At 31.9% G+C, this 123,148-nt stretch overlaps 7 protein-coding genes and 3 non-coding genes across 10 annotated transcripts; 3 read left to right on the top strand and 7 right to left on the bottom strand.

Moving 5' to 3' along the window:
• Positions 1 to 10,293: 10,293 nt before the first annotated feature.
• On the bottom strand, positions 10,294 to 11,934 carry Smp_148640 (hypothetical protein; the record flags this gene model as incomplete). Its single annotated transcript, XM_018794717.1, has 2 exons — positions 10,294 to 10,434; positions 11,887 to 11,934. The coding sequence occupies 2 exons, from the start codon at positions 11,932 to 11,934 to the stop codon at positions 10,294 to 10,296; spliced, it is 189 nt and encodes a 62-aa protein (XP_018649101.1).
• Positions 11,935 to 24,410: 12,476 nt separating this feature from the next.
• Positions 24,411 to 24,482, top strand: Smp_tRNA_02019_Pseudo_TTG.1.1. Its single transcript has one exon. It is a non-coding gene (tRNA).
• A 12,347-nt stretch (positions 24,483 to 36,829) lies between these two features.
• Smp_tRNA_02166_Gln_TTG.1.1 lies at positions 36,830 to 36,896 on the top strand. The gene has a single exon. It is a non-coding gene (tRNA).
• A 10,143-nt stretch (positions 36,897 to 47,039) lies between these two features.
• Positions 47,040 to 47,654, bottom strand: Smp_148630 (hypothetical protein; the record flags this gene model as incomplete). The annotated part of the gene is made up of 1 exon (XM_018794716.1): positions 47,040 to 47,654. One exon carries the CDS (start codon positions 47,652 to 47,654, stop codon positions 47,040 to 47,042), a length of 615 nt encoding a protein of 204 aa, XP_018649100.1.
• A 2,806-nt stretch (positions 47,655 to 50,460) lies between these two features.
• On the bottom strand, positions 50,461 to 51,563 carry Smp_049450 (hypothetical protein). The gene has a single exon (XM_018794715.1). It carries the CDS (start codon positions 51,228 to 51,230, stop codon positions 50,832 to 50,834), a length of 399 nt encoding a protein of 132 aa, XP_018649099.1. The 5' UTR covers positions 51,231 to 51,563; the 3' UTR covers positions 50,461 to 50,831.
• Positions 51,564 to 51,943: 380 nt separating this feature from the next.
• Smp_148620 (hypothetical protein) lies at positions 51,944 to 114,049 on the bottom strand (the record flags this gene model as incomplete). Its single annotated transcript, XM_018794714.1, has 14 exons — positions 51,944 to 53,155; positions 55,021 to 55,136; positions 57,113 to 57,802; positions 58,728 to 58,815; positions 101,361 to 101,478; positions 101,519 to 101,578; positions 104,726 to 105,146; positions 106,875 to 107,184; positions 107,842 to 108,109; positions 108,585 to 108,960; positions 109,364 to 109,780; positions 110,267 to 110,650; positions 111,730 to 112,059; positions 113,905 to 114,049. The coding sequence occupies 14 exons, from the start codon at positions 114,047 to 114,049 to the stop codon at positions 51,944 to 51,946; spliced, it is 4,935 nt and encodes a 1,644-aa protein (XP_018649098.1).
• Positions 93,217 to 93,288, top strand: Smp_tRNA_02286_Pseudo_TTA.1.1. Its single transcript has one exon. It is a non-coding gene (tRNA).
• Positions 114,050 to 114,240: 191 nt separating the features above from the next.
• Smp_049400 (hypothetical protein) lies at positions 114,241 to 114,648 on the bottom strand (the record flags this gene model as incomplete). Its single annotated transcript, XM_018794713.1, has 1 exon — positions 114,241 to 114,648. One exon carries the CDS (start codon positions 114,646 to 114,648, stop codon positions 114,241 to 114,243), a length of 408 nt encoding a protein of 135 aa, XP_018649097.1.
• Positions 114,649 to 115,181: 533 nt separating this feature from the next.
• Positions 115,182 to 115,628, bottom strand: Smp_148610 (hypothetical protein; the record flags this gene model as incomplete). Its single annotated transcript, XM_018794712.1, has 1 exon — positions 115,182 to 115,628. The coding sequence occupies one exon, from the start codon at positions 115,626 to 115,628 to the stop codon at positions 115,182 to 115,184; it is 447 nt and encodes a 148-aa protein (XP_018649096.1).
• Positions 115,629 to 115,763: 135 nt separating this feature from the next.
• Positions 115,764 to 118,700, bottom strand: Smp_148600 (hypothetical protein; the record flags this gene model as incomplete). Its single annotated transcript, XM_018794711.1, has 4 exons — positions 115,764 to 116,188; positions 116,503 to 116,933; positions 117,011 to 117,493; positions 118,297 to 118,700. 4 exons carry the CDS (start codon positions 118,698 to 118,700, stop codon positions 115,764 to 115,766), a joined length of 1,743 nt encoding a protein of 580 aa, XP_018649095.1.
• Positions 118,701 to 123,148: the final 4,448 nt, after the last annotated feature.

Genomic DNA, 123,148 nt, shown 5'->3' with positions numbered 1-123,148 from the left:
AATGAGAAAGTTGATAGTCAGCTGACAAGTAATTTCTTCTAGGCCAGTGAACGTGTTTAATGTCCTCATAAATTCCCCACTTTGGAGGACATGAGAAATGAGGGTATAACAGATACAAACTTATCACTAAATAATTTGAAACTATGACCAAGTCGCCTCTGATTCTTCTATATGACAATGGGAATAGGTTTAGTCTAGCCAGTCGAGCACCATTTAAGGGTTACGTTATCTCGTGAATAATCCTGGCTAGAGTTCTCTGAACCTTTTCCAACAGCCCACTGTCTTTTTTAGGCAAGGACTAGCCGCTTGTATGCCATCCTGGATTTTAAAACGAACGAATGCTCTATGCAAAGTTAAAAAGTTTTTAACATCGACATGACTAAAGGACCTAGGTACTGACCGTAGGGTTCTAATACCTTTTGTGGCTATCACAAAGCAGTGAACAGTAGTTTTCAAGTCTTGGCTAACTATGATCCCTAAGTCATTGTGTGTCTGTATAACAGTTCTCTGTTGTTCATGTTGTATGTATCAGTACCTTGGTGACCAATATGTGTCGTAAAGCACCTGAAAGGGTTTATCGACAACTACCGAATTTCAGGCCATCGTATGAACTGAAAAAGAGGATATCTTTAGTGTGTAAACATTGCTGAAGTAGCTTGATAGATAACCTTGATAGATAATAAACGATTAATACAACTATTTCAACTCAGGGAGGAGAAATATAACTCTTTAGATTTAGACCAGCTGGTTGGATTCAGCATTCATTATGTTCTGATATGTGCGCGAGATATAGATTTGTAACACTTCCTAAAAAGTACATTCGAAGTCTCAAACAGGTGACCATGACAAAAGTAACACTCTAGTAACCTCTTACTTCCAGCATTCGTTTGTTTTGTGATCATGGCTTATGACTTTGAAATAATGTTTCTGTGATCTGCGCAATCCATAACTGACTTCTTGTTTGTTAAATTGTATTGTGAATCGGAAGAAAAATAAGAACGCGAGGTTGGTAAATGAGAATTTATTTTAACACCTTCAGTTATTCAAAATCATGTCTGAATACTGTGATTTTTACATGATTTATTTTGAATAATAGTCAGGTTGGTATAAAACTGAAGTGCTGCTATGAATACCTCTCAAAGTGTTGTCACAATTAGAAACAGAAACTAGTATCTTACGCCGTCCTAACTTGGTTCATTCATGGCTTTATTGGCAGTGGGATAGCGCTTTAACATAATCGTGTGGTCTGTTGGTTAAAATGTATGCCTAGTAAAAAAATTTACACATGGATGTTTCATGGAGGTTAATTAATAGTTAAGACTACTAAGCGTTCAGGTGGGACTATTAATAATGGGAACTGCTGGGCCATGCAATTATGATAGATGTACGTGACGTTTACTGGATACTTGTAGGCACTCAATGAAATATATGTACCAAATCACGTTTGGGTACGCCATCTTGTAAATCCCCTACTATCATTAGTCAGCTTAGATTCCACACGATAACATATATCGATTCTTGATTAAAAAATATATGCTCACTTCACAATCTTTGATTTTTAATCAAACTGGCTTTGAAATCATCACATAGTTGTATGTTTGAAAAAGTAGTATTGCCAAAACGCACGTATCTGTGGCCTCTTGATGTCCATGTGACGAAAATACCACATACATATTATGTGTCAGGTAGATTGCAATTATTTATCAGACTTTCTTACTGAGCAGCACCTCCGGTTCGCAAGGTGTGATTACAGACAATTACATGTCTTCGAACTAATATAACAAAGTGAAGACTGTTGTGAATTCAGGCCCGTCTAACTATAATGTGATATATTCGCTAACCGGAATACGACTTATTCAATCTTGAAAATGTGCTTAGCCAATGACGTTCCACCGGTGTGAGCAGCCCAGCGTCCTTATTGGTCCTTTGTTCTCCTAGCCTATCCCGTTGAATCCAGAACGCCAATAACAGCTCCCACTATGCGAATTATTTACCAACCAAACAGACCGCATCACATTACAAAGTAGGAAACAACATCTATACAAGGTTGTATATGAGCTTGGCAAGGAAACCCTGTAGAACACAACCTTGTTAGAAACACATGACAAGAATACACTCGAACTACTTGAATGTTGTCATTAGAGTTGATGGACCTCGATTCAGAAGAGTGATGGCGCTTTATGTGGAAATCGGAGGATTTTCGAATATCTCGGGTTCAGTCCACCTACTGAAAACTTGTGCAACAGTTAACATGTGGAGGAGAAGAGGTTAGCAGCCAACAACCCCCATACATATGTAGAGGTAGCGAGGGGCCAGACCGAATACACTGGCAAACAAGATAGTCAAGTAGAACATTAAACATAAGAAGAAGAAATGCTTGGAAAATCAAACATAGACAATGAAAAAAGCTTCAGAGTCGGGAAAAATGGAATAGCTATTTGCTACAACGAGGAAACAGGGAAATATTGCAAACCGGAGTGACCATTCAAGAAAAAATAAGGCAAGCTAATCACACGTACTGAAGAACAGTTGAACAGATGGGTAGAACACTTTGAAGAGCTCTTGAGTTGACATGCTCCAGTGAACTCGAGAAACGTCGAAGCTGCTATAATGACTAAAAGTATTGGAATTACTTTGTGAACTAAAAATCTCTGAAATGGCACAGTTCAAGTTAGGTCGGACTAGATGACAACTAAATGGGCGTTGAAAAGCAGCAGGACCTAACAGCCTACTGTACGATCCATTTTGAAGGTTTTATGTGTGAATATCCGTCCATACACACGTTTGCAGCTCCTTCTCGTTGGTTTCTTTTGCTGTATATTTGTCGGTCCTTTTAATGGGGTGTGAGATTGTAATATTTTATTTTATTATAGTTTTCTCATTTTTTATTTTGTCTTCATTGAGTTTCCATGCTTCTTCCTGAGTTGTGTTTATGTTGTTTTAGTTTATGCTTAATCTTGGCGACAGCCATATTGATTGGTCCTCCTTAGATTGTGTTGCTTGAGTTGACTGGGATTTTGCAATTTGATTATGAGTTGAAGCACTTTTCCGAAATCGGAAACACCTTGTGTTATTTGGCAACAAACTATTGTCCTTTGAACGGAATTTTATCTAATCTATCCATAAAGGATAGAATAACACTTGTCTTTTGGCGCGCTCGGTCGATTCTTGAGGGAAAAATTATTGGTTGACTAAGTGAGCGGTAATATTTGTTTAGAACCGTTAGTTTCCGAATCCTCTTGTTTTTATTTCAACTGGGCGATGAGTAGTGACTAAACTACCTAGACAGTTATTCTTCAGCCATACCTTAGTTTGGATCTTACACATACCATCTGAGGCGCTGAAGTCGGATATCGCAGTAACTGCAAAGATGCTCGGCATTCTTTTCGAAAAGATTTCGCAGGAGAAGTAAGCGCAAAGAGAACGAAAAGAACAACACCACACTAAGATATTGTATTTGCCGTAGAGTCGCTATTGACAATGATCACACTACAGGAAGATTACGTGCCAGATATCGTTTTGGTTCCCTCCGTAAGCCAAAAACCAGAAAGTTGCAATAAGATATATTTGTTAGCGATCTCGTGATATCGAAATAATACGGAGACGTGCCAAAGTTTACAAGCGGAAATGCCGAGCCTGCTCGAGTTCGTGCAAGGTCACAGGCAAAATATGCGTCTTTGGTACACTTAAGCAAACAATCACAGTAAAACAATCAGTGGTACAATTGCTTTTAATAATCATTTCCATTATACCAATCGCTTTCTCGTCATAAAAGTAGGTCACCACAATATAAAAGCAAAGAGATCTCAACAGAGACATCACACTACTATTGGTATAAGGAAAATTATTCAACAGTGTTGTTAAACTGAATGATAAATCGAGTAGATGCTTAAATTCGTGATCAGCAGACTGACTTTTCTATGGATCGATAGTATTCTGATGAAACTGCAACATCACGGATAATAAATTGAATGAATATACTAGTATAAATCAACCACACTCACAATGAGAAGGCTTTCAACAGCACAGATTGGAGGACCTTGTAGAACCTTCCTCGACACAATGGAGTCAGTAGCTAAAACGATTGTCTCCTTTATGTGGAATTTTTACGACTGTCTATACTGCAAAGGCATGCATGAAGTGAAGCTGATATATACATTAAAAGTGAAAACCAATGTAGTTGCTTACTCTTGCTGTTTATCTTCTGATGGTCGGTTGGAGCACGAAGACCTTCATGTCGCAGGGAAAGCATGCAATAAAACGGTCAGCTAGGATGCGACTAGACGATTTAGATTTCGCAGATGACCTGGCCCTTCTATTCCATACGCACCTATTCAGCATTATCGGTAGAAAAAAGATCCAATGTAGAAGGAAATACAAGGATTGGCAAAGCAAGGGAAGTGTTCTTACAGCTGAACTACATATGGGACTCAAAACAAATGTCAGCCAACATCAAGGTTAGAGCCTTCAATATCAACGTCAAGACAGTCCGGAGGTGAAACTTGGATAACTACCACAACCATTATTGAAAATGTACAAATATTTATGAACAATTATCTACAGAAGATACTCAATGTCTGTTGGCCAGATGTCATCAGCGACAACCCAATGTGTGAGAGAAAAATTTGGTTCCTGATGAAGAAAAAGACAGGGTGAATGGGACATTCATGAACAAAATCACTATGCGGCATCACAGGGTAGGTCTAAACTGGGAATTTTGGATGCAAGGGGAAAAGAGAAAGATCAAGGGACACATTCAGCCGGGAATTGGAGCCAGACATCAATAGAATGGATAGCAATTGGAAACGACAAAGCTTCTTTGTATAATATAACTTGACGAGTTCTGGTTGTCAGGATACCTAAAAACACAGTTTCGCTGTTGAGGCATTATGAATGACCAGAGTTGTCATGGAATTTTATTGTCGCAAAATAACGATAGACTAGTGAAATTTAGTAGTAGTGCTCTTAACGATATTAGTTGGATTACCTGTCACAAGGTACAGCCAAGTTCAATGACAGCAAAATTATGAATGATTGACCAACCGGACTTGAGTTAACTAAACAACGGATTTTTCATCAAGATCAAAATGCTTATTCCGGTGACAACAGCTGTATAGACTGCACTGAATTTGGATAAGGCAGTTTAAAGTGTGAACTCCGCCTGTAGCTCCTCTGGGGGTTGCTGCCGGTCCCAAGCCCGGGTAAAGGAGGAGGGTTGGGCATGGGGTTAGCGACCCCATCCCGTAGAAAATCAACTCGCTAAAAAAACGCTAACCAGAAAAAATCATTCAAACCATTCAAACTCTGCCCTGGGAGTAGAAGGAATAATTATGACGTCTCATGATGAAAGCCGAGTTCATTCGGAAGTCATGAGGCCGATGCACCTTCTTACAACCAGAGCAACAATTCTTATAGGTACATGGAATGTCCGGACAATGTGGGAGACCGGAAGAGTCTTCCAAATTGCTGCAGAAATGAGAAAATACAACATGGAGGTGCTTGGAATCAGTGAAACACATTGGACGCAGGTTGGACAACAACGACTGTCTTCAGGAGAACTTCTGTTATACTCCGGTCATGAAGAAGAAAATGCCCCACATACACAAGGAGTTGCGTTGATGCTGTCCATAAAAGCACAAAATGCACTTATTGGATGGGAAGCTCGTGGACCAAGGATCATCAAAGCCTCCTTCGAAACAAAGAGAGAGGGCATTACAATGAACGTCATCCAATGCTATGCGCCTACCAACGACTACGATGAAGACGCTAAAGACCAATTCTATGATAGGCTGCAGTCGATCTTCGAGAAGTGCCCAACCAAGGACCTGACCATTCTGATGGGAGATTTCAATGCCAAGGTTGGAATGGACAACACTGGATACGAAGACGTCATGGGACGACATGGACTTGGAGAAAGGAACGAAAATGGTGAGAGATTTGCAAACCTATGTGCCTTCAATAAACTGGTCATAGGTGGCACCACATTTCCACACAAAAACATACACAAAGCCACTTGGATTTCACCGGATCACACTACACAGAATCAAATCGACCATATCTGCATCAACAAAAAGTTCAGGAGGACGATGGAGGATGTGAGAACCAGAAGAGGAGCTGATATAGCATCCGATCATCATTTGCTGGTCGCCAAGATGAAACTAAAACTCAAGAAGCACTGGACAACGGCGCGGACAACATCACAAAAGTTTAATACGGCCTATCTTCGAGATGCTGACAAACTCAACAAATTCAACATAGCCCTCAGCAACAGGTTCCAGGCCTTTCATGATCTACTCAATGGAGAGGGAACTACCATGGAGAGCAACTGGAAAGGTATCAAGGAGGCAATCATTTCAACATGTCAGGAGGTTCTGGGCCAAAAGAAGCACCATCACAGGGAATGGATCACTGTTGGTACACTGGATAAAATTGAAGAAAGAAGGAACAAGAAGGCAGCAATCAATATCAGCCGAACAAGAGCGGAAAAAGCCAAGGCACAAGCCGAATACACAGAGGCAAACAAGCAAGTGAAGAGGAGCATCAGAACCGACAAACGTAAATATGTGGAAGATTTAGCGATGACAGCGGAAAAGGCTGCAAGAGAGGGAAACATGAGACAACTGTATGATACAACCAAGAAACTTGCTGAAAATTACCGTAAACCAGAAACACCAGTGAAAAGCAAGGAAGGCAAAGTAATCACCGACATTGAAGAACAACGAAACAGGTGGGTAGAACACTTCAAAGAACTCTTAAATCGACCAGCTCCACTGAACCCACCCAACATCGAAGCAGCACCCACAGACCTCCCAATCGATGTTGGCCCACCAACAATTGAAGAGATCAGCATGGCCATTAGACAAATCAAGATCGGCAAAGCAGCGGGACCAGACAACATCCCGGCAGAGGCACTGAAAGCAAATGTAGCAGCAACTGCCAAGATACTACACATCCTCTTCAGTAAGATTTGGAACGAAGAACAAGTACCAACAGACTGGAAAAAGGACTTCTGATCAAAGTACCAAAGAAAGGTGATCTTAGCAAGTGCGACAACTACAGGGGCATCACTCTCCTCTCAATACCAGGGAAAGTCTTCAACAGAGTATTGTTAAACAGGATGAAGAATTCCGTAGACGCCCAACTTCGAGATCAACAAACTGGATTTCGTAAGGATAGATCGTGCACAGATCAAATCGCAACTCTACGTATCATTGTGGAACAATCAATCGAATGGAATTCATCACTCTACATCAACTTCATCGACTACGAGAAGGCATTTGATAGCGTGGACAGGACAACACTATGGAGGCTTCTTCGACACTACGATGTGCCTGAGAAAATAGTCAATATCATACGGAACTCCTATGATGGACTAAACTGCCAAATCGTCCATGGAGGACAACTCACCGACTCGTTTGAAGTAAAGACTGGTGTAAGGCAAGGTTGCCTACTCTCACCGTTTCTCTTTCTCCTGGTAATAGACTGGATCATGAAGACGTCAACGACTGAAGGAAAGCACGGGATACAGTGGACAGGCAGGATGCAACTTGACGATTTAGACTTCGCGGATGATCTGGCTCTTCTATCACAAACGCAACAACAAATGCAGGAGAAAACGACCAGTGTAGCAGCAGCCTCAGCAGCAGTAGGTCTCAATATAAACAAAGGGAGAAGCAAGACTCTCCGATGCAACACAATATGCACCAATCAAATTACACTTGACGGAGAAGCTTTGGAAGATGTGGAAACCTTTACATATCTGGGCAGCATCATTGATGAACACGGTGGATCAGATGCAGATGTGAGGGCGAGGATCGGCAAAGCAAGAGCAGCATACTTACAACTGAAAAACATCTGGAGCTCAAAACAATTGTCAACCAACACCAAGGTTAGAATTTTCAATACAAATGTCAAGTCAGTTCTATTGTATGGGGCGGAGACGTGGAGAACTACGAAAGCCATTATCCAGAAGATACAAGTGTTTATTAACAGTTGTCTACGCAAGATACTTCGGATCCGATGGCCAGACACTATCAGCAACAAGTTACTGTGGGAGACAACAAACCAGATTCCAGCGGAGGAAGAAATCAGGAGGAGGCGCTGGAAGTGGATAGGGCACACTTTGAGGAAACCACCCGATTGCGTCACAAGACAAGCCCTCACATGGAATCCTGAAGGTCGAAGGAGAAGAGGAAGACCAAAGAACACATTACGCCGAGAAATAGAGACAGACATGAGAAGAATGAACAAAGACTGGATACAACTAGAAAAGAAGGCCCAGGACAGAGTGGGTTGGAGAATGCTGGTCGGCGGCCTATGCTCCATTGAGAGTAACAGGCGAAAGTAAGTAAGTAAGTAAATTTAAAGTGTGCGAAGGATTGGTTGAATAACATAAAACATATCCAGCTTATTTTAATTGGCTCAGTAATCTGATGGTACCTGGTTAGGAATCAGTGCAGTTTGTAGTCTTGTATTTAATATAGTGGGACTATAATTCATGTACGTCCTTGAGCTATCTTGAGATTGCCCACCTACTTACTATGGTGAAATGAGGCTTATAAATTGTGATCATGATTTACAGTTGACGGTTAGGATTAGAAGTTAGATTTAGGGTTTTCATAACGAACTTACATCAGCTAAAGTGCCAAAACACTATTTAACCAAGTGGATGAATGAATTTCGCGCCAAAATCTAAAACATGTTATCTAATATCTGATTGGTTCGTCCATAGATCATAGTCTCGCCTTTTTGGGAATGAGTTATGTGTTAGTATTGTATCAGACCATTTACCAAGCTGTTCAGATACAAAGGGTCATTATCAAATAAATCAACAAGGATGACTAAACATGATTAATGATTTAGTATAATTAGGTTGAAAAGCCAAATTTTACTCACTTGTGTGGTGGCTGCCCAGCTACTCGTGATCAGTAAAAAGCGTTTATCATCACTACGGGTGAGCTAATGCAATATAAACTACTGAAGCTTTTATTTCATGGAGACTTACTAAGTCTATCACAGCGATTCCAACCTACACAAGTATCCATATGTAAACATTTTCACCATGAAAGTAATTTCATCTGCATATTTATGGTCCAGAAGTACCTCTAGGTAACAGGCTTCATCGTAACTATTTTCTACTTTCAAGACAGATTCAGTTTAATCATGATCATTAAAAACAATAAGAAATGACGGTTTCTAAGACTGATAAAGCCTGGAAATTTCCTCATATCAAACATCTGCATATCCATACGGTCGGCAGTTGTAAGTTCCTTTGTATCTCACTACCATACGATCGACAGAGCTTAAATAATTCATTACGTCTCTAGGATGTATCAACTTTAAGTTTAAACAAGCACGGAAGTCTACTCATGTTGAAAGTAGAAAACCTGAAGACTAGAAGACTGGGTGAAAAATTGCCAATTGCAATCATAGATCCACAAATGAGATATAGTACTTGAGGGATATCTCTCGGTACATGATATATGATAAAATAACTAAGTAAAGATGTATACCTTTGATAAATAGGTTTTCTAAATATTCGTAAGCTAATAGTACATAATTCACCATTATATTCATATTGAGAATCTTAATCTTTTTTTTAAAAGTGATAGGATAATTTGTGCCTTACAACTGTACACTACTCAACAATAACACGGAAGTACGTGCTTCTTTTTTTGTAAATTGATATGTCGCTTAATAGTCATGCTGGTAAATAAGACTACTGAATTTCGTACTAGCAGCATGAGAATCTCTAGTTTTACTTTGAATATATCAGATATTGAACACTTTTGAAGTTCTATATCAAGACAGAGCTTTTCCTAAAAATAAGCAAGGCTTTTACTGGAACTGGTCAGTACAGATCTCTGTAATAATGTAATATATTGACAACTTTTTAGTAGAAATTATTACAATTACGTTACTATCTAAATTCGCGAAAGAAAAATGAAAAGAAAAACACATTCGTTTTTGATGATTTATAATTGTATTGATTGAACATAAATAAAGAAATGGGAGAAATGCTTTTAAGAACTTTTGGTAATGATGATTACTGAAATTAAAAAGATGTTCGCTAAAATGATAATCAAAGTGAACAAATGAAATAAAAAATATGATGTAGGATTTTACAAGAACATAATACTATTATTGTTACAAAGACGAACTTCGATAATAATGATAGTTATAATATATTGTTGGTTTATGTTTATTCATTCAACGTCATAAGTAATGGTCACTATTTCAGTTTTATGAACTTAGATAGTCATTGAAAATATTAATTTTATTAATCTGTAGTTATCATTCTGATCTTTTTCTAAATTGTTCTTGTGTGATAAAATCTTGACGAAGATGACGACGTCTTACTTTCTTTCCAGGTGCATACAAACTATCAGATAATAAATTAGGATCGTTTGATTTCTTTATATCCTTTATTTGGATCTGTAAGTTTATAAAATCAAAGTATAAGGTATGTGGTAAGTATATTAAAGGAAAGAGCTTGAAATATATAAATTTCAATCAGTCGGAATCTGGTTAAAATAATCAGGGAACCTAGATTCCCTGTCAATTAAAAGATTCCACTGGGAAACTCAAAATTTGAATCTTCTAGTTACAACTCGAATATCTTAGACAAATTTATGTATATCAGTGTATAAAAATAACCGAATGTTTCGTCTTTTCGACTAGATGTGATAGATAGAAATCCTCTGTATTGGATCTTTGGTGGTTGACCCTAAACACATACTGTTTAATAAACTATCTCTTTCAATTTATCCAAATAGGAAAGTGGATATGTTGATTGGTGAACATGAGGCAATGATGTAGCTTTTGAGGTCAATATTTCTTTGTATAAAATCAAAACCTTGACCACAGTAACATGATTCCATACTACAAATAATCAAATTGTTTTTAAACTTCTTCAGAAAGGGTTTTGTGGAGATTTCAATATTTTTCATAATTGAAATCATGAGTCAATTGAAGCTAGACCACCATGGAAAACCTGGAAGAACTGGACGGCCGTTTCGTCCTATTATGGGGCTCCTCAGTAGTGAGCATCCACGATCCCGCACTCGCGAGATTCGAACCCAGGACCTACCAGTCTCACACCAGAGCACTTAACCGATAAAGTTAAATAAAGTATTTATAGTCTGTACTCATTGACTTTAGAAATTAGTGGTCCATTACTTTCTTTTTTTGTAGTTATCCTTTACATTCCTCATATTTAATGTAGAGCATGATTATTTTGCGTTATTTTTCAAATATTATTTATTTTAAACCTTTTGTTCAATAATATGAATGTATAATAATAATGAAGTAAACTGAATAGGTATGTAGTCTTTGAATGCTGAAAATTAATTTTAAACTCATAGTAAGTTGAAATTATGCCTACCTCACTGACAAACAACTACTTATCGACTTGGTATATAGTGGGATTTTTCAAAGCACAGCTGTCATTTGTTTGAATGGTCAAAGGCAACTGTTAAGAAGTTGTAGAAGAAGTTTTCACGTTAACTGGTCATCATTAACAGGAGATACGTAAAATTTTGCAAGGATTGATACTTCCAGTTGATTTAGAATCGCATATCATCTAGCTCCACAGTCACAGATGACGTCATTAATCTATTCGATTAGCAAAAGAATTCCTAAATAACTAACTTAGTGATAATTGACTGATCAATTAGCCTATCAACTACTGATAACAAATGAACTTAGTGTTTATCAAATCTTACAAATCATTGACCCTAGGTTAAGTGCCCAATACGTATTTTCATATCGCTGGTTATTTACTGTTTGGATTGCTCATTAGGAATACTTCTGGTTAGTGAACTAAGTTTGAATTTCGGAGATGAAATTATTTCATTCAGGGTTTTCTATAATTCTACTAATGCTTACTATCCAACACGAAATCTGAGCATTTACGTTCGCACCAACGGCATCCATTTGATAAGTGAGCTGATTTTAGTTGTTGAAATGCTATAAGCTATTTACTCTCTTATGGAATTACTGCCTTACTATGCATTTATTTCATACTTCATCATATCAAAAGGTTAGTTCAGTGTATAACTACTCAGCTTAGTTACTAAATAGCCCATCTGTTCGATAGGATCAGATCAAGATTGGGAAATACGGATAATGATCTTAACTACCTATGTGTTTTAAATAGTTACTAATAATTCTGAAAAATGTTGACTTACTCCAACTTTCTCTGCCTGTTGTGTAAAGGCAGACATACACTCAATCAAACAACTGTAACATTCATTCTATGAGTAAAAAAATAAAATCAAACAAGTAATTAGTGTAAAAAAAGACAATATTACTTATTATAATTTATTAATTTAGGGAAATTCATGTTAATGTAGTTGTGTGTGTCAATTAAATGTCAAGGACTATTTTGAGTACATAATTGGGATTCATTAATACATATTTCAGTAAAGAAGATTTACAGAAAATAATAAGAAGTACATACCCTTAACACAGTCATGGTGACCCCCTACCCTCCACTGGTACGCCAGATGAAAATTGTGAATGTTAGCACGAAACCTAAGCGGTTTACATTGAAATCAAACTTTTATTTATGTTTATGGTCAAAACTTCATGTATTATGATCTAGCAATCTAATTCATATCTATAAGCAAATATTCAAGATTTTCATTCTTTCAACAAAGTCATTGTATTTCACTTAGAACATTGAGCTTGAAGTGAAAGTATTGAAAATAGCAAACACTTTTTAAGTGATTACTTGATATTATATTGTGTGTAAAATAGAGATGAAACAAGATCATTTTCTTCAGAATACATAAAACGTTTCCAGTAAAAATTGGGAATTTTTGATGATTGACATCATATAGGAAGAGAGACTACCTGACAAAATATATGGCCCTTTGTTTTTGTAAAATGTTTTGTAATTAAGAAGCAAGAGAGTATATTCCAGCTTTTTTCACTAAGGCGTTCAGGAAATGTAAAGAGTACAGATAAGCAGCTAAACCATTAAAATCTGTCGTTTTCTTAAAGTCAAAGAAAGTTTAGGACAACTATTTACCGCCATAAATAATGATGATGTAAGAAGAATTGAATGGAGCATGAAAAATGTGAATCAGCAGTAAGAAACGTATAATACGTTTAGTTTATTTTTACAACGAATGTAAGAATGAAGCAAATAACATACACATATGATGAATGTTTTAGTTCTCGCTTAGTTATTCACCTGGATACATGCATTCAACATACGTATGAATTATCCTCCAAGATTACTCCACCAAAGTCCGAAAGTAAGGCAATATTTAGCCCTATCGTAGATGGGAAAAGTTTGACCTCATCAAACATTGTCGTTAGTCATTCGCTCGACTCACACGACACTGTTACAAGGAAAGCTAACAGTAAGATACCAGCAGTTAACAGGCAGAATCTGACATCACGGTCCAAAGCCGTGAACATGACTTATAAAAAAGTTAAACACGTTCCTATTTTAATTATTTGGAATCTAGAAGAGTCGAAAGACAATGACCCTACTAAAAGACAAGCACGCGATCTACAGTTAGCGGAAATTGTCCTCAGGAATGTACTGCCTGATGAGGTTTCAGGGGTACTTATCACTAAAATAATAAGACTTGGTAAATGGGTTCGAGGCGAGACCCAACAAAGAAGGATATTGAAGTTAGTACTCGGGAATTTCGAAGAAAGAAAGTAGTATTGAATAACTCACACAAAACTCGTGATTCAAATATTCGTATTCGACGACATCAGCCGCTTGAGGATCGAATCAAGTGGAAGAATACTCTTACGGAGTTAAGAACTGGAAAGTTAAATAGCGAAACGAACCTCATGATTAAGGGTTTTCGGGTAGTCAGGTCTTGGAAGCCAATGCTTCCGCAACCTGTATGGATAAAACGTAATATTCTCAAAACACCTTAAACGTGAGCTACACGAATGCCCATAGTCTTCAAATAAAAGGTCCGAGCTAAGTTTGGTGGTGTATGAATTAAGTTTCGATATAACTGTTGTCAAAGAAACTTGGCTCACCGTAGATATAAACTGTTCTACCATCATTGCAGGCTACATCTGTATTAGAAGTGAAACAGTTATAAGTCTCAAGGGAGGAGGTATAGTGTTATATGTTAGGAATAACTTTCGCATACAATCGATCATATCGGAGGCGCATATTAGTGGTACATGTGAGGTAGAATGTTGTACAATTAGGTCTAGAAACGGGTTAGTGACTATAGGAGGAATATGTCGTAGTCCGTGTTGTCTTTCTGACGACTTTCTAAGACACATCTGTTCTTGGAGTAAGGCAGAATGTCGTCTCATCATTGGAGACTTCAACGCACCGTAGATCAACAGGATAGAGCTCACAGCTTCAGATGGGAGTTTCGACATTGACCTATTATCAACAATTATTTAATGTGCACTTGTACAATGTATCGTAAAACCGACACATATTGACTTGGAACATGACCCATCATTGCTAGACCTTGTCCTCACACACAACTGTGAAGATGTTGTCGACATTTAGCACCTTCCTCCACTAGTGAATAGTGATCATGTTGTACTTTCCTATAAGTACCAAACATATGGTATACGATTTGTAACTACTCCACCCCGTCCCAACATCAGGAGAGCTAATATTCTGGCAGTCAGAGGTTGTGCTATTTCGATTGACTAGTCGGTCGATGTTGATGGATCGAACGAAGACAAATGGTCAACACGTTGGACACAGATAGACAGGAGATTTTAAAGCACTAGTTTCAGTGTTAATAAACCTTACTAGCAAAAAACTTATTTCCTGACATTAAGAAACCAGTCAACAGATTTGGTGATCATTACTTAAAACAACGATCCACTTTATTTTTAAAAATCTGGAAATTCCAAATGTGAAAAAATATCAAGACAATAAACAGAATACAACAACAATATTTTATTTTTGTAAACCAAATCAACAGCTTATTCGCGGTATGATTTAAGAAATTTTTACTATCTTATTTTCCACACATAAATATAATTTTGTTGGTGAAAGTAAATAATACCAAAGTTTTTTAGAAATGTGATAGGATGAAATGGGTAGTAGTAGTAGTTGGTAACATGAGGAGAGATCCGAATACCCCACTTCTATCTGAAATCTATGTTGACGATGTTATTCAGAAAAGTTATGAAAACTTCACGATTAAATCATCTAGTTCAGAGAAAGATACTCTACGAACATCATCCACTTGAGCTACAAGTTTTCTCTACTATCTCTGTCTAATAAGTATTAGTCTGAACATTGAAGTTGTTTCTGTAAATACTCACTTTATATATGTGGACAAGTGGTGGAATCATGTCTGTCTTCTGCTGGTAAAACACTTTCAAACTATTCATTCAGTACAAAGTTTATGACCATAAATATTTCCAACTATGAAATAGTTATTTATACAGAATACTGGAATAAAATTAAGGGGATAGTGAATGTGATTCACTCTAAGACTAGTAGTACACACGATGTAAATTGTTTTATACGTTAGTAAATATAACAAAAAAACATTTACATTCTGCGTATAACTACAAATTTACATGTACGTTAAAAGAAGAAATGACTACATTTTATTAGTTACATTTTAATTCATTTTCGTGAGAAAACATCAAATATCTTTTTTAATTATGCTGAAGTAATAAAAGAAAGGGAATTTCATTTTGTTTTCGGTTTCTTTGTCCACAAGTTTTTTTATTATTTTCAAGTGATATGTTGTGTAATTTTTTCCCAATGTAATTGATTGAATGATAATGGTACATTTATAAGCAGAGGTATTCGGATTGGAAATACATACATCATCAGTGAATGGTTAACATTGAAGTTGTAGAAAAATTCTATAAAGAACATTAGTTATATTACCCAATATAATCAATATATTGATTTCAAATATTATAAATATTACTTACTTCATTAGCCAGATAAACAAATAGACTATGATTACATTTAGTTGAACAGTCACGACGACATTCAATGAAAACTTTCAATTTCACTAAAGAAAACAGTGAGAAAAGTTGATGATAAGGTTCAATATGTGTATTAGGAATATTCAGGCGTAAATTCAGGGAAACTAGTACTTATGGTTAAAAAGATGATATTTGAAAAAAACATTGTTTCATATAATAGTAGTTTTGTTGACAAAGATTTATGATTCTGAAGTTAAAAGTCATTACTGATCAGATTTAACATAAGGGTATTATGTTAATTTATTTTTACAACCGGTTCTCCTGATTGAAACAGATGAATGAGATGGTAATTAATCTAAACAATAGCATTTATCCAGTTGTTTCATAGTCAGCTATTTTGATGTTATTTAAGATTTTTGTTAATCTATATTTTATTGGTATATAACACTAAGACATTTAGATTCTTATTTGTTTCTATATCAAGAAAACTTTTCCATCGGTGATACTGGTTTGTTTCGATCATATATATATATATATATATATATATATATATAGGCAATGGACTTGACTTTATGAAGCGTTTTATCTACTTCTTATTGAGAAGCCACATTATTTCATTTGTACAATATATGTTGCATCATTCCGAAAATCTGTGAGCTCTAAGAGTAGGTAATTTTTCTAAAGTTCTTTCAATAGTGAACTTTAAAAGACCTGTCAAATATTTTAAAGTTCGTTTTGGTGGGTCCTACAGTTTTTTTTATATTCTTAGTAGGATTTTTTGTTTGGGAAGTTAAACAAAGGTCAATATAAGTTTTATGATGTTTCATAACGTCGAAATTATTTGCAATTCGATAATATCACACAATCTGCATCTTGGTTTTATTCAAAGTAGGGAAATCAGATTTCAGTCCTGACAAATTCAAATAATAACATTCAAAGTTAACATAAGTAATTTATCTTAAAACTTTAACCACATGTTTTCTTCTAAAGGTACAACAATTCTTGAATATGAATAAGCTTTCATGATTTTTCATTGTTTGGTGAAAAATTGTTAGAAATCGATCATTTGAAATAATAGTACCATATTTAAAATAAATAGGAAAGTTTTGTCCGATAATTTTAGTTGATTTTGTGCAACTAGATCCAGTTCCCTGTCCATTTTTACTCATAAGTGTCTACTATTTGGAATCCATCCTTTCCTTACAATTTAACAGTTGGAGCATTGTCTTAATCTATCTACGAGGATGTTTGCATTACGATATCTGAACGAACATGGCTGATAAAATATTTATCTTAGTCTCAGAATTAGTAAGTACATGTGATTACTGCCACACACATAACCCAAAATCTTGTATTGTTATAGAGGATAATGAGATGGTGAAGAAGATTTGTTGCTCAGATAGTTGATTTCGGTGGAGTTTTGTTCTTTGGGCTGGTTGGTTTGGTCGTGAAACTCGCGTCATTCATCTGAGCGAAATCACTAGCACAAAGCATGTGCTGATAATAGTTCACTACATTCTTATATACTGTTGTCGTATTACAAAACACTGGGGAAATATAGGATTCTACAAATTAAAAGTCTACAGAACTATGTTTTATTTCCATGCCTTCTTATTTGAATAATGAAGAAATACCCAGTGTTACATTAGAACACTGTCTGAGTTAGATTATTAGTTTTTACAGCAAACAATCAGATAAAACTATGTATTTTAGATAAAGTATATATATATAGTTTAAATATTTAACAGATAAAACTATGTATTTTAGATAAAGTATATATATACATATATATATATATAGCAATTCTATGTCGTTTATTTCTTTACAGTACAATCTGTTACTAGTCATCTCAGTTCAACAGTATGAATGACTATAACTGACGAACATCATTAGCCGAAATTTGTGCTAATTAATATATTTATCCACTAGTTTTTTCTAATGTAGCAAAATTTTGAAATCCACAACACATAAAACATTATGTAACTACTAAGAAGCAACATTCTACATTTGATTATTACAATAGTAAACACTGAACGATAGATAAATTACAGTACACTGGTACACATTGAAAGTTTTGTTTTATTCGTAATTGTTCCATTTTTTTAGCATTGGCTAAAATTCCTAAAGAAGTACCGATTGTTAAAAGTTACAATTTTATTTATTGTTTACTATGATTTTAATAGGAAAGGAAAAATTTATTATTATTATCATTGGAATTTCATCAAAGTTTTGTTAATTACAGAGAAAGTTAGATTTACATAAATCGAAAAAGGAAGAAAAAATTATAAAACATTACATAAAATGACTTTGCAACGTTCAAGTTCGAATATACATCTTAATAAGCAGTTATCTTATGAATAAATTAATATATTTGTAATATCCCAACGAGTAGAAAAATTAGATTTTCTGACGTTTCGTGACTCAGTGTAAGCCACTACTTCAGAGAATAAATAACCAAATTCACATTTATCCCACTGCTCTCAATAGAAAGGAAGGCCTTACCATACATCCTACTTGGACTATCTATCCCAGTCACGTAGCCTGATATCATTTACAATTTCACACCATTATATTACAAATTAAACTCTATCCTTTGTCATTATAAAGGTCACACATTTTTCGTCATTAACAATGCATACATACACACAAAATTACATACATATCCCTTATGAATCACTTTAACCGAAATGAAATGACTTGACATTGATTTATTCAGACCTGTTTTTGATTGATCACCTAATATTCTTGGATTGTTCCGTTGTACTATTTAAACTTGGATTAATGTTAATTTGGTTATTTATACTATGAAGAAGTGGCTTACACTAAGTCACGAAACGTCAGAAAATTTAATTTTTCTGCTCATTGGGATATTACAAATATATTAATTTATTTATAACAAACTACCCAATGCTCAATTTATTCAAAATTATCAAATCAAAACTTGGTAATGATACCTAAAAAGTTATCTTATGGTTTAACGTTTCATAATGTTTAATGCTCAGTACATTGTCACTAGAGCAAACTGGCTATTTTTCAGTATTTACTATTAGAAACTTATTTGGTGCCATTCAATAATACGACGAACACTACTGAACGCTTTTGTTTATGAGAGGCCGTAACATGTCTAACCAGGATCAGAAGATTGGAAAACGAAAGCTGATTAATACTCTTAGTTACCTAGCCTTCAACAGATCTGGGATTTGAATGATCATACTGCATAAAATATGTTTTGTTGTATTAGGTTTTAAGTTCTTATCGACGACTGTAACCGTAAAATGAAAATAGAATTAGAATATGGTTCAAGAGTTTCTGTCTTTTTTCTTCACCTTATATTAACATTCATGAGAAAAACATCCACTAAGTATATGACTACAAAACCTCGTATCTGAATTGATAAAAAATGTGAATTACTCAAGAAAATCAAATAGAAGACAACCAGAATAAGCGAACAAGTAAATAAAATTTATTAAGAGTGTTTATATGATAATAAAGGTCACTATAGAATCAATGGAATTACTAATGAGTTATTAAGAAGTCAGTATTATGGAAAGTTTAAAGTATAATCAAAATTTAAATTTCCTATGAAGAATTATATTTCTGGCAACCGACTGTTTTCAAATTGTTCTACATTTGAATTTTAAAGACACTGATTATTATACCAGAAACAAAACCATTGAAACCTTTTAAAGGTGAGGACTTCCTAGAAAACTAATGTAGGACTAAAGACGTTGAAAAGGTGCATGGTTAAACTATAATTTTAAGTGTTAACCTAATAACTAGTCTGTCTAAATCAAAATCATTCAAATTGTGCATCACACTTCTTTGTATAATATCCAGATGGATGTTGTTATAATGATTAGCCTACTCTCTAAAATATATATTGGAAAATGTATACAGCATTAGCGAAACACGTTTTTTTTAACTCATTTGGTTGAAACGTAATATATATAAATAAATGTGTACAAGATTCGACTATGGAAGTAGATTTAAACAACCACAAAGTAAAAAAATGCCGTCTAGGCTCGATTCTAAGAACATGTTTAGGTTCTTCCTACCTGGAAATAAAATATCAATCACATGTTTGTCTGATGTTATAACAGTAACTAAATCTATTTCACTCACTCAATAATGTATTGGTTAAAACTTGGCAATGGGAAATCATTCACTGTTCAGTAGTAGTATATAACCTGAGTTTCAAGTTTGAACTTAATAGGGAGTCCGTTTTCCTTGCAGCTTCATTTATCTTAATAGGTTAATCGTAATGGTCATTACACGAGGTTGATTCGAAGAGCCTTATTTAGAGGTTATTTGAATTTGATTTCTACAGCAAAATGATGTCATATATAGAACTATCAACTATTAGTGAAAACGCTTCAATAATCAACTACGAATTTCGAGGTCTCTGTCATCAATATTGAAAAATTACCTATTAACGAGATACCAAGGTATAAGTTGAACTAATTTCTAAGCTGTTATGCATTAGAAATGTCAACCAGTCGATTTTCAACGGTTAAATCTGAATTATTAATTAGCATCGAAAGATTATAGCAATCACAAGAACTTTCTTGGTTCATCTGACAGCTAATGACTGGCGTGAGCATTAAATGATTATAAATATACAAGGTTTCTAGTTATTCCCAACCTAATTTCGGTTTGTGTTGAAAACTTATTTCAAACTCAGTAATGTTCATCTTCATTGAATCAAATATTTGTAAAGTTGCAGCTGATTGATTGTTTAAATTTAATTTAAGTACTATTAGCTAGCCACTCTAAGCTATTACAAAACGTTTATTAATCTCTGTTTAACTTAGAATAAGTTAACTTTTCTCTTTGTCGTTGGTAGAAAAGGTGAACATCTAACATTATATCATCTAATTCAATGCAAATCAAACTAAACTATTCAGATTATGATATAAATATGAAAAGTCATTTATTGGTTTCGGTTACTTATTGTTTAGTTTTAGAATTACTGAACTAAAAGTAAGGCAAAAAACGGTATCAATTTCATATATACAATCTAACTGGACATAATTTTTCTTCTAAATAACTTTCATTTTAAATAAATTATTACCTCACTTCATAAATTAATTTGTAAACTTCTGACTGGAAAATAACTTTCCTTAGTGACTTTTGTGAAAAAAGCAACTCAATTTAATTAAGTAGTAATCGTATGACTATAAACAGTTATGTTTTTCATAGTTGAAAGCATTAGTCAATTGAAACTAGACCACCAAGGAAAACCTGGAAGCACTGCGCATCCACGACCCCGCCTCACGAGGTTCGAACCCAGGACCTACTGGTCTCGCGCCAGAGCACTTAACCGATAGATCATTGAGCCGGCTCGTGGATACGCACTGCTGAGGAGTCCCACAATAGGACGAAATGACCGTCTAGTGCTTCCAGGTTTTCCTAGGTGGTCTAGCTTCAATTGACTCATGCTTTCAACCATGAAAATAGTGAAATCTCCACAAAACCCCTTCTAGTTATGTTTTTATTGCAAATACTCTTTATAGACTTATGGTAACCAAACTGAAACTTAATTGTCAGGCTTTCTATCTATTACAATTTACCATTCAACGTAATAAGACGTGTATGAATATCCGTGTAATATATATATATATATATATCCAATTACACTAAAATTTGACAAATTTGCTTTGTGCAAAGACTGGTCATAGTAGAAATTAACTTTTGTTAATGTAAGTGCAATACAATTACTTGTTATCTATAGCTTTCCTCTTTACTAAATTCTTAACCGAATAACATCACTGTTTTAGTGACAGCATGACAATGAATAAATATAACACATAATCTACTAAACTGCTAATTGTTATTGTTACTGTTTTTTTAACTAACATATGAAAAATTTACACACCACTGAAACAAAAAACAGGAAAATTCTCACTAAATAAAGGAACTGAATTTTTAGGCTGCTAACCTTGAAATGAATAAGACGCTGTGAATAGTCTATAAATTGTCGACATGTAAAGATGTTTCAATGTAATATTACTATTACAATAACCTTATGTTAAAATACTTTAAAAATAGAGATTATGGTAAAGTGTTTCATCATTCATTTATGTTTAGTTATTTCACTTAGTTTAACCTTATCATTTACAAACTTTTTATTAATTGTGTTGATTGGGATCGATTGCTTGGATTGATATGAACAGAGTGATTAGTGAACTGACTTTATTGATATAAAAATACTCTCAGTGAATGAATATCGAAAGATGTGATGATGCAACTGTAAAATGGATAGTTTGATGTAATAAAATGATGACGTCGAGGTTGGTAGAGCTAAAATATATTGCAATTAGAATAAACATCACAAATAACATTAAACTGTCTTAGTTCATTATTACTATCTGCAATGAACTGGAGAACATGAAATGAAGCTTACTGTTAGGTTATAAATAAAATGAAATATATTGTTCCATAAAAAAGCGACAAAAAGTGAATAGCTCAAATCTTTTAACTAACTGATCCCGGTTAAATTATGCAATGTGGTACTAAACACCCAAGTTCTAAACTTTTTACTGAAGGAAGTTAAAAGCTTTCTCTGATAAATATTCTCTTATGAAACACTGCACATCCTTATTAAATTAAATCATTAAACAAGTGAAAACAACAGTCTATAAATTAAACAAAATATTTATTTCATTGCTTTCAATGATCGCATTCATACTCTTCTTTTTTCTTTCACCCTTTTAGATTGAATACAGATTTCTTTTCCTCCCTTTTTATCTTAAAATGAACGATAACATGTGTGGTATTTTATATAAACCGTATCTTTTTATCCGGTTCTTAATTTCCAAATGTTTTCAATTTCAACGGTTGTTTCTTTTAAAAGTATCAGTGCAGTTTGTTTTTTTGTGTTGTTTTATATATTTAAATACACATGTTATAGTGAACGAGAATACAGGTGGGGACAACCGAAAGTATTCGAACACGAATTACAGAGTATCATAGTAAAATCCGAGAACCATACAGTAAATTCTTCATTTGCAAAATGTCAGTCAATCATCTCAGGCTTCATGGTTCCTGTATTTCCATACAAATTTCTTTCTGTTCCCGTTCTTTCTTCCTCAATCTTCTAATGCAAGACGTTCTATTTCTGACTCGCGTTATATACTACTTATGTCGATATAAGTAGCACACACCACAATGTTTTTATGTTCATGTTCTGAATGAAATAATGACGTGAAAATATTGAGAAAATAGAATTCCTCAAGTAACTCGATGAAAGTGAAGAATGTCTTATATGAGTGCAAAGATTGATAAATATCTTCACTGAATAGTTCAGTGATGCTGTTTTAATTCATAGAGAAACATTACTAGAAAATGTATATCAGTAAATTTTTTGATATTTTTTTTCGAATACCATATAACTATTTTCATCTTCATCATTTTATTCTAGAATATTCATCAAAAAAAAATCAAAGTTTGTTCCCCTCAATTTTTAATTTCCCAGTTGTTCTTATCCTTTTTTAATTGTATAAAAAGAAGAATCTTAACTAACTATTAATATCTACTTGATTGTAAAAACTATCTTACACCTTTTTAGGTGAATATTTTTTTAAAAAAAATAAAAAAATTCAACTTGGGCGTTTATTTATAGATGTCTGTGGGATATTGAATTATTTATTGTTCGTTTCTTTTTTTGCTTTTCTCACTTATCAATGAAAATATGAGAAACATTTTTGTCTATGGGAAATTTTGTTTCTTTTAATTGCGATATAATTTCTCTTTAAAAAAATTTATGAATGACGAAATTTGACTGATCAGTGATTAGCTAATAAGTGAATTAGTTTATTTTGTTTAAACTAGATTATGTTATTTTAATTCATCGAAATGACCTTAAGAGTGACCTTCAAGTGAGTTGTAATATTGAATATAGATCAAATATCAAATAAATTCTTATAAATTACTTAGGAAAACTGGTTAATTCAAGAGGATTCAAATGTTTTAATGAGGTGGACTAGCATAGAAGCTACTAGTATTTAGAGAGCAAATAATAATGAATTATTATAAGCAAAGATGGATAGTGGCTAACAGTGAAACCCGTAGAACGCGTCTCTTCCTATTTGGGACTCTTCACCTGGATGTACTGATCAATCGCAATCCTAAAAAAACAATGTGAAGATACAAGCAAACAATACGATATGAATTCAAACTTCACCCCATTGTACAAGCACGTGGCTACCAGGACTCAGTAGCTAAGTGGATAACACGTTTGTGTTTAAGGCGAAAGGTACTGGGTTCAAGTCCCCGAGTGAAGGTCAACCTTGGGATGCAGATACATCCAGCTGAGGAGTGCGAAATAGGACGAAACGCGCGTTCTGGATTCCACTGCTAGCCACTATCCATCTTTGCTTACAATGTTTGTAAATTAAGGCCAATAAGAGACTGATCAATTGCAGTCCTAAATATAAAGGGGAGGATTCAAACAAAAAATACCAAGTGAATTCCAACTTCACCCCATCGTACAAGCAAGTGGCCTTCAGGACTCAGTAGCTGAGTGGATAACGCGATGGCGTTTGAAGCGAAAGGTACTGGGTTCGAATCCCAGAGTGGACATCAACTCTGAGATGATGGTACAACCAGCTGACGAGTCCTAAATAGAACGAAACGCGCATCCTGGATCCCACGGCTAGTCACTGTCCATCTTTGCTTATAGGTAGGATGGTATATCTAACGTAAGTAGTTTAAAAATAGATTCTTAGGATATGTCGTCGAATAGTTCTAAATTGTGTTTTAAAGAGATTCTTGATTTCCAACTGCATATAGATAATCACTAGTGATAACTGTTGGTAAAATGTATATTGCTTACTTTTCAAAGTATCCAGTAATGAAATTTGTGAATTATAGTATTATATTTTAATTATCATAGTTTTTATCTATCAGTGGTGAATAAACACTGATGTTAGTTAACATTTATTTGTTGATTGTCATAGGATAAATCTTTTAGGAATATATGTAAGCACTGTGGTGAGATGGTAATTCATGTGGTTCCTGCAACGTTTCGTTTCTTCTTTCTGTTCTTTAAAATACATAAGTTTTTTCTGTTTTAGGTTATCTATCTGTTTTTCAATAATCAATAAATGTGAAGTTTTATGCATTTTTGGGCATTTTGTAGTCTATTCAGTGAGTAAGCTTTGTACGTGAGATTACAATTTTCACGAGAGAGTTCAATTCAAGCCTCAATCGTTATTTTACTTGTGTTTTTCACCTGTCATATTATGGTGTGCTACATAGACTTGTTCATAGCACGCAAATACTGATAATTTTAGATGATGGAAGAGGAATCTTCAGTAAAAGTTGCACTTTTATACGCAGCACTCATTTACTTAATTAGCGGAAAAAACTAGATACGGCACACTTATTAAAGGTCAAAAAATGAGTGGACAGCTTCACAGTCTTCTTTTTCCTTCAGCTGATTGAAAATCCCATTAAACCACGAACTAAATGAATTAGCACTTCGATGTAGTTATGCTTGTTGGTACAACTTAAATCGTCTTAGGTTCGATTAGATATCAAGTACGTTCTGGTAGTGCATGTCTGATAGATCTTAAGAGGTAGATGAAACAGATAATTTCAGTCCATCTTTGATCTATAAAGTTCGTGGCAATCGTGGAAAATACGTTTAGATTATTCAAAATTTTCATAACACTATGTAAACAAGTTTACAAGTAACTTGATTATATAATTAACAATGCAATATTTTAGTTAAGTTTGCAGGAATATAAATAGCTTGCAAGTTTGACTCAAGAATTCACAGTTCATCTTTATTTGAGAAATAATCTCGATGTTGTCAAACCACTGAATGAAATTTCATCTGTCAGCGTTTTTCAACTTGAATAGCTTTTAGATATTTTATGTCACCTGATACCTCTACTGAATTCCTACTTGGTTTACCTCATAAGACACTTGTTCCTGGTGAGAATCTGTAACTATCATAGAAAATCGAGTTTTCAGTGTGCAATGAAGTACTACCTCCATTTATAGACCGCTATGATCGATACCATTAAGTCACGAATACTGTTCGTCTAGTATCTCTAATACATTTATTAGTTCAATTAATTACCCATTTTTTATATCAATATTTACTTGTTTATTATTTCTGTTTATGTCTTAATTATTTAATATTTCTGAAACACACTCTCAAGAAATGTTTTTAATATTTTCTCACTTTTCAAATATTCAATTTCTGCAATGCTAAATATCCTCAACTTTGCAGTGAATGAGAACACAAGTGGGGATAATCGAATGCATTGACTCAAAAATTACAGACTATCACAAAATAACAATCAAATGCCTCAACCTTGACTGTTGCTTCTGCAAATATAAGTCTGTCTTCTTTGGTTTCATTGTTCATGCGTTTTCATACAAATTGCTCTTCGTTCCTGTTCTTTCCTTATCCATCTTCTGCCAAAATATATTCTATGTCTGATTATCACCATATACTACTTATGTGGATATAAGTAACCCACACCACAACTTTATTGTACTCTTTCCATTGTCGAATGAATCAGCTTTTTATTCATTGTTAAAGCATTACTTTCACTAAATGAAACAACTTTAATTTACATTCTTTACAGCACAATCTCTGATGAGGTTATTAAACATGTTAAAAAGAACTATCAAAGAAGTACATAAATTCATAGTTGGAAGCGTGAGTCAATTGAAGCTAGACCAGCATGGAAAACCTGGTAGCACTGGACGGCCGTTTCGTCCTATTGTGGGACTTCTCAGCAGTGTGCATCCACGACGTCGCCTCACGGGATTTGAACCCAGGACCTACCAGTTAAGTGCTCTGGCGGTCTAGCTTCAATTGACTCGCGCTTTCAACTATGAAAATACTAAATCTCCACAAAAAACCCCTTTTGATATATATATAAATATATATATATGTTTACTAGGGACTTGAAATATAATTCTCTTTCTAAAATCTTGTCTAAATTCGCTTTGATAAGTCAATTGATGAAAGTGTCTTGGCTTATTCTCCACTTTCAACTTATTACAACTAATTAGTTTAATGAATAAGATTTTTAATTTAATGAAATAATAATTATATGTTCACTTCATATATACAAATATTATTATATACTAGTATGGGGTATATATATATATAGTTCTTTTATTATGTTTCCTGTGAAAACAATGATACATATGAAAACAACCGCGTTTTGTTTTTCCAGTTTTATAGGTTCATGTATTATTTTTAAAAACCTTTCCTTCAATAATTTGTTGTTTGTTTACCTTACAGCATCTATATATGAAAGAGATATACATTCGAACTACATGATTAACTAATTTTTAGATAAACCAGATTTGTTCAATGTTGATTGATAGATAGGTAGATAGATATGTGTTGTGTTTTTCTTTTCAACTTACATATCAAATAATATATCCTGGTGTGTTTTTACATAAATTTATCTATAGTATTATCAAATATTTTGAAGTGTCAAATTGATGACAATCATCATCATCCTCATCAAAGAAGATATTATTTGTTATTTTGAAAAGTGTAAGTTCTAATTTATTGTATCTGTCAGTGTTTATTGAGAACTATAGAACTAAATAAGAGGATGGAATTCCATAAAAGTATGTACTGAATGTCGTCATTAATTAATTTTTACTAAAATCATAAAACAGTTCATTTCTTAGGGTTTCACATAGATGAAAATAATTAATCACGTATATTCAATAACAAAAGATCGAACTCTTGTTCAGTTCAATAGAAAATGTTAATGTAAAGAAATCTAGGTAATACAATTTTCATAAAACTTAACATTATGTAACCAAAACATGTTATTCAAATGTATTTTGATTTTGCAATGTTATATATGAGTTTCATATGTTATAAAGTCCATCCTTACAAAAATGATGACTATGCATAGTTATTTTCTTTATAATACACGCCAGTGTAAAACAGGAACTCAATTGTAGTCAATCTGATTACCTGACTTCTAATAATTTCTTTGAAATCTTTACATATAATCGTTTTTTTTATTTTTGATGTTAAAATAAAGTCTCTTGATGATTGATTTCAAAGATTTCGCAACTTAAATACAGTGGGCTAAAGTATAAAGTCGCCAATTTACCTTTAGAATTATTATCAAATATATGAGTGATAAGTTATTCAAATTTATTTATACAAACGATTTTCTCAATCGAATATATGTTAAGACAAATAAATGAATGAAATTTATAGACTTGCTAACATATGTCATTTTCAAATTTTTCCAGTGAAAATACATCCTGACTAAATAACAAGTGTCATAAAATAAATCAAAGACGGAACTACTTTTGTTGAAGTGTGATAATAGTTAAATTCACTTGGCATTGTTTATGTGAATCTTCCCATTGATATTTAGGACTGCAATTGATCAGTCTCCTATGTGCATACTGTGCGTATTGCCTCGATATTGTCTTAATTCACAAGCATTATAAGTAAAGATGGATGGTGGCTAACAGTGGCTAACAGTCCTATTTCGGATTCATCAACTAGATGTACCTGCATCTCAGACTTGATCTTCACTCTGGATAACGCGATGGCGTTAGAAGTGAACGGTACTGGGTTGGAGTCCCAAACTGAACCATAACTCTGAGATGCAGATACATGCAGCTGATGAGCCCCAAATTGGACGAGGCGCGCGTCCTGAATTCCACTGCTAGACACTATCCATCTTTATTATAGTAGCTATTTTTCAACCAAATGTATATTAGTGTATAGTATAAAGAGGATTTCAAATATTTTACATTAGTGCAAAAATATCATATACTTATTTACTATATGGACATGGATTTTAGACAAGCTGATGTTTTTTGACATGACGCTCCACTTAATTGGTAAGTTATTACGTTAATGTAGTCGGCTGGACGAACAATTTAATTTAACAACAGATTCATTAATTCTAAAAAGTTAGATTACAGAAAATTACAGCCACTGATGAGAAAGGTTCTCATGCTCGGGAATTAAAGGTTCATTTTGAAAACAAAACAGTCAATCCAAGTAGTGTGATTGTCTATTACCAGTTTGTTAACGAATGAATAGTCAGTAATGAGAACAACAGTAATACCTTTATGTTTAAATAGTTTCACAGCTTGACCGAAACCTTTGTATTTCAGTCTACTTACAGAAATGAATTTTAACCACAGATGAGATCAGAGGTCCAACTTTTTTCTGCAAATTTTTTTCTTTGGTGATTTAATGGCGTCATATGTTAATATTACGGAAAACTAATCGTATGTTTCTGCATACACTGTAATTTCATGGCGAGGAAGTAGTGTTAAAATTGTCAATTCAAGAGGTTATTAGAAAACAGTTTCTCTTCATACTACGAACTTTCTGTAAAGCTTATATTTTGAAATTTTGTTTTGAGCAAATACACACTAACATAAACAAGGAAATACGTTGAAACACCTAGTATTTATCTTTTCTGAAAAACCCTAGGAGAAACTGACATCTTAGTTATACAAATATGTTGGGTATTTCATCAATGATCTTAAATCGTCCAAGAACATTGTCCATGCTGCAAATACCCGAAATTTTTTAGTTCTGTATGGTTTTAGATCGTGTGAGCAAACACTTCAAAAAACCAAAGTATATACAGAATGTTTACAACATTACTATTTCATTAGCTTATACATTCTTGTTTTTTCACCAAATAGAACTGCTAAACACAGTTTGTTCATTGATCAACATAATATCCTTATTGAAGATATAATACAGTATAATAAAAATAATAATTCATTTTAAACGTGAAGGACTTTACGTAAGTTTATTTCGTTTTTGTAAAATTCATAGTTTTTTTACCTTCAGAAAGTTAAAGTACTTCTTATTAGGATAATTATGAAGACTAAGAGTTTGGGACTAATTCAGACATGATTCCTTTTAACGATTGTTACTCAAACTTTGAAGTTGTTTTAAGCACAGTAAGATAATAAGAAATACGGAGATAAGCTGTTAAAATTCACCTAATCATATGCCTTCTTTCAAATGTCAAATAAAAAATGCAACATATTTTTGAATCTTTAAATTCCAATTACATTTTAAAAATAAAAACAATGAACTAAACTCAATCTTCATTCATTCACATTTGAGATATAGTCTCCGATTGAATAAATCACTTACATTCAGTAGATAAATTAGATAGAAAAAATTTCAACTTATTTAAGAAAATAATTATTGTTAAAGTTGATCTATAGAATGAATAATTATCATCATTTTTAATATGATACATCAGTAAACATAAACTTGATCTCCAACTGTTTATTGTTATTTATCAGAATGAGGATTTGTGAAGATTTTAGTATTTTAACAACTGAATTCAAGAGTCAATCCAAGCTGGACCACCAATGAAAACCTTGAAATGTTGAATGACCGTTTCATCCTAGTATGGGTCTTTCGCTTGCAAAATTATGAATACGCACCATTGAGGAGTTCCAGACCAAGATGAAACGGTCATCCAGTATTTCAAGGTTTTCAATAGTGTTCAAGCTTTGATTGACTAGTGAATGCAACTGTTGAAATACATTAAACACATAAAACAAACAGTTACACGAAATATATTCACAATTATTTACTATGAATCCATTGAATAATTGAAATTTTTTTTTTTAAAAAAGTTTATATATAAATAGTTAAAACCTACTTGAATGTTTCTTAGGCATTTTATAAACAGATGATAGATCATCATTTTGATAAACTGTATTATATCTCATACAATTTATATAACTTGAACATATCCAATAAATATATAAAATAATCTTTATCAAATCTACATGTCTATGATGATGTTGTATTATAACATTAAACATGTTTTAATAGATAATTTAATATTTGCCTTTTTATTAATTTATGATTTAAAATATACTTAAATAAAGTATATTACATCAATTAATCATATTTTTTTCCCTTTAAAATTAAAAATAAAGAAAAATAAAAAAATACAGATTACTGATTGGTTATTATTTAATTTATGAAGAACCAATGAAAAAATTAGCCTAATTTTTCTTAAAATTTTATTGGCTATTCTATTTATTTATTGTTTATTCCCATTATTATTATATTCAATGAACAAGTAAATAAGACAATATAATATATATATATATATAATATATATAATATATATATAATATATATCATTAATTAGTTTTAATTATGTTAATTAATAGTTTATCTTAAAAACTTTGTACTTTTTATCGTCTACGGGTAGATTTTTATGAACTATCGTCTTTACAATAAGAAATGAGGTTTTATCTAGACCAATTTAGTTGATAATATCAATTTTCCCATAGAAAATTATGGATATTAAAAATGAATGTTGTAAAGTAGATGCATAAAACGGATTAAGTGAGGTTAGCAATATAAAAATTATCTTTGAACACTGCGCCTTTAAAAATGTCTTCTGTGTGAAAGTCATAAGTTTTGGGAAAATTTACTGCATTACACCTATTCTGTAATATTATAAACTAATTTTAACAAGGATAATAATGAATATCGTTAGAAGAATGAGTGCTCACTAAAGTGAATCATATCTCTGTGACTGTATAATTGATCTTATTCGCACTTTTGTAACTAAGTGGTCAACTATATTGTCCAGCGAATCGTCTCTGTTATGTACCTGTCGAGTGTGTTGAGTCTAACTGTATTTATCTGACGACCGGGAACCACTACAATTGCTTGACCCCAATGTTTATATTGTGTAGTGGTAAACACTACAAATCCCACGAAGTGAAGTCAGAACACGGAAGACTGACACAAAGAACACTTTTTGAATCCTCAAAAATACGCCTATAAACAATTCTCAAAATCAACAATAAACCAAAGTGAAATCATTTACAAACTAATTTTCATGCACATTTAGTAAAGGAGAAGGAGGAATACATACAGTTATTGTAAAAACAAAATAAATATAGTTCACCTGAATTAATACAGGAATTTGTCACACTGAGTAAGAATTCACACTTATCATATAAAATAAATTTTATACTGAACTGATACAAGAAAATATTGAACTCAAAGTGCCATATTGAACTAAGTTTACACATGTCACTTTGACCTAAATTTCTAGGGAGTTGATGCAAAAAGATGCTGACCTATATAATATCATCTTATCCCATCATATCAAATATAACCAAAAGTATTTTTCAGAACTCGTAGTACTGGAAAAATAAGAAAAGGATTATTAAAGTTAAATTTTAATTGACATAATGTGGTGGTCCGGGGTAGTCGACAGGAAACCCTGGACCTAGGTCTCATGCTATTTGGCGCACATCAGCAAGGTATCCTGTTATCTTGAGGTGACTGATGACGTGGTGGCTTAGTAGTTAGGGATTTCGACCACCAGTGAGGAGGTAGTTTGTGACTGGTTGGTGAACTGAGCGTGCTCATGTCGGCACGGAATGAGCCTCAGTCAACACAGCGTCAACTTTTCTAGTGATGGCTCCTCAGAAGTGCGCATCTACGATCTCACACTGCTGAGGAGTCCCACAATAGAACAAAATGGCCGTCCAGTGCTTCCAGGTTTTCCATGGTGGTCTAGCTTCAATTGACTCATGATTTCGACTATATACGGCATATTTTTGTCAATTATAAATTTTTGACAGTCATCGATCAGGTATAATCTAGTAATCATGAAATACGGTACATTTGGTGAGAGGAGGAAGAAAAAAATCGAAACGTATTATCATTCGTTATGTCTAGTACTTTTACCATTCTATTAATTTGCTCAGTCTCATCAAATAGTTTTGCCAGTCAATCTGAAAAAGCAGTTAGAGCAAATACAGATTTAAAATATGAATTTTCAATTTGTTTATAGGATGGATATTCGTAGTTGTGACAATCTTTTGGAATAATATTGGATCTTTAAAGCTATGGATGAGTTTCATAGAAGAAAAAAATATCCAATCAACTATGACAGTATTTATCGGTCATCTAAACTGATTGAAATCGAAAATAGCTGAATATAGTAACGTATTTTACATACAGTATCTTGAAGAAAGTTCTTTGTTGATGGTAAAATAAAAGCAACCTACGTCCTAAATTTTCTTTTTTTTTATTTAAAAAAAATATATCTCGGAATAGAGATTTTCCAGCTCACTGCTTGTTGATAAATTTTCGAGATTTGTTATATCGTATGGGCTCGTAATATATATGAATGTGCAATTAGAGAGGTAGTGGATTTTACTGATCAGACGCAAATGATACTTGAAATCGTACGAGCAGTCTTGATTGCGTATCGGCCCTACTATATGCCTAGCCCAGCCTGTTAAGTTCAGAACACAAACAACAGCCTCGGCAATATGAATCATTATTTACAAACATACTGGGTTTTTATACAAACCAAAGTAATCAATAAACTGATTATAACTCAAGAATCGTATGATAATAAATCAAAGATCAAAATAAAGCTAATGATAAGAGAAACACGAATATGAATAGTTCAGTTACGTAACAACTGTACAATAGGGAATAGGCATAATACATTGGTCGATAAATAGTCCTTAGAGTTACCATTCATAATTCACCAGGGGATATAACAAGATTAAAGAGTGTTAAATTAACAAATACGAAAGATGTATTGACATGAAGCTGTATTATGAATGTCATAAATTACTATTTGGCTTTCGACAAGTATGGCAACAATAAAAGTTCTCTTGAAAGGTTGAATTCAATATGAACTGTTTCGAAGATATGTGTTGTGATTTCTTAGTTATGTAATCTATCTTAAAGCAAGTTAGTGATGTTCACTAACGAAAGTCAGATTATCAATACAATAGCTTTACATAAAAGAATGGAATAACCAGTCAACGAAAGAAGACAATTGTTTACTCAGCAAAATAACATAATTTTAAATAAAGTAAACCTGAATAAAATACAATCTAATTTCTATATGGAATTAAAACGGAGGATTAGTCAATTTTCAGTAATATTCATCACTTAAGATATTAGTTAATTTTTTTCTTCATTAATTAATTCACAATTAAGAAAATTCATTCCATCTATGTTATATCGAGTGAGTGAGTGTGTGCCCTGTTTATATATATGAGTGGTAAGACCGGTAATCAGAGAGGAGTGAATTATCGATCAGAGCAATGATACACGAAAACCGTATGAGCAGTCTTGAGTACTTATCAGTCCTGTTTTCTGTCTAGCCCAGCCACTTAAGTCCAAAACACCAATAACAGCCTCTGCAACATGAATCATTATTCTCAAACATACTGGGTTTATATACCAAACAAACTGATCACATCGTACCATAAAATAGAAAATAACATTTGTACAAGATTTGGCCAAATGTGTCTGTGAATAGGGGGAACAGTAATTAATGGACTAGGGACTCATTATTATTATTATTATTATGGACTCATTATTATTTTTAATTATGTAATCTATTCCACTGTTATCATTGACTCATAAACTGCCTTGATTGCTTTAATAATTCCGTATATGCATATAAATATTACTGTATATTAGAGTAAAGCCTAATGAGGATCTAATCGAAAACAATATTGTTCGCTTATATGTTATTCTAAAACATAAACAGTTCTCAAAATTTACCATTCATAATTCTCCTCGGGATATAACAATCTACAAGAAGATATATAATTGAGAAAAGATTTTATATTTACACTTTTTAATTACTTTGTCCTCTTTTCAATAATTCAAATATAATTTTAGGGAATCATTAAAATATTTTTGTCAATGGTTATCAGGTAAGTGTTCTTCTGTTTTACATGAAAAGAATGAACAAAAGTTGGATAAAATTAGAAAAGAAGGCCCAGGACAGAGTGGGTTGGAGAATGCTAGTCGGCAGCCTATGCTTCATTCAGGGTAACAGACGTAAGTAAGTTCTTCTGTTTTGATAGATCTAATATTGAATATCATATTCTGATTTCTTTGTTTATAGACTGATTTCTGTAGAAATATGCAGAAAAAATGTCTTTCAATTTAACATTCATTTGATATATGTTTGATGAAAAATTGAATTTTCTATTGTTACTTACGCATGCTACCCCTCGTCGAGGAGCATAAGCCGCGCACCAGCATTCTCCATCCAACCCTGTCCCGGGCAAGCCTTTCCAGTTGTTATTCATCATTTTCATATCTGGTTCTATTTCCCGGCGTAATGTGTTATTTGGCCTTCCTCCTTTCCGCATCCCTTCAAGATTTCGAGTTAAGACCTGCCTCGTGATGCACTTTGGTGATTTCCGTAATGTATGTCCTATCCACTTCCAACGTCTTTTCCTAATTTCCTCTTCAGCTGGAAGCTGGTTTGTCCTCTCCCATAAAAGGCTGTTGCTGATAGTATCCGGTCAGTGAATGTTGAGTATTTTGCATAGACAACCGTTTATAAATACTTGTACATTTTGACGATGGATGTAGTAGTTCTCCACGTTTCAGCTCCATACAGTAGAACTAACTGTCTTGACTTTCGTATTGAAGATTCTCACCTTGAATTTAGTTGACAGTTGTTTTGAGTTCCATATGTTCTTTAATTGTAGGAATGCGGTCCTTGCTTTGTTAATCCTCGCCTTTACATCTGCATCTGATCCTCCTTGTTCATCAATGATGCTTCCCAAGTACGTGAATGTTTCCACCTCTTCCAGAGTTTCTCCATCAAGTGTGATTGGGTTGGTGAATTTTCTATCGTACTCTATTAAAAACAAACTGACATTTTCATTATGATGTATATTCAGAATGTTGGATTGTTATTTTTATATTATCATCATTATGATTATCTTAGTTACACTTAATAAAAAATACATAACCATAGGTAAACAAAGGAGTTGAATGAAAGTTGTAAACGATGTTTGACATAATTTGTTACATCATAAATTCATCAATACATTCTTTTTGCTTTCTGTTTTCCGTTAAAACTATCAACCTTCTTCAGTAAATAGTCTAATTATCAGTAAAAAAGCAGTAAACAAACAATACTGAATGAAGTAAACAAACTGTTCAAAAAAAACCCAACCGAAACAAACACGTATATCTTATTTTAGTTTGTAGTGTTTTTCTATTGAAAGGAGGAGCTTCTTTCTTTTCTCCTAGTTTACAGTTCGTTTGAATATTTTGTAGGGAAAAAGAAATTTAATTACTTAAGTTTATGTTCTTAACTGATGGTGGTCATTGTTAACTCATTTCTGTAAAAAACCCAATCATAAAATATTAACATACAATTTGACTAATCATAATAATAGTGAAAATATAAACAATAATAACTTTAGTTCTGATAACAAAAGGAGTGCGAATAGACTATAGATTTTATGTCTTCGGTAAACATATGTATACATATATATATCAGTTAGTTGCTGTGACTAGATTCATGAATCAGTATACATATTGTTAGGATACGTTGATATGGCGACATAATGTGCATTCATCTATTGGATACATTCACTTTTAAACGTGTTAATTGTCTCTAACCAGTTTCTAATCAATGAATCTTATTACTAACTTGAAAAGCATTTTATTCACTTAAAAGTAAAAAGGGGGGAACTGAAATAAAAAAGGTAACAACAGAACCAATTTTCAGAAAATAATTGTTTGTGGTTATTTTATTACTGGTTTCCATCGGAAAAACTACAAACGTCGTACTACAAAATATAATCTATGTCTATTTTGTTATGAACATAGAGATAGTTTATTACAAACATCAACTAATCATCAATATCTATCTTCTTTACAATATTGCCGCCACTGTTTCAATGTTCAATGATATAAATGGGTTTAGTGTACAATTATTTTAAAGATAATGATTTTCGGAGAAAAATACAATGTTTTCATTACAGAAATTAGTTCTAACTTACCTAATTGAATGATAGTTAATGTAATGAAAAAAATATATAAATTTTTATTAATTTCACTTGGTGTTGTTTACTTGTATCTTCCCAAGCAGGTGGCTATCAGGACTCAGTAGCTAAGTGGATAACGCGATGGCGTTTGAAGCTAACGGTACTGGGTTCGAGTCCCAGAGTGAACATCAACTCTGAGATGCAGATAAATCCAGCTGATGAGTCGTACGTAGGACGAAATGCGCATCTTGGATTCCACTGCTAGCCACTATCCATCTTATTAATTATTTTCAAACATTTAATCATATTCTAGAGTAATCATCATCGTTTCATATGAATGACAGTTTGGGTTTTCTAACATGTTTATTTACTTGGTCGATTATTCTATGTTGGTGTATTCTGAAATGTTTTAATATTTATCTACCAAAGTTGTTAGATCTACTACCTATTATGAAATATTGATTCTACTTTCATTATTCTTATCACAACTGATGAACCTGTCATTACAGTATCGAATTGTATATCTTATTTATCATGTTTGGTTACGTAATTTATTTCGGTGATATTATTGGATCTAACATTTCGTAAATCGATTCATCAGTTCATATAGATGGATATGTACTACATATTTGAGTAAAACTTGATGGAGATCTGAGTGAAAACAATGTGATTCACTTATATGTATTTTTCTAATCTGCAATTAATCATTTCTGTTAACTTGATTATTTCAATAGGTTTCCAGAAATCAGTTGCTTTGTTACAGCAATGGTTCCAATAACTTTTCAGTTATTTTAATAAAATAATCCAATTACAGTTAACTTCAAGAGACATAGATGTATATGGTTTATCATTTATAACTTAATATGAATTTATTTATTTGCCGTATCGTTTTAATGATTTATTTACACACACAATCTTTTATTGTTATTATTCATATTACATAATCAAGTATTATAGTCTTTTTTTACATCATTATGTTTTGACGTCGTTCATATGTCTTCACGAAACTAATAACTTCTATAATGAACAATAAATTAACGCAAATCATCGGAGTAAAAACTATTTAAAAATGGGAAATACAATGAAGATTATTAACGGAAAGAAAGAAACTTGAGAGAAGCAATAACAATTGATGATTAAGTATGAAAGATTAAGAGGAGAGTGATGAACATAATGAAGTTAAAAAGCAGAAAAACTGAAATTAACTGACTTCAAAAAACTTGATTGATGAAAACCTATATATTCAAGAGAAGATGAGAATAACGATTGTTTTGATTTTTATTTAAATTTATTTCCAAATCCTTGGACAGATTGTGAATTGAATAGACTTTTAATAGTTTTCAATATAGTGAGAACTATTCGTGACAATTATCAGTTGGAATTGTAGTAACGAAATGCATCTTATAAGGTATTCGAGATTATTTGGCTTTTAAAATATGTTTGAAAAATAACATTATCTCATCTAGTGCTAAGTATACTTCATAATTTTATAACATTTACCTAACCTCATGCACAGAGATAAAGAGTTAGAATTCATTCGATCTCTAGATTAATTTAGACAGATGAAACGTGGATAATATAACTTTGCAGATAAATTTATTTATTTTTTTAAATGATAGAAATCTAGTTATAGGTACAGGGAAGTTTTATAACTCTAAGGTGTTACAGTTGATGGCATAAATCTCTGTCAAAAAGTAAATAAGCGAGTAGAATACTTTGGAAAGACAATAAACACCTTACTATATAGACATCTTAACTATTATTTATCTGACAGAACTCAATGTTTTCAAACAAATAAACTGTATCGAATTTTATATAGTTGTGATCATGAGTCAATTGGAGCTAGACCACCATGGAAAACCTGGAAGCACTGGACGGCAGTTTCGTCCTATTGTGGGACTCCTCAGCAGTGCGCATACACGATCCTGCCTCGCCAGATTCGAACCTAGGACCTACCGGTCTTGCGCCAGAGCACTTAATCGATAGACCACTGAGCCGGTATCCAACAGTGTTCATGTCTATCGAATTTACTCAAATTATTCGCCGAATACATTTTATTTATTACAAACTATAGAATATGGCAGAATACAATAATTTTAATACATTTCATTCCTAACAACAAATTATAAGGAGAAAACAAAATAAGTGAATTTTTAATTTACTTCAAAACAGTGAATATGATAATGATGCTTTTTAGTTGATAATCATTTATTCAACTGCTTACTGGGTTACTTTCTCACTATTCACTTGCGTATCTACGTGTATGCGAATATGAGAGCTACAAACGCAAAAAATTTAACATCAAAATTTTCACAACATGTTAAGACTGATTCACCCGACAGTACATAAAGTTGAGTATATATCTATTGCAAAGGCTAATTTATGTCAAAATTTTGACACCTATAGTGGATATTAAAACTTTCTTGCCTATTTCTCTCAACAGATTCAAGTTTCAATTTACACGTTTTTTTCTGTTGAATAATCATTGTTAAATCCATTTTATTATCTAATTATCACACACAGCATGATTAAATGTCATAACTTGAAGCTGTTTTGTAATAAATACCAACTAATTAATGGGTATGAATTGGTGAATTATTAATTAATCAAGTGAATAAATAAGTATGTATCTAGTGATTATATAGAGAGTTAAACACAGCTATATGTTTAGTGAGATATACAATTGACAAGTCACTATAAATATGCAATAGATTAGTTAAACATTCATGTATTCGATGGTGTAAAGTAATTGGTAACAATGGTTTCGCAGATAGTATTGTACATTTTCAAACTTCTTTGATATAACATAATATAATAGATTAGATAAGATTTTTGTATTTGACAGATTGCTATGAATTAATGAGTAAATAAAGGCTTGAAATTTTGGAAGCTGTTCTCCAACGAATCTCGATATATATCTTTTCAATGTATATATTTATTGGATAATTAATGTATGGTATTATAATATTGTCCTGAACTTTAGCTAAAAGAGAATTGAGCTATAACAATTTTTTAATGATACATTGCTACCTAGTTTTGTTGGCGAAAATTTGACTGGTTGTTTTCCATAAACATATTATCGCTATCTATATGTTTGCTTTTTGTTTTTTCTCGTAACCTGAATTCTGACCCTGGTGGTTACGGGCAGAAAACCCTAGATTTAATTTTGATGCCACTTGAAACTTATCAGAAAGTCAAATTTCTATGAAACTTGTTAATTGATGTACAAGATTCACAGACAGTATCTGTCTGCCCTCAGTTGTATTTATCCCTTACTAACGAATACCAGCAAGCAGGAAGCCTAGATTCAAAGTCTCTTACTGACTTCCTCCAATCACGTAACATCTTGGAATATCATAGTTTTTGCATAACTTAAAGGATTGATTTTTGTAAAATTTCAACAACTATTTCTTTCACATAAATAAATTAATGTATTTGTAATATCCCAATGAGTAGAAAAATTAGATTTTCGGATCAAATTATCCAAGTGTAAATGCAATCGGTACAATCACACAATATTTAATAAACGATGTTTACAAGACAACATTATTCCGAAATCTCTTTTTGTAAAACCTCCAGAACGGTCCTGGAGATCGATCCAGACTTCTCAACGCTCATCTCGAACATTTTACGAGAACGCATTCACAAATGTACATATTTACTTGAAAAATATCGTGAACGAATCAAAAACCCAGATGATGTACTGAAACTTTTAATTCCTACAGATTTACAAACCGCAGATTTACAAACCGCGATTTCTTACCTGTTTATAGAAAGAGAACACCATTATTTAGATTCATCAAAAAATTTGAAAAGATCAAAGAAAGAAAGATAAGAATACGTCAGCAATAAAATCTAATTCGAATAATCTAAGAATCGTTCATAATTTGTCTGACAGAAACTTAACGAATCATGAAATCACCCCACTGGAGAAAGGATTAAATTTCAATTTACATAGAAAACCGCTTAGTACTCTTGAAGTTGCTCCCATTATAGAGCCAATAATCGCACAACTACCAGAAAAAGAATCGCATTTATTACGTCAAAAAGACATCCCGTATCTTGACGAAACAAAAACACCTTACACCAAACATCTCAAAAGAAGAATACAAGGCTTTGCATTCCCTTCAAAAGGACAAAACGATTATAATCACAAAATCAGACAAAGGCAACACAACAGTGGTCATGAATAGAACAGATTATATCAATAAAGCTCTTGAACATCTTGCCACAGGACCATATGAAAAGATCAATTCATTAAATTCTCAAACGATTAAAAATAAATTCAAATCAGATACAAGTAAACTTTTGAAAGAGCTAAAATCAGTCATTGGAACCTCCCTTTGGTTTGCTCTGTATCCAAAATCTTGTAATATTTCACGGTTTTATGGTTTACCGAAAATTCATAAACCAGAAATCCCTCTAAGACCGATAGTAGATTTCACCAACACACCAACATATGCTTTATCTAAATATCTAAGCAGCATATTAAAACCACTACAGCTCAACTTACATAATATGATTAAAGATACATATGACTTGAAATAAAAAATATCGAAACTAATTATCGAGAAGAATGAAGTCATGGTAAGCTTTGATGTTGTCTCGTTATATACTAGTATTCCTATTGATAAATGCTTAGAATTCATTAGTGGCTTACTAGAGAATGACAATACTCTGTCTGACAGATGTCCTTTAAGCATCAGTTTAATCATGAGATTGTTTAAACTCTGCTTAAATTAGACTCTATTCACCTTCAACGGAATGTTATATAGACAAACAAATGGCGTAGCAATGGTCTCCCCCGTGTCCCCGATTGTGGCCAACCTTTTCATGACGCACATAGAATCCAATATCTTCACCAACGACATCAAACCACGAATTTGGCATAGATATGTAGATGATACCTTTGTGGTGATAAAAAAGACTCATCTAAGATCGTTTTCAAAACGGATAAACACACATTCATCTCACATCAAATTCACGAATGAGAATGAAAATGAACATGGTGAGCTACCGTTCTTAGATTGCTTAGTGAAAAGGAATGAAAATGGAGTTCTAAATCTATCCATCTACCGAAAGCCCACACACTCAAATCGGTATATTGACTTCCATTCAGCACATCCGTTCAGTGCAAAAATCTCGTTAGCCTTAGATCTTTATAGAAGAGGCAACAAGGTCATCACCTCAGAAGAAGACAAACAAAAAGAGCAAAAGAATGTAATTAGCATCTTACAATCTAATAATTTTCCTATGAAGATTATTAGAAGTTTATTAAAGCAGGACAGTTTAGTACGTAATAATAATAACAACTCGAATAAAATGCCGTGAATTGGTACTGCAGTTTTACCATATCGTCATGGCACAACTGAAGAGCTCCAAAGGATCTTAAGACAACACAGAATTAAAGTATATTACAAAACAACGAACACACTTCGAAATACCTTAGTTCGGTTAAAAGAAAAAATCCCTTTCATGTCGACACAGAACTGTGTCTACAGATTAGGTTGTGCCGATTGTAATGCCTTCTATATTGGAGAGTCATCTCGCGAAATCTTGACTCGTGCCAAAGAACATATTAGGTACATAAAGAAACCTCCTAATAATCCTGTAGAACTAGATAGACTTCAAATTAAATCGGCAATAGCAGTTCACGCAATTTTCAACAATCATCAAATTGATTTCAAAAATATCAAAATACTAAAGAAAGGTTTTTCCAACTACAAAGAAAGAAGAGTAGCTGAAGCTTTCCATATAATGCTTAATCCCACTGCTCTCAATAGAAAGGAAGGCCTTACCATACATCCTACTTGGACTATCTATCCCAGTCACGTAGCCTGATATCATTTACAATTTCACACCATTACATTACAAATTAAACTCTATCCTTTGTCATTATAAAGGTCACACATTTTTCATCATTAACAATGCATACATACACACAAAATTACATACATGTCGCTTATGAATCACTTTGACCGAAATGAAATGACATGACATTGATTTATTCAGACCTGTTTTATGATTGATCTCACCTAATATTCGTATTGTTCCGTTGTACTATTTAAACTTGGATAAATGTGAATTTGGTTATTTATTCTCTGAAGTAGTGGCTTACACTGAGTCACGAAACGTCAGAAAGTCTAATTTTTCTACTCATTGGGATATTACAAATATATTAATTTATTTATCTACCTAATGCTCAATTTATTCAAAATTATCAAATCAAAACTTGGTAATGATACCTACATATTACTTTCACATGTTAAATCTATTGTCGATATAATCCCAAACATAAGAGTAAAGTTACAAATAACGTATTAGCTATTCGCTCAATGAAAAACCTCTTAACAATAGGTTAGACCTTTTTTGTTATTCTCTACGTTTTACAATCTAAGTAAAATAGCTAATTTTGATATAATATTGATGGTTCTTCTACTACTTGAACAAGTTTGGAAAATACAGATTTATTTACGTTTCTCCAACTATCATCCGAATGATAATGCTCTTTTTTATGTAGACAAACATCAGTGATGAACGGCAAGATTTTTTTTTCTAATTTTCCATTGGCGTGTGAACATAGACATGTGTACATGCGTCGGTCTGTAGATATAAATGATTCTGTTAAAATAAAATAAGTGTGATGGGCATAAGAAACTGATGTAGTGATTAATTGAAATATGATTCCTTGAGAAAACGTTTTAATAAAAACAATAAGGAGTAATTGACTTTAGATTGGTAAATAGAGATATACACTTAGATGTACCGAAATCTATGAATAATGAAAACTATAGATATACATAAATGAATTTCAGTTTTTTTGGATTAATCAATTGATTAATTATGTTCAACAGTGGAAATATGTGTGAAACATTTAACGGAATAAATCAGAAATAATGTATGGTTACAATGTCGCCAAAAAGGTAATCAAGAAGAATCAGGAGCAAGAAAAACAAATAGACAATAACGAGTGGATAAATGACAAATTAATATGATTGAATTACAATATCATATCAAACGTAATTTAGTAAATTAATCACTTTGGATGTAGTATAGAATGCAATCTTTTCCTTCTTTGTTGAATTAATGTATTCATCTGGTATTACACTTCTCTCTTTAATGAGTGAATAGAAAAGGAAAGTGAAATTTCATATTCGATCTGTTTACTTAAGAAATTTCTGGATTTTTGACTGAATTTTAAAAACGATGTTAAAAGTTCAATTTGGAGTTGAGTGTTTAGAATCTGCTACATGTTAGACAATAAAAGGCCTAATTTATCTACATTGTCTTTTAGTAACCTGTACCAAAGGATGGTCTTGTATACGACGAAAAATCAGTCTTGATCAATCACCTATGTGTATAGCCGTGCAGAAGCATTTAACACAGAATTTGTAAGTTATGATAGCTTATGCTTCAAATGAAGGCATATAAATTAGATTGAATTTATAGACCAGTGAAATAAGAGAAATTGACATAATGCTGCAATCACAGTTGATAAAACAATAACATTATTAGCAATTACCAAAAATCAATGGTAATCCTAATAATTGTAATGATAATCAATGTTGATGTTATGAGAAAGAGAGCAAGAGTGCAAGCTAAACATTTTGAGATCGGCTTTCACTTCCCTACGTGATAGTTAAATTGATGGTAGGAAAGGTCAGGGCAATGTTAGCTCTTAATCGAAGGCTATTCCGTTCATTACGATAATCTATTTTGATTAAAGATTAGCAAGCAGATTATGTTTAGGGGTATGTGTTTCTTATGGAACTTCATTTCATAACTTGAATTCCTTATTGACAAACTTAATTTCAATGACTCATTCATATTATTAACATCGAATTTCTCACATCCACATGAATACACAGACGTCTCTTAATTAGGAACCACCTTAACTTCATATAAAATTAGTACAATCGAATCTGTTTAAATGTATTAAATATTTTATATGATTTATTCCGTGTACACAGTAAACGTGTTAGTTTGATTAAAGTTATTTGCTCTCTGAGGTAGAGAGACATCAGAATTTTGTTGTAGTAAATGAAGTAATGAAAATGCTATATTTTATTCAGAACAACAGAGATATAACAATGATTATACTCATCAGGAATCTCAAATGTTTAATTTGAAGTTCTTCTATGAAGATCAATTATCTCATCTTCCTTCGGGAGGTTGATCAACCAGACATTGACTTTAAGCAAAATGACGTGTAGTGAACGAAAAAAATCATGTAGGGGAAGACTGGTCAGTTGTTTAGCGAAAAATTAGTTCTTTCCTAAAAGGTGAAAACCATATATTAAATACTTCATTTGAGAATCCTCCATCAACTGTCCTGCACATCCTTCATGATTCTTCCGTCTCTCAATGCCTTTATGTTTTTTTCAGTTCAATCTTATCAACCTTCTGCTGCCAAACATTCCATTTACATACTACTTATCTCTGTTGACATAAATAGCATAAATCATACTTGTTCCCCTCTTTATGTAACTGTTCTGCTCGCCGTTCCTTTTTCTTCTTTGCCGCAGTCTGAGGCCACACTCCCCTCACACACTATAAACGTACAGTTTTTGACTAACGCTCTGGTTCATGCTAATGTTTGCAAGGATGAAGCATAAATTAGATCTATTGTTACTATAAAAGGATAAGAAATTGATTTTCGAAACTTTGCTCAAACTAGTTGTTGATATAAATGTGACTGAACACCTCAATAGGTTACAGAACCGCTAAATTTGCGATAATACAGCGAAAGATACTCTGGTAATATTTTCACACAAAAGTCCTCAACAGGATATAATTTTATCGGACACAGCAAATAGAAAAGCTTCTGAAAACCTCTAGAGGTAAGACCTGATGAACATCAATAGGGAGTTCATTTTGAACAAATTACATTGAACCTAGCTATATCTCTGATCATGATATTCAGATTAATTCTCAGCTTGTGTACTTTCAAACAAATGAAAAGAATATCAGTCATTTCTATTCATAAGACAGATTCCCAATACCACTTTTCAAATGACCAATAATTTAGTCTAATAATTTCGGATGAAAAATATTAGAGAATTAATTAAAAAGGATTATAAACCATGTACATATCAGGATCCTGGTACTAAGCGTTCAATGAGGTTTAACTTGTATAAGGAACATATATATTCGAGAAAATCGACTGAAATGATGACGCTTATGCAGGTAATTTAGATTGACTACAATACGATCTTCGGTAAGTTTCGTCACATGAAACGGTTACTTCGGCCAGACAGCTGATCAATAGCGGAAAATCCACTAACATAAATCGAAGTGGTTTTTTGTCAGGAAAGTGGTAAATGGTAAGGATCAACTGCAATATTTCTTCTTGAAATGCTGAATTCCATAGGATAACATAAGATATATTACTAGGTTCACCGTTATTTCTACATGTACACGATATAATGAAATGAAGAGAGTGAGAAAATGATTGTGGATTCACTTTCCAAGTCAATCACAGTATTATACTTATCAACAAATTCATTAGTATCAAAGTTACCTGTTTGGACGCTACTCAGAAAATATTTACAATAGTCTTAACAATAAATGTGAATATTATAGTCATGCAATCAGTACTTGAGAAAAGTATGATAGAACAAAAATATGACGAATTACATATTTCAGTTTAACAATATTCCCACCTAAATACGTAGACGTCTTTCTTGACATTTAATAATCATAATATGAGGAAATTTTGATCTATTCGTTTTGATTAATATTTATTTATTGTTCACACGATAATAATTCCACATTTTGATCTGCTTTTATTGTGTACAGGTACAAACACTATAAGCCAATAAATGACCAGTGTAAAATATAAAGAGATTAATTGTACTGACTTAGTATTATTAGATAGGATCTTCGAAAATTCACAGCTCAATAGACTGAGACATTAGTGGACACAAGCAGATGCCAAATCAGTTGTAGTATTGTGTTATTTAGAAAAAAATAAAATTATTATGCTCATTGAATGAAATCTACTTTGCTTGTATTTTTCAGTATGTTTGAGAATAATGATTAATATTGCAGAGGCTATTATTGGTGTTCTGGACTTAACTGGCTGGGCTAGGCAGAAAGCAAGACTGATAAGTGCTCAAGACTGCTCATACGGCTTTTGCATATCATTAATCCGATCGATAAACTCACTACTCTCTGATAGGCGGTCTTATCACTCATATATCAACTGGGAAAGAACGCAAGCAATCGATATAACATAAATGATTTGTGCGTACTCTATATTGTTATACCCCATTGAAAAGAATTAAATAAATCATATTTATCAAAATGGGAAAGAGTAATCGTAATATTTAAACATTTTTTGATTTATAAATAGGAATACATGGTAAATTGAATAATGAATCAGATACAGATATAACATCTACATAGAATTTTAATGAATCATTATTTAAATGAATTGACTCAAATAATTTATTGATTAATTCTAAACCGCCTAATTCATTTGTCATGAAACTTAATGCTGCTATTATTTTCTCTACATTAGTATACGGTACAGCGAGTAGAATAGACCAAGATATGCTTGGAGCATTTGTTGAATTAGTTAACTGATGACGACTAGCATGAGAATCATCATCATTATTATCATTATCATTCATTTCTCTACGACAAAATAATAAATCATAATTTAATATTGGTAAACCAGAAAATTCACCAAATAAATCTTTAATTGTTGTATCAATAGCACGTCGTATAGCAAAACATAATTCAGTTGATGTAAGAGACATAAGAATTTCTTGTTTATTCATGGAATTCAATATACCGCCAAAATCAATAATACATAGACGTGCATAGATATATTGTAAATTATCTAAGGAATATAAACGTTTTTCTTTTTGAATTCGTTTTTTATTAGAACAATTTTTATTGTTAGTCGTTAATGAATTTAAATCTATTTCGTAATACATATCTGTAAAATAAAAGGAAAAAAGAAAAAACAAAAGATGGGGGGAAATCGGATAATAAAAAATGGAATATGAGCGTTTAATTAATGAAACTGATTAAATCAGTTGTTTAATAACTATGGAGATACACTGACATACAGATATCAGGATGAATTCCATGAAAAAAGTATGATATAAGGAAGTAAATTTCAGTTTTTCAAGAACGTCAACTGGATACACGTTATTTCATGTTTTAGAACTTCTATGATCTTATGAGATGACTTATTATAGTGGATATCAGAAGCATATAAAAACAGCAAAATACTAGGTTACCTTCATTTTATTTTTAGCAACTTCTACTATATAAAAGGTAAATACCAAGAGATTCATGAAATATGGACTCTGCCTGAATGATTCATTTTAGAAGTTCATGATTTCCAGTTCGAATTCACTTAACGTTGCTAAATATAGAGCTGGTGAAGAATTGTAGCTTGACAAGGATGGTTTTAGCACAGTGTCATCCTCAGGGAAAGTTTGTGTTGATTATGCTGTTCAGAATAACAATGAAGGTTTCACTATAAGGCTACCCAACTTACAGGATGAAACCCCACTGAAATTTTAACTAAAAAAAATAGATGATTACTCAGTGCTCCGAGGTTTTGAATGCTAATCCCGCAGCTTAGATGAATTTTGAAATACCGCCTACGAAAAAAGGTGTTTATTTAAGAACCCTACTTCATTCATATCACTAAATGATTTCCAAATTTAAACGTAAAATCTGTTCAGGACCCGCATTTCAACCAACTTTATAATAATCTTGTAAATCTATACCGTTTGAAATAATATGCGCCTGTCAAAACACTTTGTATATATTTGCGTTTTTATGTGCTTATAACGTTATATTCTAAGAGATTGGAGATGTTTAAAGTTATCATAAATGGTTTTAACCTAGTTTCATTTCTGCATGAAATTCATCTATAAAGTTAGAAGTGAAAAGAGCAAAGGGAATTTGTTTGTATAGAGCGTTAGGGATCTTCTGGTTCGTTTAATAAAAAAATAACAGTTTACGAACTACGGCTAACTTATTTTAAGCAAATGAAACGTTTAAGAACATCAGCAGGAAATCAGTATATGAGTGGAGGTAGTTCATACAAAGATTGGAGTCTATTTTGTAGACTTATGTCCGTTTTTAACAATACATATCTGCAATCTCAATCAAAATTAATACTGTTTCGCAAATTTTAACTTGTGTCAAAGATTGGGCAATTTAGAGAAGTTACTTGTTCAATTATTAACTGGTCTTCCTTACAAAAGAATAACAACTAATATTTCATTACGGAGTAATTGGTGTCATTCTTTGTTATCAGAATAAAAAAGTAACAAACAGAATATGGTCACTGATGACACTAGTTCACTGTTTCTAGGGAGAATGTGCCACTCAAGTAGTTTATATAATTCAATGGAAACCATAAGCAAATATCAGTCATCTTCAATCATCTGAAACGACGTATCGAGTAACTTCAGTGGAATTCGAATCAATAGAATATAGTTAGCACGAAGAGCTCAACATAACGTAACTTATATCTGTACATGCAACTGCTTTAGACATGCAGGAAGAATGAAACAGGTTCAATGTACAAGGCTTTCTCATGTAGTCTTAAGAATGTCATTCAAAGCAGTAGGTGAAATAACGAGAAGTAACACATGAACTTATTTCCCAGACAAGATTTATAATAAAATTTAACAGGCAATTAAACAAGTATAGTCCTATGATATTGCAATTTCATTCGCTGTGTGCTCGCGTAAACTCTGTAAACGAGAATACTGGTCAGTTAGACAACTACTATAATATTTTAACAATAAAATAATGATTTCATTAAACGTGAAAGTTGTATAAGACATATGGATCCATTATCGGAAGAAATGTTGCATTATGACTGGCTAGCCTAGATCCGAGCGTTGATATGTTTATTTAAAACTCAAGACGACATGCTTTATTTGAAACTCCAAAGAGTAATAAAGTAAACAAGAAAAGCAGTCAGAGCCACCAAACTATTAGTAGAGTATGGCATTCATTGAAGTTCAGGACTGAATCGCTCAGTCTTTGTTCGTACTTAGGATTTAAAAATTTATAAATGAAAGCACCTACTTTCAGATATTTTAGTTTATGTTCTAAATAAACAAGGTTTGACTACCGTATTTCAGTCAAGCACTAACGAATACAAATGAATGCAAAAAACAACGAGTTCCCTCTGAAAATGTCTCACATATTTGGGCATTATATAAGTAAAAGATGACATTTAAGTGCCAAATAATTGACTGATAAGTAAATTTCCACAAAAACAAATGGAAACTAATAAAACTCAGTAATGTTTGTATGTCGATAGAGGAAATCTGTTTGGACAAATTTACTGTTATTGTGGTTCTATAACATATTCTCCGTCCAACACTTTTGAAATATCTCTGGAAACAAATAAGAATAGTCATTAATGACTAGGTTGAACATTGAGGAAAACTTTCAAGTGATTGTTTAACAATTTTCATACTAGAATATAGAAATTCCCGGGTTTAGTTTCCTGAAATCACTGTTTCGATATTGAAACATATCAATCACTTTTATTATCATAGTAAACTTAACATAAACTGGTTAATGTAGACGAGAACGGGCTAAAAAGTCATGGCATTTTTTTGACCATTAACTATGATGAGTTCAATGTTTTCCAAATAATGAGTCATACAGTTCCTTCGTAAATATATGGTAGAAAATTGACTACCTAAATAGATATAAAGTAGTTAAAATCACAATCACAAATATTTAAGAAGCAATGGTCATAATGAACATTTATTTATTGAAGCAAAGGAAGTAAGCATGAAAAAATGACAATACACTGATTATTCATTGAATAAGTGATCAAAATGACAGACAACATGACAACGTTATGATAATGCAAATAAGGGTTAAAATTCGAGATAAAACATAAGGGAAATGAACAAACAGATAATTGGATAGTCGTTAATAAAGATTAACAACTACGTTGCACGTTTAAATCAAACAAATCATAAGATATACATATTGCAATTGTTAGGTAATGTTGAAACGTAAAAAGAAGGAAGCTCAGCCAGAAGCACCTTCAAATAAACAAAGCACAACATTTTTCCTAACTACATGTTCACATCACATGTATAATTCCTCAGTACTGATCAAAAAAAAATTAACGCCCATCCTACGGTATCTCCGAAGGTGGGATGAATAGAGAGAAGTGAGAAATTCTGGCAGAGTTCGATGTAATCAATAAAATTCCTCCACAAAACAATAAGGAACAAATTAAAACAAAATAAAGATATAAAGTTTGGTAAAATTGCAAAGAAGAAAAAACAAACACAAATAACTAGAAATGAGTGAAGTAATACGAGAAGAACTCGCTCAAAATAACAGCAGTGAAAACGAACGAAGACAAGAAGGAATTTCAAATCAAGATGTGAATGACTGTTATAATTTAGGATTTTTTGATGTGGTGATTGTTGATGAGTTTGTGTTGGAATAATGTAGTTGTTAATTACTAGCAGCGTGATAGCATCGAAACACAGACGATCACACATACACACACATAGATATACACATATTTATGCAGCTGATGTTCTTCGGTACGATTGGCTAGAAGATTAAAATGCTTTAGTTTTATCACTAACTTTCTCACCAAAAAATATGAGAACATGAATTGCGTAAATTCAATTACTGTGTACGTGTGTGTGTGTGGATGACAGTGAGATAATAATGGTAAACACTTATACTATATTAGCTATCATTAGGCAGTAAATGGGTTAATTAGGGCATAAAAAACTTAAATTTAAGCATAACAATGTCAGTTACATAAGTTTTAATGACAGGAGAAATGTAATACTTGAAAAATGATTGCAAATGTATAACTAACAATATTATGATTAAAACAAGTGAAAACAGCAACAATGAAACGTAAAATAATTATATAAGCTAAGCAATGAGTAAGATAAATAAATAATTTGATGAAATGAAATGTTAAGAATAGACACAAGTAGACGTGAAAACATGCAGATACGAAAAGTACACATTAACAATAAATAATGATAACATCAACAAATAATAATAATAATGGGGACAACAACAAACATTAATTAAGATGAGTAAGCGAGAAAAAGAAAAACAACAACATTAAAGGGATGCGATGAAAAATTACGCTAAGCAAAAATCATACGACCGTTACGCATTCAATGATGTAATTATTTCCTAAAGAGTTCAACAATATCCATCGTTTAAAACCTTTGCTCTGTTCATCTTAAATTTCAGCTACCGGTAGACCATAACGTTCAGCTAACGATATACACGATGTCATTGATTGTGGATCCTCAATATCTTCTAAACCAACACCATTAATAATTCGACGTGGTGGTAATGCTGGTGGTGGTGTACAAGTTGTGTTCGGTATAGGAACAGCTGGTTTTACCATTGTATTCATCATCATTGCCATGTTAACATTATTCATGAAATTGTTTTGTATCAAACCAATAGCTTCATCATATCCTGGTGGTGGATTATCTTCATCAACTGGTACTTGAGCGTTATTATTATTATTATTATTAGTGGTATTAGTAGTATTAGTAGTAGTATTTAGGCATGAATCTAATCTGCTGATGTTATTATTGACTATTGGAATTGGAGATTGTAAACTACTCGGTGTTGTTTGATTTTCTCGAAATGTATCCATACCTTCTGTGGCAGCAGCTAACAAAGCCATAGCCGCTTGTTGATCAGCTTCAGTAAGTGAATCAGTTCCAATCGAAGTTGGTGACATAGATAAACAACGATTATTCGATGCTATTATTAATGCATTCCCACTATTCAAATTATTATTATTATTTCCAGGATTTGTAGTATTAGTGTTAGGCTGTTGTTGTAGAGGTTGACAATTTTGTTGTGATGTACCAAGTGGAGTGGGAGCAGTAAGTGCAGTAACAACAGCAATAGATGTTTGTACTTGTCCATTCACTACTTGTTGTCTTCGTTGATCAGTCGGTATTGGTTGTTGTACTTGTGATGGTTGTGACTGAAATGGATACTGATGATTAACTGATTGTTGATTAAAAGAAACAGGTTGATTTTGTTGTTGTGTTTGTGATGGTAAATTTGTAGCCTGTTGAAGATTCATCTGATGCAATTGACATGTTGGGGGTGGCGGTGGTAAAGAAAACTGCTGTTGTTGTGATTGTTGTACCGACTGTTGTTGTTGTGGATGAAATTGATTAGAAGCAGGTGTTTGGTTAGCCACTAACTGTTGTTGTTGTTGAGGTTGGTTCTGAAATTGAAAGTTAGACGGTTGTTGAAATGATTGAGCTATTTGTGGTTGTGGTTGAATTAAATTCGTTTGAGATTGTTGAGTCGGGGGAAAATATTGCGATTGTGCACGTGGTTGATGGTGCTGTTGTTGTACTGTTGGTTTGTTGTATGCTTGACCACTTGGATTTAATTGATTTATTTGTTGAGTATTAGTCTATGGTATGAAAAAATTCAAAGGCAAGTAATTAGATAATAAGTTTTTAGTTCTTAAAATTTTACAAAATATTTTACCTATGGTTTACTGATTGTAAACAATTATTAGAAAGTAATTCATTATGGTATTGCCTGTTTGAAACTTTCTATTGTTGTTTAGGACTGCAATTGATCAGTCCTTTATTGGCATATGTGCATCCTGTGAGGATTATCTCGATACTGCCTTAGGTCACAAGCAATATAAAGAAAGATGGATGGTGACTAGCAGTGGAGACAAGGGCGCAGGTTTTGTCCTATTTAAGACTCGTCAACTGGATGCACCTACATCAAAGAGATATTCACATCGAGACTCAAGGAAATATCGAGGCTATCTGCACAGGATGCACATATGCAAATAAGAAACTGATCAGTTGAAGTCCTAAACATCAATGGGAAGATCCGAACAAACAATACAAAAACGAATTAAAACTTCACCCCATTGCACAAGCTAGTGGTAATCTGGACTCAGTAGCTAAGTGGATAACGCGATGGTGTTTGATGCGAAAGGCAATGGGTCTAGGTCCCGGAGCGAAAATTAACTCTGGGATATAGGTACATCTAGTTGACGAGTCCAAAATATCAGAAGGGGTTTTTGTGGATATTTCAGTATATTCATAGTTGAAATCATGAGTCAATTGTAGCTAGATCACCGTGGAAAACCTGGAAGCACTGGACGGCCGTTTTTTCCTATTCTGGGACTCCTCAGCAGTGCCCATCCATGATCCCGCACCCGCGAGAGTCGAACACAGGACCTACCAGGTTTTCCATGGTGGTCTAACTTCAATTGAGTCCAAAATATGACAAAATCCACATCCTCGGCTCCATTGCTAGTTACCATCCATCTTTGCTTATAATTAGTAGAAACGTTTAACTACTACTTTAATTTATATTCAAAGTGGATTTTATACATTATGTTAATACTTTGACCAAGAAAACAAATAATATTTACACACTGGTCATGACTTAACAATTAATATACCTGTACTTATCTACTGGATTAATATTGATTTCATGTACAAGTAATTTATTTATCCTAATTTAGACAAGGCATATAGGAAGAAATGCATTGTATTTTCATTACTTAATAGGCAAACGAGAATTTTTATATCATGAATTTTTAAAATTAACAGGATCAGAGAAAATAATTCACAGGAATTAACAAAAGTATTCACTAATAATTTGAAGGTGATTTCGATTGCAAATTGACATTAGCTTGGAAGTCAACAAAAAAATGGAATCACTACACAACTATACCGTCGTAAAATCGTGCTCCGAAGTGCTTACTTACAATTTCGTATGGAATCGGGTCGAAAATCTTTTGAGCTCTAGAATGACGTCTTAAGACTATTTGAGCTGAAGTATACTTGTCTTCATATCCAGATTCGAGCGATTTTTGCAGTGCAGTCCCTACAAATTGTTATCAGCGAGTAAATACCTCAAATGTAACTCAGATGACTTCACAGATTAAGGTTAAAAACTCGCTCATCAAACTATTTCGTAGTATATATATATATATATATATATATATATATATAAAAGTATACCTCGAGAAGTTACATCTGAATACTGCAACCTCAGCACCATAACTATTTTAAAAACTAAAACTGAATAATTAGCTGCGTAGAGTTTCCATCATTTAAACTACTGAATACCTAACACTGATTTTGTCCATGGATCAAATTATTTTTTAATTTCTTCACTTTACGTTTTTTTATGATATAAATCATCTACCTTGGAGAAAAATACAATACCACTGAAATCTTTCATGTGGAATTTACATAACCCCCGTCATCTCTCTTCTCAGTTTAAAAAACACTTTTTACTTACATTAGAAAAATTTGACTGAGCAACATGATTCGCTTCAGAGCCGTAATTTGGTGCCATAGATTGTGTCATTAGCATTGGAGATTGACTGGCTGTCATCACTGCCATAGAGACAGATTCTGAATAATAATTATGAATAGAGAAAAACAGGATACAAGTGAAATAGTTATTATAACTATCAAAGAATAAACTTTACGGAAAACTACTAGGATAAATTTCACAACTGATCAATCACTGAGTAGCGATCATTGACATGAATATCGAGTCCTTCTTGGTGCTGGTCGCTTTTATCACTTTTGCCCCCCTGGCAAAATGGTCAATCAGAATGCAGACTTCTATGACCTCGTACCTGCGCTAGACTAATGACACATCAACCAACACTAGCAGCCTTGAGTCAACTCTGAATCCTTATTAGCCCTCTAAATATTAACTTCTCGCCTAAACCTTCTTGTTGGGTCCAGAACACAAATATCAACACCCACTGTATGAATCGTATATTTCAGACACACGTGGTTTATATACAAGCAAACCAGACCGCATTGCACCATAGAATAAAAAGTAATAATCACACAAGACCAAACCCAAAATGGCTGTGAGTATAGGAGACTGTTACTAATAGATTGGGAATAAATCAAGAATGGTAAACTGTATAACAGTAACCAACAGGTCAAATGAGAGCTTATGATAAAAAGGAATATGAATTTACATATAATTTAGTTACTTAATAGTTATCCGATGGGAATGTATATAATAATAGTCCATAAATCATTCTTAGCAGTTACCATTCACTTATTCCCCGTTCGGATGTGACAGTCGCATTCGCACTAAGGAGGACGACATAAATGACAATGGTGTTTATTTAACGACCATTCAGTTGTAAATATGACTCAGTTCTGAAAGAGATCTATCACAATCCGGATAGCTCAGTGATAGTGTGGTGTGTGCTACTGATGTCGATAGGTATAAGTAGTATATACCACCAATCGAAAGTGAAATGTCTGGAGGCAGAAGGTTAAGAAGATCGAAGAAAGAGAACGGGGACAAAAAGTGATTGGTTCGGAAACAAAAGAACAATAATAGTAGAGGATAAACATCCATCATCCTCTATTGCCAAACATATAATCGAAACAGGTCATAAGATTGATCTTAACTCGGCTTTCGTTGTGTTGTTGAAAAGTGTAAAAGGGCGTATACTGAGGTTTATTGAAGCCTTAGCCATACGAAAATTCAAACCCCCTTTATGTATTCAAAAACAGTTTGTTCTCTCCTTAAACCTACCCTGGTAATATATGCTTATTATCCAGAGTGACTAGGTGTCAAATTGTTTTCACATTATTTTATCATTATTATCCTTGTCTATTCTTACCCTCATTTCCAGTCTAGTTGACCTTTTATTTTTATAAATAAATGTTCTTAACAAGCATATATGTGATCAGATTGTTCGAAATGTATTGCGCTAATATATCACATAGTTCTATAATCTTCGTCTTCTTATTGCATTATCGAAATGAAGTCTGAGACGATTGGCCGGTATTTGCAAAGGAACAGTCAAGTTTGAGACAATTGGTTGACATTTTGCAAATTCGGTACTTACTGTATGGTTTTCAGACTTTAGTAAGATGTTCTGTAACTTTACGTTCAAATACATTCGATTGTCCCCACCTGTGTTCTCGTTCACTAAAATAGCTTCACGGACTATGGAGATGGGTGACAGGAAATCGGATCCTCTAGGGAGCAACACTTCCTTCACGATCACATGTGCACCCTGTTGATGAGTGCCAATCAACATGAAACCTAAACCCAGAGTTTACGGTAGACTGCAATTAACTACCATCTTATATTGGGATAAAGAAGTGGTCACATAATTCATATATCAAGTATGTGTATAGCGAATTAATCGTATTAAGATTGTGATCACTTAATCAGTGACCAATATGAACGGACCAGAAATATAGGGAAGACTAACCTGGAAGTAGAATTTTATATGAGCTTAAATGTTATACGATGTACTTCAAAAGAGTTTACAATGCTAATTGGTAATTAAGCAACAAACAATAAAAAAACCATTCCATTTTTCTTCGTAAGCACAACATACCCCCAAAAACCGGATTCGTTTGGTAATTGTAAGCTTCATTTTGTTGTTGACTTTGTGACTGTTGTTGAATAAGTTCATTTGACACTAACGGCATTGTATTTTGACCAGTGCGTGCAACAGTAGTAACATTTGTACCACAATTATTCAGTGAAACTGTCCCATTAACATTTGTTAGCATAACCTGATTATTTTGTGCATTTGACAGATAATTTGTGTTTGTATATCCAGCATTATTATGATTATGACGAAGTGTGTTGCCGCCTAAAGTATTTCCGGAATAATTAAAAGCCACTACACGTCCACCTGGTACAACTACATCAGGTAAATCCATTACATCAGCATTACTCAACATCAGATGATGCCCACCACCACCACCATTCAATAAAGTACCAGTTGCTGACGGTGAGTTAAATTGTTTTGAACGTAACATACTTGAACTACCACGAAAACCATTTGGATCATCACATATTTCTTTGCCACCAATGTAATACCATAGATTTGTTGAAAATAATTTACTATTTGTATAGTTTGAATGCATAGCATGATGACGGCGACGACAAGCCCAAATCAGAATAACCAAAAACAACACTGGTATTAATAAACCTAAGATCAAAGCACCAACAAATGTCAATCCAAAGTATTGTGCCCAACTCCATTGACTTGGCAATGGTGCAGATGCTTTCTCCAAAGCTACACGAGAAAAATAAGGATATAAAAATTTTTTTATGATATATTCATAATGCTAATGATATTGCTTCATCATATAAATGGGAGAAAGTTGATACACTAATGATCTGATTCATTTCCAAAATGGAATGATTTCAAGATAAAAGTTATTTAGTGTTCACCTTCATGGTTACTTACATCTTGTCATGATAATATAAGCAATCTTGAGCTAAATCAGTTGGTGAGGATCTTAAACATAAGAAGAAATTGTTTTCAAATTTAGCATTCGAACAAGCTTGAAGTTTATGAAGCAGCAGGATATTTTTAAAAGCTATGGTTATGTTGTACCTATGACCGTCATTAGGCACTAATGTTAAATCCACTGTTTTACGGTGATAATAAAACATCTGAATCACTTCGGAGATAATAGAACCTATGAAGAAGCCCACTACATGTAAAAGGAAAGAGGCAATATTTCCAGGTATATTAGAAAAGTTGTTTGTGAAGAGTGACTTTTTTAAAATAGATTCGACTACAGTTCGAAAAAAATGAGTAACATACAACACATTATACAGTTTAATAATGAAACGAAAAATCTTTTAGGGAAAATGGCTTACAACTTTCTAAATTTTAGATGTACTTCACTAATTATAAATAGGTTATATGTATTCAGCTTAGATAATGACATTTTTTGTACAGGTTGGTGATATTATTCAATAGAAGTAGGATGTGGAGTAAAGTTTAGGTCTACAACTTGGTGATTGAAAATCAAGTGTTTCACACACGAAAACAAAGAGGGAGGTTAAATGAACTACTACTATATGACTGCATTCTACCCAATGAAGAGTTTTTCTTACAGAAACAAACTACAGACGAAATAGTATAGTATATAATATCCTATAATGCAAAAACGTTATCACGCAAAATGATTTTACTTCATATAACCTACCACTACATGGTTCAGTATAAGAAGTAATATTATCAACACAGATTCTAGCATCCGGATAGCCAGCAGGAATCGTACCTTCTAATATCAGCTGAAAGGTAGAAAAAATGTAGGAAAAAATATTTTTTGTAGGCAATATATATATGATATAGATTGTTACTGTGATTTATAAACTATAGAAAACGTCTGGAGCATATTTGCCTATAGATAATGAGACTGAGAATAGTTTTGATTGTCAACTGATTTGATAAAAGCATGGGATGACTGGGGTTGTTGTTTTATATAACTGGAATAAACTGAGCCTTAAGGTAAATGTAATAATATGTTTATAAAATTTTAAATGACCTAACATTTTGCTTTCGCTTAAGAAGGGAATTATTTATATTGGGTATGGTATATTGGTTGGTATTTGTACTTAGATACTAAGTGTTATATATGCTGTCAAGTTCGTTCATATATTTGCTAAAATAATAGTTATACTAGAAAAAGAACTCGATATGAACAGGCGGAATCGAAAAGTCATTTTTTAAGCACTAAAATGTTTAATTATACAAGATCCATGTGAAAACTTATGAATCATACTAGTATTAGATGTTTATAAAGTGAAAATTTCATTAGTATTTATCTAAACATAAACCAAACCTATTGTAAATTATATCAGACCACTGATATGTTTGGAATCAGTGGTTAACGGTTTATAAGTCAGGTGATCGGAGGTGATCCAGAAGGTAATCTTCGACCTGGGTTTTGTGTAATTTGGCATTTGTCATCAAGACGGATCTGAGATATTGATAAAACTGATACTATCCGTTGGAGTCGGACTAGTGTCAATCGGCTGTGAAGCTTTACTTCAATGAAGAGTGGTAGATAGCAAGGTTTCCCTGATGAAAACTTTCAACCAACTAATATCTCAACATAGTGCAAGAGATATCGAGTTACTTGAACTTGTGATAAAATCGTAACTTGATAGACAATTCGATTAAGGACTAGACAAATGTGACGTTGGACACTATTTAGTGACAAATCAATAGTGAAATAAGTAAGATGATAGTCTATGCGACCGGACGTAAGTGACCCACTACGTTATACATGATATGTTGTAGTAAGAATTGACAAAAATCAACACTATGCAAAATGATGAAAATGAATAACAGGATAATGTCTTATTCTGATAAATAATATTTTCTAGAAATTGCATTTTTATTCAAGCATGATGAAATAATATTTAGAATATTACTGAAAAAAATAAATCAACTTTTTCAGTAACTGGTAATATTGTTTATGTATATGAAATTTAGTATTTGTGGTAAAGAAAAAGGGACCTCATGAAACCTTAGTCATTAACTCAAAAAGGGTAATAAATTCCCACAAGAACAATAATAATAATAATTAATAATGTTGACAATATTAGTACTACTAATAATAATAGTAACTATGAAAATAGTAATAGTCATAATAATAATAGTGATAATAATAACGATTTATTTCAATTACAACTTATACACTCGATTTGAGAGACCACACTTTATATGTGACAATAATCCATACTATTTAGCTAACGAAACCAAGCTTTATGTGGTAAGGTTCAAATGTCATATATTTGAGTGTTTCAATAATTAAGTCACAATTCCGAAATAGGAAAAAAGAAGCTATGACAATTATTTTAAACATTAAGTAAGAATTAGAAATAGGGGTAAACATGAAAATAATTGTACAAATATTATGTCAGCATAAAAAGAAATAAATTATAGTTTAAACTATGGTCAAATTAATGAACCGCACTTTTCATTGATAAAATGCCATTTAAAAAGAAAAATTGAATACCCAGGAAGGGAATTTTTAAACAACTTAATATGTAAACCTATTGGTATGGACTTGGTTTTTCTTAGCACACATAAATAGACACACAACCTTTCTCAATTTATGATAAAAATAATAACGATATTATATTACGAGAAATAGCCATTCGAATAAAGTAAAGAAAACTAAGAAGTCAGCGAAAAAATGAAGTCGAAGAACAAACAAAATAAATTAAGAAGAGAGGAATATAAATGGGAAAAGAATGAAGTTTAACTAACTATGAGTCATTAAACCACTCTACCTTGAAATCTTGATCAGTTGAATTTAAATTCACTACGACTGTAAGCCATTTTGTTGTTGTGTGCATAAATTGTTTGTCATTAGATGAACTCCATAATTGCGCGTTGCCACTAGACACATATATGATACATATTTATATATAAATATACAAGAAACATACCAAAATACACCGAATTGTCTAGTCTCTGGATCAAGAGATGGTTTACAAGATCTATATATACATAATAAGATATATTAGAAAAAGTGTGGAGAAATTGTGCAAATATTTACTATTCAATTCATATGCAATAGATAGATAATAACCTATTACTTGTAGAAACCGTCAGCGGTGAAAGGGGAAAGCGAAAAAATAAACACATCAATCATACACTCTACTTCAATATACTCTCATTCAACAATACAACAAACGTATCTAACACTTTAGTCTCTCTATACAAACACATAAAAACACTTCAGAAGAACAATTGTTTTATAAATTATAATTATACAATTTAGCTGAATCAGATCTAGACTATGAGGATTTAGGTTTAAAACTGATCATGAGATATTCTATTGCTATCAAAAAAAGGAATAACCTCTTACAATGTATTCCCCAGTTAATCGAGTAGGCGATAATAGAAAGATAAACGTATAAACAAATAACAGCATAACTAAAAGATAATTTACATTATGAAGTAAAGATAGTGTTCTAAAAATATCATTAGCAAACCTTCGAACACTAATGACCGAAAATATGAAAATGCAACCAAACTATTTTGAGACATGAAGAGCCAAGTGATATCATTAACTCTAACAAGAAAACTTGTGGAAAAAAACATTGTAATTGATAACTAAGCTCATAAGCAAATAATTAAGGAATAAAGGAACTATTCACTGTACCTTGGTCATTTGCGAAAATAATCGTTAATCCTGTTAACTCTACATAGAGCGTGTTATTTAATAAAGTTCAAAGTGTTGAGAGTATTAGTTTCTTACTTAATCATAATAGTCCTGTTTCAAAATCATTTTTAAAAAAAATTATGTGAATATACATTCAAATAGATCGCTAAAGTAATGGGAAATTTTCAATAAGCAATAGTTAATGGTTAAGGACTGTAAAATGTATGACTAATAGAAGCGTTGATGATTTAATACAACAATGAAAAAAACCAACAATCTCAGCTGCAAATAAATTAACAAATAACCTCCAATTAAGTGGATCTATAAAAGAAAACGGAATAATCAACGCTTAAGCAGTACAATTCCAGTACATTAAGCGAATTCAGTTAAATGTTATTTACCATCAGGATAGGTCATGATTGGGCAGTGAAAAAAGACAGATACAACCGAATGATCTAAAAGAACTTCTTGCCTACTCTGTATCTTTTTGATAATACAATCATGTTGTTGATTTTTGATTCGTAATAAAAAAGATTAAGCAAGTATATCTATGGTCATGTGATTTAGTTATAACCTTTAGTTATCACATCAATGTATTACTCTAGCTAACAGGATAATGATGATAAAATCACTATAATTAGAATATTTCATAACTTTCCATAATCATCATACCTTATAATCTGTATTTGTTGGTGGTAAGTCAACCATAATTTTTAACCATTCATCAGATGAAAGTTGATTCCCAGATTTGAATAAACCTTTATTATCACTAGAAAATATAATTTATATTCATAAAAAGATAATGAATGCAACTCTACCATGTTAGAGATGTATCACCGCTTAGTCCTTTCTGAACTGTAATACATGATCTGTAGGAATAAAACAAGTCAATAATATATTTAAAATTTATAGCTTCAACTATTGCTATCAATAAAGTTGCAAACAATCTGGAAGTTGAAAGATAAACTATTTGTAAAAGAGATAAAAGTAAGAATAGATATTCAATCAAGATGACAAACTATTAAAACTATTACAGTCTCCACAAGTCCCATTCTAATACTATATTACAACTATAACATACAAAACACAGCAAGCCCAACACAGCATCCAAAAGAAATCAATATGAAGGATGGTAAAATAATAATAAACAGATTTTTATAAATTGTATCATACATAAATTCATATTTTGAATTCTTACGTAACAAATGTTTAAATTGTAATATTAAAAGCTTCTATTACGTGGATATGAAAGTGAAGGGGATACTTTTTAAGGTACATTCTTATTAAACTATTTTAATATATAGTTATTTTTAAATGTATACATATATGACAAGAAATTAATGATAATAATAGTGTAGTATAGATAACCGAACCTAACAAAGACGAAGTAAAAATTGATAGTACGATGAAATATGCTCTAGTAGCAGTGATAGGAATAATCTAAACAGCATATTACCATATGTGGGGAGAGAAATTAATCTTCGTGAACAAATCAAGTGAAATAAAGGATTGAATTTTTTGATTACCTTATATTAATTACATTACAGAAATATCATTCTCATCTTGAACATCCATAATTATGAATTTATCATCACATCGATTAATTTATATGCACAAGACAGTTACATAACTTTAGAAAATTAACCTGTTGCGAAGAGAATTCTCCCCCCCCCCCCCACCCAACCTATTAGAGAAGTAATTATTTCTTATCGTAAGGGGGAATAATGGATTAAATTTAGAGTATGAAACAATGGTGACTAATTAGAATAGTATTCTCTCTTAACATGATAACAAAAATTGTGAATTTGTTAATTATATGCCGTGAACAACCTTTTTCAAATATACACCCGCTGAATGTCTCGGTTTCTAACAATGAAGAAAACATTAGTAATATAGAGAGTTTGTAGAGAGTGTTGAATATTAAGGTTTTTACCAAGGATTAACTCCAGCTAGACAACGATAAAAAAACCATGAAACAGTGAACATTTGTCAGTTGCACAATATCGCGAAATGATTGAGGTTCAACATGTAAAGAATTAGACGACAGCTCAACAGTCTGAAGGTTAAGAGCTCGTTGACAGAGCTTGAGGTCTTACGTTTGACTGCCGATTGGATCGTGAATACGTAAAATTGAGGGAAGAGTCTTATACCAAGAATAAACCGCTGATTAATGTTACCTAGTTTCTAACAGTTATCTAACAGAGTCTGCGATGTTAACTATAAAATAAAACGTCCTATGGTATTTCCGACCAGTATTTTTGTTACATGATAAATTTAAGTGATCACCAACATCTATTACAAGACTAGAGAATACATTTAGCACGAACTAAACGGTTCATAATGTTGCCATGACTTAGATAATATATACATATGAGACATATCTACAGATAAGTGTGACTAGTAGTATTGTTTAAAAAATTTCATAGTCAGATCCGTACAAAATAATGGTCATAAAAAGTACACTACTGTTATGATAAAATAAACACTGAACATTGGATGTAAGATCCATATATTTTTAGTGTGGTAAACTTAGTCGAAAGGAAATCAATACCTAAAAACTTTAAATCACAGTGAAATACTCGTTATATTACATTGAGAATTTTCGAAATAATAGTAGCTAGAATACAAGGAAATCGAAAAGAAAATGGAGAATATTAGAAAAACATGAATAAATCTATCAGAGATATTAGAAGTTAAAATTGAATTGTCACTTGCATTTGATTTCCAACTAATAATTCAGTTGAATTTAATATGATTAAGTAAGACCTCTACAACAAAGTGAATATTGTAGATTTACAATCTAATGCCTACAGTCTGATTTTTATGCTATTGTTCAAATTTATTCTACATAAAATTCAAGAGAGTCTCATACAAAGAAGAAACAACTGTCCAATGGCATGTTGGTTTCCACTGGGTACCTAAAGAGAATCAATACATTGTACTAACTATCAAAACCAGAAATCTCAAAAACCCTTCTGGTAATAACAGTCTTGTTTTCGTTAACAGCTGATTTCAGCAGCTAATGCCCAGAGTTATGGCAAGAAGCTATGACCAGAAGTGTCTATGTGTGTCAAGTGTGATGCAGTTAATTATCTATCAGTATGCACTTTAGAAAACGATCATGGGTAGAAATAAACAAAGATTTATGTCTATGCAATGAAAGTACACTCGAAATGATTATATATATATATATATATATATATATATATATATCATGCCTATAAAGTAATAGGTATGAAAAGCACTAATATACACACCTTGTAATTACTTTCCGTGTCTCTACTAAGATTGATGAATGCCGTGTTCCATATGAATTTCGATTCAGATTTCACCATTTGATTTGTATCAGAATTCCATAACTGTTTATTTTTGCTTTCATTATATATACATGAAACAAAAGTTTACACAAAGTGTACAAATAAAAATCTACCATGTAACAGCAAATTCATTATCCACTTGGTCTTTGAATGCTACACAAGATCTAATGTTTCATTAAAAAAAGAATCGTTATTAAGTAGGTAATAAAAACGAAATATGGTGAATGGAAAGATTCATGATGTCAGAGAAAGACGGTTAACAGAAACAGAACATTAGAATTGAAGAGGAAAACATTTAAGAATACATATTCTAATAACAGACAAATCAATAGACTGAGGCATATAAATAACGCACACACAAACTTAACAAACAAATATGTGTAACATTCAACGTAAAAATAAGTATTAACAATTATTATTGCTATGTACCGATCTTTAGTCGAAATACGAGTGTATAAGCCTGTGTCAACTTGGAGTAATGCAAGACCTTGGATTATGTAGAGTTACAGTGGTGTTATAATTAATTCAATTACAAATCAAATTGTGGATACTCTGTAAGAGAAATGATAGAAAAATTCGAAGTTACGAATTGATGGTTCGTTATAAGTTGAAATCAATGACTAACGAGTGAATATTCTTACCCTAATAATAAAGCCAACAAAATATATAAAAACAACATGTAATCTATAATTAAGAATTAATATTACTGTAGGGTGTTTGTTACAATCTCAATTGCTTCATAATTCCAACATTCGAATAAGTACTTCATTCAACGGAACTGACATAAAAAGGGGGAGACAACATTAAATAACATGAACATCTAATTGAATTATTTGTTTTATATTTTCCAGTACAGTATCATGGTTCAGTAAAAAATTTCACAATGAAATATTCTTAAACCCATTAAGACTGGAAAAAATAAGTTCAGATATCTAACAACTACTTAATTACTACAAATAAACACACCTTGTAATCGGATGATGTATCATCCAACTGTATAGCGATAGAATTCCATTCATTTCTATTCACTATTTGTGTATCAGATATCCACAAGCGTTTGTTGACACTATACAAGAAACATCATTCATGCATAAATCATAATAATAAGAATTTCCTACCAATTAACAGAAAATTCATTTTCCACTTCACGTGAAACAGCAGTACACGATCTACAATAATATCATATGATGAAAGATAATACAATCATACATAATATGGAAATAAAAGGGTATAATAATGTCAACTGGTAGAGAATGTAGAAAGTCTTGTAAAGATATAAAAAAACAGAGAAAGCTGAAAAAGCCAGTTAATCGATCAGTTGTAAACAACGTAGAACTTCGTAGATAAGTGCATCCATTCCATTTACCATGTCATATCAACAAGCCAAAATGAAATTATGACAGCAAACGTCAAGGTATCAGAAATATAGACAAAATAGAAAGTTTACGTATAAACAATATGGTTCATTGAACAATGAAAAAGTTAGTGGAACAACATAATTATAAATATAGTCCTTTGTTCGATTTTTTCGAGTTATCCGATTAAATATTAAAAAAATCTATACGACTAAGTAAAAAACTTTGAATTTAGTCACCTATATCCAAACTCATGTATATGTATCCATACCTATTGGGTGTAAAAATTGACATCTAATTCGACAACAGGTTCACGATAACAATTTAACAGAGTTAACGCTGAGATAAAATCTTGACGAGGTTAATCATTAGTAAAAATCTGTTACTTAAAAACTAAAGTATAAATTTATTTTTTCCTTGAACAATTTTTTTACTTTAGCAAAACTTATGAAAAAACTGGAATTAGGAGGAAAAATACATTGTACGTCACGCCACAATAGAGTACAAACTTGCTATAAATGAGTTACATATATGTGTATTTTTTAGTAGCTACAATTCCTTGATAATAAAATTGTAATTTGATAGTTAAAAGCGTGAGTCAATTGAAGCTAGACCACCATGGAAAACATGGAAGCACTGGACGGCAGTTTCGTCCTATTATGGGACTCCTCAGCAGTGCGCATCCACGATCCCGCACTCGCGAGATTAGAACCCAGGACCTACCAGTCTTGCGCCAGAGCACTTAACCAGTAGACCACTGAGGCGACATACAACGGTGTTATTGTCTAACTTCAACTGATCCCTAAAAATGTCTTTGTGATATAAAAAACCAACCGATAAAATAGAAAAATAAAGAAAAGTCATGTATTCACGCGAAATCTATTTTAGTGATCTTAATTACCAAATTAATAATAATCTTCAAAGTAGAATGACTGTTTTAACTCCAAGGTTAAAACGACAAAAGGTTTTCCATTGGTAACGATGAAATAAAACTACATATGACTATTTGATTTACGGGTATTCCCGACCTATAACCTTTGACATATTTTTCTAATGAAAATTTCATTGTAGATAAAGAATAGCCACAAATAAATTAAACATATTAAACAATTCACACCTTGTAATCTGAATTTGCTGAATTGTTCAACTGGACAAATACATTTTTCCATTTATTAAACGGTTGACCGACCTTATTATCAGTACCATTAGCATTTGTATGTTGTGATTTCCATAAACGCTTATTTTCACTGAAATTTCATTGTTCATATTTTATTTTCATAAAAAAAAACATACCAAGTCACAGCCAATGTATCATCAAATCCACGTTGAACAGAAAGACAAGATCTATATTATGGTTATTGCAACAATAAATAGGCAGATAGAAAGCAAGGGTGAGGTAAAGGAAAAGATGAAAATTGCGTGTTTGAAAACAATAACGTACTAAGCAACAAAAGTAAGAAATAAAATTAGAGAGAGAAGAGAAGAAAGGGCAAAGGATGGTTAGTAGGCTTTATGTTCATGGGTCCCTGAGAGCAATCAAACATACGGTTCAAGCATTCTTTTATTTACCAATGACACAAAAGTTGAAAACCTGTCAAAATAGTCCACATTTTATAACAAACCAGTGCTATAAGTAAAAAACTAGGTGGAGTTACAGTTTTGTGACCCATTGATCTGACTACCATTTGATCGAATGATAATATTGACGAAATATATTTCCCAATAACCGTCGTATGTAATTATGGACTTCATTCTCATTAAACAATAAAGGAATCAGTCAAATACTAGAATGAATTTTGGATATGTATATTTCATACGCTCGCTGATCCAGACAGACAATCAGAGAAACGAACCGAAGAGGTAGACCAAGGGGAGTAAGTGTACCAACTCGATTCGAACAAATTCGAGTCAATATTTAGCCAGACAAAAATAAGCTGAAGATATGTGATGATAGAGTATACTATGGACACATACGTTCATGTAAAAACGGTCAAGGTCATAAAGGAAAAAAATATAAACAAATATTTGAAAGGTAAAGATGTGACTCAAGAAGAATAAATAAATCAGTATGTTCGGGTGCTAAAGTAACCCATGTCGGCTTGGTAATAGCACACTACAAATTATGAAATTTTGGTAGATAAGACCATTGAACATAATATTAATTAAAGATAGAAAATTCATGAATATACTAAAACGCTGGAATAAGCTAAATGAAGCAACTTAGTAACTACGTATGGTGTATTATACATTATGTTTTGAATCAAATGTTTTGATGCAACGAATAGTGATGTTACGTGGGTGTCGAAACTTATATATACAGATTCAAGTAGAAATATGTAGTCTGATGGGGAAAAGTTAATTGATTTAGCTACTCATTTATAAACTTGGCAACTTTTGAGTTTATAATTTCGTGACCAAAACATTTAATAAACGTTTTTTTTAAAGATAAATCAGACTATATTAGTTTCCGACTCTTTAATAGCCCTAAGGTTTATCTAATTGGTAGTACGTTGTTTATTTTTCAGAGATATTCAATTGGCAGACGTCGAACTGAATGTCAAATTACAATCCTTATAAGTTGATTGCTTTTAGATGACAATGAATAACAATTAAGATTAAATGATAGGACAATCGAGAAGAACTGATTAACATTATAGTAATTCTGACAACTTCATTAGTTTTCAACTTTACTATGACATTATCTGTGAATATATTTAAAAATATAGATAAAATTATTTAAAAATCTACTATCAGAATGGGTATTATTACCAAAATTGGAAAAAATGTCACGATTAGAACGTAGTTGCAAGTAAAAGATTGTACGACAATGATCTGAGAAAAAACGAAACGATGATTTAGAATACCTAATGAGAAACAGAATGATATCTCATTGTTTAATCTAAAGATGAACGTCTAAAATATGAGACTATATTAAAATGAATAAATTACAATTTATAGTTGAAATTAGGCACACCTCTATAATTACCGCATCGGGTTTTAAACAACGATACAAACTGATGGAAATTGAGCAAAAACCAATTGTATAGATATGATATCCATTACACAAGTAAGTACTTTCAACAATTCAGCTGAATAATTATATTAAATAGTTATTTGAACATTGATTAACATTAAACTCACCAACTATAGTAACAATGTCATCTTAAAGATGCACTGAACTCGGATAATATAGGCAACATGTCATTTTTGAAGGAAAAAAAGCATAAAGAGATGCACATTTGTAAATTCCCTAATTACTGTTAACATAATATTAGAAAGGAGAAAATCCCTCGTGAAACAGAACAAAACGCTCATGGTTATTAGTTCAAAAACAAGAAGTATATAGTTGAAAAGAACGCTAGTTAAGTAGCAATACAAATAATGATCCAGTATTGGAAACATACTTCTCTAATAAAAATTAGTAAGAGATTATAAGTAGTAATGTTAATAATTATTATTTATGTTTTTAATGGTATGAAGTTCTGAAATACACAATGAATATAGTCAGATTTTTAAATATTTTTATCAATACAACTATGCATGCCCCAATACATTTCAGATTCATCAGAAAATGACAGATGTCGTAGTGTTCGATCAGTTTCTTATGAGTTTACTTTAAATCATCAATATTTGGAAATAAACTCTGTAATTCAGTACAAATTTTTAAACTTGCCACACTCACTATTTGAAGGGTAGTGATACTACTTATTAGACTAAAATCGAGGACATCATGTAAAACGGTCACTTATTAATTAATACGCTCAACTTTTAATTATTAAGTCACGGGTTCTAGACCCAGTTCATCTATTTCGGTCTCACAAACCGGACATTACTATTCGCTAAACCTAGTGCAGCCTAAAACCCTGTTCACAAATATGCATTTAAGATATGAATTAAACATCACCGTATCACAAAAGTAGCTATAAGATTACCTTACTTTATATAACAATAGTCTTTTTCTTATACACATGAGAAAATAAAGATAATTGAGAACCATGAGAGGTAAATAGGAAGAAACATTAAAAAATAGGAAAAAACTGTCCCATTATATACAACGATTTCATCCGACCAAATTTTTTAATGTACCAAGAGTTGTTTCAAGGCATACGCTGTAAAGACACTTGTAAGTAATATTGAAATCATAATTTCCCTAGTAAATAGAACCTATATACAACGCTTAAGTACACAAATGAAACTTTTTAATTTAACAAATAAGAAAGTAAACAATCACATTTGTGAACAAAAGTTTTCTAGGTAATACTGAACAAAGTATCTCTAAAATGAATATTTTTCAATTTCTTTCAGTCAATATTATTAACTAATAACTGTTTTGAGATTATTAAGGAAGTTAAATGTGTTGCCTAGAAAACTGAAATATAAATTTAGATATATTTCCATTCATGAAGATTGTAGATACACCGAAGCGCATTTATTTTTGGAAAAATTAATTGATTAAGTTATCAGTTGAAATTTGACTTAATATCAGTAGGCAAATGTGTGAGTATGAATGTATTAGATTTAAAGCCCCACGTATATTTCGTTTAACATAGGTCGGTAAACAGATTAAAACTAATTTTAATGATATTTTTTCTCTCTCTACAGGTACCTTATAATCGAATTTTTCTAATTGATTATCCAATGTCACATGTACCATTTTCCATTTACTCTGATGATTAGTTTTATCACTAACAGAAGTCCAAAGACCTTGATTCTCACTGAATAAAAAGATTAATTATCGTTGTAGTTGAAATTCAACAGCCTACCATGTAACGGCTGATCCACCTGATGGTCCACGCTTAATTTCAGTGCAGGATCTGAATAAAATTTCAAAATGATCATATAATAGAGAATATTTTTGCATGACAAATGCTTACTTATATAAGTTAAAGTAGACACAAAAAGTGAAGGTATCAGGTAATTAAAAAGTAGTAAGAAAGAAGAGATTCTCATCAATGTATTCAACAAACATACTTAACATTTTTGTTTCGACAGCCAATGCAGAACAAATACATGAACGACGTTTACATTAACAAAAAAAAACATAATAGAATCAGTGGTGCAAAAGTGGATAGTAGTACTATCATAACTTTAAAGATATCAGGTACCTTATAATCTGTGTGATGACTTGAAAGGGTTAAATCGACCTTAACAGTTTCCCAATCATCAGCTATCGCACGGCGAGGAGTTGACCATAGTTGTTCATTAGCACTAAATTATCGCAATCCAATGTCTATATAAAGATACCTACCAGATTACGGAAGGAAGTCCAGTCTTAGGATCCAAATCACTTCGACAAGAGCTAAATAATAAATAGTAGCAATTTCAAATGACAAAAACCAGAATATGATTGACACAAATACTTTATCAGATAGAAGAGTAGATTGTAACAGAGAAGTGGATGTAAAGCACAAACAATAATATTTAGAAGTCAAGAACAAACATTCGAAGAGGTGCAAATAAAAGTTACAAACAAACTTTAATGACTAATTAAGACATTTCAATCCGTGATCTTATTCATGTAGATTGATTTTTGGTGATATTTAGCATTATTGTACGTAGCCAACCACATAAACATATGGATTAACAAGTTCGAATAGAAACCAACAAAATGCAATATTACTGATTATAATTAAAGTAGTTTAAATAAACCACGAAAAGACAAATAATATACTCTGAAAGAATGAACATGACCAAAGGCATAAATCTCAATCTTATACAACGAAACTAAAATCTTTATTGACGAAACAATAATAATATGGAGCAATCAAAACACTAAATCTCTTAGGTTTCTAAAGATATTAGCAAATTATCTATAGTACTGCCTAAAAAACAATGCATAATGAAAGAAAAAAACAATTGCTTGTTTCATCTATACAAAATAAACTTGAAAAAAGTTTCATATAAATTTTATTATAAAGTGAAAAACATAAGGCAACTAGACCGTATACCATTCAAATGAGTACAGTGGAAAAAAACTAAATTGCTTGAGTTCACATGATAATATATTTGTAATAATTTTTCATATCTTACCACCCTAAGTACAAAATTCATCGTCTATCAGAAAGAGGTATACATATTTCACCGCTTAAAAATATAATTCCTTAGATCATTTGTACTAAAAATAAATTTATTCGTTATTGTTTACTAATGTGTGATAGTACATTAAATATAACAAGAAAAGAGAAAAATAGAGTGACATAATTTACTATAATATAGTAAATAGTATTCCTATACTGAATATCGAACCACACTTATATATATTATATAGGACATTGAGAAACTGTTCAACTTTTCAATCACATTAAGTACAATATATTTTGTTAATTTAATTTAATGACTTGATCATTATACGCAAATCAAGGAGCCATAAACTGTTTGTTTTACCGAATACACGATATATATATATATATATATATATATATATATATATATATTAGTTGAATTCGCGAGTTTATCTAAGCTAGACCACCACTGAAAACATGCAAGACCGAAGGTCCTGGTTCCGAGTCCCGCGTGCAGGATAATGGATGAGCATTGCTGACGAGTCTCATACTACAACGAAACTCATGTCCAGTGCTCCCAGGTTTTCAATGATGGTCCAGCTTAGATCGACTCGTGGATTCAACAGTCAAAATATTACAATCTTTATAAATCCTCATACTACTACGAATATATATATATATATATAATCTTTATAAAGTATCATTGAGTAATAAAATCATTCGATATTCAAATGTAGTTTGTATGCACCAAACACTTCAATACATTAATCGAGATATATTGGCTGATTCACGAAATCGAACTAATGAAAATATGTAAACGACAAATGAATTTAAAAGAAAACGTCAATTATAACTCTATTTGTAGTAGATATCTTCATATTAGTATTGCATAGGGTTAATCATGTAACAGAAAGAATGAACTGGCATTCAAGATCCATTAAAACATTAATTACTTATCTGAATGTTGTGTGTCTGAAAAGCACCTCGCTTACTTAAACTATATAGTGTGTTTAGCAGTGGAGTCTAACACACCAATATTGTCACATTCTAAGCTCCTAAATTGGAAATAACTATACTCCACTGTTCGTAATGGGCGTCAAAACAGATATCAAGCAGATCAAATCTTTGAGCCCTATTTTTGTAGATATTAATTTTCTGATAATAGGCTCCTACAAAGTTCGGTACGATCAATCAAAGTTGGTTTAAAGTCGGATAGACGATTCGAACAAAAATCAAAGAAAATACCCAGAGAAAACAATTTGCCTATTAGTTAAGTATGCGATTCAGTTGTTAAAAAATATTATGAGTAAAATAATTCTGTCATTTTTTACTTGTCTAATAGCCGAGAACTTTTTAAAATCAGGGATTAAGTTGTCACTTTTAAAATGATAAAAATATAATTAATTACCTTATAATCAGACGAGTTCATTGAATCACTTAAATTAACTCGTACTGTGTGCCATTTAGTTTCATGAACAGAAATATCATTTACTGAAATCCAAAGATCTTCATTTTCACTTCATAAGAAAAAAAATCATCTCATGTAAAAAAGACTTATCGGCCTACCACATAACTGTTGATCCACGTGAATTTTCACGTCTGACTTGAGTACATGATCTAGAATACGTTGGAAAATTCATATATATTAAGACATTGGAAAAGAAAAATAGCATTACTAAAGCAAGCTGATGCACAACTACATTAAAAATGAAATGAAAAGAACAAAGTTGAGGGCACCAAATCAGCATAGACCTTTTAACAAACACAAACACGCACAAACAGATGAAAGGTTGATCAAGCTATAAGGATTCACAAACTAACATGTTAAAATAGATGTATAAACTAAAGTATTTAATTTTCGGGAATTTGTGAAGTGGTAAGAAATTTTGACTTTATGGCAATTGTGTTATTAACTAGGTAATTATTTGTATACTTGACTTCGAGCTAAACTCTTAGTTGAAGGGCTGAAGATCTTATACAGTTGTCTAAAGTGAAGTATATGGAAGAGGATTTCAACTGAGGACTTAGTGGTTGAATGTGAAAAGCCTTAGTCCCTGAGATACGGCTCCGCTATTTAATAGTTGAACAAACTTAAGTGAAGGTTTTCGATAAGCTCTCTAAATGATATTAATAATAATAATAATAATAATAATAATGTGTAAGTAAATCTTTTGGAAATTCCGATACTATCAAGAGTCAAAAAGTTCTAGACAATTATCTAAATGCAATGATATTTTAATACATAATCTAGTTCTTAAATTATCGGTTTAGTAAAAATAATCACGATCGGAAATACAACCTTCAGACTTACAGGTATTATGATGAATCACTAAACTATAGTTTATAAACTGCTAATTATAAAATATATGTAGAGCTTGTTAGCTTTTTAAGAATTCTTTCAACATATTGACTAAACAAATAGTATATAAGTACTATGATATACAGTAACTAACAACTTTAACTGAAATAAATGGCATTAGGTTCGAACTTGTAACTCTGTGTTTGAAAGTTAAATACAATAACCACTAAGTTATAGTTAGTTATTTCGAGAGTATACATTTTACCTATTGTGTAAATTTGTGAAAAATGGATGGATTGAAAAGAAATAATCAGAAATAGATAGAATAGTTGCAAAATAACGGGAAAATAAAAATGGATTACAACTACAAGAACAGATTACCATAAGATTTTGTGTTGTGTCAAAGTAAACACGAAATACATGGGACATAAAAATGATGATAATCTTATAAGAAATATAAGTCTTATAAACTCATAAACAATCTGAGCAATTTGAAAGTAGAAAATGCATAAAAGTGACATAAAACAATACTATTTTTATCATTATTTTCATTACGATAAATAAAACAAACTAGATATGTATTATTGAATAAGTAGGATCTAGGAAGGAGAACGAACGACATCAAGAGAGATAAGTGGACCTGTAAGAGGCATCTCGAATACATTCTTATTCACTGTACAAAAAAAGCAATTGTTTTGTTAAACACAATGGGCTAATTCAAACTATTATATATACCACAGACGAGCGCGCAATATCGTAGATTGGTTGAAGTTAGATATGAACACCGTTGGATGCCGGCTTAGTACTCTGGAGGTTAAGCATTCGCACGCGATATTGAAAGTCTTGTGTTCGAGTCCCGTGTAGAGGGTTGTGGATGCGCACTGCTGAGGATTACCGTACTAGGACAATACGGTCATCCAGTGTTTCCAAGTTTTTCATGATGGCCTAGCTTCAATCGACTTATGAATCTAACTATTACAAAAAATTACTACAATATCCACAAACCCTCGGTTTAAAAAACTTAATACTTAAATTATATTTCATATACGATGGAAAACATGTTAATTGTAAGCAATGATCCAACACAAATATCAAATTCATTACAATTGAGATGAAATTATAAATTCTGTAAGTAAAAAATTCCCATATACGAACAGCAAAAACTTTAAAAAAACTTGGTTTTTCAAAACCATTTCTATACAACTCGATAATTAAGTACTGTTTACACATTTCAATAATGATAAACCACTAAAATAAATGGGATGAATATAATAATTGGGGCACGTACAGAGTAAGAATGTATTTATGATACATAATCTAATCGAGAAATATTTTCAGGCAAATTCAAAATCAAATCGGGATAACAATTCATCGCTCATAACTAAGCAACTAACAGTTATGAAGACAATGTTTAATGTCAGACAGTTATCTATACAATCTAATAAATTAGAAGAAGTTTATTTACTAGATTATTTGACAATATCTGTGATACGGAAGACAGAAACCACAGTTAAACACTTAATTCAAGGCATGAAAAACATTCACTTAAACTACTGGGAAGTATTTACACTTGGTAAACACATATAAATAAACAATATATTTACATCTTTTATAGGGTCTAATTCGATAAGCTAAACTAACCTTGAAATCTGCTAAACTTGTTGATATCTGATTATTTACTGTTGGAGAAGTATCCAATTTTACATAAACTTGATTCCATTTATCTTTACTTACATGTACTTTGCTTAAATTGCTGCGCCATAAAACATCTGATGAGCTGCAATTAAAGTAAATCAGGTCATTTTATTCTATTATTATTATTTGACCTTACCATACACTAAGGGCTTGGACGTCCTGTGTCTGACTACGACATGCTCTGTGAGGGATAAAACATATGCGAGATATGAGTGGTTTAACAACGACTACAAAGACAGCAATGTTAATAGTGACCTTATCGATGAATGGAAGAGTAAAGTGTATAAGGAAGGAATAAATTCGAAAACAATCAAACATCCAATAACAACACCTTTTCTATCCATCTCAACTAATAAACAAACAAAAGTACTCTACAAACAGTACATTGAAACTTAAAAGTAACCCTATATGCTGTAGAAATTAACGAGTTACAGGCTCAGTTATCACTTATCTCGCTACAGCTTTAAATTACAACATATCGAATTCAATAAAGACGTTTGAATATTACGCCTAACCATTATATAATTAGTGTTACTGAAAGCATGAGATTCAAGTGAATAAAGAATGTTCAGTTAAAATAAAGTCTGTAAGATATATATATACAATGTTACTGCTCTACCAGCTCCCTAATCTTTACTTATATAGATGGCTATCACAACAGCTCGTAAAATGAATTAGTAAGACAACGATGTAATAGATTGTAGAACATCCGTGGATATTTCTATGTCGTAAATTAAACTTCGGAATTTTTAAATAGCTTTTTATTCAGTCGATAGATTATAAAACTCATTTCATAATAGTAGTTTCCATTTTAAATATCTTTATAGGTTTTTCAGAAGATCGAATAAAATTTTCACAGTAAAACTCGAATTTAAGTCACATAATCACCATGAATAACCTTTATGTCATAAAGTTGAACAGGTTATTTTTATCACCACTAATTCGAATAACTCAGAATCTACGAGCAAGTAGATATTTCCATGAAACATACCGACCATAGTATATAAATATATATAAACATATACTAGATTAAAACTGAGTATTACACTACAACTTAAAACATGTTTAAATTCCCAAACCATTAATAGTAACAGAATGTAGCAGAAACATTTCACTAGAAATATCTAGTAACAAATCAAACTACACAAATAGCATATAATAAAAACAATAAAACTTAATTAAACATCTACAAACGATTCAATGTCTTTAATATGAATACAAAGTAAGTACCATCTAAACTAATTGCATCTTGGACAGTTGGTGATTTTAGGTTAAGATAAAAACAAAATTAACTTTTGAAAAAATGATCATGCAGATATGTTCACAATCTGTTGAATTGTTAGGAAATTTAGACAACATCGCTTTGATAATCGCATAGAGTGTAAACGAGATATACTACTGAAGGAAGCCGATTATGCATAAAGGATTTAGCAACTTAGGTCAACGTACAGAATTGTCAACTCTTGAGCTGTATATAATCGACTGAGTGACTTGACATACCGCAAATGAATAACACTGCGGAACATAGAAACTACTACTTTTATTCCCGATTAGTATAGAAAGATTATAATTTATGAACGAACTAATCAGACTCAAGATAGCACATTTTGGATTTTGACTCGAAATTCATTTTATCCATTCGGCTAAATAGTAGTGAAAACCGTCACTTTAATTCCTAACCCTGACATACAACTGCTAATCACAATCCTGATTATTCATGGTAATTTATAACCTTTATTTAACCCCAGTAAGTGGATATTCTTCAACTTACTTTAGTATAGCTCAACGATCGTCCATAAATTGTAGTCTCACCAGTTTTGTTCTATCAAGATTTCCAATACTATGGCACTTGATTGCTCACTTTGTCATAAAAGAATAACCAAAAATCTCAATTATTTAAGGTGCAAGTATACTTATTTGAAAATCATTAACTAAAGAAAGCAGGTTAACTTGTAATTAGTGCCCATTTTCTCAGCTGTCACTTCAAAAGTGTTGATTACTGCTTTGTATGGCTTCCAGGTCGTCCATAAATTATAGCCTAACCATTAGTGTTGCTACTGTATGAACTATTTCACCCCCCCCACAAAGAAAGCATGACAGTAACCTTTTCAAAGAAAATTTAAAATCATAAAATATAGCTTACTTCAAGTTTAGTATCAACATGAAATAATTAAGAGATGGAGAAACCAGCACGTTTAATAGAGAACCAAGATAGAAAGGAAACAGAAAAAAAGTAAGTGGATCAAGAAGATAAATAAATATAGATAACATATAAATACCATTTCAAGATAGGATGTATGTAAATATTGAATTGATTTAGACAGAAATAAACAATAATTTAAGATGATCAACAGCTTCAATAAGAAATATGAATACTGATTATAGTATGATAATTAAATGTAAAAATAATCTATCAGAAAGATGAACGCATCTAGAAACAAACAAACCACTAAATTAGAAAGGTATTCATATTATACATTAAAAGATGTATTTATTTCAAACCTGGTCAATTATTTACCACATCCATTTAACTGTATAACTGTAGAATAGTCAACAAAATAAAAGTATATACCTTGTTTATCTGTTTTAAAATGTAATGATAATTCTTAAACAGCACTTTTTTTCTGATTGATTATTGTTCAACTACTTAATTTGACACAAAGTAAAACAAATAAACACATCATGATTCCCAAACGAAATTAAAAATGGACCGTGTTTTTGTTTTAGTGAGGTATTTTAATATTAGACAACAATGTATAATAATATGATTGAAAGCCTTAATGAAACAATATGAAAGATTAGTCAATAAAAGGAGAAAATGGTAAATAGTCAGTTGATCTAACTTTCATATAGATGAATACTTTATATTATAAAAGGAAACATTTAAGATACCTTGTCAAAATAGATATAAGCGGGTAGGCTCAATAACAGTTTGAATGTACAAACGATATTAGTCATCTTATGTAAAAAAATAAATAATCAGTAACAATATAGTTACTGAATCGAATAGTAAGTTGTATAATTTGAAATCGGTTTACTAGATATAAGTATTATATTAATTGGTATCGAGATTATAATATCAGTTTCATTGGCTTTATTTCAAGTAGATCATGTCACTATAATGTACTCAAAGAAGTCATGAGGAAGTAAAGCGTTTTGAAGCTACTCGTAGTGAACATAAGAATATCTGTATCAATGTATGGTAATTTCGTATCAAGTTTTAACACCATTCATTCAATAATGAAATTCATGAAAAAAGATGAAAGGAAATAATTCAATCTTTATAATGATACAATTTTACCGATTACAAAAATATGGAGATAAATGAATTCCTACAACAAACGTGAATTCTCACTACTATTCTCCGTTTGTGAGATAAAAAAAACACACTTTTCCGTCAATTACTCAAAAAATTGTAAAACCTTACAACACCATTCTCAAAACATAAAAGCACTTTCAAATGAACTAGCAGTTGAGTAACTTATCCAACAGTTTAAAAAATACCGAAAAACATTACAGCCATTATTATTAATAGTTTGTAAATACTTTCGAAATAATTCAGTAAATAAATCAATAAGAGTATGTGTAATATTAAACAAACATCAACATACAAACAGACATAGAGAGAGAAAACAAACCTTAAAATCACTTGATTGAAGATTGGTATTAATAGGAATATGAATATTGTGCCATTCTAATTTATTCGTTGATGTTGACCCATCACTTTTCCACAATGGTTCATTTGAGCTAAATAATAATTAATAAATGACTCTTGATTATCTAATTTTCTCGATGATATGTACACGAGAATTATCAGTAAATTGGAAACCTACCAAATCACAGAAGGTAGACCATTTTCATTATCTATCACTTGTCGACATGATCTATTTATTGTACCGATGAAACGAGAGCAAATTGAAAAGGTAAATCAAGAAACAAGAAATATGGAGTTAAAATCAGTATTAAGACGGGTTTATACGAAATTCAGTGAAAACGGTAAAAAAGAGAAGAAGAAGAAGAATGTGGGCAACTATGAAGTATCAAAGTTTTAAAACAATAAATCAAGGGAAGAAAAGAATAAGCGGAACTGGTCAGACGTGATACTCCAGACATACACAAAATTTTTAATTCTAGGAAATCAGTGTATTATTTGGAAGTCAGATTCTTGACTTTTGATTTATTTAAATGAAGAAATACATTGTTCTCAAATATTGGTTACAAACAAATTAGTTCTTTTAGCACTTAACTACAAATAAAGCGTGAGTTACAACAATGAAACGAAGTTTTAAAACGATCTTCTCACCAAGTGTGTAAGAATAAAGTGATACATATGGTGAATGATTCGTCTATCCCCTTTTAACGTTTACTGTTTCTAACAGTAAATGTTTTCTTTTAATATATACAAAAGGAATAGATAGCAAATAATGGTTGTCTTTTACAACCCCAAACATTCCAATAAACAAAAGTTAGGGTGACGGCCAGAACTATCAAAGATAAATTCTCTACTAACAAATAATAATTTAATTCATAGTCAAAATAGACAACTTCACTAAACACATTGAGGAAAGAATGTGAGAAATAGTGAACATGAACAATGCATTATTAAACATGGGCTATATTTAGCAATAGATGACAAACGTGAACAAGTAAATAATGACAGCACTAATCAGAATCTGAGAGAAGTTGAGAAACCATCTACTATGAGTTTGTGAAGAAATGAAACGTACAAGTCAAAACATATAGTCAAAAAATTGTATTATTAAAAAAAATTATATGGACAAACAAAAGTTAGACCAAAGGAAGTGAGACAATGTATTATATAGACACACTTATTCATTTACATACCTCTACACATTAAAATGTTCAACTCCCAAAAGTTAGAGGAATGTAAGGAAAGAAGCCCACATTTAACGGTAGGAAAAATGAGTCATTTTCATGAATGATAAAAGTCAATAATGAATGCAGATGGGTAGAATGTATCGAGATAAAAAAAAAGAGACAAAAAACGTTTTTCTTCTATTCAGACGATACATTCTACAGGCAAACTGGAAAGGTAACATAAAATTGAACGATAACGCAACATAACAAATTACTTGAACATTAACCACTTTATTGAAAAAAGACGGTTATTTTATTTGAGTTTTAATTATCACTGTAAATATGTACAGACTTCTGTATTTAGCTTTTTCTTTGAGGACTAAGAATACTACTGACCTACTAAACAAGAAACACATCCAAAGAGATTCGATAGATAACCGAATGCTTCAACCTATAAGCCACTACATCACTTACATTTACAGAACTATAAACGAAGAAACTCAACGAGCCATGTATAATAATAAATCAAGACGTATTTATCAGGTGAAACGACTGGAAATTTTATTCCTAGTGACACACTTAGAAAAATGACCAAAAACATGATTAAATGAATGGATAAATCCGTAGATTACGTAAACTATTAAATTATTTAATAAAAATGAAGTTCACATGTTAGTGACGAATACTGTAGTCAAAATACAGCAAAAATGCTCTGCTCAATACTACTCTATTATTAAGCAAATACAGTAAACATGAATACGTTATCTTAAAAAACAGAAGTATTACTAATTTCTTTGAGAGTTTAATGTCAAATTTCATAAATAAAACAGTTTCATTTCTTTCTTCAAGTGACAACTGACTAATTTTAGGGTAGTACCGACTCACCCTGTTTAATAGCCCCAAGCACTTAATACTACATAGATAATCCTACAGAATGTAGTCAAATATATCAGGAACATATGCAAAATTAACATTTAGAACAAAAATCATTGCATTAATTCACTAAACTAGGACATGATAAATTCAAACAGATATAAACACATATACACAGTATACAACATTCTAAAAGAATTCAATACCAGGAAAAAAGGAATATTGAAATCCTCATAAAAATGTGGGATAGTTCCGGCATTCATTATATTAATTATCAGTATAGGGTTGTGGAGATTGTTGAATATCCATTGAGATTATGTACCGGTCGATGTTAAACCACTATTGAAAACCTGGAAGCATTGAATGGTCGTTTCGTCCTAGTGTGGTACTCCTCAGCAGTGAGTACCCACGATCCCGTATTCAAGATTCGAACACAGGACCTCCTATCTCTCAAATAAGACCCAGCAATCTCTACAACCCTATACTGACAGTTATCATGTGCTCACTAGTAACTAGCTTAGAGAGGTAATCCTCGGAGTTTTATTAAGAATCTGTGACCATTGAAGTTCTACCGTGCCCAGTGTGAGACAGTTACCCACCAAAGACAATGGAAGATGGTTGCGCAATGTTGTGGGTTGGCTGAAGTTAGACATCAATACCGTTGGATACCGACTCAGTGGTCTACAGATTATTCGATGGAGCGCAAGACCAAGGGTCTTGGGTTGGAATCCCACGTGCGGGACCGTGGGTGTGAACTGCTGAGGAGCCCCATACTAGGATGAAACAGCCATCCAATGCTTCGAGGTTTTTAATGGTGGTTTAATATCGATCGTTTTATGACCTCAATTATGATAGTTGTTTTTTTGTAATTCAGAAAATTATTTAATTGCTTACTATTATTAAATAGTTTTACTATCATAAACATATCTATAATTATCACAAATAAAACACTGAATGATTAGTCCGCAATCAACAAATATATTGAGTTCTGTTATTAGTGAAATGCTAATAAGAGTTGCAATAAAACATTCAATAAATATTATTGACAATTTTAATAGATTAGTCAAACCAAAAAGAGTCATAAGTCGATTGCGTCATCTAAGCAACTTTGAACGAATGCCTGAATGTAAACGGCAAAACTCACGGAACCACAGACAATTTCACTTAATAAACAAACTAAGTAATTATATTTAGAAACAGAGAAGCAACCTGATTGTTCATATTTCAATAATTGAGGTCAGTTGGTAAACGGTAAAATACCCAACTGGTTAGTGTTCGTTTAGCAGGGTTATTTCCTACGAAAAGAGATTGTTGACCCCATGCCCAACCCACCTCTTTTACCCAGGTTCGGAACCGGCAGCAACTTTAGAAGAGCTACAGGCGGAGTAAGTAAGTAAGATATCCAACTAATTGAAATATATAGATTATAAATTTCGAAGAACAATGTATTTTAGAACGTTAGACGTATAGTTTTACGTTGTTTCAAAGGAAAATATAACCTAGATTTCTCCACCCATTACAAAAATAAATCAATACCGAGATCGAGAAAACAACAGATGATTTTTTTCATTTTTCCCAAAGATAATGTTCAAATATCATTACAACTATTCGTTCAATCAAGTAAACAGTCAAATCAACAGAGGCAATAACATATCATTAATAAATATCTGAATTAAGATAAAGATAATGAAAGATAGTGCAGAGAGAGTAATCAATTAATAATTAAAGGTAATTGATTAAATGAACATTAAATGGTCCAAACTTAGATAAACAAATACAAATAATTTAAACACATAAAAAAGAGAGGATACCACTTTTTTATATTTTGAATCATTAGTTAATCAAACAGTAACATATTTCTTCAATAAGTGAAAATGACTTGAAATCAAATAAAGTAACCTACGTTTCGAGATTACTGAGTTTAAAGAAACTAGGAAAGTCAATAATACATACCATCCTAAGAAACTACTTATTCGAAAAATGAAGTTAGCTACAACATCTAACATTAATCTGTAAGTTGTACAAAAATAACTAAGTGAGAAATCAGAATAACTTAAGATAAGCCCTTGTAAATAAATACGTGTATTATTTCCAGTCTTAGAACTGGAAATATATATATAGTCAGTCGACAAAATGATTAAATAATTTTCAAATCTGTAAAATGGAACAGTCTTACGAGAAAATAACCAAAATATTTATTAATGATGGGAACTAACCAACATATTCACTAATGATAGCGTTAAATTAAAACTTTACTTAGCATTATGGATCTATTTGACGAATAAAATATTATCGGGTTCCATAAACACTAACAGATCGTGTGGATGTAGTTAGAACTATTATATAATCTTAAACAAATCAGGTGATTTATTGTGAAATGTCCAATATTCTAAAAGAAAAAGATGTACCTTGTAATCTTTCTGTTCTGTATCATTTGAATTCAAAGAAACGTAAGCTAATTGCCAGTCTAAAAATGGTGTATTTTTGGGACGATCAGATGGCAATATTGATGAATACCAGAGAGGATCATTTGCGCTGTGAATAACAATAATAGATAATATTCACCAAAATGTTGAACAATCCCAAGTACAATTTTCACATTTTTACTTATAAACACCCTAAAATATTGTCACACCTACCAGACAGTTGCAAGACCACCAGTACGATGATGCTTAGCTAGTTCACAAGAGCTAGAAAAGAAATAAATATACAGAAACAAATAAGTGAAAGAGAGCATTCGTTAACACTTTAATTCATTTCTTCAGGCTTTATTCAAGAAATAATATGGAGAACAGATACAGATTACGGTAGATTGGCAAAAAATAACAAACACGCAAATCCATGCAAAGGATCATCCCACTAACAACACATACACTAATCTGTGTAAAGTATGGAGCAAAAAGAAGAAAGTGAACAATACTGACAAACATGAAAACCATGATACTGCCTAATGAATTAGATGAAAATTAATTTTATATAAGTAACCAAAAGGTTAAAAATTCAAATGTTTGAACGATCAACTTATAACTATAAAGATTACCATTGATGACACACAGCCATTTCAAACAACTTGCATAGTTAATTTTTTGTTATCTTGCCAACACGTAGACAGATATAATATTCCTAATCAGCTGATCACTCCACTTTAATGGGATTACTAGCTACGCTTTTAATTGTGATATAATATCATCATTAATGAAAGACTACAACCTATTCTCTCGGTTATCTTTAACTTATTATAAATGAAGTCAACAACAATAAAGGAGATATATCATTATAAGACATGTACATTAAATAATATACAACTACTGAAGTTATTTCAAAGTGGCTTAAAATATTAAATAACAGAATACACAATAAATGCTGGCTCCCGTATTTTAAATCAATCGATTATGATGTTTACAAAAAATTTAACCTTTCAAAAATTATCAATACAGATACACCACATATCAAATTTACAGAGACATTGATTGAGGTTTAAAAATGTTCCGTTACAACGGTGGTTTTCTCATAAATTCAATTATTATTATTCTTGGAAATGAAAATCAATCAGCATACCAAGAGTATTTCATATAGTCCAATAAACACATCAGTTTACTAATTATAAATAAAATTACATCTTTGATATAATTGGTGTAAAAGCTGTCTTGTTAACTACTTGATTTTCTCGTTGTTATTATCCTTATATATATCCTAATGAATTGGTTGAATGAGCTATGGAGAAATATAGTCTGTTGTTCAATACTCCAACAAGGAATGATTTATTCTGTCAGAACACTATGAACTCCTTGGTGAGTAAAATATCTACTCAATCATGTTAGTCAAGTAGAAAATTTGTTGTTAACCTAAAGATTTACAGGAATGAAATATAGATAGCAGAATTAAACTAATTAATAAAAAAATAATTACCCCATGAGTTAAAAAAAGTTTATAAAAGTCTTAATAATTATCCACAAACGAAAAGTACTAAACTGTTATTATCAACCTTGAAAAAGTTAAGGTACCAAGATCGCGGCCACCATCACTATTTCTTTGCGTAAACTGAGTAAATTGAAAAAACACTTGGAACCTGAGGTCAGTAATTAGGACAAAAACTTTACAATACAAAATATTTTGTAATGAAAAGAAATGGTGCTATTTGAGAATAACCAAGAATTTCGTTTAAATTTACGGAAAAATTGCATACCTTGTAATCTACATTTGATTGTCTATTGAAATCCAAAGAAATAAAGGCATTGCGCCAGTGTTGATTCGCAGAATAAGTAGAAGAATTATACTCCCAAATTGGAGTACTAGAACTAAATATATGATTGAGAATTCTTTAGAACTAAAGAAAACAACTTACCAGTAAGTTCCTACACCGCCTGTCAACTGTTCCCTAGTTCGGTGACAATCCCTACGTTAGAAGATAATAGTAGCAGAATAGTAAAACTAACAATAAAGATACATAGTCTGTGAAATTTAGGTGACAGATACAGAAAAAAACCAATTGAAAGTTTAAGTTTGAAAAAGAAAATACGACAAAGCACATTACCATACAAAAAACAACCTACAAACAGACATCATATGAAACAAATAAACAATCTCCACAAATCCCCATACTGATAATAATCAAAGTGGATAGAGTATCGGAGAAAGAAGAGGAGGCTAAAGCACAATTATATTTGAACCAATTACATGTTAGCTAATACATTTACTAACAGAACTTGTACGAATAAACCTTATTCACTGAAACATTGCAGTACTACTACTACTACTACACAACTTATTGATCTCATCAAAAACAGTATTCTCATTCTAGTTCATATAATTTTGAACCACTAATCATTGAACACCATAAATGCATGATTAATTGAAAAGCTGAAAGGTCATACGAAATTACACAAAGACATGTTATATTTCATCAAATACAGACATATTAGATTCATCAGATGTACTATTTTACTCGAGTAAATAAAGTTCATCCTAAGTTCATGCTTATTCGTTTGTATATGTTTTTTGGTAGAAAAAAAACTTTGATACCAATTAACTAGTAACCTTATTAAATAAATAAGCAGAATCGTTTATTGATTTCACCATAAGGTATGCAAGAGAAATTCTACTGTAAGTGTTTACAAAAAATATAGAATATGAAATATGTCAATATGATGAAGAGTAAAAGGAACACAGAATTATCATATTTATTCTTATTGATATCTGAATAAAATTTGAAAACTTCATTGACAAATTACAGTTTACGCTAACTAGTAGTGAATAGGACAGAAGAGTGTATTAGATTAATCTCTTCTAATTTACTATTTTCTATAAGAAAATAGTATTGTTGACGATAATGAAATATCTACGATTGAGAATCGTATATTCCTCTCTCAATACTCATGACAATAATCCCGAGAGGTTACAATAAATCGATATATTTTGGTATGTTTCGTACTGTCTGTATTAATGAATATCCATTATTTAAAAAGCATAATCAAATGAATAAACAGAATAAAATGAATTTCAAAAATCGACATAATGCGTTGTAAATCGGTTCTCATATTAAAAATTATATAATTCGATAATAGAATAAATTAAGTAAACAGAGCCATACAATTTATTATCAGTAAATTATGTGAAAACATAGTGAAATATCGAATAAATGTTAGTGACAAACAAAAATTATTGACAGTAAACACCGTTCATGTTATTACTGAAAAAAATTTTAAAGCGAGAGTAATCCCTAGTGTGTACATCATGAAGTGAGTGGCTGAATTAGTGGTTAATTTGTCCAACTTTTGACCACTAGGTTGTAGGTTCAAGTCCCGTTTTATACATATCATTTTGGTAAGCCGACTAGCATAGCAAGCTCCCATACATAGATTTTGGATTAAAGCTAAATACAAAAAGTTGTATTTGATGAGTTGAATTATCACCAACGAGTATGAGATAACTCTTAAGAACTACAGACAGTTTGAATTCATTAGATAAAATTTAGTGAGAAAATGAGTAAGGTAATAATTCAGAACTAGACAAACAAAGCACAAGTAGGGAAAAAATAACTGTTTTCTGGGTTGCAATTCTTAGTTCTAACTCTAAATTTATGTGACCCATAACAATACACATCACTACAATATACAGTATAAAAAGTGATAAGAATGAAGCCAGATTATGTATTTAGTCAACGCAATAGTGTAGGTTGAACAGATATATTGGTGCGAAGCTGAATTAAATACATCAACCAATTTCACACAGAATAAATTAATATTGAGAGGTTGTCAGTTTAAAAAATTGAAATAACAATAAGATAAACATTTTATGTACACTAATTATGCGAACAAAAGTAAACTGAGGTACGTATATTTGTCAATCAAGTTAAATTGCATAAATCCATAATGAGAAACAAGATTTATCCAAATTTACGTTCCAATTTACTCAATCAGAACTCGTTTTTAATAAAACCGTAACTTAGGAGAAATTTGATGTCTTCGATAAGAATTCTTTCATGTGAAACAGCAGTTCCGGTGAACTAAGGAAATATCAATTTGTACGATTCATACATCAGATATCATCACAACAAGGATAACTGTCAATCTAATGAGGAATAAAGTTCGAAGTAATTACATACTAATATTCAAATGAAGAGCTCTAAGATCGATTTATTTTGTGAGAATTTATAACCCTACATAGTACAGATATAATAAATGTTGTGAACTCTAACAGAATATATCATCAACTTTATAAAGACTCTATCTTAGTACGTCACTGCATAGAAACGGTGTAAAAATATTATTCAAAAAAACTGAATCAACACTATGAAGCAAAAAATCACCTTAAAGTCGGTAGGCTTAGATGATTTCGAAACGAGATCTATCTTAACATTCATCCAATCAGAATCGAGTTCATGATGAGAAGGTGACTGCCAAAGTTGATCATTTGAACTATAGAATAAAAATTCGACTTTATAAAGACTTTCCACAAATAAATTACCAAAATACTCCCAAAGCTCCAGTTTGCTCACGACGAATTTCTTCACAAGAACTATGACGTTTTGAACAGTAACACAAAGCCATTAGGATAAAAAAAAATGATGACTACAAATAGTAATTATAACAGTATTTAGTGATATAATAATCCGTTATGGATTATAAGATGTAGGGTATTAAAGAAAGCACAGGAAAGTAACAAGAGAAGAAAGGAATTTCATACAGTGAACAAGCAAACATACACTGAACAGTTTTATTCCAATGATAATTATAAACACACAATGACTCAATTCATCAGTCAGAATAATATTTTATATATTAAACTCTTAATTTGTTTAAATAGAGAAAGATAATTAATTATTGTAATTTGACAATCAATCTGTGCTAATTAAAGTAGAAATAGCACTGTTGGGACTAGTTAACCAATAATTTAAAGACAAATGTTTAAACAGCTAAGTTATATCTAGTTATTTATAACATGATAAAAAGCAATGAAGTTTGAAGAGTAAATTTCAGTAGGAATTAATGACATAATAAAAAAGTAATATAATGACGTTGAAGTCTAGCTTTGAAACTCTTGACAAATATTCACCATTGAGTTCAACTAAACTATGAAAACTTTATAGAATCCTAGTTATCATTGAATAGGTGATAAAATTCCAATCAAATCCAATTTATTATAAGCTAAAACTGTTTCGTTTAACAAATAGGAATATAACCATTAAACTATAAACCAGTTCTAAAAGAATTCCAGAAGTGAGAAATTTTTTTAAAAAATGAAGAGAAGAGGTAAGGGAGTGTTGTGTGTGACGTATCAAACATACGGCAATGCATCATCATCGACATCATGCTGATAAATCACATTTCAATGAAAACTAATTAATAAACTGAATAGTAGCATTTTATTCACAAAGTTGAATAATTTCATAAACACTAAATACATATTTTCGTTAGCATTAAAATTTCGTCAACATATTATATTTCTATTCAAATAAACAATAAATATTCTTACTTAGAATTCAAACAAACGTTTAAATCATGAATTGACTGAGTGAAAAATTTTAATAATAGAGTTAGTGGTGCCAATAAATCGATCAGAAGTAGAACTAAATGAATCGGAGTCCGAACCTGTGATTTAGCAGTTTTTAAAACACGATTTAGTCGATATAATTACAGATAAACTATTTTGTTATATTTCCTGAAATTATTTTTATGAAATATCTACACTAGGGACAAAGTAATACAGATAGCCTAAAATAAGGAATATATTATAGTAGGCCCTGTCCACAACAACGTTCGTTCTAACTAAAATTAAGTTTTCGATTAACAAAGACATTAGCAGTTATTAATAATTCGTTGTATGACTTCTCTTAGCTAACCTTATAGTCAGACAGTGTTGACTCAGACTGATTGGTTATTTGTTGATCAAGTTGAATGAAAACAATTTGCCAAATAGATTGATTGAAATCCGGTAAACTATTAGAGTTCACAGATGACCAAATAGGTTTATTGGCACTGGAAAATTTAGATAAAATACAATAATCAACATATTGATATAATATACAAAAGTAACAGAAGAAGAGAATTTACCTTGACCAAACTGGTGAACAAACAGTTTTATTTTCACGATAATGATCTCAAAGCATGTTTATGAAAAAGAAAAATCGGAAGATTGAGTCTCAATCTAATCAACAAATCCACAGAATGAAATCTAAATTTCCATATATGAATAACTCCGTTAAAGATTGATAAGAATTTAATGTTAAGAACATCAAATTCAGCGAAGGAATCTCCTTTCAATAAATTTATTATCAAGCTGTGCAATTGTATAATAGATTAGTTGAAAAAAGAGATCACTTCGCTGAACTTTGTGTTTTTAATGTCTCAATGGAAATTATATGTCTTTCAAAGAATGAATTGCTTGAAAATTTGAAGAGTTTAGTGCTAACTTATACTAACAACTGCATACTTTAATCCTTTAAACTGGACTACAATAATCTGCAATACAGAACCTATGCTAAAATTATTCAATATGTTATAAACAGTCACTAACATGAACTTTAAAAGATAAGTATCCTTTTGAAAATCTCGTGACTGATAGCTAATTTTTAATCTATGAATTAACGCACTGTGAAACACATGCAAAATCAAATATAGGTAACACCTACCATACTACAGCTGGATCTCCACGGTATGTTACACGATCACATGCTCTATAAATTAGGTAAAATTTTATATTATAAATGTAATACTGATGTTCACAAATTCGTTATTACTACAGGTTATGCACTAAATTAGTGAAAGTGAATAGTGGGAATATAATTTAAATAAAAGGAGTAAAGAAAAGATGACTTTAAGAGGTATCGAAGAAAAAAGAATAACACATGCACTCTCCAACCATCTTAAGTTTTTTTCGAAAAAAACCCAAACAGAACGAATGCGATATGTAATAAATAGCTTGTATTTCGTAAAACGTTTTATGACTGTCTACTATCATTCATTAAAACATCTTAGAAGTCAATAACTATACAAAATGATGATTTAGAAATGTATATATTGTATGGTAAACTTGACACCTTTTAAATTAGATTGTTATTATTAAAATGTGATTACCAACCAATATTAACACAGATTCCATTGACTAGACTTTGAATAGTATAAAGAATCTATTAAACACAATAATATATGATAGTAAAAATAATAAGTAAATTGAAGCTAGACCACCATGGAAAACCTGAAATCACTTGACGGCTGTTTCATCCTGCTGTGGGACTCCTCAGCAGTGCGCGTTCACGACTCCACCTCATCAAATTCGAACCCAGAACCTATCAGACTCGTGCGCGAGTGCTTACCCTCTAGACCACTGAGCCGGCATCCAACTGTGTTAATGTCTAACTTCAACCAATCCACGAAATCGAGCAACCGTCCACCATTGTCTTCAGTGAGTTCCTATCTCACAACAGACTTGGTTAAACTCCACTAGTCACTGCTTCTCACTAGAACTCCAGGTTTTCCATGGTGGTCTAGCTTAAATGGACTCATGATTTCAACCATAAAATTATTAAAATCTCCACAGAAAACCCCTTGTGATAATAAAATATGAAATAATATTTCATAAAAATAATCAATTTTAAACCAATGTAAAAAATTGTTTTATGATTTTATTGTATTTATAAATGTGAAAGTAGATTTATTTTAAAAAAAGGCACACAAAACATTAATATGACCACAAAAAAATTACCTTAGTGATACAGCACAATAACTATAATTGAATTTTCATTCAAATCTATTTAACAATAAATTATGATCACTGTTCACAGAAAGGCACAATTATCATGGTTTCACCTCAAAGTTAATCAATAAAAAGAAGTATAATATGAATATATATCTTAATACATATTTATGTGGTGAACTATGATAGTTTAAGTATTTATTTTTATCTGAACTATATGAGACATAGTGAAAACTATGAGCAAAGTTTTGTAAACTCAATGAACTACATAGTAATAAAAAATGTTTATTCATATATATATATATATATATATATATATATATATAACCCAAGTGTAATTAATTTTACAAATATATCAAACAGGTTAACAACTCAAAATACTACTAATAATAAATGCATTGAAACCTAGAAACTAGATGTACGAGGATGTATAATCTGTATCGCACTACTTTATAAGAGAGTGCTATTCACACTACTTGAATAATTTCAAGTTTATATTTTAATCACAATTCCGATACATCTTAGAACTATTTGGAATATTGACTATGAAACGTTCGTTTATGATATTTGACTATACACAATTGGTGAGAATTTTATTTATTAAGTGTACTTCTTTTAAGTAAAAAAAGAATTCATGCAAACAAACATTAGTGGAGTTGGACAAAACAAAATGTTTATGAAGTATCTCTATAAATAAAATTCATTTCAAGTGTCACAAACGAAATAAATTCCCAACACTAAAAGAATACGAAATAAAAACAAAGTTTACCGATAGTCCCACATTGTGCATGAACTAGAGAAATTATCAACAAATATATGTTTGACGAAAACTCGATTCTCGTTAATTCCAACACTTCTATTATCCACTTAGTATTGTTTGTTTCAATCTTCCCATTCATCAAACAAACAATACTAAGTGAATTTAATCTTCAACCCATTGCACAAGCAAGTGGCTATCAGGATTCAGTGGCCGAGTGGATAACGCGATAGCGTTTAAAGCGAAAAGTACTGGGTTCGAGTCCCAGAGTGAACATTAACTCCGAGATGCAGGTACATGCAGCTGACGAGTCCCGAATGGGACGAAACGCGTGTCCTGGATTCCACTGCTAGCCACTATCCATCTTTGCTTACTTCTATTATTATTATTATCGTTATAATCAATTATAACGAAATATGTATTTAAACAAAATAACACATATGTTGATTAGTACGCACTTTATAACTTATGTCAGATGATATGGAAGAAGTGGATAAATCAATTTTCGCAACAGACCATAATACATCATTCGATATAACATTGTTCGACGCATATTTTGATGACCATAGATCAACATTTTCGCATGTGACTGATGATTTACCGAATTCTTGAGTACTATGCTTTATGCATGATCTTGTAAAGTAAATAAAAATTTATTTTTGTTTAAAAACAAAAAGCTATCAAAATTATACATATACTGCTTATAAGTCGAAGAAAATTAAGGATAAATTAAGTAATTGATAGAATCAAATGAAGAAATACAAATACATACATTCAAATGACTTTCACAAACAATCTCATTTTGTCCACACATCATAATTAAAACTAAGCGATAACATAAAATATGGGTATGTACCTGGCAAACAGTGAGAAATCACACTTGTATGAGTAACGTATAAAATTTTAGACTTCACAGATTTGTGGTTTTATTTTATGGAATTTAAAATATCATGTTACCGTAACTTTTTTTCCGAGAAAAACCAAATCCTTCATTTAAAAACACTGATTCTAAATAAATGACGAACACTAAACTTTCATCAGTTTATGTATAGTTAGTGTGCTTACAAATATGAATAAATGTTGCAAGTATAAATATTAACGAGAGATTGCGTAAGTAACGAGGCAGACAAATTACATCACACTTTCTAAAATACTTCTCCGTAAGTAAAAAAATAAATTGAGACAAAAAATGAACAGACCCAAGAGATAAGAATAAAAAATATTAATTTTTATTCAAATGATATATACTGTGAGATAATACTGAGGATATTTTATTACGTGAATTATCAATACGTTGAATGTCTTTGGTAGTTAAGACAAAAAATATATTTAAATGACGTGAAACTTAAAAGACAAGTAGGCTCCGTTATTGAGCTAATTCTCCCTTCTATTATAATAGAATGGAGCTATAGAAATGAAACGATCAGTATGTGTTATAAGATACCTTACGCACACACACACACACAAATACACCTTCACACCTTATAACTTGAATCTGTTGAAATGATAGAATCACGTTGTTGATTTTCATGTAAATCAATCTTAGCAACAGACCATACATTTGAACGATATATACGCGCATTATCATCTTCATTTGATGACCATAAATCATGATTTTTGCATAAAACAGCAGATTCCCCACGTTCATAAGTATTTTGTTTAACACAGGAACTTTAGAAAAGAGAAAAATATAAATACAGGTTACTTTTTAACAGATTAATTCAAGAGTCTAGAAGAAAAATCGTAATTTAAAAGAAGTAAAAGCATGGTAAAAGAGAAAGTTGTGAATAGAGAAACAAGCAAATATAAATCACAGGAAAGATGTCAAACATAACTTTTAACAGAACACAAGCAATCAGAACAGTTATTAAGTAATCAGTGGATGAATAAATGTAACTTTTCCCAGATAGTCATTCGATCGCTATTATATTTTCTTGTATTAACTAGTGAATTCGGTTGCCTGAAATTGGAATATAACTACTGAACTAGTACTCACCAGTACGGAGTAATTTTTCCTTACTTCAACGAAGATAATGTTAAAAATAAAGACATGGGCTTTACTATTGACCAAAGCTAATTAAAAATGCTCACATACATACACACCTTGTAACTTGAATCAGGCGTAGATGAAACCTCTTGTAAATCAATTCTAGCTGTTGACCACTGTTCGAAAATTTTACTCAAAGATTCTGAAGACCATAATTCTGTATTCTGACATGTTACCGAAGTTTGACGATTTTGTGTATTACCATGCTTGATGCATGCACTTAAAAAATTAATTCAGTAAAATATATATTTATTTATTATATTAACCATAAGGAATAAAAGGTATTCAAGTAAAAAGTAGTCATAAATAAAGTTTAGAAAAGAAAAGGTATGATCTCAATCATGTACACATACAACCAATCAATAAAGCAATCCCAATATTTACTGAATATCCAAAAACTCAAGAAAATCCATGAAGCACACCAAAGTTAATGAAATAAAATCAGTCAGATTCACAGTCAACATATGTTCGATTGCCGGTTACAAAATGAGAATGGATGAATTTCCCTTTTTTTAAACCTGTAAATAATTCTTTGAGTCACTAAGCTTACAAAAGAACACAGAAGTATAACCTTACTAGTCTATTATTCAAAGTTATATAAACCGTTTAAATTACCGGATTCATAATTTGACAAGATATGTTTTATAATAACTGACAAGAACCATTTATATGATAAGTTACTGAACAATTCACAAACACACACACCTTGTAACTTGAATCGGAAGATACTGTAGGATCTTGTATTTCAATCCGGGTTGTAGACCATTCACTAGTTAAAGCATTGAGAGAACCTGACGACCATAACTCCGTATTCTGACAGATAACCGAAGTTTGGCGATTTTGTGAAGTACTATGCTTTGTACAAGCACTTAAATCAAAAAACATAATTAAGAAGAATGATATACTGGAAGAACGATTATACGCCTAAAAAGAAGTGGATTTTTGAAGATGGAAAACACTAAAGAAAATTAACAAAATAGAAGTAGTATTCATAGTCACGCAAACTCGACTCAATTCAATTACAATACATTGAAGTATAACCCAGCATTCTCAAGAAATGAACCAAACTAGAATAATGGTTAAATAATTGTAAATATGTTCTAGAAAAAATGAAGGTTTAATGTATTTTCAATTGAATTTATTATAATATTGGTCGATGATCACTAAAAGTTTGGTAAAATTTTTGAAAAGAGAATCCTACTACCATACTCCAAAGTTCTGTGAAAAGTTAGCTAGTTAGTTAGTTAGTAAGCCATTGTATTTGTGAAGAAATTCATTTGGTTTGCCATTATTATTAAGATCACTATTACCATTACTACGATTATTATTAACATAAGTAGTAATACTATTGTTCGACTATTGTAATCACGTAAAAAATTATAATGATACCTTACATGTCAAATGAGTAATCCATATAAACAATATGAAATTTGCAATAAAGCACGATTAATCAATTGTAAAAGCTTATGAAAAACAGTCACAAAAAAGAAATAACTCAACTGAGATTCACTTTAAAACACAGAAATTTAACATTCAACTACTACCAAGATTAATTATACGAACTCAGTTTATTAACTTAGTATGGGAAATTTAAGGGTAAAATGAAAATAAACTTCTCAAACAATTAACCTCTAAGAACGACATCTAAACAACAACAACAAAAAGCTAAACCACATAAACCAACAGCATTTAACACAAAATATTTTTGGACTAAAATACAATTTGAAGGTAATAACACTAGTTTTGTTAGTACAGTACAAAGAGTAAAACAAATTACGATATAGTATAAAACACTAGTAAATTATAATGAGAAATACAAAGATCACTTACTATAATGAGAACTTAAAAAACTATGATATTACTATCCCAGTATTTAGAGAATATAAAAGATTCGTAAAAAAGTCCATTCAAAATTAAATTATCCTATAAGAATGAGATTATTTAATTCATTTAAAGTTTCAGCTTGAAAGAGAAATGCATCAATACGAGAAAAAGAGAATTCAGCGAAGAAAATTTTCTTTTCGACGAAATCATTTACTTAAACTGTACATTCGTATATATAGTTATATGGAAAATATATGTCTATAGGATGTACAGCTTATGTAAATGATTTCATAGAAAAGAAAATTTTCTTCACTGAATTCTCTTTTTCTTATTCAATGACATTATGAGTTACATCAATAGAAGTATACTTATTAACATGATAGTTTATTTCACAAAGTTAAGTTGAACTAAAGTAAACAAAAATTTTGACCTAAAAAACTGAAAAAAAACAATAAAAACTTGGGTGTACTAAGCGGAGATTAAATACTATCCTTAAATTTATTAATTACATTTACATTACCGTTATATCATGAACTAGGCATGAATTTCATACAAAAGAAGAAAAAAACACGGAGAATAATTAACCAATCAAAAAATGATTAAATAAAATCATACAGTTTAAATTTTTTTTAAAATATTAAATAAATTAAATATTGACCTTATAATCAGTTATAATTTGTTCATTTGAATCAATCAATGATAGAGTAATTGTTTTCCATAAAGATTTTGAGGATAACAATTCATTTTGAGTATGAAATGAATAATCTGACGTCCATAATTTTTCATTTTCACTAGAAAAATCAGTATAAATAATAATGATCGAAATAATTAAAATTATAGAAAGAGTTAACTATGAAAAAATTATTATCAGAAGGGGTTTTTGTGGAAATTTAGTATTCTCATAGTTGACAGCGTGAGTCAATTGAACCTAGACCACCAGGGAAAACCTCGAAGCACTGAACGGTCGTTTCGTCATATTGTGCGACTCAACTATGAAAATACTAAATCTCCACAAAACCCTTTCTGATAATAATAATAATAATATGCTCACTAGTGACTGACTTCGAGAGGTGATTCCAGGAGTTCTAGTGAGAAGCAGTGACCAGTGAAGTTCAAACCACGTATGTTGTGAGATATCAACTCACTGAAGACAATCGGTGAACGGTTGCTCAACTTCGTGGATTGGTTGGAGTTGGACATAAACACCATCGGATGCCGGCTCAGCGGTCTAGTGGTTAAGCGCTCTGGCGCGACACTGGTACGTCCTGGGTTCGAATCTCATGAGGTAAGGTTGTGGATGCGCACTGTTGAGGAGTCCCACAATATGACGAAACGGCCGTCCAGTGCTTGCAGGTTTTCCATGGTGGTCTAGCTTCAATTGACTCATGCTTTTAACTACAGAAGAATTATCATTTTATTAAGTAGATGAATACTATTTTTGACTGCATCAAATATGAATCCTTTAACGGTAAGTATCAAATGAAGACGATTATGAACATTTTGCTTTTTTTGAGACAGATAATTGAATAACTTCATAAATAAGAGCTTTATTATATATTCTCCTTGATGTTTTGTTGATTCAACTAACATTTTGAAAAAATAACATTCAATCCCAATTTACTTTCATTCTAATCTTCAAACATCTATTTTCCAATTATTTGTAGGGATTCACTGAATGAACAGAATTCGCGAAACTAGGCAATTAATTCATTTGTTTAAATAGTAATAATCGCTTGAACGTGTGCGAAAAAATCATCCATAACACACAGTCGTCTATTTTTAGGTAGAACACGTTGGTTTTAGCGATTCTAATTTGAAGATGATTCAAATGTTATCGGTGTAAAAAAAGCGGAACCAGGTTTTGCAAGTAAACAAAACAAAATTAAAAGTAATAGACGATGACATTTGGCGGACACAGTGAACGTTTCAAATCGTTTGGAAATAATGAAGCTTTATCTCAATTTTTCACATAGAACCTAAACATCCTTTTAAGATATTCACTGCAATTTAAATTTTCGGATGTACAACAACACAGCAGATGATTTTTTTGCAAGATACGTTTAACAGCTATGAACATTACTAACTAAGTGATTAGTTGAAATGGTAGCTTATTCATACAAACAAAATAACAGAAGAAATTTGAGCGAAAAATAAGTGCACAGCATATGATGAAATACTTTATACTTGGAAAGAAATAAATCCACTACGCAGCAGCCAAAGTTAGGTTAAAAAAATGCAATCATTAGCTACCTATTGTGCATCGACACCAAAAATAGTATCTAGCTAGAGGAAATGCCGAATTCTAAGCAGAAATTTTTTTGAAAAAAAAACAAATCATATTTGTATAAATGATCAAAGAAATAAGTAAATATGTATTTCTTTAAGACCTAAACACACATAGTGAGTCAACAGTGTAGTTATTATGATGTACGCATGAAAAGCATCAGTCACACCTGAATATTTCAATAAAGGTGTGAGTAAAAAACGTGATATAATTATCTTTAGGTAAAATGATGCAACATTATTGTTGGTGATTTACGAATGGTGATATAAATGGATACCTAAAACAAGAATCCAAGTAGGCTAACGAAAAATAATTAACAACAATTTTGTGTCGAATTTCAATCATTTACACTCCATTGAAATTTAACTATTAACATACAAAATTAGTATGATAATGTGAACAGATAATGTAAACTGTTTATCTACTACAATCAAAAGTTTTGTTCTTAAAATCAACAGACTTAAAAATGTAATCCATAAATCTCAGCAAATAGAGTTAACAATAAACTACTTCTTGATGAATTTTTAAATCCATCAATCTGAACAATGAAGTACAATGTAATCAAGCACTGAGAATAAACTAAAGACGAAATCAAACTAACTACTAAGCTTATTCACTTTTTTTCAAGTATTACTTAGTTACTAGTATTCCAATCAAGAAAACTCCTCAACTTGAATGTAAGAAAAACGCTAAAAATTCCTCTAGTTTAGAATCAGCAATTTAGAACTTATGTATTTGTCGAGTTCAAATCTGAAGAAAAACGAATATTCAAATGGAAACCAAGCTTCAAAGTAACTGCATAGCATATTAAGCCGTGAGAATGAGGGGGAAAAACCTGTCGCATGTAATATTAAACAAATCCAAAGCGGACAATTCCGGTGTACTGATAAAATGAGGTTATCTAAGCATGAAACAAAAAACTGTTAGTGGTAAAGTTTAACTAAATAGCGGAACAATCTTGGGATCTTAAACGATTTAACCAATCACGAGGCAGAAAAATAAATGAATGACTTATGTTGTTAGATATTAGGGACACGATATGGATTTAGTGCTGAAAACACTAAACTTAACACAGATTTTTGATTACAACACTAATTTCAAATCATATACTGATAAATGCGTCGTGATTTTGAGGTGATTCACACATTAGACATTAGACTCGGTGGTATAGTTCACCATTTACAACAATTTAAATGATTTCTATTTTTCAAAAGCAAAACAAATACAGAGCACTAGCTAGTACACCTTAATACAATATAAACAAAATATAGATAAATGAAAAAGAAATAAAAGTAATATGATGATATTGGTTAAATAATTTTAGCTAATGAACAAAACAAATGGCAATTGGTTTCAGTTAGGTTATGATGTATCTTTCCCCCCAAAAAAATGAAGGAAAACTAAATGATAAGCAAAAAATCTAGTTATGAATAAATGAATAATGTAAAACAACTTTATAATTTGATAGTGGATTATTCATTTATGTGACACACTTTTTATTTATTTATCTGGTTATGGGAAGTAGTTTAAGCTTACCACAATAATGATTCTTTTCTTCCATCTACAGTCTTTTTAGTGCATGATCTAAAATATGAATTAGTGAAATTGGAATGAGTCAAGGATAAAACTAACTATACGAATGACGACTTTTTTAGAAAATGAAATATATATTGAAAAGAACAGTAATTCATCAAAGAAATAAAGCTCAGTGCAAGATGACAGTAAACATAGGTTATTTAGAAATAAGTAAAAGTACTGAATATAGATGTTTGTAATTATTTCTATTTTATCTACAGAGATATTATATATGTATATATCATCAGACAAAATTTTAGCACACACATTACGTCACAAAACAAACATTCAATAAGCAAAGAGGCAAGTGCATGTTCACAAGTAGACTATAAAAGACAAACTTTATGTACAAGTAAAAATGACAGTTCTTAACCATACAGTTTGATATAAAGAAATTATAGAAACGGTTTAGAACTTTTGAACGGATAATGACAATTCTATGCGGAGCAAACGTGATACTATAATATTAAATGAAAATTTGTGTCAGGTTCTACATTGCTTACGACTGACCGATTGCATAAACTTAAGATGTAGATACGTACATTATGATCAAATGAATTCTTTACGATCATGAGCAATAATAAGAAAACATTTATCATTCAAAGTAAACTGCACACCTTGTAATCTTTTGAAGAGAAACCCAATGATGATTTAGATAGAATATCCACATATATCATTTTCCATAACGCTGTATTACTCTTGTCAGCAATAGTTTGCCATAGCAACTCACTTTTACTAAATCACAATATATGATTATGTACACTATACTGCTTACCAATTTTGTGATTGCATAACAAGACTTCCATCAACTTGCTCAGCTTGTTGAGAGCAAGCACTATATATGGAAAAAAGGAATATTTACAGAGTGGGTTTTGTGAAAACAAAGAAAAGTGTATCATGAAATATGATACATACTGTTAATAGGTTAATAATGACAATAAGTGGTGATCAAAGATAAGTGAAACATGGACATTATGTTTCATCATACATACACACACACAAACACAAATGTGCATTCATCCATCAAATGAGTAGTATATTCCAATCAAACAAAAAACTAAGAATAATAAAGAGGATTCACAATGTTACAGAGAGAATCGTGTAAATAATTGAAATCAAAAATATCGGTATACACTTTGTCAGTATCAAAAAAAGAAGAGTGAATTAGAGTAGGTAAAAAAAACAGTAGACACAACTATTACGCAAATTAGAATGTTATATTTACATGAAAACTTAATTTTACACTTTGTTGTTACAGATTTACAAAGACTACGTACATAAATAAAAATATATCAGACCATTATGTTAGTTTTAACTTACGAGTTCTTAGTGAAAAGCTACTCAGTCTACTATACATGAAATAAAAACATCACAACAACAACGACAAAACATTCAATCACTAGAAAAATTCATTAGCAGGCTATATTTATATAGGGATTCCGAGGAAAAAGCTTTGGCACAAAAATAGAATAGAATAAATTTAGCTAAACACCTAACAAAATTTAGGATAAGAATTACGCGGCAGAAATAAACAAGTAGATAGATAATTGACCTATTTACTAATGAGCAATTAGGCATGCAAATAGCACGTCATCCGTCTACCCGGTTCCATATACACTTTAAATATTAAATAATAATGAATAAATGAATGTATACATTACATGTAAATACGATTTCTCTAAAAAAAACCCTAACTTCAGGCATTATAATGAATCAAAAAGGATTTTAAGGTGTCTTATTCTATAATAAAGAGTTTTTGAATACATGTACTGGATTTTCAGGTTTATTTTATTGATTTATCTGACCTCATAAGGATGCCTAAAGAAACATAAAAATTTAAACCAAGCAATGAAAGGATGGTCAAAAGTTGAACTTAAATGATTGCTTGCTATTTACTGTTCTTGTTTATGAATTTTTGAGCTGTACCAAAGTTTAGCTATTTAATCTTAGTTGGATAATTTGAATGTAATCGATCAGTATTCAACCGATATTTAAGGCTCCACTAGTAAAAACCAACTGTTTGGTTTATTTCTCTTTAGTATTCACCGATCATATGTCACTACTGTATTATGTAAATCAGTAACGTCAGCATGAATCAGGATAAAAATAAGTAATAGGTTTAAATACAATCCCAACAGACTAGATAAAGTAACACAATTATTTTGGTAACAGATGGAACTAGATTGCAATTGCTTGATCACTGCGTAATATCCAATGTTATGTATGTCAAGTACTTCTTAGTACTGGTTGAATTCTATAGATGGAACTAGTAATTATGAATGGAATGAATCTATGCAACCGAATGACTAGTTATAGGTCCTTGTAGTCAGATACAGGCGCCACATAACGATGCTAAGCAATAATTTAAGCATATAATAGTCTATAACCTAACGAGAATATATAATTGAATGTTTCATTTCATTTATTTGCGAGAGGGCTGTGATACTGGCCGGGTGCCCAAACCGAAGCAGGTGATTTTCTTAGGGGGCTACACTCCGAGCCTTTGACCTAGAGGTCTAACCCACAAGGCAGTGGAGCATCGTGAGGAGATGCAGTCCCATGGTAGCCGGTAACCAACGATTGATTCATACGTCATTTGTTCCCTCAGGATACTGTAACCCATGTGCACCATTGGTTTGGAATCACGGTTTTCCAACTCCCCTAGGTGGATCCTTCATATCCACCAACCCGGTTATAGCGCCGGACATTCGCTTTTCGTCCTCTCACTTTCGTAAATAACCTAACGTTAAACAAACACACAACCAGATGTAATTTGCGACAAGCAGTTCACATTAGAAACTAGTACACATACACACATATTCATACGCAAACATACCTACATACAAAACATCACAATATCAAACTAACAACGTAAGGGTATGGAACTGTCTGAAGTTACACCGAACTTCAACATAATTTCCATAGCATAAAACATGACGAATAACACTGCTTATCGATGTTAATCAACAGACTGATTTGACTTCATTCAACTCAACACCTATACGACCATAAACAAACACATTCTTAGATACACATACACGTACATACAGCACACAATTACACACACATACAGTGAATATGAAGAGAGCATCATAAAACGACATACAGTATCAACAAATTATATAACAATCTAAAGATTCAGTGATAAGCCTAATTAAGATGAAAGAAAGATAACGAAATACGATACAAATCCCTATACCTTAGATAACCTGAAAAAGACATTCAATTACACTTAACTACAACTAATAAATGAATAAGTTAGAAACACAACAAAACAACGACAATCATCCAACAGAGATGAAGAGTAAAAAGATTGAATATTAGAATATTGAAAATGGAAGTAAAACGTCAAAGAATATAGGATAAGAATTAATAATATTAATAATCATATCAATATATATATAATTAGACATCAATCTTTTGATACAGCTCACCTTCTGTATCGAAAATTATTAATTATCAATATACTCAAATACATTAATAGTAATATGAAATAATAAAAAGTTACTAAATGAAAAAAAAATCCAGAGATGAATACTGATTGAATTACTAAAAAAAATTCAAGAAGTTACAGTAAAGAGTGACATTGAATATTTTTCAGCAAGATGTATTTTTTTACATGTTACTCGGATGAAGACTATGAAATAAACTAATCCGATTAGAATGGTACAATAACAAGTTGAAATTCCGTCGCAAGGTTGATGAATATCGGATCCCGTCATTCAATATGATGAATCGTTATATTTCATGACGTTTTCCTTGATTCCAACCATCAGTTGAACTGAGTCGTTGCACATAAATAACAAGAGTAGGAGCATATGTACTAATAACCATCTTAGATTGACAGACAAGAATTCTGAATAAACACATCCATGATGAAATTCAAAGACTGATACTCATAATAATGCGTAGAACACACGAAAACACTTCGAACAAACTAAAAATGAAACAGCCGGATGATAAGCTTCTCCTTCAATCTTACCCTGAAGAATGTCGAAGGAGAGTGAGTTGAGGAATATATCGACTGTAATTTACTGTAGATGGCTGTATTGTCTTTTTGCTTTTACTTTCGATCATGTAAGAAAACTCTAAGCATTGATAATCGATATGTGGTTTCAGACGATGAAACTTATCACTCCAAAGCCGTCCAGAAAAAACATCTGTAGAACTAGTATCGATTTCAAATGGAATCAATCTCTCCTGTTTTTCAGAGTCCGCTTGAAGTACAGATAATGACATACAAAGAATTCCATTCACTAAACCATGTTTAGTTTTTGAATGCTCGATTCGCCAATGAGCTTCACTATTTCGTGGGTCGGGCATCCAACGGCACATTCCAAATTTTTCAAAATCACAATTTGCAGGTGAAATAGATGAATGTCCATTGAAACGCTTTTCATTGCCTTTAATCAATTAAGCAAGATACAAAGGCAATAAAGTTTATGTAAAACCTTCAGATAACATACATTTCAGCCGCTCAAAGGAAATAAAAGTGGATTTGAATAAATAAGAGATAAGAGGAAGATAAAATGCACAATTATAAGTTTACGAATTTTTTAATTAGTTCATTGCTTTGAAATGAGCTGTTGCATATTAACGAGTAAGAAACTGGGATAAAATTACATAACAGTACAAATATCCTAAATGCCCCTAAATATATCCAGTCAAATAATCTGATCTGAGAAAACATGAGGTATTTCGGTGCAGCGGTAAATGTCATGATTAGATACAGTGATCAACGCCAAAAAAAAGTCAACAGAGACGGTTAGCCAACAACTCCTAGTCCATTCGGTCAGGTAGAAATCTAATCCGATCAATTACAGTGCTGTTTTTTAGATTTATCATAACGATAAACTGAAGAAGCACTATAAACCTATATTGAGTAACCAAACCAGAAATTGTTCAAATCTCAAGAACAATAAAATAAACATTTATCATCATTATCAGCATGAATGAATTACATCAATGCGTGATAGAACTAAAGCCTATTTAATTGGCTAATGACATGCATTTTATGAGGATGACAGAATTTAAGTATCTACTAAACACACTGATTTGATGTTGGCACATTTTCATGCGAAACACTTTTAGAATTATAAAAGTGGGAATAAATGGAATTTTTCATCTAACCAGATGGCTCCACTAATTCAGCTGAACACTGGTTCATTTTAAAGAATAGAAATGAAAAGGTAATGAAAAGAATAAATATAGACGACAGTTATTCCAACTATCCAAATGTTAGCCATATTATATCTCCAAGAACAGTGCACGGTAAAGAAAATTAAACTTTGCTTTGCATACCGATCGATTCAAGGTGATTTTAGTTGAATTTCAACACATTTTCGACAGTTTTATTCAATAACTTTCAGTGCATGTCAGTTGTATTTAGTTGGTTGATTTTCAATCTGCTTTCCTTTCACTGATTATTTCACTATGATTGCTTATTTAGTGACAATCACTGAACCAATATGTAAATGAATTAGCTTCGATGCAAATCCGATCTATTTCGGTCTCACACAATAAGGTTATTTTTGGAGTAATTGGGGTGGTTTATGAGGAGCAGACAGAGTTGTTAGTCATTATCGCATATTCTACATTTGAAACACCCATGAAACAAAACTGAAGATCCTCATCCAATTTTCCAGCAGAAAAAATTCAGTAATTAGTTGAATTGAGAGTTTCTTCAAATACAATATAATAATAAGCATCTGTAAAATGATTAAAGGTGGCTCCGTTCATCATTTGCTTTTTAATTCACTTTCTACATTGTCTACATACTATGTTCATATAACAACTACTTCTCTTGTGATTCAAATACAATTCTATGTAAACAGTAGTTGTTACATCTGTTTTGAATCAAAATGAAGATAACTAGAAGTTTTCTCAACAACCACAAGATCATTGCAATGAAATCTTTAGAGATTACTGAAACGTTGTTACGTATGTATAGTAAAAACGATATTATTAACCGAAAACCATAATAAATTTTTATGACTAACAACGTATTTTCTTGCTGATTCACATAAAAATTACTGAGCGAACAATCACCAAACTGCAGTATGAGTATGGAGTAGCACTTGATAAGGATAACAGATCTTACCTATCTGAATGTCTCATAATTGTTAGTCGACTTTTAAGCGCTATTTTTGATGGTATGAAATAGGTGAACTGCAGGCATCGTATCTTATGATCTTTTAGTTGCTTTTTAACACGAACATGACCACTCCACAGACGAGCTGAAATATTTGTCTCAAATTTCAAATCAGAAACATCTTGATAAAGTGATAAATCTGGATTCGGTAGAAGACACAAAGCTTTTGTCTTGAAACTAGGTATATCCACCACCTGCCACAAAGCCAACACATCTCTTGGATCCATATTCCATCCACATAATGTTCCATCTTCATAAGTACAATTTAAAGGATTACGTATATAATTGAACTTTGGTCGAATTAATAATGCAACTGAAAATAAAGTTGATTCACGTCAATCTCTTTATTTTGATAGAATAGATAAGAATATTTCACTGACAAGTCAAAATCAACAATCGCGCACAATAATGAAGCCAAGTCGAATTTCAAAAGGTAAGTTAAAAATAAAGGTATAATAAATGGAAATGGAAAATGAATTTGGAAAGGATGTAGGTGGATTTCGTAATTCATTTTGATTGGTAACCTTGGTATTTTAAAATTGACCAATCAAAATCGGCATAATTGTCCAATTATAAATCAAGGATCTAAAGTAGATAAAGAACCAATAAACTTGAAAATCAGGTGAATTTTCAGTTTTAAATTATATTTTGAAGGTATTCAGTTGATTAAAGGAACTAATCCAGGTCTTTGGAAGGGAGAGAGATAATTATTTGATTTATTTGTAATTAGTGTGAATAGTCCAGCTATAAGTATTACTAACTACAGACAAATTATTAGTTTATCTAAAACCGCTACACGCACAAATAGACGTTAATAAGTAACAAAAAGCAGCTTACCCTGTAGAATGTTTCATAAGATTCAAACGTATGTGAGGAAGACGTTTATTAAATAAGACGATATATTTAAAACCAAGACACTGTATCTTATTTGTTGGATGTGAACGTACTTGACCACTCCATAAACGAGCTGAACCTTCTACAATCAACTTATCTCCAGACTCCACAAAAAATGGACTAGTACTCAAATGTAGGCAAGCAGCATGTGTATGAAATTCAGGAAGGTGTATTACCTGCCACCAGGCTAAAACATCTCTAGGATCATCATTCCAACCACAGAAGTTGCCCTCTTCAAAACTACAGCTGACAGGGTCTTTTAAATATCGAATATCCGGGCGGCGAGATATTACACCTATAAAATTCAACAGATTACGAAACCTTAGTGAACACTATTGAGATTAACCGTAACTAAAAGATATGTAGTCGAAACCAAGTCGTTCCTAAAGAAAAAGGGATAAGCAAAAGAGATGAGAAAAAGGAAGGCTTGAATAATAAAATAAATTTTAAATCATTGAAACAGACAGCAGCTGATAATACGCGAAGAGATTTTGTACAATGAAAATAGGATGACAGTAACAAATGTAATTTTCAAGTTAAAGTGAAGCACTAAATTGCTGCATCATCAGTATATCTTCAACTTGAGGAACTGAATGACTTTGCAGCAGTTGCTACTATATTCGGGAACCTAGAATTATTCCGTTTGAATCCAGATTTACAATAAAAGTGTGAGCAACTCGGAAGAAACATAGAAGGAAAAATATGAAGTATTTCTCGTGTATTATGAAAAGTAGCAATAAAGTGAGTTGAAAGATGAAGAACTGATTTTCCTTCTATTCAGGTGAATATTTCTTACCCAGAAGAATGCTTCATTAAAGTAAGCCTTGTTTTGGCAATGTGTTTAGTGGTGACCATAAACTGAAAACTTAAGCACTTTATTGAATTGTCAGGATCATAAAACACATGACCACTCCACAAACGGGCTGAAAATTCATGAATTGATTGAACAGCCACAGTTGGTATTATTGATTGACTAGGTGTCTTGGATGGAAAAAATATCTTGTTCGACTGCATACACATAGCATGTGTATGATAGTCAGAGAAGTAGTAAACTTTCCATGACGCCATTTCATCACGTGGATCGTCTTTCCATTTACACAGGTTTTTTTGTTCATAAGTACAATTCACTGGATCTAGCCCAGGAATCAAGTTACACAAACCAACTTGAATATCTGAGGAGAAAAATATGAAATGTATGATGCAGGCAAGAAGTAAAAATAATGTAACCTTTAAAAATACACATGCAATGTCATTAGTAATCGACTCTTCAATGCATGTTAATTTTGGAAACCGAACAACAATCAGTCAAATGACCTAATATCACTAAACTAATATATCATCAGTTGAGAAGCCTTTAAGCTGTGGAGCCTTATGAGTTAGTTTCTAAAACATTCGAAGTAAAGCACAGCAGTTTTGTGGACTTCCTAAAAAGGGACACAAATAAGGAAATAAGAAGTGAAAATAAAGAAAACAATTAGGTATTCATTTGAGTCGGTATGAGTAGTCTTGAAATTCCTCACCCAGTAGAATGTTTGAGAAGGCTAAGATTTATAAGCGCGTTATCAATTGAGTTACTAGTAGGCGGGTCGACATTAGAATCGTGCAACTGGATCTTATACTGAAATTGAATACAACGCAAACTATTTTGAGGATTGTTCAAGGAATATTCCATATAATCACTGTTTTCATTGGAAGTAATAACAGGTTCGACTGTTTCACTCCACAAACGTGCTGTTAGAGAATTCCGTTGATCACTATATATTTTTCGAAGACGATAAGTTTGTATATTCCTAGGTTGCAGACATATTATTCCATTGTGTAAATCCGTAGTCATATATTCATGCTTCCAGTGAGCTTTGTCATTTCTTGGATCACCTTGCCAGTGACAAAATTCCATTTTAGCATTATCAAAATCACAGTACAACAGATTATTCGAATTAGGTCGAGGTACATTTTCATATTCTTGACTTTTTAATTTAGGAAAATTGGTTCCTATAACAAAGATATACAGAGAAGAACACTGAGATCGAGTTAGACACCAAATACAGAAAAAGATGACCAAGCCGCTTAGCTTTAGCAAGAAAACAACAAAAATGAATAGAGCAAGATTTGTCAGTAAAGCACCAATGAAGTTGCGGAATGAACACAATAAAACATAATAAGTGGGAAGACCGTGAACTGCACAAAAATAAATGTAAACTTCCAGCCATCGGTTAGCCAAATTCACAAATAAATAAGTTCAAACCAATAGATCAAAACGTTGCGTCATTAAATTTTTCAATCACCAGGATGTTATGCAATTCAAAAACAATGACAAATAAAATAATACAGAATTACTCTAACGGTGATGTAATTAGGACTCGGTAAAACCCATTACTGTTAGAAAAAAGTTAGCATGAAACCGATGCGTAAACAACTTCATTTTGTTTCCTCACCCCATTTGACGACGTAATAACGATAATTTAGGTAGTTTATCACCAACACTGTACATATTCAATTCTCTTCCACTCAAACTAATCTCATCTCTCAATGAACCAGAAACATATTGTATGTTATATATCAACTGTATACAACTCGGTTGCTTCATAATTGATATGATTGGACTGAATAGACGAGCTGTTATATCGTGGTCAGATTGATGGCTATTCGATTTTCCATGAAAGGATAAACAAATAGAATTTCTTTCTACTGTTGACATTTCACTATTTTTTGAAAAGTCTTCAGGATCAATCATCATTAGTTTCCAATTTACTGGCCAATTATTTTGATCATTACCCCAATCACAAATGGATTCCTTGAATTCACAATCCAAATTCATATTCATTTCTGATGAATAATCCAATGATTCAATCAGTTGAATAGCTGAAAACGTTATGAAGTAAATATGCTCATTAGTTTATTAAATGTTTGATCGGATGTTTTGTAAAATGAAGTTGGTAGTTAGAGATAGTTGAGTTGTATTTAAAAATTGAATACTAAAGAAAAGTAGAATAAATTAAAAGATCGACAAGATTATTCATTGTTGCAACTCTTCTTTTGAATAATTTAATAGTAGTAGTGATATTAGTTGCATAGTCATCCAATTAAGAGTACGTCTTACCCCATTTGACGACGTAATAATGACAATTTAGGCATAGCAGAAATTCCATCTCTTAAAATGTCTGATGAATCCATACTAGATGTACGGCTGGAAATGACGATGGTATAAAATAATTTTAAACAAATATTATTGAAAGTAGATCTCATTAGTGAACTAAAAAGTCTTGCACTTAAATCCATCGGTTGAATTGATTTAGTTGCATATAAACAAATAAGTCCAGAACTTTCCTGATTAACACTTGTACTGGATTTATCAGCTAATTCAAGTTCCCAGTTAACAGGCCAATTATTCGGGTCATTAGACCATTTACACATGGATGAATCAGTAAAATTGCAATCCAGTAGTGACTGATAAGACTGATAATTATTGAACAACTTTGATTGATCTGAGGGCACTGAGTACGTAGATGATGGATCAATAATAGCTGTGGAAAGATTGACAATCAAGAACTTTTTGACTATAACATTCGACGGGTATTATAAGAGAAAGTGCAGAAATAAGGAATGACTTAAGTCGTAGAACTGAACAACTGATATGAAGCAAATAAATTTTAATGTAAACAAACACTAGAGAAATTCCTTGTGGTGTAACATTAACAGTTGAGACAAAATAGAATAGTTGTCTGGAAAAAGCAGTTTTATTTTCTATGAGGTTAAGATATACAATTTGATGAATGGGAAACAAAAATCTAAATAAAAAGGATAGATTTAGATAAACTGGTAGAGAATAGCTAGATGATATAGATGGATAGATTATACAGAGGTATATGTGTGTATACACATATATAGGTGATCTCACCCTTCACGGCGCATCAGTACAGACAATTTAGGCTGTGACTGACCATCAGTCGGGTTTCGCAGTAAACCATGATCTAAATTATAGGATAAACTTAAACACTTCGGTTTTTGCTGCTCAGATAATTTTTTCGTTCTTATTAACTGACTCCAAAGGCGAACCGTTAAGTCAATCGCCTCCGCAGAATCATCATTAGGATCTTCTTTATTCAACTCCAGACATAGATGTTTATCTCCTAACTGATTATGATTATTAGTAGGCGATATCCAATGTTTCCATCGTCCACGCCAATCGTTTAAATCATGTTGCCAATTGCATAAAGGTACTAAAATATTGTCGAAATCACAAGATAATGACTGGTCCATTAGTAAATAACCTTAATAAATAAGAAGATAGAAGCTGTGAATGATATTTTCTTCTCAGATAAGTTTGCAAAAAAGAAAAAAATGAGTTATTCAGTGGAAAGGGGTTGAGATTATTTATTGATAATGTTGGCACAGAAAACATTTAGAAATGATAAAGGTATAAGAATTACAAGATTAGTTCCAGTGTTCAGTTTCCTACTCGATAAAGTTTTGATTCAATAGGTCCCACGTACATAACATTTCCGCACTGAGCCACTACTTCGTTCTCACGAAAGTGGTATTGCAGTTTAAGGCAATTCAATAGTTCGGACTCATAGAACAGTGGCTAAGGTTGTAAATGGTAAATAAATTTGAAATCTGCTTTATTTTTTATCCGAACATTCACCAACTAAACGTTATTGCAGTCGGTGCTAGTTAGACCCAAATTGAAGTTCCTACATTTAGATTAGTTTACTATACATATTTGATGTAGAATAAGAGGAATTTAGCTAACCAAATACACTAAATTTCTTTTACCGACCCCCAAGTAAAATAAGATGAATTCTGACTGGAAATATAAGTAGTAATTTCAGATTTAAATGTTTGTGAGCAGAATAACAACAGAAGTAAAAAAAGGTTTGCCAAAAACTTCATAAAGAGGTAAATGCATCTATACATAACTAGACACAGTTTGATGCTAAGAAAACTTATCTACAAAAGATTGACTCTTGTCTTCAAAAATATTTGATTGAAGTAGTATAACTATGAAACACTCTCAAAGTTTAGATGTAACTCTACGAATGGCATATGTAGAAGCCTAGTAAATAAGTAGCGCGAACTGATGATTCACTGATTTAGAAGTCCAGTACTCAGTTGATTGACCAACAAATTGAAAACACCTAGCTTAAACAAACCTTAAAATCCAAATCAATCAGTCAGCCATCTAACAGTACAGTGAAATGAAATTAAGACAAACTCAAAAGTATTGGAAGCAGTAACAGTATCAGAATTAGTAAAAAAAAATGTCAAGCATAAGCAATATGATTCGAGAAGAATGAGTTTGTGTAATAAGAAGTATAAGTATTTCAAAACAAAGGGTAAATGGATAAACACCATTGCGACAGATTCGAAAACATGTTAACCAACGTCTCCAAATATCGATTATGAAAATCATCAGGACCCCGAGAAAGTAAGTTATCGTACAATTTGCGAAGAAATGCACAGCATATACAATGAAGTACATAGACATATTAAGTTTTAAGCTGCATGAAACCAGTCTAGAGAGAAGCCTCGAGGTAAATAGACCTTTTGAATTTGGGTTACAAAACTATTAGAAATCAATGAGTAATGGGTAGCTGTTTCGTTCTAGTATGTCATCCATGACCTCACCAAAGATCAGAATCCGAAAGCTCCAGATCTCGTGGGAACTTCAGCTTTAGTTGAACTTCACAAATCTCTATGACATAAATTTTGTGTTTGGTGAACAAATACCATTAATAATGTTTACAGGTTATCTTATAAGTTGCCGAACTAATTGTAAGAAATTATCAGATAAGAGAAATCAAACGGATAGGAATGAATAAAAGGAGTAAACAGTTGGTTTCATAATAAAGAAGGGATAGTAAATTAAAGCATGAACAACAAATTGCAACATGCCATTTAGTTAAGAAACATCGAACAACTTCCATAGCTAGTAATATAAGCATACCCTCGCTGTCGTTTTAAAAGAGCAAGACTTGGAGTTTGTTTGACTTGCATATTGGGGTAACCACTGAAAATGTTGTGCGAAAATGTGAGGCATTTAAGATCTATAATGTTCATTTTATTATTTAGACGAGGATTTCTAGATATCGAGACAACAGGTGGACTCCACAAACGTCCCACAAACAGATCCTCATTGAGATCATTTTGTCTTGGAGTCTGAAAACAAAGGACATCTTCTGCAAGAGCTAATGACCCTGTCATTTTCGAAGGTAATATTTCTTTCTTCCATCTCTCTTGGCCCCAGTCATTTTGATCCATTGACCACGAACACAGTTGAGTGAAGTTGCAGTTCAGAAGAAACGGTGAGGACAAATGACCTTAAAGTGATGTATATAAAAAGTATACTGAACGACAGACAAATAAATAAAGAAAAATTAAATAAATTTTTCTCAGTCGCTCCAAAACAAAGTGAAAAAAAAGTGAAAAAGTCGAACTAATGAAGTACCATCTCACCCTCTTTGACGTTTTAAAACAGAAAGATTTGGCACTCTCCGAACTTCTTCCGATAATGGACCGAACGCAACAATATGAGGGTAAAAGAAACGAAATGAAAAAGAAACACAACGTGGTTGTAAATCAACTGTGAAATTCATAGAAGTATCTACATAGTTCTCCGATGAAGATTCATCTACAATGCCGATGGATGGACTCCATAAACGAGAAGTTAACGTTTCAGATGTCTTAAGACTAGCAGATCTATGCAAACACATAGCTTGTTGTGAAACAATTTGATTATTATCCATTGACGGTAATTTATCCATACGCCATTTAAATCTACCCCAATCGTTTTGATCTACAATCCAACTGCAGTATCCCTTGTGATCACCACATCCACCGTAGCACTGCAGTAAATCCATATTACTATTTGATATAGCTGCACATGGAACGGAACAAATAAATGGAACAATGTATTAATGATATTTTTTCGAAAAAGCGTTGGTTGAATTCATTGAAATAAACAAGCGTAAGTAGCTACATAATCCGATCTATTTGGAAACTTTGAAATCACTTGAAAATAAAACCGAAATCGGAAAGCAAAACCAGGTGATTTTGAAAAGTTAGTTCAACTTGAATGAAACACACCATATTCAGAATGACTAACACTACTAAGAAATTTATATTTCAATGAAGTAGGAGTGTGAAAAAAGAAGAGTAACCTTCACTTGAAATAAGGTTAAGTACGTAGATTTTCAACAGCTAGTGAAATAAAACATTATCGGCATTACTTGTTACCAACGGCATACTGCAAAAAACCACTTGGTTGAATTTCCATCAATAAGATAGCTGGTTAAAATTTAAAAAAGGTGAATTTGATAACAAACTTATAAATATCAAAGCCATTTCAGTCGGAAAATATTAAACATATTTCCGTGTGTGTATTTTCTGTCGCTCACCCCATTTGACGACGTAATAACGATAATTTAGGTAGTTTATCACCAACACTGTACATATTCAATTCTCTTCCACTCAAACTAATCTCATCTCTCAATGAACCAGAAACATATTGTATGTTATATATCAACTGTATACAACTCGGTTGCTTCATAATTGATATGATTGGACTGAATAGACGAGCTGTTATATCGTGATCAGATTGATGGTTATTTGATTTTCCCTGAATGGATAAACAAATAGAATTTCTTTCTACTGTTGACATTTCACTATGTTTTAAAAATTCTTCTTTATAACTCATTGCATTTAGTCGCCAGTTTACAGGCCAATTATTTGGATCATTACCCCAATTACACATTGATTCCTTGAATTCACATTCCAAATTCATATCACTTTCAGAAGAATAATCCATCGATTCGGTTACTTGAATAGCTGAAAACACCATGAAGTGAATATATTTATCAATGGATAAGAACTGGTGTAGAAATTTAATATAAACGATAATTACAAATCGTCATAATGAAACTTCACTCTATGCTTAGAGGGTGAATGGAAAAAATAAATTTATGAGAGCATCATCTCACCCTCTTTGACGTTTTAAAACAGAAAGATTTGGCACTCTCCGAACTTCTTCCGATAATGGACCGAACGCAACAATATGAGGGTAAAAGAAACGAAATGAAAAAGAAACACAACGTGGTTGTAAATCAACTGTGAAATTCATAGAAGTATCTACATTGTTCTCCGATGAAGATTCATCTACAATGCCGATGGATGGACTCCATAAACGAGAAGTTAACGTTTCAGATGTCTTAAGACTAGCAGATCTATGCAAACACATAGCTTGTTGTGAAACAATTTGATTATTATCCATTGACGGTAATTTATCCATACGCCATTTAAATTTATCCCAATCATTAGGATCTACAATCCAACTGCAGTATGCTTTGTGATTGTCAGATTCACCATAACAAAGTAGTTTATCCGAATTCAACTTTTTATTTGCTGAATACAGAAAGTAAGAAAGAAATATGGAGCTATTAAACAGCTTATGCATAGAACAGTACACTTTATGTGAGAAAGTTGAGGTAATAGTACCTATCATAGAGACATAAATTGAGTTCATCAGAGAAAGTGAGTAGTTTATGTAGAACAGGAACAATTACTTGTAAAAGTAGAAAGTTACAACCTCTGCACTATCAAGTTTAAATAGAAAGCTAGTCAATATTGAGTAATTAAGAACTCACACTTCTTCATATCAAATAAAAGATTATCAAAAGCAAATGAAGTATGCAGAAAAGCAAATCACCCTTCTTTACGACGTAGTATGGCTAATGATGGTTTTTCATCTCTCTGGTTGTTTGATACCGCTTGTTTTACTCCTATATCGACGTGATACATAAAAGTGAGGCAGTGTAATTTGTGTTTTGCCTGTATTGGGGGACTCCATAATCTTGTCTGGACCGGTTTATTCATCTTTGGATTCGAAAGACTACGTAAATCAGACGGTGAGAAGCTATTAATCCAATCATCAGGAGTTGCTTCATTCGCATTCATGCAAAGCATACTTGTAGATAGTTGTTCACTACGACTGATTGATTGTTTACTTGTAACCAACTTCCATTGATGTTTCCAAATGTTCATATCGTTCATCCATCCGCAAAGACTTCCATTAAATGTACAAATATGCATCGGTTTTACTGAAAAATCAGCTATGAAGCAGAGAACATACAGGAGAGTTATATGGTTCCTAAATAATACATTTTCAATGTATATTAACAAAAATGTGCGTGAAAGACACAAAACCCAAACTTTAGGATTATTCACCCTTCTCTTCTTTGTAAAACTGTTAAAGGAGCTTCCTTAGTTGAATCAGAAAATAGATTTGAATTCTGATGGTAACTTGATGACCCAAACTGGATAGAGTATACAAACGTCATGCATTTTAATCCTAATTTGGTTGGAATAGAGGCACTCCATAGTCTAGAATGTATAGCTTTTTTCGTGGTAGAATCTTGCAAATCATTTAAAAGATGAGGTTGGATAATCCATGGTGAATGACTGACTGCCATGCTTGAACTATCAGACCCTGAATAAACAGCACTTGTAAGACAGCAATAGGATTCTTTTAATTCAGTTGGAGATATGCCATTGTTATCAGTGTGCCAGTTTGATTCTTCAATCACAGACCAATGGTTTTGCCAACTATTTGGATCGTTAGTCCAATCGCACAGATTTTTTGTGAAAGGGCAGAAATAAACTGGATCAATCGCTAGAAAAGAAAGCCGGATATATAAGGCACCAAATGTCCTGACCAAGTGCTAAATAGTGTCTAGATGATATACACATAATAACGATTTCAAACGAAAACGACACCAAGAGGATACTTCAAAGAACTACAACAACGAATGCGTTATATTGGTCGGAATTTTCAGTTCCCAAGATAACTACCGAACAAAATTAATCTGAGATCTCATCAGAAACAAAAAATTTACTGTTATCCTTTCCAAAGCATCCTACTTATCTTGACGTTTAAGTAAACTGAGAGAAGCATCTTTTATTGAATTTGAAGAGATTCTGACCTTGTTTGCACAAATAGATGGTGGTTTGTAAATTATGTACACAAACACAAGACAATGAAGTTGATCTTCATTTTGAATAAGAGGACTCCATAATTTGGCACTAATAAGCCGATTGCAGTTTAGTATGTCCCTTGGTTTATCTGAACGAGACGTTTTCTTTCTAATGGACCAAGAATTTTCTGTGTTAATAGGCTTTTGCATTACCCGAAAACAGGATGCATTGGTTAACAGAATTTCGACTCTAGTTAAATCTCAGTAACCTTCCCAACTGCTTTGATCATTTGTCCATCCACATAGATTGCATTCAAATGAACAATGATGAACAGGTTCAACTGGTCGGATTTTATTATGAGCTATCAATTTAGATAGAATATAATTTGGATAAACCTTCATTTCTATCCGGGTTTTCTCAGTGTTGTATTGCATAAGATGCAATCATATAACGAGAAATATTCATGTTGTGGTAATAGGTAAATAAAACACATTGGAAACTACTATGTCACTACCATACGATTTGACAAACAGCCTTACCCCTCTGAACGACGGAGTAAATTTAATACAAAACTAGATGATGAAGAAAAATAATGCGAATTTTCGAATCGATACATGAACGATAAACACTTAATGCTATCTAGTGCAGTGATAGGTGGACTAATTATTCGAACAACTGAATTAATTTCCTGTGAACCGGGGAATTGACCATGATGATTACGTAGACGCGATTTAGTACGCGGATTAAATTGAGTACACAGAACTATTTGGTGTTTTTCTTTCACTGAATAATCTCCTTTACTAGCAAGAGAAGTTGGGCGCCAATTCGCAAGCCAATTATTTGCATCGTCAATCCATTCACATGAATGACTTGATTCAAAATTACACGATAACCAATCATTTGTAACCAGACCTGTAATAAAACTTAATCTATACGTTACCATATCTGTGACCTAATATATTTGCAATAAATTGTTAAATTTCTTAAGAATATCTTTAGTACATTGTCAAACAAAATATTTGTTTATCTTTCTAAGTACATGGAGTCTTTTAGAAAATTTTATACTTTGCACTTGTCAATGATCTTCTTAAACTGACAATTACCTCTAAAATTATTGTTTTAAATTTTCATAATCAGAGAAAAGACAAGGAGTGTTGTTGAAGAAATAATTAAAGAGTGTTACAAAATCTAGTAGAACACCAATCAAAAGTTATTGATGCTATCACCTTTGAATTCTGGTGCACAAATCGATTCGCTAAACATCTTGATAAATCGGTTTCTCACAATAAAATTACTATTTTCGGGATTTTTTTGGATTAAATCTAGCAGCGAAATCAAAAACTATGCCGAACACTTATATCCAATGGAAATATCGAGGTATCCGCTCATAATGCACTTCTGTCAATAAGTATTGGTTAAAGTGGATTAATCAAAACCTTATAGAATTACTAATTGTTAACAATAACACAAGATAACTATTATCCGATTCATTTAGACTGTTCATATTTCGTCGAAAATCCCACTCTTCTTAACTGCAAGCATTGATAGCTGAAAGGTACTATACAGGATTTGATTGTATAACACTATGACTTTAAGAAGTAACTAATGAAAGCAGAAAACAGGAATATATATACATAGCTCATGTAACAGCAGTGGTTAGTAATACACCTCCTGGAAGTTTTAGTCAGAATACGATCTCTGACACTATTTAATTAAACAATCATGCAATTCCAAAAGTTCTGTGAAAGGGAAGTATCAAATATATCTATCCCCATTAACTACTCACAACCCAACAGAGAAATATAAACTTTTATGGATAATTCCAAATAAGGATTCAGCAAAGCTCTAAGTGTCAGTTGTTTCTTTCGAACTACCACTGGCGTATTTCGTTTGCCACCACCACTGTTATTGCTGCTAAACCAATATATATTTGTTTTAGGTACTATATTGTATACAACTCATTAAGTGGCTACGTATTCGATAAATCCTACAGATACTGATTGTCAAGACTGTGAAGTCAAACTGCCAAATAATATACCTGATTACAAAACATTTTGTCTAGTATAATAGTAAGATTGCATGTTACTTTCCATTTTCTTTTCCGGTAAACATGTGTATATACATGTTAATATTAACACACATAATTCACATAAAGAAACACAAATAAGGTTAGATGTTGTACAATCATCACAGAAACCATCCGATAGAATGAAAAACACACAATAGTATTATGACTTTATATTATCCGACAGAAATTAGGTAGTAAATCACAAGTGTTTACAACGTGAGACATTACAGGAGAGAAGGGAAATACACAAACAGACAAGTAATGAGAGTATTAGAACATGAAATATAGGCAGATAATAGTACACAGTAAGTATTATCAATAGATTGGAAAATCTATAATTGACTGAGTGTGAAGTTTAAAAGATGATGGATATCAATATTCAATAATACCAGAATACACATTCAGTTAATTATTCTATATTACGGATTTTCGTTAGTTTTTTCTATAACGTAGAATAATCGTTTTGTAGTTTTTTAGCCATATTAAATATATACCCACATTATAGATTTTATAGGACTAAGCTAAAGTAAAAAACGATGACTATTCAAAATATTATAAAACTAAAACTATAAGCTACGTCTTATTCAACGCTCAATTCTGCTGAAACAAATTTGTTACTTTTATTGAAATCATGAATCGACCAATGCTAGACCACAATTTAAACATGGAAGCACTAAACGGCCGTTTCGTCCTCGTAGTAGTGCGCATCCACGGTCCACCACGCCGGATTCGAAGCCTGGACCTTCGGTTACGCGCACCAACGCTTAACCTCTAAACCACAGAACCAACATCCAACGGCGTCCATTTCTAAATTCAACCAATGAACGATGTCGCGCAACCACCATCCATTATTGTAGGTGGGTGACTGCGCACTGCTCAGGAGTTCCATACTAGGATGAAACGGCTGCAAGTTTCAATGGTGATTTAACATTGACTGGATCATGATTTCAATTAAATTCAACGATCTTTACAACCCCAAACTGAAGACTACTGCTTTTGAAAAATATTAAAGGCTAAATGAAACTAATTAGAATGTACAACATAAACAATGTGTTAGATGGCTAAAGTAGGTACATTATTATAAGTAGACATAATTGTACCGTACCACCTAAACTCAACAGCTAATCGTCCTAGAAGGCCACTTTCAATGTGATAAGTGAACGTTGGGAAGATTTCGGTGACCACATCATCAGCCAGTGAGCGAAGTAAAAGACCTAGGATTAATTTTGAATCATACATTCTTCAAATGGTGGCTACGTATTGTATATACTGAAGCTTAAAGACTTCTACCACTGCACATCTACACTACTGTTTTAGTTGCTCTTTAAAAAAATAATTACTCTACTATATTCACGTAGTTAACCAATAACCATGTACATCCCCAAGACATATTTTTAATAGTTAGAAAATGAATAAAGCAGAAATGTTTTGAAAATACAACTTAAATATTTATACTGCGAATAAAAGACACCGACGAACGGATTTTACACTAGTAAACGAATAATAATAATAAAATGGAAGTAAACTGGAAGCTTGAAGATTAAATTTCACATAAACGCTCTCAATTTCCATACATTTTTACAGAATTTCATGGATCTTTTGGACTTTTTGTGTATGACTATTGATCTGTTTCACTCTTGAAATAATGAAAAACATTGTTACAACCTTCTGTATTGAACATTCACCAGACACAAATTTATGTACTCAACATTGAGCCACATCTTTTATATGGGGTTTACTGATAGCACTCAAGTGTTTTGACTGAATTACATAAAGTACAGTTTAAACCTAAGAACTAGTAGTTGAAGTTCTAAGGTTCAAATAGCATTTCTGTGACAGAAATAAGTTCAATTCTATTTTCCCCTATGAAACAAAAGATACTTTGCGCCAGACTATAAAATATATGCCACACAAATTATAAGTCTCTCTGATCTATACTGATTCGATGAACGAAGCTATACCAAAAACTGATAGAAAGTTGATCAAATATATTGACAGAACTTAAGAATTATCTAAATACTAGGTAGTCATTCTGTAGGAAGTTGATGATAAAACTACTTTACCCTAGGGTTATACAGCAGGATTATATTTTTAGTTCCATATACAGCAAAAATTATAAGTATAATAAAGTATCTGAAGCCCGAAATTGAAGAAAGTGGAACGTTACATAATCAACGGAACATCAAGGAATAAGAGGAAAATAGGAGCGGCTTGGCATCATTATTTAGATTTAAAAACTTAAAGTATAATATCACCAAAAGATATAGTAAACCTAAACCTCTATGAAAAACACTCAATGACTTACCTTTCACTGACAAAACAAATAGAAACAGAATGCTACAGACAATTTTCTAAAATACAAAACGGAAGAAAAATATTTCGTGAATAACTAATATTCGATTATAATTGATCAACTAGATGGGATGATACATCAAATAACTAATAAGTTTTGAAAATAATACATCTGAAGCGACTTAATGAATGAATCTAATGAATCGATCGGTTAGGTTTTCAATACTGACGACTCGTAAAATAGGTATTTGAGATCAACATTACAGGTTTATCTGTTTATGGATATTCCGTACATATTTAGGTTTGTTGTATATGTTAAGAAAAGTCTGTATATAACTACATAAGACTATGCGGTTTCCAAACTACTAATCGAACGGAACTCCAGATGACAGATGAAGTCCCTATGAAAAGGCGATTGATAATTACCAGCTGGATAGGAATAACAGCAGTAAAAATTCTAGTTACACGCTACTTGCTGTTATTACCTCCGATGATAACTGGACCTCCGACAACGAACAGACATAGTCCAGTATTATTTTTGAACCTTTGACCTTTGGGAAGAGCCAGTAAGTATCCCGTTGTTTAGCAAACTGATATCATGTTGATTGAGCTTTCCTACTATAGTGAAACAGCAAAGCTACACTAACAAGAAAACGTGTTCTTTAATACTTTATCATGGTAAGTAAGCTTTATTTTATTATTTATTTAAACACCTGAATATTGGTACAAAGGGGCACCAGATATATATGCGCCACACAAAACAATGAGAATGGGAAGAGAAAAGGGGTAAGATGCATATAAAAAAAGTAGGAGTAATGATGGGGAAAACTGAAATGTACAACCAGAAGAACTCTTTCAGTCAAAAAAGTTACGTCCATTTTTATGGAGAAAGTAAAATAAAGTTACAGTAGGATCGCCACTGGCTTCTATTCTGAGCCATGTCTGATAACGTCGATAGCCACTGTTGCACCATCTCAACCCCAACCAGGGAGTCGTGAAGGACCAACAGAAGCCAGCCCTTTGCAGCTTTC

This window comes from Schistosoma mansoni, chromosome 1 (assembly GCF_000237925.1).
Source record: "Schistosoma mansoni strain Puerto Rico chromosome 1, complete genome".
Classification (NCBI taxonomy): domain Eukaryota; kingdom Metazoa; phylum Platyhelminthes; class Trematoda; order Strigeidida; family Schistosomatidae; genus Schistosoma; species Schistosoma mansoni.
This window is presented reverse-complemented; position numbering and strand designations above follow the sequence as displayed.

Bases quoted from the DNA above. Each gene is read 5' to 3' on its own strand.
- Smp_049450 (XM_018794715.1), bottom strand. From the start codon at position 51,230: ATGTGTGATCGTCTGTGTTTCGATGCTATCACGCTGCTAGTAATTAAC.